At 43.9% G+C, this 121,896-nt stretch overlaps 4 protein-coding genes across 4 annotated transcripts in view; 3 read left to right on the forward strand and 1 right to left on the reverse strand.

Moving 5' to 3' along the window:
- LOC143491190 (chromosome transmission fidelity protein 18 homolog) overlaps nt 1-13,363 on the reverse strand; it is a 293,927-nt gene extending 280,564 nt beyond the window's left edge. The window contains exons 1-2 of the mRNA XM_076989983.1: nt 13,337-13,363; nt 13,136-13,266 (exon numbers count right to left, since the gene is read on the reverse strand). Of these exons, the coding sequence (XP_076846098.1) occupies nt 13,136-13,266; nt 13,337-13,363 (158 nt within the window). The remainder of the gene's footprint in view (nt 1-13,135; nt 13,267-13,336) is intronic.
- Nucleotides 13,364-34,095: 20,732 nt separating this feature from the next.
- LOC143491191 (uncharacterized) lies at nt 34,096-55,337 on the forward strand. The gene is made up of 12 exons (XM_076989984.1): nt 34,096-34,427; nt 38,710-38,769; nt 40,423-40,779; nt 41,094-41,183; nt 41,703-41,868; nt 47,044-47,217; nt 50,000-50,173; nt 50,520-50,696; nt 51,097-51,267; nt 52,027-52,200; nt 54,621-54,794; nt 55,226-55,337. Exons 1-12 carry the CDS (start codon nt 34,412-34,414, stop codon nt 55,335-55,337), a joined length of 1,845 nt encoding a protein of 614 aa, XP_076846099.1. The 5' UTR covers nt 34,096-34,411.
- A 96-nt stretch (nt 55,338-55,433) lies between these two features.
- On the forward strand, nt 55,434-56,275 carry LOC143491211 (stonustoxin subunit beta-like). The gene is made up of 2 exons (XM_076990028.1): nt 55,434-55,476; nt 55,588-56,275. Exons 1-2 carry the CDS (start codon nt 55,449-55,451, stop codon nt 56,148-56,150), a joined length of 591 nt encoding a protein of 196 aa, XP_076846143.1. The 5' UTR covers nt 55,434-55,448; the 3' UTR covers nt 56,151-56,275.
- Nucleotides 56,276-69,024: 12,749 nt separating this feature from the next.
- LOC143491204 (uncharacterized) lies at nt 69,025-121,335 on the forward strand. Its single transcript, XM_076990012.1, has 13 exons — nt 69,025-69,042; nt 74,737-74,796; nt 75,305-75,661; nt 78,700-79,050; nt 79,342-79,431; nt 80,642-80,807; nt 99,185-99,355; nt 100,463-100,636; nt 100,844-101,014; nt 103,816-103,989; nt 111,731-111,904; nt 118,115-118,161; nt 119,901-121,335. The coding sequence occupies exons 2-13, from the start codon at nt 74,739-74,741 to the stop codon at nt 120,449-120,451; spliced, it is 2,484 nt and encodes an 827-aa protein (XP_076846127.1). The 5' UTR covers nt 69,025-69,042; nt 74,737-74,738; the 3' UTR covers nt 120,452-121,335.
- The last annotated feature ends 561 nt before the right edge of the window (nt 121,336-121,896 follow it).

Raw genomic sequence — 121,896 nt, forward strand, 5'->3', positions numbered from 1 at the left:
TAATAGAAGTGTTAATCAAAGTGTTCATAGAGGTGTTCATAGAAGTATTAACGGAAGTGTTAATAGTGTAACGCGGTGAAGTGCTGAAACAGTAAGAGATTACTGAGATTAAGTGGATCCAAGCTGTTTTGAAGCCAAAGGGTGTTCACAAAATCTAGATTTGATTTAGATCTTTTGTCAATTCACTTTGCATTTTGTTGACAAACTTAACACTTCAATCTTACCTTAACAAAGTATTCTTACCTTGCATCATTTATTCCACACCTGCCTAAACCTTCTGCACAATACTGTAAGTAAGAGCCTTCAATTACTGGGCCATGACACAATTGTTGAGCACATATAGTTTGCACGTACAGTAACGTAACTTGATTGCTCTGACTCAAGAACAAGGGTGAAAGAACAGGTACAGGTGGGGAGTTGGTGATGGATTAGTTTAGTCCAGGGGTCGGCAACCTATGGCACGAGTGCCACCATTGCACCTAGAGTGCACCTAGTCCACCTGGACCAGCATCAGTAAAAAAAAATTTTTAAATCTCAGACGGAGAGCACGATCCTCCAATTGAAATCGCTCCTCAACGCTCTGCACTCAGCTCCCGCCACAGACCCATGTTTAAATTTGTTTAAATAACCTTAAGACCGCACGGCGCTGCGTGTGACATAAGCCGCGTCAAGGCTGGATTATTTATTATGAATTATACTTTTGTATACTTTGACCGTAGCGCGCGACTCCGCACACATCGCGCGAACCTGCGCGAGCGGCGGGGGCGTTTATACTTGGCGCCCCCGTCGAGTATATTTTTTGTCAATTTGTGAATTTGTGTCAATTTACACCTCCCCTCCGCTAACAATTTACACTTGCCACACTACCACCTCCCCCCCTCCCCCCAAACAATTTAAACTCCCCCCCCCTCCCAATTTTATATGTTGATAGCGGCACACTCATTGACTAGACATGTTAAAGCACTCCATGTCTCAAAGGTTGCTGACCCCTGGTTTAGACCATAATAATATTCTTATCCACAAGACAAAATTCAGTGACTTGAGTCACTCAGTCTCACACTTGACTACAGGAACAATAACAGAAATTTTCTGAAGACTTGAGATGATGTTTGACTAGAAAATCCCACATCCCAGTCAAACCATGTAGAGTTCAAGTCAGGTCATGATAATATAGACAACACGGCTCTAGAAATATAATCTAGAATCTTGCTCTAGAATTCTGCTTTAGAAGAATTCGTCTCCTGCCTGTTTCAATTTCTCCTCACATTTGCAGACTGGTTATGTCATGTGTTCCTGTCTCCCGCCTTGTCAGTCTTGACTTTTGTTTTGTTCCCTGTGTTTGCGTGTCTTTTATTTTGACATTTCCTAGTTGTCTCTGGTTTCACACCCCTGCCATGTTCTCTGCCCCTCGTTATCACTTTCAGGTGTGTCTTGTTGTGTCCCTTGTTTAGTTGATGTATTTAAGTCCTGTGTTTGGTCTCTGTGGTTGTGGGTTATTGTAACTTGTGAGTTGAATGTTGTTAAGCTGTATAGTGTAATTAGTGAGTATTCGGTTTGTCTTTATGACTTTTGTGTTAGTTTTATTTGTTATCTTTGGTCTTTGTATGAGTTGTGTTGTTTTTGTGTTAGGCATTTACATTAAACCTCTTGAAAGCTGCATATGCGTCCCACTGGCTAAGCCAGGTATGTTACAGAATAACCCACCGTCACAATGGACGCAGCAGCTACAGGAGTGAGACCTGTGCCTAGCCTACCCTCTCCCAAGGATGTAGAGGACTACGTGGCACAGTTGGACTGTTTGCAATCATGTCTCGCCTTGGACACTACAGGTAGACCGATAGCGCTGCCCTCACTGACTCACTGCCCAGACGTATTCGACGGTAAGGAGGATTCAGCCGATGGCTTTGTGTTGCAGTGCAGGGCCTATTTCCAGTTCTTAACGTGCCCTCAGCTGCCAGACATGGTCCTCGTTCTGTTCATGAGGACGAGACTAGCGGGTAAGGCACTGGAGTGGGCGAACATTGTCCTTACCCACAGGTCTGAGGTAGCCTGGACGGTGGAAGGCTTTTTTGGGTTATTACAGGCAAGGTTTTCCGGTGATGCCCCCCGGCCTTACAGCATGTCGGAGATTGACTGCAAGAGTGCACCCCTTCCTGGAGGAGTCTACACCACCATTGCGGCGGACCAAAGACTTTTTTGGGGGGGCGCTGGGAGCCTGTGCGTCAGGTCTTCACGTCTCCTCAGTCCAACCCCACCGACGATGAGGGGAGGATGAGGGGACTGAGGAGTGGCGCAGGGGCAAACCTGTGTTCCCCAGACCCGCAGCCTGTGACGCCTCTTCCAGACCCACAGCCGGCCACGGCGCCTCCAGACCCGCAGCCGGAGGCCAAGGAGAGGCCTGCACCCGCGCCGGAGGCCCGGGAGAGACCTGCACCCTCGCCACCTGTTCCCGCGACCCGGAAGGGGTCACTGCCGCCTGTTCCCGCGACCCGGAAGGGGTCACTGCCGCCTGTTCCCGCGACCCGGATGGGGTCACTGCCGCCTGTTCCCGCGACCCGGATGGGGTCACTGCCGCCTGTTCCCGCGACCTGGATGGGGTCACCGCCGCCTGTTGTTCCCGGGGCCCGCCTGGGGCCTGCCGACGTTCCCGGGGCCCGCCTGGGGGCTACTTCTGTTTCTTGTGCCCTCTCAGGGCCCACAGTGACTGTTCCGCCCGTCTGTGGGCCCGATGTGGACGTTATTTTTGCTCCCCCTAGTTTTGGTTCCCCTTCTGTGCCTGTGTTCCCATTTTTGCCCTGTTCTGTGCCTAATTTTGTTCTGTTCCCTGTCTCTGTGCGTGAAGCTGTCGTTGTTCATGTGCCCGTGCCCGTTTCTGTCTCTGGTGTTGTTGTTTCTGTCCCTGTGCCCGTGTCTGTTCCTAGAGTTGTCACCCATTTCGTTCCTGTCCATGTTTCTGTGATCTGGAGTATTTTTGCCTCTGTCTCTGCCTCGTTCCCTGTTCCCCGTTCTGATCCTCCTTCCCCGGTGTCTGTTGCACGTCCTAGCCCTGTCCAGTCTCCCGAGGTCCCGTTTGCCTGTCCCCCTCAGCCTGTTTCTGCTCCTGTGTTTGTGTCCCCTGGCCCTTTGTCCTCTGTGCCTTCTTTTACCCCTAGGTCCTCTGTTTCTGGTGTGTTCTCCTCAGTGCCTTCGCCCCTGTTCCCTGCGTGTCTGTCGTCTCCTGCTCTCGGTTTGGTTCCTCCTGTCTGTGCTTGATGTTGGGTTTTTTTTTGGTTTGGTTTCCATTGCGCACCTTGGAGCGGCGCGCCTTGGAGGGGGGTTCTGTCATGTGTTCCTGTCTCCCCCCTTGTCAGTCTTGACTTTTGTTTTGTTCTCTATGTTTGCGTGTCTTTTATTTTGACATTTCCTAGTTGTCTCTGGTTTCACACCCCTGCCGTGTTCTCTGCCCCTCGTTATCACTTTCAGGTGTGTCTTGTTGTGTCCCTTGTTTAGTTGATGTATTTAAGTCCTGTGTTTGGTCTCTGTGGTTGTGGGTTATTGTAACTTGAGTTGAATGTTGTTAAGCTGTATAGTGTAATTAGTGAGTATTCGGTTTGTCTTTATGACTTTTGTGTTAGTTTTATTTGTTATCTTTGGTCTTTGTATGAGTTGTGTTGTTTTTGTGTTAGGCATTTACATTAAACCTCTTGAAAGCTGCATATGCGTCCCACTGGCTAAGCCAGGTATGTTACAGGTTAAATGGATAGAAGAGAAAATGTCAGATGACCCGTTCCTGAACGCTGAGCTGCTGAAAGACAACCCATGGGTGGAGTCAGGGAAATGCATCATGCTCTAGTAGCAGCCCAAACACCATCACCATGACTACAACAGTGGCTCCACTTTTGTGATCGATGTCAGTCTTAGCTAGCATGGTCAGTGCTATGTAATTTATTTTAAATTTAGATGTGCCTAATATTTAATGATTTACTTTTTGTCATTTACTTGAATCCTGTAGTAAATGTTTGATGTTAAAAACTCCACTGTAAGCAATGGCTTTTCTATGCAGTTCAGTCTGTACAAAAAACAGGCAGAAATAAAGAAAAAAAAACATTTAACAACATTTATTCACAGAGTTTGCTGGAGACTTTGAATAGCAATACAGGTTACTGAACACAATTATGGTTTTACAGCCATTCATCAAAGTGTCAACACGGCCATGTAGTATTTCTGTCCGCCTCTCTCCTCACAAGGGTTCTTAGAGAGACAGAGTGTTTACAGGAGTTACCTAATGTACACATTTCTACGCACTGCGTTGGACACGGCCTCGTTGAACCTAAACCACACATCACTGTTTCCTACTGCTTTACCAATCTGCAAAGTCCCACACAGTTTGCCATCTTCACCTAGAGACACCAGAGAAAGAGCATGTGGGCTGAACACTGCCAAAACAAACCTGTATGATAGAGCAGTCTAACCTCTCAAAGAAGAGGTAACTAAAACTGAACCATGGTAACACCTGTATGATAGAGCAGAGAGCAGTCAGGCCCTTCTAACCTCTCAAAAAAGAGGTGACTAAACTGGGCAGAAGATTATATATAATAAAACATCAACTTCTTTAAAAACTTTACATATTCTTGGTTAGTAGAAGTCAAATAATTCTATCTGAGTGAAACTAATCTGCTCCTTTCTGGTGGTATTTTGTAATGTAAAGCTGTTAGCGAAATGACAGGAAATCTGACCAATGGTATTTATGATTTTCACTATGGGGGCTGGCCTATAGTAGCTTGGCCCTGTGATTTGCCAGATAACCTCAAATGGACCTCAGGTGAGATCACAGCATAACTAGCTGGAAAGCTTGGTATGTGCAGAAGGGGTTTATCACTCATACAGAACTGTATGACACCTCTCCTCATAGAGACATTTTTATTTGTATAATCCCTCATCCTTTCTTTTGAAAAACAGGACATTTGCAGTACTTTAATTTAGAATGTGTTTTGTATAAATGTAGTCAGACACTCCCCCCCCACCAATGTCAGTGGATTGTGTTGGAGCTTCAGCAAGAAGTTTGAACAGTGTTCATTAATTACTGGTGAAGCAAGAACATGACCAAGAAGGACAGAAAAGAAGAAGGAGAAAAAGGAGAAGAAGAAGGAGAAGAGTGCTAAGTGACCTTTTACTGAGGTCCCCGCAGGTTTCTCTCTTGGTACTATGGCACGTCCGAAGAAATCCAGTTCGGGCTGTAAAATCGTGGGGGGGGGGGGGGGGAGTATCAATCAATCAATCAAAGTTTATTTGTATAGCGCTTTTCACAACACGTCACAAAGCGCTTCAGGCGTATATTGAAGTACATCAATATACTCCTGAAACAACCTTGAGTTGACGTGTTTAATGCTGATACTCCATCAACTCCATTAGTCTCAAGTTATAATTTAAGAGTGCAAAGCTCAAATGTATTTAGGGTAAATGGATGAGGGCAATAAATATAAATATTAGCCAGCAGTTCAAGAAAGGTTTATCCACTAAGCTTTGGCAGTGACAATTTTAAAAGACATCTGACCATTTAAAAATGAATCCATATAGAAATGTTTGTAACAGGTAGGGGTTAAGGCTGAACTATGAGATACTGATAAGGATGTTTTATTCAGGCAATATTAGGATTCAACAGGATTTAAGGTAGTATGATAAGATTTTAAGGCAGTATGGTGCAGTCTGGCCACCTTGCACTCCACAACAGCTTCTTTGACAATGTTCTCAAGCCGATGTTGGTGGTTCCTGACTGTTGGCTTCTTCATCTGTGGTCTCATCACCTGTTGTCCTGCCTCAACATTCTCTGACTGTGAAGTCTGAGGGAAAATAAGAAAAAATGAAAACCACAAATGAGCCACCATGAATATATGAGCATAAAAAAATAACATCGACATTTATAACATGGTAGACAACCATTTTCCCTAACCTGAAAAATACTATGTGTAACGTATTGAACAGGCAGAGAGGGATCCAAATGCGGAAGAACACCGCTTTTATTTAAATGAGACACTGGTACAAACACAGGCAGGTGAATCACGAGTACTAGGATCAGTAACGGCGTTCTCTTGGCGTGGTCAGGACGGTCCAGGGTCATACCGGGGGAGCAGAAGTCAGGGGGTACAGAGGGGTTAGGCAGGAGACAAGGTCGGGGACGTAAGCGAGGGTCAGGACACAGGAGAGCAGACAGGATATAGAAAGGCTTGGTACGCGGCATGAGTCGGCAATACTTCGCAACTGAGATGTGGTGGTGCAGTGCTTAAGTAAGGCTGAAGGGGGTGTGGTAATGAGGGGCAGGTGAGGTTGATTAAGACAGATCAGGTGGCATTCCTTACAGTACCCCCCCTCAAAGGAGCGGCACCTGACGCTCTACGACGTGCTGGGGGGCGACCGCGGCGCCGGGGGGCAGGAAAGTTAGGATGTGTAGCGTGGAAGTCCGCGATCATCGTGGGGCAGAGGACATCTCTCGCCGGAATCCAGGCCCGTTCCTCGGGGCCATATCCCTCCCAATCCACTAAATATTGTAGACCACCTCGCCGGCGCCGGGACTCCAAAAGCTCCCGGACGATGTACGCTGGACGACCGTCGATCTCCAGAGGGTCCGGAGGTTTATCACACACAGGGGGCACGGTGAATGGGCTGTAGTGAACCGGTTTCAGGAGAGAGACGTGGAAAACAGGGTTCAGACGGTAATGCGACGGCAAAAGAAGCTTGTAGGTAACGGCATTAACTCTGCTGAGCACTTTAAATGGACCGATATACCGTGGACTGAGTTTTTTACATCGTTGCTTCAAGTTCAGGTTCTGTGTCGACAGCCATACTCTCTGTCCCGGGTGGTAAATCAGTGCGGGGAGACGACGACGGTTTGCGTTGAGCCGGCGCGTGTGTAGGGCACGCCGCAAGTGTACATGCGCTAGCTCCCATGTACGGGCACTGTGTTTAAACCATTCGTCCAGGGCGGGGACATCAGCCGGTGTCTTGTCCCACGGGAAAAACGCAGGTTGGTAACCGTATACACATTGAAAGGGTGTGAGTTTGGTCGCGGTGTGTATAATGGAATTCCGGGCGTACTCTGCCCATGGGAGGTATTTATGCCAGTCGTGTTGAGAAACGCAGTACTGTCGGAGAAACCTCCCTAACTCCTGATTGTAACGCTCAACCTCTCCGTTAGACTGGGGGTGGTGGCCTGAAGTCAGACTAACAGTAATGCCAAGGAGTTTGCAGAACTGCTTCCAGACTCGAGACGTAAACTGTGTCCCTCTATCTGAGACGATATCCTCGGGTAAACCATAAATACGGAATACGTAATGGAAGAGGTTAAGAGCTGTATCCATGGCAGTGGGTAATTTGGGGCAAGGAATGAGATGGCACATTTTAGAGAATCGATCTACGATTACCGTAACAACAGTATTACCTCCCGATGTGGGCAAATCTGTCACAAAGTCAACCGCGAGGTACGTCCATGGCCGGTGAGGAACAGGTAAAGGAAGGAGTTCTCCTGCTTGAAGTGCACGGGGAGTACGGGTCTGAGCACAAACGGAACACGCCAGCACATAATCGCGGATGTCATCCTCCCAGGACGGCCACCAGTAACGCTGAGAGATCAGGTGTCGTGTGCGTGTAATACCTGGGTGGCCTGTGCCCGCCGTATCGTGTGCGAGTTGTAGGATGCGTCCCCGAAGGGATACGGGCACGTATTGTTTCCCCTCCGGACATTCCACCGGACTGGGTTCAGTGCGTAAAGCCTCGTCTAATTCCTCTTGTACTGCCCAGCGAATAGCTGCGAGGAAACAGGACTCTGGCAGAATACGTCCAGGTTCATGAGTGGCTTCGTCCTTTTCGTGGATCCGTGACAGGGCATCGGCTTTGACGTTCTTTGACCCGGGTCTGTATGAGACAGTGAAACGAAACCGGGAGAAAAACAGTGCCCACCTTGCTTGTCGCGGGTTTAGACGTCTGGCTGATTTCAGGTATTCAAGGTTCTTGTGATCAGTATAAACAATGAAGGGGTGCTCCGCTCCCTCTAACCAATGACGCCACTGTTCGAGCGCGAGTTTAATCGCCAGGAGTTCCCGGTCTCCCACGTCGTAGTTCATTTCCGCGGGGGTCAGCTTTTTGGAGAAGTAGGCGCAGGGGTATAGTTTCGGCGGGCTTCCCTGCCTTTGAGAGAGAACAGCGCCCACTCCGACCTCGGAGGCGTCGACTTCCACGATGAACTGGAGTTGGGGGTCAGGAAGGTGCAGAATGGGGGCTGACGTGAACGCCTTTTTGAGGAGAGAGAACGCCTGTTCCTCTTCAGCAGTCCAGGTGAATTTCCGATTCCTCCCTCCCTTTAAGAGATTCGTGAGAGGGGTAGCCAACTCACCAAATCCTCGGATGAAACGGCGACAGAAGTTAGCGAATCCCAGGAATCGCTGCAGCTCTTTCGTGGAACGAGGGGTCGGCCAGTTCAGGACAGCTTCTACTTTCTGCGCATCCATGGAGATCTGGCCAGGGGACAGCGTACATCCTAGAAACGTCACCGAGGAGCGATGGAATTCACATTTCTCCGCCTTCACGTAAAGATTATGCTCACGAAGGCGTTGCAAGACTGCAGAGACATGTCGGCTATGGTCAGAAGCAGACGGGGAATAAATCAGGATGTCGTCTATATAAACGAACACGAAGTCATCGATCAGGTCACGGAAGATGTCGTCCATAAACGCTTGGAACACTGCGGGGCTGTTAGTTAGTCCATACGGCATTACTAAGTACTCGTAGTGCCCTCTGGCGGTAACAAAGGCTGTCTTCCACTCATCGCCCTCTCGAATACGGATCAAGTTGTAAGCGCTGCGTAAGTCCAGCTTGGTGAATATATTCGCCCCCATCAGACGCTCTTGGGAGGCTGTGATAAAGGGGAGAGGGTAAGCATTCCTCGTCGTTACGGCGTTCAAGGCACGATAGTCAATACAAGGTCGTAATCCCCCATCCTTCTTTTCGATGAAAAAGAAACCAGCAGCAACCGGGGAGGTGGATGGTCGAATAAACCCCTTCTGCAGAGCCTCGGTGATGTAGGACTCCATCGCCTGATCTTCAGGGCGTGATAGAGGGTAAGGTTTCGTCTTACGAGGTAAGGGGGCTCCAGGCAGGAGGTCGATTGCGCAATCACAGGGACGATGAGGAGGCAGACGACAGGCACTGTCCTTGTCGAAGACGTCAACGAATGCGCGATACTGCTCGGGGATGACGTCAGAGAGAGGAGTGTCGGGGCTTTCCACCGAGGAGGACCTGAGTGGTAGGTGCATGCACTTACTAAGACAATTCTCATTCCAACGTACGAGTTCTCGCTTCTTCCAGGAGATTTCCGGGTCATGCATTGATAGCCACGGAAACCCGAGTATGACGGGATCTCGGGGCGTGGATATGAGGAAGAACTCTCTCATTTCACTATGGAACAGACCTACCCGCAACTCTACGGGGCAGGTACGTAGCGTAATCACGCCCTCTCCTATAGGCTGTCCATTCAGTGAATTCACTCTCACGGGGGGATCTATAGGTACAGTGGGAAGGTGTAGGTGGTAGGCGAGGTCCTGGTCTATGAAATCGCCCGCTGCACCCGAATCAACCAACGCAGACAGGTTAGTATTTATGCCGCCCCAAGATACTTGTACGGGTAAGCTAACTTGACTATACTTCAGTAACAAACGGCATGTTAGTGGGGACCTGCCCAGCTGCACGAACTCGTCTGACATTCGAAGACTCGGAGCACATACATTGGAAGGTGGTGCACCAGACGTAGCGACAGGAGCGTCAGTCTTACTGGAGTGGTAAGTCAGCAACAACTTGTCAACGTTAATCGACGCTTGGATAAACTCTGATAAAGTGAGGGCTTCACTACGACAGGCGAGTTCAACCTGGACGTCGTCTCGCAGACCACGGCGGAAAACCGTTTTCAAGGCAGACTCACTCCAACCGCTTCCTGCAGCTAGCGTACGAAACTCCCGAGCATAATCGGCAGCACTGCGTTGTCCTTGTTTGAGTTCGTAGAGCCGATCTCCCACATCACGTCCGTCCGCGGGATGATCGAAAACAGCCCGGAACACGGCGGTGAACTGACTCTCCGACTGGAGGGCAGGGTCCTGGCTTTCCCACAACGCTGTACCCCAGGCGCCTGCTACTCCCGTGAGGAACGACAGGATAAAGTGGACTCTGTGTAACTCGGCTTGGAACCGGGCTGGATGATACGTGAAGTATATGGAGCATTGCATGAGGAAATTCCGACAGCGATCAGGAGATCCATCGTAGCGTTCCGGTTCTGCTGCAGGAACACTCACGGAGGTGGGAGCAGAGGTCGTGACGAGGCGGACAGCCTCCTGAAGGGCAGCGATGTTAATTCCCTGACTCCGTATGATATCCGTGAGTTGGCGGACCGTTTCAGTGAGAGTCGCGATGGTTGCTTCTGCTGGATCCATTTGAAGGCGAAGTATTTCTGTAACGTATTGAACAGGCAGAGAGGGATCCAAATGCGGAAGAACACCGCTTTTATTTAAATGAGACACTGGTACAAACACAGGCAGGTGAATCACGAGTACTAGGATCAGTAACGGCGTTCTCTTGGCGTGGTCAGGACGGTCCAGGGTCATACCGGGGGAGCAGAAGTCAGGGGGTACAGAGGGGTTAGGCAGGAGACAAGGTCGGGGACGTAAGCGAGGGTCAGGACACAGGAGAGCAGACAGGATATAGAAAGGCTTGGTACGCGGCATGAGTCGGCAATACTTCGCAACTGAGATGTGGTGGTGCAGTGCTTAAGTAAGGCTGAAGGGGGTGTGGTAATGAGGGGCAGGTGAGGTTGATTAAGACAGATCAGGTGGCATTCCTTACACTATGCTTCTTTGACGTCATTAAGTGTGAATATGTTTTTGCTAATATTGTTTTCTTGTACACATCTATTAGCTTTTCCTGAAAGGTGAATAACACAGGACTTGAATGTCTACTGTGGGGTTCTGGAACGTGGGGTTCTGGAACATGGGGTCTGAAACGTGGGGTTCTGGAATGTTTGTCTTATAATATCCTTCAAAAGTGCTGATCAAGACAAAAAATACCATTATTCTCCCATAAAGCCCAAGAGAAAAGAGACTTCTCATGTTTCACCAGAGTTTCCACTGTGTAGTCGCATGTAGTGCTCTGTTTAAGATGCAGTTCTGATGAAAGACTGTCCCTACCCTTGAAGTGAGGATGGACGTGTTCTGGCAATTCTGCAACCCTTCAATGGTAAGCACAATAAAATTCAGAAACAGTTAGGTAAGATAAAGAAGCAAAATAGATTTATTAACAGTAAGTATGGATCAATCCAGAGTTCTCATTATACATACACTCAAGAGCACCTGCAAATGAGAGCTAATTCCCCACTCTGAGCTCTCATCATATATACTCTAATTCATAAGCACATAAGATGTCCACGAGGTGATTAAAGCATATGATTGGATGAACACAACATAAATCACACATGATTTGACAATCGTACATTGGCTTCCCCCCACACGCACCCTCCACGCTTCTTGTTGTCATGATGGTCTGAGAGCCGACGTGGTCACTTCCATGTTGAGACTAGGAGGTGATCTGGTGTCTCCAGCGAGGTCGGTTTAGGTACACCTCAGTCCCGGAACGGGCCGAGGATGTCCAGGGTAAACAATACAGTTTTCTAAGGCCTTACTAAGACATACGAGACACTGAACAGGTTCAGTGTCCCTTCTATATGGTTTTTTTTTTTTTTTGGCCCACCTCCACCCCCCCATCTTTGGAGGACAACTTTGTTTTTATGTACAGATTTAAATGGCAATTATAACAATTCTGTATAATATATAGTGTAGTGATAACAATATGCAAAGTGATAATTATTGGGGTTAGGTGGACCAAGAAAAGAGGGGGAGAGAAATAATAAAAAGGGAAAAGACAGAGGTAGGAGAAGAAAGGAGAAGAAAAAGAAAAGAAGAAAAAAAAAATAATAATAAAATAATAATAATAATAATATTAATCAAATAAAACACGCAACCAGCTCAAATGACCACTGCAAAGAAGTACAGAAAGTAAACCAAATACATATAGTACAGATGAGTGCGATGTATGGGTGTGTGTGAGTGTGTGTTTATGTGCAACCTAGAAGTGCAACATAGGATAGATGTATGGAATGTACTTACCAGCAAGGGTGGGTAGCTGCGACAACATTCCCCCAGAGGCCAGAGGCGGGTGGAGAGAGACCCGGGAATCCCACCCGCCCACGGCCCCCCACAGAGCGGTGGAGTACCAGAGCCGCACTTCCCAGAAACCCTCACCCGCCCGCCCCCGCAGGCGGGAGAGAGAGACCCCGGACAGCGCCCCGCCAGTCAAGGAGCGCAGGTCCAGGGGAACCAGAGGGAACAGAGCGCCCCCCCCCCCCCCCAGGGGCCAGCGGCAAAACCACGGCGCCACGCGCCCGGAAAGCCACCCACCACCCGGCAGGGTCTATATGGTTAACACATTTATAAATCACATCTCTAAGTCTGTGTCTAATATGATTAATATGAAAAACAGTTACTAAGCAAACAGGATAAACTGAGAACATCATAATTTCCACCACAGACATCTATAAGTGCATAAAGCAAACAAAAGAAAACATTGTCCTGACACTACAGGGTTCATTAAAGGGGACGTCCCACATCCCTGTGATGAACATCTGCCAATGTCTCCTCTCTGCTCTGAGGAGGGTGTGTGTGTTTACTCACGGTTCTAGTACGTAGGTGTACTGTACTCACGGTTCTAGTACGTAGGTGTACTGTACTCACGGTTCTAGTACGTAGGTGTACATGTACTCACGGTTCTAGTACGTAGGTGTACATGTACTCACGGTTCTAGTACGTAGGTGTACTGTACTCACGGTTCTAGTACGTAGGTGTACTGTACTCACGGTTCTAGTACGTAGGTGTACATGTACTCACGGTTCTAGTACGTAGGTGTACATGTAGTCACGGTTCTAGTACGTAGGTGTACTGTACTCGCGGTTCTAGTACGTAGGTGTACTGTACTCACGGTTCTATCACGTAGGTGTACATGTACTCACGGTTCTAGTACGTAGGTGTACTGTACTCACGGTTCTAGTACGTAGGTGTACTGTACTCACGGTTCTAGTACGTAGGTGTACTGGCCCTCAGGGCTGCGGTCCTGGCGGTAGGTCAGGTTATAGTTCAGCATGGTGTCAATCAGCTCACAAAGCTGCTGCTTCTCTCTGGTGCTGTACAGCTGAGGGTTAACCTGCAAGGACAGACGGACAGACAGACAGACCCACAGGCAATGCCCACCTGTTACAAAACGTACATCTTACAATGGCCAACACAGTAATAAGAAACATTTCCACATGAGAATTTCAACAGTGGTTGCCTAGAAAAATTGGACGCCACGCACCCACCCACCCACACACACACACACACACACACACACACACACACACACACACACACACGCACACACACACATAGAAACATACACACACACACACCCACTCACCAACACACCCACACACACACACACACTCACCAACACACCCACACACACACACACACACCCACACACACACACACACACCCACACACACACACACATCAACACACCCACCCACACACAAACTCACCAACACACCCACTCACCCACCTACACACACACCCACACACACACACCCACCCACACACACACACACCCACTCACCCACCTACACACACACCCACTCACACACACACATAGACACACACACACCCACCTACACACCCACCTACACACCCACTCACCAACACACCCACACACACACACACACACACACCCACTCACACGCACACATAGACACACACACACCCACCTACACACCCACTCACCAACACACCCACTCACCCACACACACAGACACACACACACCCACCTACACACCCACCCACCCACACACCCACTCACCAACACACCCACCCACCCACACACACACACACCCTCCCACCCATAAACACACACACACCCACCTACAAACCCACACACCCACTCACCAACACACCCACCCACCCACACACACAGACACACACACCCACTCACCCACCCACATACATAGACACCCACTCACCCACCCACTCACCCACCCACACACACAACACACCCACACACCCACTCACCCACACACACCCACTCACACACACCCACACACACCCACCCACACACCCCCCCACACACACACACACACCCACCCACACACACACACACACACCCACCCACACACACACCCACCCACCCACACACCAACACACCCACCCACACACACACACACACACCCTCCCACCCACACACACACACCCACCCACACACACCCACTCACACACATAGACACACACACACCCACCTACACACCCACTCACCCACCCACCCACACACACACACACACTCACACACACCCACCCATACACACACACACACACCCACTCACACACACACATAGACACACACACACCCACCTACACACCCACTCACACACACACATAGACACACACACCCACCTACACACCCACTCAACAACACACCCACCAACCCACACACCCACACACACACACACCCTCCCACCCACCCACCCACACACACACACACACACACCCTCCCACCCACACCCACCCACCCATCCACACACACACTCACCCACTCACACACCCACCCACCCACACACACCCATCCACACACACACCCACCCACACACACACCCACTCACCCACACACACCCATCCACACACACACTCACCCACCCACCCACACACCCACCCACCCATCCACACACACACTCACCCACTCACACACCCACCCACCCACACACACCCATCCACACACCCACCCACACACACACACCCACTCACACACACACATAGACACACACACACCCACCTACACACCCACTCACCAACACACCCACTCACCCACACACACACACACACACACACACACACCCACCTACACACCCACCCACCCACTCACCAACACACCCACCCACCCACACACACACACACCCTCCCACCCACACACACACCCACCTACAAACCCACCCACCCACACACCCACTCACCAACACACCCACCCACCCACACACACAGACACACACACCCACTCACCCACCCACACACACACACCCCCACTCACCCACCCACACACACACACCCACACACCCACTCACCCACACACACACACACCCACTCACACACACCCACACACACCCACCCACACACCCCCCCCCACACACACACACCCACCCACACACACACACACACCCACCCACACACACCCACCCACTCACACACACCCACACACCAACACACCCACCCACCCACACACACACACACCCTCCCACCCACACACACACCCACCTACAAACCCACCCACCCACACACCCACTCACCAACACACCCACCCACCCACACACACAGACACACACACCCACTCACCCACCCACACACACACACCCCCACTCACCCACCCACACACACACACCCACACACCCACTCACCCACACACACACACACCCACTCACACACACCCACACACACCCACCCACACACCCCCCCCACACACACACACCCACCCACACACACACACACACCCACCCACACACACCCACCCACTCACACACACCCACACACCAACACACCCACCCACCCACACACACACACACCCTCCCACCCACCCACCCACACCCACACACACACCCACACACACACACCCACCCACACACACCCACTCACACACACACATAGACACACACACACCCACCTACACACCCACTCACCCACCCATCCACACACACACCCACTCACACACACCCACCCATACACACACACACACACCCACTCACACACACACATAGACACACACACACCCACCTACACACCCACTCACACACACACACATAGACACACACACCCACCTACACACCCACTCACCAACACACCCACCAACCCACACACCCACTCACCAACACACACACACACCCTCCCACACACACACACACACAGAAAATGTGTGTGCAGTCAATCGCTCCAAATACATTAGGGAAACCTAATCTTCTCTTCGTCTTGCAGAACTTGGCAATGTGTTTGGACCCTAGACACACAAAGCACCTGCCTAGCTTCTTCAGTTTTTCTTTGTGTGCTGGTACATCGTGGTCTGGACATTTCTCAGATTTGTGTTCAACACGATCACAAAACAAGCAATTTTAATGTTTGTCTGGTCAACCGCTTCATATGGGAACTTTATATACCTGGCTGACATGCAGATGATCCCATCCAAAACAGCTGGCATGGCCCGGCTCAAAGATGACTGGGATATCCCCGACCGGTCTGTCAGTTCTCTTTGAAACGAGCCAGTTGCCAGGAAGCCGAGCGTTGTCAGCACCTGTAAAGGAACTGGCAATGCGTGACTCCTCACGTTTCTCTCAGTGTTGCCAACTCCTCAGTAAGGAAAGTAGCTATTGTTTGTCCTAAAAGTCGCTAGAAGTCGCTAAATGATGTCATAAAAGAATTTGCATAATACATTTTTTGAAGCTGTAAAGGAATAATGTTGGGAGAGAGAAAAAAGTGAGTAAAAAACACTTTTAAAATGTTAGAACTACAAATGAACAACATCTGTTGCCTTTGAAATAGGCAGTCACTTCTCAAAAGAACTACATGACTTTAGTGCTTTGTATAAATAATTTTTATGTAAATTACATAGTTTTTTGCTGTATTGTTAAATGTTAATATAAGAGTAGCAGTTAGCAGGAACTAGTTGGCATAGAAATCAATCTTACGATAGAGGCAGTATGCCCGTGTATCATCCAGTGGTGGACGAAGTACACCAATTATGTACTTGAGTAAAAGTACAGTTACCTTGCATTGAATATTACTCAAGTAAAAGTAAAAGTATTCACCTCAATTTTTTACTTGAGTAGAAGTCCAAAAGTATCTGCCTTCAAAAATACTTAAGTATTAAAAGTAAAAGTATTCACCTCAATTTTTTACTTGAGTAGAAGTACAAAAGTATCTGCCTTCAAAAATACTTAAGTATTAAAAGTAAAAGTAAAAACCTTTTTTTTCTTAGCGTCACATCAAAACCCCTAGGCCTACTCGATCAAAAGGTGAACAGGAAACAGTGCCTTACATTTGCCTAGCAAACACAAAATACACAAAACTAGCCTATATTATCCTCACAACATTCATCTCCAAACTTTATCCATATTAATAATTCACACTAGAAAGGTAGACAAGTGGACAAACAGTTTTATATAAAAACATAATTCACCACCAAACAGAACAATAATTTCGAACTGGCCACTTCAGTCCTAGCTTGGGGGACTTTTTCTGAGGTTCTACGTTGTCCACCACATGGCGGGACAGGGAAGCTAGACGCTCTAGCACCTACAGTTGTGATCAAATTTATTCAACCCCCACTGAAATAAAGTGTTTTGGCCAGTTTGACATTGATTTTGATCATTTCAGTCATCTTATTTACAATTATATCAAAGAGGCACTTATAAATTAGACAAACATAACATAATATTTATGATGGAATAACCACAAATGTCTTTACTGTGCTCACATCATTATCAGTTTTATTCAACCCCCTAGTGACATTATTTTTTAGTACTTAGTACAACATCCTTTTCCAGTTATGACAGCTTTCAAGCGTGAAGCATAGCTTGACACAAGTGTCTTGCAGCGACCTATGGGTATCTTAGCCCATTCTTCATGGGCAAAAGCCTCCAGTTCAGTCACATTCTTAGGCTTGCGCACTGCAACTGCCTTCTTTAGGTCCCACCAGAGGTTCTCAATTGGATTTAAGTCTGGTGATTGCGATGGCCACTCTAGAATGTTCCAGCCTTTCATGTTCAACCATGCTCTAGTGGACTTGGATGTGTGCTTCGGATCATTGTCCTGTTGGAAGGTCCAACTTCTCCCAAGCCGCAGGTTTGTGACTGACTCCATCACATTTTCCTCCAAGATCTCCTGGTACTGAAGGGAATTCATGGTACCCTGCACACGTTGAAGCTTTCCTGTACCATTAGAAGCAAAACAGCCCCAAAGCATAATTGACCCCCCGCCATGCTTCACAGTAGGCAAGGTGTTCTTTTGTTCATAAGCCTGGTTCTTCCTTCTCCAAACATAGCGCTGGTCCATTGTCCCAAACAGTTCTAATTTAGTTTCATCTGACCACAGTACACTGTTCCAAAACCTTTGTGGCTTGTCCACATGACTTTTGGCATACTGCAGTCGACTTTTCTTGTTCTTTGGAGTCAGCAAGGGGGTGCGTCTGGGCGTTCTGGCATGGAGGTCTTCGTTATGCAGTGTGCGCCTTATTGTCTGAGCTGAAACTTCAGTGCCCACATCTGACAGGTCTTTTTTCAGTTCCTTAGCAGTCACGCGGGGATTTTTCTCCACATTACGCTTCAGGTAGCGCACAGCAGTCGCGGTCAGGATCTTCTTTCTGCCACGACCAGGTAACGTTTCCACTGTGCCCTTTAACTTGAACTTGCGAATGATACTTCCGATAGTGTCTCTTGGAATATTTAACAACTTCGCAATCTTTTTATATCCATTGCCATTCTTGTGAAGAGCAATGACCTCTTCTCTTGTCTTCTGGGACCATTCTCTTGCCTTCACCATGCTTGGAAACACACCAGTAGATGTCTAGAAGGAGCTGAGTATCACAGTCCTTTTAAATCTGCCTAATTGGTGCTTATCATGCTTGATTGCTGCTCGTTGACATCCACAGATGTTTTCAATACCTGATGGAAAACACTGGAATGAACCTCTGTTCTTAGGAGTGGTAGTCGTAAAGGGGTTGAATAATTGTGTCAATGAAGAAATCACAAAAAGGCCATTTAATACTTTATGACAAAAAAAATTGATGCTATCTTAGTTGCATTTAGTTCTTTAACAAGTCCTTGTAAGATTTCATTATGAACACAATTACAAATGTGCACTGAATTCCATAAAACCCTTCGCAGCATTGGGGGTTGAATAAATTTGATCACAACTGTAGAACTAGAACTGTGTGCAGCCCTACCAACTGAACTCATAATATTAAACTTGGCCGAATAATTAATATAATAATAATCAAGAGTTGCCAACTCTCACGCAATGAGCGTGAGACACACGCATTGACTGTCTTTACCAGAGACCGTTTTCACTCGCACTACACTTCACATACATCCGATTTCTCACACTGAAAAAAATCTAGTTTATTTACCTCTGATCTACATCTATGATTCAATGAGTTACTAGTTCACTGTGGCGCCAACCACTGGCGATCGATCGCGACATAATACTTAATTTGTGTTCAACAATTTACACTCGCCGCCACCCCCGCCAACATTTTACACACATGCCGCCGCCCCGCCCCCCAAACCTGATAATAATAATTTTAATAATAATTTTAATAATATTGCTTCGCTCATATTTACTTGCCTTCGCCTCCCTCATATGAATAAATTGCGAAGTTCGCTTCGCTTGGACAAATTCGCGTGTATGTGTCCCCGGCTTTAACGTTTGATGTGGGAGTCTCCTGTGTTAAACTGGCGCTTAGCATCTCCACAGATTGCAATTCGGGTACTAGCACATTGCTTTGGATAAAAGCATCTGTTAAATGTAGTGTACTTCAATGTGATATAATTAACCGGGGTATATAAACCTACTAATCTAATGGCGAACTTACTTCGATGTGTTTTTTCAAGTTTGACAGCGAGTTCATAAATGATGACAGCGATGTGTTCTTCGGAATGCAGAGGAGGAATACGAATAATTCTTCTTTTCGAGGAATACAAACACTTCGGCTAAATAAGGCCAGGGGTGTTGGGGGAAGACATCTGTTGCAGCCATGTCAGATACTCAGCCATTTAGCGTACAAATCTTAATCTCTTACTGAGCGCTGATTGGTTATAGTCTGTGACATGGTACACTTTTACCTTTCGGTATTTTATTAAACGTTGATTTAAAAATGAAAAAGGAACGAGATGTTTCTGTAAATGTAACGAAGTGAAAAGTACAAATTTTCGCTTTGAAATGTAGTGAAGTAAAAGTATAAAGTCTTACCAAATAAAAGTACTTGAGTAAAGTACAGATACATGGAAATGTTACTTAAGTACAGTAACGAATTACATTTACTTAGTTACTGTCCACCACTGGTATCATCTCCAATACACGGCTTCAGCCAGCCTTAAAATTCAGGATTTGATCCCACTCTTTCCTGCATTTTTGAGAATATAGTTTGGAGTGAGACATGATGAGCAAGTTAGCTAGATGTTAAGCTTTCACAGAGATGCACACACTGTGGAGAGTTAGTTAAATGTTTAAGCTAGATGTTTAGCTGATGTGAAAAATGACTGAGACTGTGTGAGTTATATGCAGTGATTTCTTTTTGTGTCTCACTGAAGACTAAAGCATTAATATTTACATCCCGCTCTGTAAATACGGGGCGGGGCGTCAGCGGCAGCTTTGGGCATGCGCAGTTCATTTGCAGTGTGGACGTGGAGCGGTGAGGGTCTGCTCTGAGTGTGAGACTGCACTGAGTGATGTGGGCGGGGCTCACGGCAGCACCCGCCCCAGAGGACAACTGAAGAGCGTGTGTGTTCAGAGTCTCCAAAAGTCTCCAATAACACCCCAAAAAGTTGCTAGATTTGTCGCTAGTCGCTTTTTACTACAAAAAGTCTCTAGAGGGTCTGAAAAGTCGCTAAATATAGTGACAAAGTCGCTAAGTTGGCAACACTGGTTTCTCTCTCCAAAACTGGACCCAACTCAGCACAAGAGGACAGCTCTTGGAAATCTGAAACGGCTTATAAGCCACTCATCATCATGGGCCAAAAAATCATAATGGTCACGGAAAACGCACTGTCGGCGAATTCGGCTATTAGCAATATCTTCCAGTAATGCCATCTCCAAAGAACTCCAGCGCACTATTTAATGCATGTTTATATATAATCTAGGCTAAGTGGAAACACATTGAATGAGTATTTCAGTAAGGCAGTGAAATTGTCTGATTAATTTACTTTATTTTACCCAATGAGGGCTTACTACATTGTGTGCGTAAATGATATCTTAATAGTTGTAATTTCAATGCATCACCTCTAAGTGTCGCTAATTGATGAAAACACATTAGAAACATGCGTACGCCTGAAGTGAAAGTGTCGTGGGGGTACACACCTTCTCACGTTCAAATCACACTTTGTACCATACCATACCATACCACTTTATTTATAAAAGCACTTTAAAAACAACAATAAAGCTGACCAAAGTGCTGTACATAATACAAAGCAGAGAACAGGGAAGGTAATTAAAATGACACAAGGATATAAAACAAACACAAACAGTTAAACAGTCTGAGTCATTATGCTGATTTAAAAGCCAAGTCATAAAAATATGTTTTTAGATGGGTTTTAAAAACACTGAGTGAGGGAGCGTGCCTGATGTACTGCGGTAACTCATTCCAAAGCTTTGGAGCTATGCATGCAAACGCTCTATCCCCTCTAAGTTTGCGATGCGTCTTTGGAACAGTTAAAAGCATCTGGTCAGCTGATCTAAGGGACCGAGATGGAACATATGGATGTAATAGTTCAGATAGGTAGCATGGGGCAAGTCCATTAAGAGATTTAAAAGCAAATACCAGTATTTTAAAATGGATTCTTAAGTGAATTGGGAGCCAGTGAAGAGCAGCTAAAATTGGCGTGATGTGCTCTCGCCTTCTTGTACCAGTTAAAAAACGGGCCGCGGTGTTCTGCACTAGCTGTAGACGGGTCATGGAAGCCTGACTTATTCCAGTCAATAGTGAGTTACAATAGTCCAGGCGAGATGTTATAAAAGCATGTATTACTGTTTCCAGATTACGTCTAGAGAGTAGAGGCTTGATTTTTGATAATCTCCTCAGTTGAAAAAAGCAAGCTTTAACCACAGCGTTTACCTGGGCATCCAACTTTAACATAGGATCCATTTTTACACCCAAATTTGTCACAATGTGTTTTTCAAACAATGACAGAGATGAGAGGTCAACACAAGGAATGCTGCTTGTATCACTAGGTCTAAACAACATGATTTCTGTTTTTTTCTCATTCAAACTGAGAAAATTTATCGACATCCATCCTCTGACATCCATAAGGCAGTCAAGGAGAGGCTGGGCCGAATGTGAACCAATACCTTTCAATTGGAAGTAGATTTGGCAGTCGTCCGCATAACAATGAAAAGGAATACCATACTTCCGAAAAATTGTTCCAAGTGGCAGCATATATATGGAGAACAAGAGAGGTCCCAAAACGGAACCCTGCGGAACACCCCAAGGGAGGTCAACTGAGTCTGACTCACAGTCACCAATGCTGACACAAAATCTTCTATCAGAAAGGTATGATTTGAACCACCTGAGCGCTACGCCTGTAACACCCGCACTTTGCTCCAGCCTAGAGATGAGTATCTCATGGTCCACTGTGTCAAAAGCAGCTGTCAAATCTAAAAGCACCAGTACCACACAGTCACCAGAGTCAGTTGCTAGCAAGATGTCGTTAAAAACCCTTAGCAGGGCAGACTCTGTGCTGTGGTGGGTTTTGAAACCAGACTGAAACACCTCCGTAATTGCATGCTCATCAAGGAAGGACTTCAGTTGAGCAAAAACAATCTTTTCCATGATTTTTGACAAAAAAGGAAGTTTAGAGACTGGCCTAAAATTTGATAACACAGCCGAATCTAGGCCCGGTTTCTTCAACAAAGGCTGCACCACAGCATATTTAAAACTACTTGGCACCACACCAAAGGTCAAACTACTATTAATAATTTTAAGGATAAATGAACCAATAGTAGGAAAGGCTTCTTTAACAAGCCAAGCAGGGGCAGCATCCAAAGGGGAGCCGGTTGGCTTTAAACTGGTAACCAGCTGTTCTAAAAAAGATAGTGAAACTGGCTCAAAGTGGTCAAAACTAACAGTACAGGATCTTAGAATAGATGGATCCTGAACAGGTGAAGAAATTGAAGCCCTAGTGCTTATTATCTTATCCAGAAAAAAGTGAAGGAATCTGTCACATGTCTCTCTGGACGTCTCCAGATGGCACGGTTCTTGAGCATTTAATACCGAGCTCAGAGTGTTAAAAAGCACTCGGGGATTTTGAGAGTTTGAAACAATGATATTGGAAAGAAATTTCGACCTAGATGCTTTGACAGTCTTTTGATAAAATTGCAATTTTTCTCTCAGTATCTCCAGATGAACAATTAATCTCTCCTTTTTCCACCTCCGTTCAGCTTTCCTGCACTCCCGTCTGATGTTACGAGTATGTTCATTTAACCAAGGCTCTGATCTGGGCTTTACACGCTTGGTTTTTAATGGAGCTACAGAGTCCAGAACAGTTCGACAAAGTGAGTTAAAATGAATGGTCAGATCCTCTGTACTAGCGGCCATAGAAACGTTTGAGTTTAACTCGTGATTAAAAGCAGCGGAAAAATGAACAGCAGTGGAGGGTTTAAAAACACGGAAGCGCCGTACAGGAGCGCATTTTTTAACAGGTTGACCATGATTAATAAAATCAAATAATACAGGCATATGATCCGAGAACACTGCATCACCAACTTTCACATTCTGAACAGATAAAACAGAGGATAAAACGAGATCCAGTGTGTGCCCACACACCTGTGTGGGACCATTTACAAATTGGGTCAGATTAAAAGAGTCCACCAAGTCTAAAAAATCCTTCACCAGAGGCTTCTCGGGGCAACAAACGTGAATATTAAAGTCCCCGACCATTAAAAGTTGGTCATATTTAGGCATGATCTCAGCCAATAGATCTGAAAAATCACTTATAAAGTTTTTATTATATTTTGGTGGACGATAAACCACCGCACAGAGAAGTGCAGGAGAGTGACCCAACTCAAAGAGGCTCAGTTCAAAACTGGAGTATGAGACTGCTGGTGACAACTGCTTACAGTCAAAGTTTGATTTAAAAACGGACACTAAACCTCCGCCTCGACCCGAGAGCCTCGGAGAATTGAAGAAAGTGTAGTCAGGCGGCAGCAGTTCAGTAAAAGCACTAGACTCACCGGGAGACAGCCAAGTTTCAGTCACAAACAGAAAATCCAGATCGTGAGAGGTAATGAAATCCCTTAAAATAACAGTTTTGTTCGTTAAGGATCTGGCGTTCACCAGACCCATCTTAAAATTATTCAGAACCACAGTTGCAAGCGAAGCGCGCTTCAGGTGCCGTAGGTTCTGGAAGTTCACGCCTCGCTGCCGCCTGCGTATGTAAGAGCGCGGAGTTCGAAAAACTTGATCCAAGCCAACAACCGGTACCAACCAGGATTTGACAGGATCCAAAGTGTGCCACAATGCATGAGAGTGTACAACAGGATCAGTATGCGCTTGAAACGCCCTGGAAGCGGCCATGAGGCCCCTGGTGTGGAGCGCTTGCCCGCTGAATCTTCATGCAAAAGTGGACTCTGTCCTGTGGATTTTATGACTCACATCGTCACTCAGCAGCTCCGTATAACTCAGCCCACAAACGAGAGCAGGAACCCACAAACGAGAGCAGGAACCTTCGTCTGCAGCGTCACCATCCTCCCCCTCTGCATTCTGCATCACCTCATCCTCAAGAAGTTCTGGATCTACACCACTACAAAGCGCAGGGGTTAGATGATGGAGAGAAGCTCTGTCCAGAGTGAACCCTCCTGTTCTATTATTAACCAAGTGTCAGTGTAGGAAGGTTCTGCCCCAACAGGAGACTCTCAGGTACCTGTTCAGGAGTTCTGTTAGCCTCTGGGAGTCCTCCACCAACTGACGATGACGCTGTAGATTAAGAACAGACATTAGGACATGGACTTTATGGTGTGTGTGTGTGTGTGTGTGTGTGTGTGTGTGTGTGTTACGTGCCAAGATCTGGTACGCCCTTCTGGTAAGAGTTGTTTGCTTTGCATGCATGACTCTTATTTTGCAGGCTTGCCTGAGTGGAGGCGGGGCTTACAATCAAGACTAATGGATAAAAGCAGACGAAGACCAGGAGAGCATGAGGAGAGCCATGCTGCTGTGCTTTTGTTTTTTATGCACACGACCTTCGTTTGTTAGTCTCTTTCTTTGGTTTTGTTGCATTGAGAAGAGGTGATTGATTGTGACTCTTTTGTCTGCTCTGGGCTGGGCAAGAGTAGATGAGTGCACTCCTACATTTAACATCACGTAGTTGAACTCTTGTCTAGACACCTCAGGTAAGCGGCGGTGATGTGTTTATTGTATGTGTATAGCAGGTTAGTGTAGAGTGGTTTTGTATGTTGTATGTGATGGGTTGTTGGGAGATAAGGTTTAGTATAGGTGTTTTGTTTGGTTTGGTTTATTTCATCACCGCTCCTAGCCCATTGCCCAGGGCTGAAGGGTTGTGTATTGCGCTTTGAGCTGTTACTTGCATACGTGCAATACACTGAGTCTTGATCCCTCCAACCTTGGCTTCCGTGTCTTACTATTCTTATGTGGGTTCTCTGGCCAGCACAACACAGAACATAGTAACAGCATATGTGCGACCCCTGAGTTCACCTTTGTGGCGTCCCGGGTCGTAACAAGTGGGGGCTCGTCCGGGATTGTTTTGTGCTGTTTTGAGAGCTTACAGTGTGTATGAGACGGGTGTGGTGAGGTGTATTAGTACTGCACATGGCTGCCTTTGACATACAGGCGTTTTTGAGTTGCCCCTCAGTCGAGTGTTTGGACACATGTAAAAAGGATCAGTTGTTGGAAATAGCTGAGGCTGTGGGTCTGTCTTTGTCTCGCCAATTGTTAAAATCCGAGATAAAACGAAATGTTATCGAACACCTGACGGGGTTACGGCTGTTGGGTCAGCAGGTGCTTGCGCCTGGTGACGTCACGGGGGCGGAACCTCCGGTTCTGGCAAAGAGCGAGGAAAAATTGGTGAGTAGCGAGGTTCAAGGCAGCAAAGCCACGCTACCACGGTTTGACCCGCTTTCGCCTTACACGGGAACGGGTTCTCGAGAGGATGCGCGTATGCGTGTGCGGGTGGCGCGATTAGAGATGGAGCGACAAGAACGCGCTCAGCAGAGACAGGCAGACTTCGACTTACGCATCGCTGTTCGGCGTTTGGAGTTGGAGGTGGACAGGGAGGTCCGTTTGCGTGAACTACAGCTGAAAGCAGACAACGCCTCAGCAGTGGAAGTTCCTGTCCGGAGTCATGATCCTAGTGTGGTGTTTCCCTCGACGCCTGTTTCTGCGTCTCGAGACTGTTCGGATTTCCAGGTAACGAAACATATAGCGTTGGTGCCGTCGTTTCGTGAGGCAGAAGTGGATACCTACTTCTCCCTGTTTGAACGTATAGCTACGTCACTTAGTTGGCCGAAGGGTTTGTGGACGCTCTTGTTGCAAAGCAAGCTGGTTGGGAAGGCTCAAGAAGCGTATTCAGCCTTATCCTTACAGGAAAGTATGGACTACGATGTGGTTAAGACGGCCATTCTGCGTGCATACGAGTTAGTCCCTGAGGCGTATCGACAACGATTTAGGTCCTGTAGGAAATCAGACTCCCAGACTTATGTGGAGTTTGCTAGGGAGAAAGCCCAGTTGTTTGCGAAATGGTTGGTGGCTAGCCACGTGAGCAGTTTGGATTCGTTACGAGAACTTATGTTGTTGGAAGAGTTTAAAGATTGTCTTCCTGCACCAGTGGTAGTGCATTTAAACGAGTGTAAAGCCACTACGGTAAATCACGCTGCTGTGTTGGCGGATGAGTTCGTACTGACACATCGGCCTCTGTTTGTGCCGCGGTCTACCATGAGACCTGTACCTGTGGAGCAGAGGCCCAAACCAGATCCACATAAACGGGTGAATAGTGCGGGTCCCGCTGCTCATGTTGAATGTTATTACTGTCACAAACAGGGCCATGTGGTAGCTGATTGTCCGGTTTTGAAGCGGAAACATGAGCGTCAAGAGAAGTTACACGTCAAATCTGTGGGAGTGTTGTCAACCTCCGAAGACGCACTTCAGAGCGGGGGCTGTTACAAACCATTTCTGTCTTCAGGCACGTTGTCGGTAGGTGAGGGAGATCAATCTGCAAACGAGGTCGTAATTTTGCGTGATACGGGAGCGTCCTTGTCATTGGTACGCGAAAGTGTTTTGCCTTTGTCTGACCAGACATTTACTGGAACTTATGCCCTTTGTCAGGGCTTGGATTTGTCATATGTCCAGATACCGTTGCACTATGTGTATTTGCGATCAGGTTTGGTTACAGGCAGAATTAAAGTTGGTGTTCGTTCGGTGTTGCCTCTCAAAGGCGTGGATGTTTTGCTTGGGAATGACGTGGCTGGCGGCAATGTAGTGCCGACGATTGAAGTGGGAGAGGAATGTGACAGCTGCCAATCAGACGGTCTCGCCGTCCGTCACCCCGACGTGTTTGCTGCGTGTGTGGTTACGCGGTCACAGGAGCGGAAGAAACAACAAGAGGGGAATGTCGCTCTTGCGGACTCTTTTATGGCGCAGCTGGACGTCGGGGATGATTCGAAAACCAAACGGTTGACTGATATGGTTATGGGATTCTCAGGTGAGCGACACGTGACAAGAGATCAGTTGATTGAGGCACAGAGAACTGACAAAAGTTTGCAAGCGTGTTATGACGCGGTTCGAGTGTGTTCCATGTCGGGACGACGAGGTGCCCAATATTTTCTGGAAGATGGCATGTTGGTGCGTAAGTGGACGGCCCAGGGAACTGCTTACGAGGCCATAGTACAGATTGTTGTTCCGCTGGTTTTTCGGCGCTTGGTATTACAGACAGCGCACGATGTTCCTTGGTCCGGTCATATGGGCATTCGGAAGACTTATCATCGGGTCCTTCAGAATTTCTTTTGGCCTGGTTTGAAGGCTGATGTGAAGGAGTATTGCTCTAGTTGTGAAACATGTCAGAAGGTGGGAAAACCGAACCAGGTGATTCCCCCTGTACCTCTACGCCCTATTCCTGTTGTGGGGGAGCCTTTCGACACAATATTAATGGACTGTGTTGGGCCTTTGCCTAAAACAAAGGCCGGCAATCAATATCTGTTAACAATTATGTGTATGTCAACTCGATTCCCAGAAGCGATTCCGTTGAGACATATAACAGCTGTGACTGTGCTTAAAGCCTTCACGAAGTTTTTTACCACGTTCGGTCTTCCGCGGGTTATCCAGACCGATCAGGGAACCAACTTCATGTCTAGAATCTTCCAGAAAGTGATTCGGGATCTGGGTATCCAGCATAGGACATCCAGCCCTTACCATCCTCAGTCACAAGGGGCTTTGGAGCGATTCCACCAGTCACTGAAAACTATGCTAAAAGCATACTGTCTGAATAGCGGAAAAGACTGGGATGAGGGTGTACCGTTCGTGCTTTTCGCGTCTCGAGAGGCAGTACAAGAGTCATTACGGTTTAGTCCGGCACAATTGGTGTTCGGACACGTTGTTAGGGGTCCCTTGAAACTGTTGCGTGATGCTTTGTCAACAACGCCGAGTGCACCGATGAATGTGTTGGATTATGCCAGCACGTTCCGTGAAAGGTGGCATAAAGCCTGTAAGTTTGCAGCGGACATGTTAACTAAGTCTCAAGTGGCAATGAAGTCCCGGTATGACATGAAAGCTGTGTCACGAGAATTTACAGCTGGAATGCAAGTACTAGTGTTACTACCTGTTAAGGGTGCGAGTTTGTCCTCCCGTTTTATGGGTCCCTATCAGATAAAGAAGCGATTGAGTGAGACAGACTATTTAATAGACATGCCTGATAGAAAACGGCGGTTTCGCGTTTGTCACATCAATATGCTTAAGCCGTTTCGTGGAGCGGTAGCGGAACCGGTTGTGATCCCCAAAACACCCGAGGTGGTGAAGGACGTAGCCGTGGTGGCTACTGTTGAGAGGGACCACGAAGAGTTGTTGTTGGACGCAGACACATCGACAACCAATATCGGTGTGCGTCTTGTTAATTCGCGGCTGTTACAAGCTCTGGAGCAAGGGAAAACGTCTATGTTGCATGATCTCACAGAAGAACAGAGAGCCGAATTAATAGCGGTTATTAAGGACTTTACTATCGTCTTTGGTGACGTGCCTACGCGTACTGCAGAGTTGGCGCATGACATCAAGGTGACGCGGGAGATCCCGCTTAAGCAACATCCATATAGGGTGAACGCCCAGAAAAGAGAAATACTCCGCAAAGAGGTGTCATATTTACTGGAGCATGGATTAGCTATCCATAGCAAAAGCCCTTGGAGTTCTCCGTGTGTACTGGTTCCGAAGCCTGACGGCAGTTTTAGGTTATGCACGGATTACAGGCGTTTAAATGCCATAACAGTGACTGATTCCTTTCCGTTGCCACGCATAGACGATTGTGTGGACGCTATAGGAGATGCTCGTTTTGTGACCAAGCTGGACTTGCTGAAGGGGTACTGGCAAGTGCCGCTGACCCCTAGAGCATCTGAGTTATCCGCGTTTGTTACGCCAGATGCGTTCTTACAGTACACCGTGATGCCTTTTGGCCTAAAGAACGCTCCGGCTACATTCCAGAGACTCGTAAACGGAGTTTTTGCTAATCTACCGGGGTGCACAGCCTACCTAGATGATGTGGTTGTGTATTCCTGGGATTGGATCAGCCACTTACAGTTGCTGCGAGAAGTATTCGCAAGGTTGGCACGTGCCACCTTAACAGTAAATCTGGCGAAGTGTGATTTTGCGCGGGCAACCGTTACTTACTTAGGTTTGCAAGTCGGCCACGGTCATGTGTGTCCACTTGCTCAGAAAGTAAAGGCGATTCTGGACTTTCCTCGTCCTACTACCCGCCGGGAACTGCGGCGATTCTTAGGCATGATGGGATATTACAGGGGATTCTGCAAGAACTTTTCCACCGTTGCTGAGCCATTGACGGCTTTGTTAAGTCCTAAAGCGACGTTCCGATGGCCTCCTGATGCTCAGGCGGCGTTTAACAGTGTGAAAAGTCTGTTATGTTCTGCTCCTGTTCTGAAGGCTCCCGATTTCGCGAAACCGTTTAAGTTAGAGGTTGACGCCAGTGGAGTGGGAGCAGGAGCTGTCCTCCTACAGGAAGACAAGGGACTTGACCATCCCGTTTGTTATTATTCCCATAAGTTTAGTGAGTGTCAGACCCGGTACTCTACTATTGAGCGGGAAGCACTAGCTCTGTTGTTAGCCCTCAGGCATTTTGAGGTTTATGTGGGTTCCAGTACGTCACCGGTGGTGGTGTACACGGACCATAACCCTTTGGTTTTCCTCTCCAGGATGTATAACCAGAACCAACGATTGATGAGGTGGTTTTTGATTATGCAGGAATACAACCTTGAGATGAGACACAAGAAGGGCGCGGACAACAAAGTAGCTGATGCCTTGTCACGATGAGGCTGTGAGACGTTCTGTAACACTCCCTCTGTTTGTGCTTTGTTTCTCTTTTCTTGTTCGTGTTTTCTTTTTTAGGGGGGGCGTGTTACGTGCCAAGATCTGGTACGCCCTTCTGGTAAGAGTTGTTTGCTTTGCATGCATGACTCTTATTTTGCAGGCTTGCCTGAGTGGAGGCGGGGCTTACAATCAAGACTAATGGATAAAAGCAGACGAAGACCAGGAGAGCATGAGGAGAGCCATGCTGCTGTGCTTTTGTTTTTTATGCACACGACCTTCGTTTGTTAGTCTCTTTCTTTGGTTTTGTTGCATTGAGAAGAGGTGATTGATTGTGACTCTTTTGTCTGCTCTGGGCTGGGCAAGAGTAGATGAGTGCACTCCTACATTTAACATCACGTAGTTGAACTCTTGTCTAGACACCTCAGGTAAGCGGCGGTGATGTGTTTATTGTATGTGTATAGCAGGTTAGTGTAGAGTGGTTTTGTATGTTGTATGTGATGGGTTGTTGGGAGATAAGGTTTAGTATAGGTGTTTTGTTTGGTTTGGTTTATTTCATCACCGCTCCTAGCCCATTGCCCAGGGCTGAAGGGTTGTGTATTGCGCTTTGAGCTGTTACTTGCATACGTGCAATACACTGAGTCTTGATCCCTCCAACCTTGGCTTCCGTGTCTTACTATTCTTATGTGGGTTCTCTGGCCAGCACAACACAGAACATAGTAACAGCATATGTGCGACCCCTGAGTTCACCTTTGTGGCGTCCCGGGTCGTAACAGTGTGTTTGTGGAGGGGTGCGAGTGTGTGTGTGTGTGTGTGTGTGTGTGTGTGTGTGTGTGTGTGTGTGTGTGTATGCGTGTGTGTGTGTGTGTGTGTTTGTGGAGGGGTGCGAGTGTGTGTGTGTGTGTGTGTGTGTGTGTGTGTGTGTGTGTGTGGAGGGGTGCGAGTGTGTGTGTCCCTTCTTACTCTCTCTGCCACTTGCTCTTTGAGAACCTCAATGGGCACAGCCAGAAGGCCCAGTGCATTCTGGGAATTCCTGAGAAACCTCGGGTCAGGTGCCTGAGATGTAAGAGAGCTCATTTTGCATTTTGATCTACTACATGTGTCAAATTCAGAACATGTACACAAGAAATAAAATAAATCATTAGAAGCATTCATTAGTATTCTTTTGAAACATTAATTTCACTGTGGTTTGTTATAAGAGAATATGTGAGAATTTCAAATTTCCTTGTAGGATGCACGTTTTGCAAATTAAAAGAAACAAACCTTGTCAGTAGGTGTACATGTATAATTTACAGCAGAATGAAGTATTGTTTTGATAACAAACCTTGTCAGTAGGTCTACATGTATAATTTACAGCAGAATGAAGTATTGTTTTGATAACAAACCTTGTCAGTAGGTCTATATGTATAATTTACAGCAGAATGAAGTATTGTTTTGATAACAAACCTTGTCAGTAGGTCTACATGTATAATTTACAGCAGAATGAAGTATTGTTTTGATAATGTTTTGTATAGACTGTCCATGTGTATAAGCACCTTGTAGTCATCCTCCTTCTTGCTGAGGTAAACTCGGTTTCCCAAGGAGTCTGTGACCGTGATGTAATCTCCTGTTGCTGGGGGACGTTTTCGTGCGTGACACGCTGCCATGGTAACCCTCTTTGGTGATTCCTGTAGTGTTACCAGGCCACTGATGTCCAAAACACTGGCTGCCATGGCAATCGGTGGCCTATCAGACTCAATGCAAACCTGCAAAGAGATAAGACAGGAAACCATGATGAACCATTACCAGACATGTGAACAAGTCACTAAGTTGCAAGTAACAAGTAAGTCTCACGTCTTCACAATCAAGTCTCGAGTCAAGTCCCAAGTCTTAAACTTCAAGTCCTAGTCAAGTCACCAGATGTAATTTCAGTATTTAACATAATCGATGTAGTTGATTAGTAGTATATTAAGGTAGTCAGACTAACTAACGTTAGGCGTTTGAGTGATTCGGTGCGCTTGGGTGAGATGTCGTCGCAATTGTCGTCACCTACCTCCCACCCCCCTCGCCTCAATGACTTTCGGTCGTCCGTCTACACCCCCCCCCCCCCCCCCCCCCCCGGTCTCATGTGGACCCTTGTAAAAGTAAATTTCCGACCCCTGAGTTACCCCAGCTAGTTAGCTAACCGTTATAGCATTATGTGAAATATACATAACAGACTTACTTTTGTTTGTGCAGCCTCAAATGTCGAACAAAGTTTGAAGTGGTTGCATCTCCATCTCTTATCCTGACTCCACATGTCTTGTATGAGTGTGTGGACTGTTAGTGTGTGTATGAGTGTGTGGACTGTTAGTGTGTGTAAGAGTGTGTGGACTGTTAATATGTGTAAGACTGTGGACTGTTAGTGTGTGTAAGAGCTACTCAGGGGATTAGTGAGGGGGACACTGTAGACCAGTAGAAGTTTCCATGATGAGACCTTCTACCAGTCAAGACCAGTGGGACAAAGCTACACATCTTAATGCAGCTCACACACTTCCTGCTTCTGTGTGACCTCATCTGTCCTGATTCACTAGAATGTGTTTGAACTTCCTGGAGACCAAAGCAGCTAAACTGGTTGTGGGTAAAAAGTCAATGAGACTGAAACCAAACTTTCAATATGATGCTAAACTGAATACAAAGAATGTGGAAACTTCAGTGCCAACATCAACACACACACACACACACACATACACACACACACACACATCTTTAGTCCCCACTGCCCCCTCTCTATTTATTCAGAGGGATGTGTGTAGTGTCATCATGTGAATGAATTAATGTTCAATTTATATAGCACACCCAAGGTCACTTTACAAGCACACACACACACACACACCTGTTTTCATTGAACACTAAGAGCGACATCGTCGTACACTCAAGGAGTATTTGTCGCGGACTGCTAATTTACCTAACCTCCATGTCTTTGGACTGTGAGAGGAAACCGGAGACCCTGGAGGAAACCCATGCAGACACAGGGAGAACATGGAAACTCCTCTCAGATAGGGACTTGAACCCAAGACCCCAGTGCTGAGAGGCAAACATGCTAACCACCAAGCCACCATGTTGTGGGAGGGAGGGACACTCATGATGTCCTCAGCTGTCTTCACTGTCCACTGCAGGGTTTTGTGGTCTGAGACAATGCAGCTTCCACACCAGACAGTGATACAGATGATCAGGACACTCTCAGTGACTCCTCTGTAGAGCAAGGTGAGGATGGGGGAGGGGCCTGTTCACCTCACTCACAGGAAGTGGAGACACTGCTGTGATTTTATTGGCTAGAGACATGGAGAGGGAGGAACATTTTAAGGACTCCAAAGACATTTAATTTTGTTTTAATGATTCTCATGAACTTTATATTTACACTCAAACATTATTACATTTATGGCATTTGGCAGACGCCCTTATCCAGAGCGACTTACATTTTTATCTCATTTTTTATACAAGTGAGCAATTGAGGGTTATTGGCCTTGCTCAGGGGCACCTCAGTCATGGCATCAGGCCTGGGGGTCAAACCCACAACCCTCCGGTCACAAGACCAGTTCCCTAACCACCAGGCCATGACTGCCCACCTGAATTTTTTATTAAAATTTAATTTTTTTATTAAAAATTCTGATACTTCTTTTAGTATTCATTTTGGTACACACATGAACACACACTTGCAGAAATGATTTGACTTCAGATATACTGTACTTGATCTGATATGTGATTGAAATGTGCTCTGACTGGTTTGTCTCTTTCCAAAGAAAATGAAAGTGCAGAATGATTATAACTCAGTTTAGAGAGAGTAGAGAGAGAAGAGTAGTGTAGAGTGGATAGTGTGTAGAATGTGTGTGTGTGTACAGGTGTGTGTAATAGTGTAACAAAAATATTAGACTATGAGAAGCTGCAGTATTGACATGGAGAATATGTCAGTGTGTTTTGGTGTGAAGCTGCAGTACTGACATGGAGATGATGTGAGGTTGTGTTGGTGTGAAGAAATGCTGCTGTAGTCCTGTATGATGAACTTTTCTACCTGGAGACTCTCAGAATGATCTCAGGAAAAGGTAACACTGCTCTCAGCTTTATGGGGGATATTATTACTGCTGTACATGACTGTGGATTTGACTTTGTTGTTCTGGGTTTGATTCTCGGTTTGGTGGAGTTTGCATGTTCTCCCTGTGCCTGCGTGGGTTTTCTCTGGATACTCCAGTTTCCTCCCACAGGCCAAAGACATGCGTGTTAGGTTGGTCACACTTAATTGTCTGTAGGTGGTAGTGTGTCTGTGCGTTGGCCATGTAGTGGATGGGCGACCTGCCCACGGTGTACCCGGCCTTCACCCAATGATGCCCCACTAGTGGGATTAAGTGGGATGGTTACTGCATCACCTACGCATGCTCCTTCTCAGTTGTTAGTCTGTACTGGTATTGATTCTGTGGTTGTTGGGGTTTATTGGTTCTGGGGTTGTCTGTCTGTACTGGTTTACCTCTTGTGGTTACTGGACTCCGGTCTATCTCCACAGTCTTCACCTTGTGAAGTGACAGGTAGCAGAGAGGCCCTTTATCTAAAATCAGGAAGGAATCCTCACTGTGAGCTATGACCAGCCAGTCAAAGCACTTCATGACAGATGGGGTCAGTACTACAGTGGTATAATGACTCATCGATTCATGTGACTCAGGACTGGTTTGGTAGTACAATGAAATATTCCGTACTGAACTATGTAGGGACAGCAGGCTGTGGCAGGGAAGATGTGTGTGGAGACATCAGCTAGCTGGTGGCCTCTGTCCTTCAGCCTGTGACCGAGAGTGCTGTGAAGGTCAGCAGATCTGTGGAGGTTCACCCCCAGCAGGGTCCTCCATCAGCTGCAGTCACACACAGCACCTGCTCACCAGCTGGAAGTTTGATCCTCATTTTGCTTCAAAATTGGATTCCTTAAAACAGACACTGAAGGTGTTTGGAGCCATTGGAAGTTCAGCATCATTAATACAGATGAGATGATCATTCCTCTAGTATTTGGTGGCAGTTTGAATGTTCTTCCATATATGTTGTGTGTCTCTGTGAAACCTTGAATGCTTCTTGTTTTCCTGATAGTGGTGATGAGTCTGTTCTTGTTTTCCTGATAGTGGTGGTGAGTCTGGTCTTGTTTTCCTGATAGTGGTGGTGAGTCTGGTCTTGTTTTCCTGATAGTGGTGATGAGTCTGTTCTTGTTTTCCTGATAGTGGTGGTGAGTCTGGTCTTGTTTTCCTGATAGTGGTGGTGAGTCTGGTCTTGTTTTCCTGATAGTGGTGATGAGTCTGGTCTTGTTTTCCTGATATTGGTGGTGAGTCTGGTCTTGTTTTCCTGATAGTGGTGATGAGTCTGGTCTTGTTTTCCTGATAGTGGTGGTGAGTCTGGTCTTGTTTTCCTGATAGTGGTGATGAGTCTGGTCTTGTTTTCCTGATAGTGGTGGTCAGTCTGTACTTGGCTGTCCTGGGTGCTGTTCTGTTCTGTTCTGCCTTCTGAAGGCAACATCATGAACAGAGAAGTGACTGAAGTATTTAGCATTCAGATTATGTAAATTCCTCCAGATCTGTGTGATCCTATAAGAAGTAACTTCCTCGTACATGATCAGTGAGTTTGAACCAGTCCTGCAGAGCTGAAAGCACTCACAGTCATAATACGATGGTTTCTCTCCTATTTCAGCTGTGATTGGTGTGTGTGAACAAGTAGAACAGAAATGGTCAGCCAGAGTGTGTGTGTGTGTGTGTGTGTGTGTGTGTGTGTGTGTGTGTGTGTGTGTGTGTGTGTGTGTGTGTGTGTGTGTGAGTGTGTGTGTGAGTGTGTGTGTTTGTGTGTGTGTGTGTGTGTGTGTGTGTGTGTGTGTGTGTGTGTGTGTGTGTGTGTGTGTGTGTGTGTATCAGAGTCAGACAATGAATACACAGACTGCCTTTAAAAGCAAGCATGTGTAAAAACTAGTGTGTCATTCGTGAACGATTTGTTCGAATGAACGAATCATTTGAGTGAACGTACTGAATCGAATCGCTTCCTCAGTTGATTCGTTCCTTTCTCAGTTCAGTAGTTGAGCTCAGCAGTGACTGTGCAGGCCTGCGAATCTGGAGGTGGAGACTCTCATTGCAAGGGAACTGCGCTTGCTCAGTGATTCGTTCACTGTACTGAGGGCTCTCGTTCATTCTCTGATTCGTTCATGAACTGAGGGCTCTCGTTTACTATATGATGTATTCATGAACTGAGGGCTCTTGTTCATTCTCTGATTCGTTCACTGAATTGAGAGCTCTCGTTCACTCTGATTCGTTCACTGAATGTACTGTCACTGTGATTCACATTCGCGCTGCGCTGCCACTCACTCACATTGTCTTTTTGATTGCACATTTGATTGCACAAGTTATTTTTGCACTCAAAGTTGTAGGTTAGTTCAAACTTATTTTTTGTATTATGTTACAGTGATCCCGCACCACTTCGCGTTTCAGCTTTTGTGAATTCACTCTTTCACAGGTTTTTATAAGATATTAATGGGGGGAAATAATTCGTGGGTCATCACTTTATTACCGGTTGTCTGCAGAATTTGATTAGTGGAAAAAATATATATATTATGATTTTTTACATGACAAAATCTCAAAATGTATAAAAATATAAAAGTAATAATTCTAACAATAAAGGAATGTTAGAAATAATAAAATAGTACAAATTACAGTAAATAGCAGACGTGTGGACTCGAGTCACATGACTTGGACTCGAGTCCGACTCGAGTCACTAAACTGATGACTTGTGACTTGACTCGACAACATCACTGAAGACTTGCGACTTGACTTGGACTTTACCTTTACTGACTTGGACTTGGAATCGGACTTGAGCTTTAAGACTTGAAAAGACTTGAAATCCTTATTTTAACATAATAAATAAGTAATATAGAATCAAATAACTGGATCATTTTGTATTAAATGGTGCTGTAAAATGTGAACCGCTCAGCTCAGTTTATCCGTAACTGAGAGGGGGAGGGGGGCAGCAGTGTTGAATTTGTTCGGATAAGCAACATGCTCCCAAAAATTATCCTGTTCAATCACAAAGATTATGCTGTTGTGAATAAAAGAACTGTGACATGCAAGAGATTTGGAGTCGGGATAAGAGATGGAGATGCAACCACTTCAAACTTTGTTCGACATTTGAGGCTGCACAAACAAAATCAAGTCTCTGCTATGTATATTTAACATAATGCTATAACGGTTAGCTAGCTAGCTGGGATATGATAACTCAGGGGTCGAAAATTAACTTTTACAAAGGTCCACATGAGCAACTTGACTTGTGTCAGCGGTCCGCACCAACGATAATTCGAAAGCGGATACCGGGGGACGGGTGGCCGGACAGACGCGAGAGGCGGGGGGTGGGGGGGCTAGGTGACGACGACGACGATTGCGACATCTCACTCAAGCGAACCGAAACGCATCAAACGCCTAACGTTAGTTAGTCTGACTAACTTAATATACTACTAATCAACTGCATCAATTGTGTTAATTATTGAAATTACATCTGGTGACTTGACTAGGACTTGAAGTTTAAGACTTGCGACTTGACTCAAAACTTGATTGTATTGACTTGGGACTTGACTCGAGACTTGATTGTGAAGACTTGAGACTTACTTGTTACTTGCAACTTAGTGACTTGTTCACATGTCTGGTAAATAGTGCATATTTACTCTCGGAAACGAGAACCAGCATCACTTGAGACGCTACTCGCCTACATGAGATTATAAACAACATGACTGGTTGCTCGCTGGACAAGCACACATGCACAGAACAGTGTGGGAATGGTTATTAATGGAATGGGAAAGGTTTATGTAACGTAAAGGTGTGGGGAGGGTTTATACAGCCTTAAGATAGGTTATAAATACTTAAATATACCGTTTTTACTTCGGGTGGTTCTGGAATCTCCAGAATGCTATAAACGAGGGATTACTGTATTTGTAATGTAATTTATATTTCCTATAATAAACCCAACATTTAATTGCATATTTTTATTTCTCTCCTGGTCCCTGAGACTGTGAACTAAACTGAAACATGAACCGTTCAGCCGTGTATCAGTTAGATGGGTCGGAGTCCTGCCAAGCACTGAACAATTCGGTGAACAAATATTTTGAACAAATCTTTTTAGTGAACTGATTCTAATGTTTCAGTTTATTTAAAGGAAGTATGTGTTTTAGGTATTTAAACTGTTCTAGGTTTTAAGTATTGATGGATTACAGTTGTTAGGTTTTAAGTATTTAAATGGTTCTAGGTTTTAAGGTTTACAGTACTTGGGTTTTAAGTATTGAAGGATTTCAGTACTTGGGTTTTAAGTATTTAAACTGTGTTTCAGGGATGAAGCTGGTGTGTGTGTCATTCCTGCTGTCCTGTTTACTTATGGTGTCCACATCAGGTACGTGTCCTGTACAAGCTGTGTGTGTGTATGTGTGGTGTGTGTTGTATGTGTGTGTGTATATGTGGTGTGTGTTTGTGTATGTGTGGTGTGTGTTGTGTGTGTGTGTGTGTATGTGTGGTGTGTGTTGTATACGTGCCTGGGGTCAGAGAGAAATTATTATGTGTGTCTAAAGCTTTGCTTAAGGTACATTATAAATGGAACTGTTAAACATGGCTTTAAAATAAAACTACTAAATGACTCAATGACTGTTAACTGGATTTAAATTTGTGTTTGAACAGTCTTGTGCTCCCCTGTCTAAGAATATTGTCTATTCTCAATCTGCCTGCTCATACAGTATATTTATGGCTTCTGTTGTTATAAACAATAAAAACATAATGCGTCTCTAAGACTGAGATATATATATATATATATATATATATATATATATATATATATATATATATATATATATATATATATATATCAATCCTTCTGTGACGTTCGGGGGTCGGCGAAAGACGAGACACAGAATCCTCCTTATGACAAACGTCACCTTTTATTTCAACAAACATATAGTGCGTAAAGCGCACGGAGAACGAGTAACACTCACACTGAAATGTGTAGACTCTAGAGCACAGGACACTGCGCGAGCGCACATTAAATAGACAAACCACATTAGCCCCACGTGATTACGAGACGAGTCACAGGTGAGACGAATTATCACAAGACATAACCATAACCACGTACTTCCACAGACGCAGACGATGCACGTGGACAACGTAAACACACGCCCAATCGGGAGGGGCCGGGGTCCTCAACGTGACACCCTCAAAATGTTTAAAGGCTCTGTGTACAGCTGGGGTTCAGTTTGATTCTCACTAAGATACCAGCCAATCAGACGTTTGCTCATAGGAAATTCACATGCTTAGTAAACAACTCTGAGGGCACTTGGGTGTCTATTCTGACCAATAAAAGAAACAGATGAGTAGGAGACATTGTATATAGTGGAGAACATATTACAGCAGAGTACCTCATTAGACCAGTGTGACTAACACAGAGCACTTCATCAGACCAGTGTGACTAACACAGAGTACCTCGTTACACCAGTGTGACTAACACAGAGTACCTCATTACACCAGTGTGACTAACACAGAGTACCTCATTATACCAGTGTGACTAACACAGAGTACCTCATTACACCAGTGTGACTAACACAGAGTACCTCATTAGACCAGTGTGACTAACACAGAGTACCTCATTACACCAGTGTGACTAACACAGAGTACCTCATTAGACCAGTGTGACTAACACAGAGTACTTCATTACACCAGTGTGACTAACACAGAGTACCTCATTTGAACAGTGTGACAAACACGGAGTACCTCATTACACCAGTGGGACTAACACAGAGCACTTCATCAGACCAGTGTGACTAACACAGAGTACCTCGTTATACCAGTGTGACTAACACAGAGTACCTCATTATACCAGTGTGACTAACACAGAGTACCTCATTACACCAGTGTAACTAACACAGAGTACCTCATTATACCAGTGTAACTAACAACCACCAGTTCTATTATGCAGTAGGAAGAGTGATGATACTGATATAGTAGAATATGTCAATACTGAAATGTGTTATAGACATTTTATGTTTGGTTTTCATTGCAGAGGACGTTAAGGTAGTTGGTCCAGATGCTACTCTTTTTGTTGATGCTGGTGAAGACCTGGTTCTGCCCTGTTCTCTACAACCCAACATCAGTGCTGTGAACATGAGAGTGGAGTGGATCAGACCAGATCTGACAGAAATGGATAGATTTGTTCATCTGTATATAAACTATAGAGACTGGACTAATGGGCAGATAGAGTCCTACAGAGGGAGGACAGGACTGTTTAAAGAAGAGCTACAGAAAGGCAACACCTCACTGAAACTCTCAGCAGTCCAACCATCTGACCAAGGAGTTTATAAGTGTCTTATTCGGTCCTCTGATTGGTATGATGATGCTACTCTTTATGTGGCTGTAAAAGGTAAGAGCCATTTACAGGTTTAAACACTTATTTTACCTGTCACACTCATTATTTTCATATTGTTTTTGCTAACAAATCATTATTTTATTTTTTGGACCACCAATTGTTTAAAGCTGGGAACTAAGCATAACGTACAAGGAATCAGTTATATTTTATTTCAAATTCAGATATTTTGGTTCTGGAGTTGACAAATGGCAATTACCGTTTGTGAAACTCCATTTGCCATATTTAATAATGCACAATTATATATAATATATATAAATATCAAATAGTTACAATATAACTCACTCTTGGCATGTTTAATCTCATTTCAGATGAGGGGGTTCATACTTGGAAGATTGCAGTCATCTGCATTTCAGTTTTTGTTTTGGGATTAATTGCATTTGCTGTTTATATCTTGAAAGGTAAGTTTCAATTGATGCTTTTTATGACTAATATCCTGAATATTTCATATATATTAACCTGTTTATGTACAGTAAGTGTCATGTAATGTCATTGTTATGGAACAGTACAGCTAGGACATTCACAGTGAGTGTGAGGAGGGAGGAGGCAGACAGATCAGTTAATGATTAACTAAACTGTCAAATAATTCAAACTGAAACATTGAACAACACTATCACATTCAAACAATTACTGAGTGAAATACTTGTTAGATATATTATTATTGTTCCTTTTTTCCTTTCTTTCTTATTCTTGTACATTATTCTAATATTCAGTGCCAATTAATAAATGTCAAACACCAAACGTCTTGGCTGATGAATTTGGTGTATGTAATTTTCACCAAACAGATTTCAGGCATATTATTGAGTAACTACAGTGAAAATTTCACCAGCTGCACTGATAGTATGAAAAGCAGCTGTAAGAGGAATGTGAGTCAGACTATTAATATCCTTTTGAATTTGAGATGTTTCTTCTATTTCAAGTTACATTCTCAGAGAAGCAGCTTTCTCCTGCACAGTGTTCAGCTGTATCCTACCTGTATCGCAACTCACAGTATGTGAGGAATGAGTGGAACCAAGAAAAATACAACACATCAGAGGAGGGTTATAGGAGACTCATCCCCGCTGTCACCAACTGTAGAAAAGCTCGGTGAGTGATCCATAACACTGTTAGAAATGAACATTTCAATATTGATGAATTAAAGTAAAGTATGGTGGACCACATATTACAGATACTCCCACAATGGAAAGATTAGTGAATTATTATTGATTAATTATTGAATATTCTAGATCAGGGGTGTCGAACTCATTTTGGTCTGGGGGCCACATACAACTTAATCTGATCTCAAGGGGGCCGGACCAGTAAACTCATTCCAAAATTACATGGAACTAACAATAAATCCACTTTTTTATTTGTATTAGTGCAAAGAAGTAAATTATAAAAATATTGATATGAAATGAATTGTCCTTTTACTAAATATATTATGAATAACTTTTTACTTTTTAAGAAAAGTATGTGCAATTTCAACAACACTTTTACTCAGTTAAACATAAGTTTAAGTCCATTATGCATAAAATCTGATCACAGTGACATTTTCCACATCTGGGAAGCAATTCCAAACACATGAACTTTCCATTTTTCTTGAAAAATCTGACACTCTGTGTCCACTTTTCTCTTTTTTGACAAAGATATTTCACAGAACAAGCCAAAACACGCCTCTAGCAGACAATATAGGAACCATTGACCGTATATATAATGGACGGTACGTCACCGTTGACTCCCGTTGTGAGTTTTTGAAGCCACCAAGATGGCCGCACGGATGCTGCCATCTTGAAAATTGGAACCAGAGCATGCGCATTAGAACCGGTAGGCAGGACAGTATCTCCGCCAGAGACCGTATCTCCGCCCTGACATTCGTTAGGAAACGCCCACCAGTATAGAAACTTTTGACGTTTTACAAAATAAACAAACGTCTGACGAGAGTTTTGCTGTTGAGCGCGTTCACGTTTGAGCGTCTGGTAATAGATGTCAACCAACGCAGCTATTAACTGTCAATCACCTTATCGCCACACCCCTTTAAATAACACTTAATAACTTCTATAAAATCTTTTTTCGTCCGGCCCGTTCACTAACATGGGAATGGGCGGGGTTAAAAGTTGTACTGCAGCCAGCCACTAGAGGGCAGCTGACTAACGGAGGCTTCACTTTTCACTCGCGTCATCCAGTCCACTTATATATACATACAGTCAATGATAGGAACTGCAGATTTGACAAGTTACAGAGCATGTAACATAAGGTGGATCACGACCAGTTCTACTGTAGTCTATGTGGGAGGACCTTATATACATTGTGGAGTGTGGGAGGAGGAAGATGAGTTTAAGGAGGGGTAATTGGGGGATGAAGATGAGGAGGAAGAGGAGTTTAAGGAGGGGTCACTGTGGGATGAAGGTGATTGCACTTGGGCAATCAACATTGGGTAGGGTAATTGATAGTCGTCACCTTAGGGTTGAGACCTCAAAGGATATACAAACAAAGGGCAGAGGGGTTGGGCATGCAAAGGTGGGCAACCATCAACACTTCTCAAGGATTTGATGGTTACCCCACCAGGGGTTGATTGTATATAGAGAGACAGCAGACGATGAATAATCTCCATAGAGACAAAGGGGTGAGATCTGAAATAAGCATCTTTTCTCTCACTGGTTAAACCAGTGGTTCCCAAAGTGGGGGCGCTGAGCTTGGAAGTAAATGATGTGCACATCAGGGTTGTAGTGTTTTAATTCGCTAACTACTGGTGATAGATCGCTATTGTGTTATACAGTCGCCACCTCCCCGCTCAACAACTTACATTTGCCACCCCCCCCACCGCTCAACAACTTACATTCGCCACCCCCCCCACCGCTCAACAACTTACATTCGCCACCCCCTCGCTCCAAAACTTACATTCGCCACCTCCCCACCGCTCAACAACTTACATTCGTAATCCCCCCACCGCTCAACAACTTACATTCGCCACCCCCCCTCGCTCAACAACTTACACGTGTCCCTGCCCCCCCACCTCAACAACTTACACTCGTCACCCCCCCCCCCCCACTCAACAAAAAAAATATTGGGCACAGGGGGGGCACAAAAATATTCTCATCTACTAAAGGGGGGCACGGCAGAAAATGTTTGGGAACCACTGGTTTAAACCATTTTGTGACGGGTAGGGTGAGCGAAAATAAATGGAAGCGATCACGCCAAGTCTCAGGGAAATAGGATGGTTTAATATGTAAAGTGCGCAAACCAAAACCCGTGAACTGATCCGAATTAAGGATATAATAACCAGCGGTCAACTGGTACAAAGACAAGACATATATAGACGAACAAACAACCCTCAGGTGAGATGGATCGCGGGCTCCACCCACCTGAGGGACAAACACAACACCACACCCACAGGACAAGCTGCTGCTGTAGACGGGGGCAACCAGTAGGGGGCCGCCGTACCATGACAGATCCCCCCTCCAAGCCGCATTCCCCTCCACCGGCTGTGCGGCCTACAGCGGCAGCACACAAAACAAAGGGGCAGGAAGGCAGGGACAAGGGACACACCCCCTGTAGTCCCGGAGCTGAAACACAAACAAACACAAGTTAGCTCGCCTACCTGGGCGGGACCCTGGACCGACTGGGCCGTCAACAAGACAAAACCATGCCCCGGTCGGTCACAGGGCCCTCACGCCCTGACCGGCATTAAGCCGCTTAGCCCCACAGGTGCGAGGACGACGGGCTACGGCTCCTTGTCCGTCTGGGGTGTATGTGTGCAGGTTACCTCCCTGGGGCGTGGCTACGTCACCTCCTGGACCTACCTCCTCCCGGAGCTGACCCCTGCCTTCTGCTAGGGGCCATCCCAGCCTCCTGGGGAGTCAGCCCCAGCCGGGGCCTCCCTTTACGAAGTGGACTCCTCCACCAAACCCAGGAGCACCAGAGACCGAGGCCCAGAGCACCCTTATCGCGGGCTGGGGAACAGCCCCCAAGGGCCTCCTGGTCACCACGAGAAGGAGGGAGGATCTCCATCTTCAGCAGGAGCTCCTCAGACTGGAGCCCCACGGTCCCCAAACGTCCGGGGGCCCCAGCCCTCTAGAGAGGGGCTCTTTAAGACCGGGCTCCGGTCACCCCACAACATAAGGGGGCTCCTGCCAGCTGGAGACCCCTACAAGGTTCAGGAACACCACGATCCACCGCCAGGGAGAAGCACCTGCACATAAAACACAAATGCACACACACACCCACACACACCAACACAAAACACAAATGCGCACTTACCCTGATCCCCCTTCCATGGGGGAGGGGTCTCCGTCTCAGCAGGGGACTTCCACCGGCTCAGGAGAACCCCCCACGTTCCTGGTCAGGGCCTCCCTCAGGAGCGACGCCCTCCATACCACACTCTGTGGCATGGGACCATCACTGGTCCACCCCCAACACACACTCAAGGGGGAGGAGCATGTGTGGAATTACATACAACATTTCACAGGCACGCGAAGAGAACACACACACGCAAAGACTAGACAAACAAAAAACAGTGTACAAACAATGAACGAACGGGACCCACACATGCGCGCTCTGTAATGTTGTGACGCGCCGCTCAGGTTCGCAGTCGCTCCCCCACACAAAACGACAGGGGAGCGAGGCGACAGTGACGAGCTACACCAACGTCACACACAAAACACTAAACACAAAACACCAAGAACACGCACAACGATCCACACGCCCGTTCACATGTACACTTAACCCACACAACATGAAGAGTACTACAGGGAAGACGCCCTGGTCCTCGCCGTGCCACACACAAAACAAATGCACGGCGAAACTCTTCAGACAAACAAACAACGGACATGAAGAGCTGTCCCAGGGCAGACTGCCCTGGTCCTCGCCGTGCTACACACACACACACAAAAACACATAAGCACGGCGGAGCTATTCAAACAAAACACCACGCAGACAAACACTTACCACGAGACATGACCACAAACGAAGGAGAAAGTAAAGGAGACTGGCGGCTTCCGAAGGGTGGCTGGTTATTCTGTGATGGGTAGGGTGAGCGAAAATAAATGGAAGCGATCACGCCAAGTCTCAGGGAAATAGGATGGTTTAATATGTAAAGTGCGCAAACCAAAACCTATGAACTCATCCGAATTAAGGATATAATAACCAGCGGTCAACTGGTAAAAAGACAAGACATATATAGACGAACAAACGACCCTCAGGTGAGACGGATCGCGGGCTCCGCCCACTTGAGGGACGAACACAACACCACACCCACAGGACAAGCTGCTGCTGTAGACGGGGGCGACCAGTAGGGGGCCGCCGTACCATGACACATTTACTGAAGAAGAGCCCATAGTCTAACAGTGTAGACACTGCACCTTATATCACGAATGAACAAACTTCACCTTAGATATAATCCTAATCACAGCTCTCTGTCCTCCCCACACAAATGACATATGGCATTACCTTTACATTCAGTAAATAAATATTTATAAGTCCATGTCTTCCCCACCAGCATTTCTTTCATTAACACGAGTTGATACCTTTGAGAATCCAGCAGCTCAAGGGAAATTCTTAGCAATACTTTGCAACTATGAAGACCTAGATGTGAGTTTATATGGAGTCTTAATGAGTGTCAGCTGTATTATCTTTTAGAGACTCTAATAGTGTGTTAGTAATAATAGAGTATCAGAGATGCTGATCTGTGCGGTCCTCACTGAGGATGCTGGGAAGTGTAGGGTCATATGTGAGCTGAGGATGCTATCCTGACAACAGGTCTTCATTTGAAGTGTTTAATGAAAATGAACTAAAATGAAAAGAAACATACTACTAATAATATTTTTGTGCAATAATATGAACAATATACAACAGGGCATAAATAAGGCTGAATATATGTGGCTACTGATGTCTAACACACACACTACCTGAAGGAGGCGCTGACTACACTAAACAAGACAAGTGATAAACACAACAAGGTCCAGGTGTTCACCACCTGGGAGTAAATACAGTACAGAGTGCAGTTCAGTCAGAGGACGAGGAATCACAGAAATAGAGTGATGAAGCAGATGTAGAAATATTGAGATGTTAGAAAAGTTCTCCCAATTCAGGAAGGAGCAGAGCAGCAACGTGACACCAGATGACCAACATCTCTTACAAATGGATGAACACGTGACTTCCAAATAAAAACATGAATTTGAATTGGTTGCACAATGTACAGTTGTTTATGTTTGATTCCTGATTTCTCATGCAGGCTGTCAAAGACAGAATTGATTTAAGAGTTTTGTATTTACTCCTCCTTTTCAGATTAACTGGCTGTAACCTCACTGAGGAGTTTTGCAAATCACTCGCATCACCTCTACAAACAGAAAAATCCTCCCTGAAAGAGCTGGACTTCAGTTATAGTAACCTGCAGGATTCTGGAGTGGAGCAGCTCTCTGCTGGACTGAAGAGTTCACACTGTAAACTGGAGACACTCAGGTGAGTTTATTGTCTTTATTGTGAATGAGCAAATGCAAACTCAATTTATTCATGAATTCCTTTGAATGGAAATCAAATGTTTCAGATGTGATTTAAAAATCACATGTTACGTCCCTTGTCTAGGTAAAGGCTGCAACATGTATGTATATAATCTGTACTAATATGGATGATGGAAGAAATGTAAATCCAGGACAAAGTTATCTGATTTATGTAACAAGTAAGTTTATTGGTAATTGTCAGGAGTGGCAAGGCCAAAATAACAAACAACCCCCCCTAGAAAAATAATATAACTAATCCTAAAACAAAAGTACAATTCTTACCTACACTCATATCAAACAAACACGAACCCACAAAACAAAAGGCGCCACTTCCTACACCCAGTGTCTAAGCACAAATATAACTTCTCCCACAGGGCTCACACAAGACTAACAGAATTATTACCAAAGAGAGACAACACACACCAAGACACAAAGTTATACAAATCCACAAGAGCTAGCACACAATATATCAGAACAGTAGCATACACCAGTATCACACACAAAACCTCTCTGTCTCCTCTCAATCTCTCACCCCTCCATCTTGGGATCTTCATCCTCTTTTATCCACAAGGCCTAAGTGGAGGGGCGGAGCCAGAGTGAGGTGGAGGGGCGGGGCCAGAGTGAGGTGGAGGGGCGGAGCCAGAGTGAGGTGGAGGGGCGGGGCCAGAGTGAGGTGGAGGGGCGGAGCCAGAGTGAGGTGGAGGGGCGGGGCCAGAGTGAGGTGGAGGGACGGGCCAGAGTGAGGTGGAGGGGCGGAACCAGAGTGAGGTGGAGGGGCGGAGCCAGAGTGAGGTGGAGGGGCGGGGCCAGAGTGAGGTGGAGGGGCGGAGCCAGAGTGAGGTGGAGGGGCGGAGCCAGAGTGAGGTGGTAGCCAAATCCAGGCCCGGAGGATCAGGAGGTGGATACAGCAGTACAGGATGTAACACATAAAAAATATAATTAGTGTCACGTCCAGCTCTGCCCTCCACCCCAGTCCAGTGTCGTCTGCCCTAGCCCCACCTTGTTTCTCTGTTTCCACAGGTTCCCTTCTGTCTGTCACGCCCCTGTTATCATTGCTCCACCTGTGTCTTATTCTATCCTTGGTGATTCTGTGTATTTATTAACCGTCGTGTCTAGTGTTCCCTGTGGGTCATTGTTTCTGGTTACACTGTATCCGAAAGTTGTGCTTCGTTGTTTCTGTATTCTGCTCTTGCGATCTCCCCCGTATATTTTCCCTCGGTCTCTATCCAGTTAGTCTACATGTGTGAGTTTTGAAGTTGTCTGTAAGTGTTTCCCAAAGCCTTATTCCTTTACACTCTCTCACTCTCTCTCCTTCTCCCAGTTTAATTCTGTTTTATATTCTGGTTTGCCTTTTCCCCTCATGCTGCATAGTTTTGTTCCTTGATTTTCCATGTTTATAGTTCTGCCTATTTTCCCGAGTATTCTTGTGTTCTTCATAACTGTGGTTTGCTGATTGATATGTTTAGTTACTGTTCTTTGGTCTTCCTATGTATTCTCGTCGATTATGTTTAATGCCCTAGGTTTTGCGTTTATCTCATTCGTCTGTTCCCCATTAGCTTTATGCTCATTGTCTTTGATGCCTTTCATTACCTGTTGTGTTAATCCGTCCAAGTTAGTTACATTGTTCCCTGTAGTGTCTGTCATGATAGCGTTGGTGTGTTTCCCGGTCCATAGCATCCCATTTTGCCTGGTACTCTCCCCATAATTTGTATTAAGTTTTGTTTATTTAATTGAATCATTCAAATCTTGCATTTGCATCATGCCTGTCTGATCCAAATGTAACAATATGCTATAATTGTTTAAATAGTTAAAATTTTTTCACTGGTAGTGTGTACCAAGAGGTTTTATCAAATTTTAGAAAATTCTGCACTATATACAGATCATGTGATGTGTGCAAAAAAGAAGAAAGCAATCATGCCAGAAAAAGGAAGATTTAATGCATAGACCTGTGAACTAATTCAAATTAAGGATACAATAACCAGCAGTCAACTGGTACAAAGACAAAACATATACTGTATAGACATATATAGACAGACAAATGGCCCTAAGGTATCGGATTCCCTAATGGGGGACAAACACACCGCAACAACAACAGGACAACATGAAATACTGCCGCTGCTGTCGGGTTTCACTGCACAGCGAGGGCAAAAGGAACAAACACATCAATACAAGCAGGGAGTTTTGCACTAATTATATCCAAAACTAAAATAACTAAGAGCAGTCACTGAATAGACACATAATGTATCGATTGCGGAAGGGTGAAGGACGAGGCACGAGTCCAACGTGTACAGCAAACGTCACTTTTAATGACTAAAAATAAAGCGCAGACAGCGCACATAAAACATGATAACAAAGAACGTGTATGACTCAAACAACGCCGAGCACAGAACACTGCGTGAACGCACATTAAATAGACAAACCACATAAACCCCAAGTGATGACAAGACGAGCCACAGGTGAGACGGATTAACACAAGACGTAACCGCAACCACGGAGATCCACAGACACAGACACCAAGACGTAGACAACGTAAACACACGCCCAAAAGGGAGGGGTCAGGGATCGTAACGTGACACATAATAATAAAAACTAATGAAAGAGATAGACATAGATGAATGTGTCTTATAAGAAACACATAATACTAATGTCAAAGATCTGAATTTTTTTCCTCTTCTAATATGTAGGCCTATACCTGTGTGACTGGATATCAGACAGATCTGTACTGTATTTATTCCTTTTTGCAGATTATCTGGCTGTAATCTCACCATGATGTCTTGCAAATATCTCACATCAGCTCTACAAACTGAAAACTCTTCCCTGAAAGAGCTGGACTTCAGTTACAGCAACTTGCAGGATTCAGGAGTGGAGCAGCTCTCTGCTGGACTGAAGAGTTCACACTGTAAACTGGAGACACTCAGGTGAGATTTATGTGAATTCATTCTTGAACGGAAATGCTAATATAACACAGAAAGGGATGAGGTATGATACAAAGGCACAAGTATTTGTGACAACGATCAACATCAAACACCACACACACACACACACAAACACACACACACACACACCTAAATACAGACATTGGCCCACGTGACAGTTGAACTGTACATGGCATTGAAACAGTTTTGAGGGCTAGCACATCCTCTTCTTTAAATATTTCCAGTTGTTGTATTTTTAAACTAAAAATTGCATGTTTCATAAAGCATTTTCTGTGATTCTACATCCTCTGACTGAAATACATTCTGCTCTGAATTTACTCCTTTTTAGGTTAACTGACTGTAATCTCTCTGAGAAGTCTTGTGAATATCTCACATCTGCTCTACAAACAGAAAATTCTTCCCTGAAACATTTGGACCTTAATAGCAATAATAACCTGGAGGATTCAGGAGTGGAGCAGCTCTCTGCTGGACTGAAGAGTTCACACTGTAAACTGGAGACACTCAGGTGAGATTTCTATGATGAATTCAGTCTTGAATGGAAATGTTAAGGTGTGAAAGCACATTGTCATCTGAAGAATTTAATGCTAGAATATAATCTTTACAATCAACACCTAGTACTGCATGTCACATCCTAAGGAGAAAAATGGTGGAGTTGATCTCAAGATGTTTATATAAAATGTTACAGAGCCATCATATATCACTCACACAGTTACATTACTAATTGATTATGTGGATAACAATTACTTATGTCAGTAATTGGTAATATGTGGGTAACTCGCTATCATATTATTCACAACAATAACATTAAACATCTCAATATTTCCTCATCTACATCATCACACTGTTCTTGTGATTCCTCATCCTCTGACTTAACTGCACTCTGTATTGTATTTACTCCTTTACAGACTAGCTGGGTGTAATCTCACTGTGAAGACTTGTGAATATCTCACTTCAAATCTACAAACAGAAAACTCCCTGAAATATCTGGACCTTAATAACAACTGTCTGCAGGATTCAGGAGTGGAGCAGCTCTCTGCTGGACTGAAGAGTTCACACTGTAATCTAGAGACACTTGGGTGAGATTTTTGTGAATTAATTATTGAATGGAAAGGTGTGAAGGCACTGAGGTAGTTTTATAAAGGCTATCATGTTGTATTCTATAAAAATCTCCAAATATTATTTTTAGGCACACAGAAATGTTTCTGTGATGGGAGCAGAGAGGGAGTGAGATGTTTGGAGTGTTTTTATTATCCGTAGTGAACAATCAAAGGACAAACAAACAGAAATGTAAACAGTGCTGAATTGATCTATTTCCAGGTGAGAAGGCATTTAGGGCAGGTAGTTTATTCATGCATATTTTATTGACTTTCCTATGAAACAGTCAATCATTACAGTGAGGTAGGCTGGCTGTGTCAGTCACTACAGTGAGGTAGGTTGGCTGTGTCAATCATTACAGTGAGGTAGGCTGGCTGTGTCAGTCACTACAGTGAGGTAGGTTGGCTGTTTCGTTCACTACAGTGAGGTAGGTTGTCTGTGGCTGTATTTGGGCTTGTCACACACTGGAGTAAAAGAATGATGCACCTTTTGTAAACTTTGGATATGTCAGTCCATTTATTTTTTACAGTCATTCTCCATAAGCAGTGAACAAACTGCTGACTAAAACACATTGTATTTGCCTTGTTAAAGGTGGCACTGTTTCTAATAAAGAACTGTTACTGGAGCAGAACTTTTAAAGGCCTGAATATTTTCATCATCTGCAAGATCACTCTTTCTGTGTCATTTCAAATCGTCTGTTCGAACTGAACTGAACTATTTTATTTACTCCTCCTTTGCAGACTAGCTGGCTGTCATCTCACTGTGGAGTCTTGCAAATCTCTCACACCTGCTCTACAAACAGAAAACTCCTCCCTGAAACATCTGGACCTTAATAACAACAACCTGCAGGATTCAGGAGTAGAGGAGCTCTCTGAAGGACTGAAGAGTTCACACTGTAAACTGGAGACACTCAGGTGAGATTTCTGTGAATTCATTCTGGAATGGACATGTTAATCTGTGAAGGTTCTATAGTGTAATTTTTAAAGGTCAGCATGTCTTCTTTACATATTTCCTGACATTAATATTTTAGTCCTCTTGGCTGATTTCATAAATTGCTGCACTCAGTTTCCCTATCTAGCCCTATAAGTGTACAAGTCACTCATCTTCAGATGGTGTTATTTTAGTGACATCTTTAGGGAGAGAGTGATCAATTGATTGATCTACTGCCATTACTATTATAAAAAGTAACAAATCAACAAATATGCTAATATTACTGGTCAACTAAAATTGGGAGCACATGAAACAGTGTTTTCTTTAAATAACAACCTTGTTTTTATTAATAACCTTGTTTGCTGTTGTATAATTATGAAGTCTGTTTACATTTATTAAAATAAAAATGTAAAAAAAGTAAAATTAATAAACACTCCACAATGTAACGAATCAAGGGCGGCGGGTGTGACGCAAATGCAAGTATCAATGTGATTTATTAATTTAAACAAAAACCAAAAGGAACAAGAGAGAACAACTAAGGCAGGAGAATATACACTAGCGTTCAAAAGTTTGGGGTCACCTAGACAATTTTGTGTTTTTCCTGAAATCTCATACTTTTATTTATCAAATGAGTTGCAAAATGAATAGAAATATAGTCCAGACACTGACAAGGTAGAAATAATGTTTTTTTTTATTTGAAATAATTTTCTACTTTAAACTTTGCTTTCGTCAAAGAATGCTCCATTAGCAGCAATTACAGCATTGCAGACCATTGGTATTCTAGCTGTTAATTTGCTGAGGTAATCTGGAGAAATTTCACCCCATGCTTCCTGAAGCCGCTCCCACAAGTTTGATTGGGTTGATGGGCACTTTTTTCGTACCATACGGTCAAGCTGCTCCCACAACAGCTCAATGGGGTTGAGATCTGGTGACTGCGCTGGCCACTCCATTACTGATAAAACACCACCTGCCTGCTTCTTCTCTAAATAGTTTGTGCATAATTTGGAGGTGTGCTTTGGGTCATTGTCCTGTTGCAGGATGAAATTGGCTCCAATCAAGCGCTGTCCACAGGGTATGGCATGGTGTTGCAAAATGGAGTGATAGCCTTCCTTATTCAAAATCCCTTTTACCTTGTACAAATCTCCCACTTTACCAGCACCAAAGCAACCCCAGACCATCACATTACCTCCACCATGTTTGACAGATGGTGTCAGGCACTCATCCAGCATCTTTTCAGTTGTTCTGCGTCTCACAAATGTTCATCTGTGTGATCCAAACACCTCAAACTTTGATTCGTCTGTCCATAACACTTTTTTCCAATCTTCCTCTGTCCAATGTCTGTGTTCTTTTGCCCATATTAATCTTTTTCTTTTATTAGCCAGATATGGCTTTTTCTTTGCTACTCTGCCCTGAAGGCCAGCATCCTGGGGTCGCCTCTTCACTGTAGATGTTGACACTGGCGTTTTGCGGGTACTATTTAATGAAGCTGCTAGTTGAGGACCTGTGAGGCGTCGATTTCTCAAACTGGAGACTCTAATGTACTTGTCTTCTTGCTCAGTTGTGCAGCGGGGCCTTCCACTTCTCCTTCTACTCTGGTTAGAGCCTGTCTGTGCTCTCCTCTGAAGGGAGTAGTACACACCATTGTAGGAAATCTTCAGTTTCTTGGCAATGTCTCGCATGGAATAGCCTTCATTTCTCAGAACAAGAATAGACTGTCGAGTTTCAATTGAAAGTTGTCTTTTTCTGGCCATTTTGTGAGTTTAATCGAACCAACAATTCTAATGCTCCAGATTCTCAACTAGCTTAAGGGGTAAAAATGTGTTATGACATACAAATAACATAAATAATTAATCAGAGTTGATTAATCTGATTAATGTTAATGTGGTTTATAACTAATAACCATTTTTACAATATACTATTAATTTAAGTTATTTTACATTTACACAACCCACAAGTGATCACACTTTGTAGTAGTGAAGCAATCAAATCATTAGCAGAGGTTTAAAGATGCTCTGGTTTATCCTGTATCACCCCCTTGAGAACTGGGTTTATTATCTCCACAGCAGGGTTGCCAACTCTCACGCATTGAGCGTGAGACACACGCATTTGACCGTTTTCACACGCTCTCACGCCACACTTGCGATATCTCACGCCGAAAAAAAAAACTAGTTTATTTACCTCTGATCCACATATATGATTCAATGAATTACTAGTTCGCTCATTTTGGTGGTAATTTTGTTTATAGTAATTTTTATTATGCAGTTGTTATTTTCTCTAAACACACATATCTAAATGTGATAAACAAAATAGCAGTATGATCATTAATTTAAAAAATTGTCTATATCGTAATATCTGTTGTGTGAGTTGTAGAGTGTATAGTAATATCTGTTGTATCTACTTGCAGACTGGCTCTCTGTAATCTTGGGGGAAACACTTGTGAAAATGTGGCATCAGTTTTGCAACTGGAAAACTCCCTTCTGAGGGAACTGGACCTTAGTAACAACGACCTGAAGAATTCAGGAGTGGAGCAGCTCTCTGCTGGACTGAAGAGTTCACACTGTAAACTGGAGACACTCAGGTGAGATTTGGTATATTCAACAGAGATTCTTCTTGGTTGGTCCTGTAGCTCTGACCTCCATCACCATGAAATGTTTTGATAGTTCAGTCATGCAGCATATTAAACCCTCCTGCCTCCTACTTTGATCCCCTTCAATAATCATATAATGTAAATAGATCTGGTGAGGACGCTGTATCCAGTGAACTACACGTGACTCTCACACATCTAGAGAACAAAGACACGTCAGGATGTTTATCTCCACTTTCAATAGTGGAGAAGAGTGAACAAAGCCGTCTGCATGGAGGACGCAATCTGGGAGATGAGAATGAAGGAACCTTCACTACAGTTCCCAGCCTCTCTAGCTGCTCCATGCAGACTGATCTGGAAACACATCTCTCTCTCTCTTTCTCTCTCTCTCTCTCTCTTTCTCTCTCTCCTCATCCTTTCTTCAGTTTGTCGGGTTGTCTGGTCACAGAGGAAGGTTGTTCCGTGATGGTGGACTTGAAGCAGGTGGACACTAAAGTTGGTGAAAGAATAGGAGATGGAAAGAGGGAGAAAAAATGAAAGAATTAGAATTGGAATGTTTAAACACTGTGTGTGTGTGTGTGTGTGTGTGTGTGTGTGTGTGTGTGTGTGTGTGTGTGTGTGTGTTTTAGAGTGGATCATACAGGAACGATGATAATCAAACCAGGACTAAAAAAATGTGAGTTCACTATTTCAGCATAATGAACACACACACACACACACACACACACACACACACACAGTAGTTGTGTTGTGTGTTCTCTCCTCTAATGTCTGTTCTTGTGTACAGATGCGTGTGAGTTCACACTGGACCCAAACACAGCACACAGAGAACTGTCTCTGTCTGAGGAGAACAGGAAGGTGACGTGTGGAAAGTGGCAGTCGTATCCGGATCATCCAGACAGATTTGAGAACTATTGGCAGGTGTTGAGTAGAGAGAGTGTGTGTGGAGAGAGTGTGTGTGGACGCTGTTACTGGGAGGCTGAGTGGAGTGGAGATGCTGCTCTTATAGCAGTGACATATAAAGGAATCAGCAGGAAAGGAGGCAGTGATGACTGTTGGTTTGGATACAATAAAATGTCCTGGAGTCTGCGCTGCTCTAATAACAGATACACTGTCAGACACAATAAGAAGGAAACTGTCATCTCTGTCCCCTCCATCTCCAACAGAGTAGGAGTGTATGTGGACTGGCCCGCCGGCACTCTGTCCTTTTACAGCGTCTCCTCTCATACACACACACTCACAAACTTATACATGTTCAACTCCACATTCACTCAGCCCCTCTATGCAGGGATTGGGGTGTATCCTGACTGGATTTGGGGTTCTGAGTCCTCAGTGTGTGTGTGTGTGTGAACTAGAATAACCTCCTGTGTCCTGCAGGAACACCTGAGTCTCCATGGTAACACTCCTCTACACACACAACTGGACATGATGTCTGATCCAGTGAACATCATAACACACACACACCTGATCAGACTTACACAACAAACACACACACAAAGTCAGATCTCTGCTGTGTCTCAGTCCTCATTGTGTAAAACTGCATTAAGTGTAGCGACCACAATCATTTTATTTTTTAATCACGTTGCAGGATTTGTGTCAGTGCACAAACTTTTCTACGCGATTGTCCCATGATCGGGGTGATCGTAGCTAACAGTTAGAAATAACAATTTACAACACAACTTCTCCAGCTGCAGGAGGATAAACGGAGATCACACTCGCTCGATGGATAATTCAAACTCTTGGTCTCTTACTGGTGATCATAACAGATAAAAACAGAGCACACATATAACCGCTCACCTGCAATAATCATTAATTATTTTAATCACGTCTAAGCAGGATCTGTCCGTACAAATGAAGCTAAAGTTAGACAAAATAACATCAAGTATTTTGATCAGAAACCCTAAAATATGATCTTAAATTAATGCCCTTTTAACCCTAACCCCGTACATTCCAATATTTAACCATTTAGCGATTCATTAATGACCCAATCTTCAATCAATCAATCAATCAAATTTTATTTATATAGCGCTTTTTACAACAGTTGTTGTCACAAAGCAGCTTTACAAGTGCCGAGTCCTAGCCCCCAGTGAGCAAGCCAAAGGCGACAGTGGCAAGGAAAAACTCCCTAGTTTTTTTGCATGAGGAAGAAACCTTGAGAGGAACCAAGACTCAGGGGGGGAACCCATCCTCCTCTGGCCGACACCGGTCACCATGACAACAACAACAATATAGACAGAATGTAGACAGAATGTAAAAGATGCAATAATGTCCATTTAGACCGAAAAAGATGTAATAATGTCCATCATGGTGTAGGCATCCGGTTAGGCAGGAGGTGGCCGGCCAGGATGGATCGCTTGTCTCTCCTCATCTCATTATTCCTCAAGCAGGCGGGCAGCCATGTGGAGAAATGAAACAGGGAAAATTAGCTCTGTATGAGGACATATACGGGACAGGTAAAATTATAAACATTTCTGGAGTGTGGCAGCAACTCCGGCACTAAGTTAAATTATTACAGCCTAGCTAAAAAAAAGGCAGAACCAGAAGGTAACATAGGCTTGGGGGCATTCTGAGACAATGGCATCCGTCCACTGCACTGTCAACAAACTTGAGTGACCACGAGCAGTGACAGGATGACAGCACCAGCACCCCAGTCTACCATAAAACCCTTCGTCTATGAACCTTAAATAAATCATTAAATAAATAAATAATCTTAAATAAAATCATTACAATACTCGTTTATCTTCACATGAGCGGGGAGGAGTATCTACTTGTGGCAGTGCACAACATTTTCTGCCCCAAGTATCCCATAATCCTTTGCGGGCTGCGGTGCTGACGTCAGATTAGTGGTGCCGACTTATTTTAGCAGAAATTTCACAATTTATTATACACCATTAAACACACACGCACACACACACACATTTTCCCCCTCTCTCGTACACACACACACACACACACACACACACTTTCCCCCTCTCTCGTACACACACACACACACACACACACACACACGTACACACAGACACATTTTTCTCTCTTTCTTTGTCATGCTGGCCCTTCTGTCTCTTTATCACACACAAACATGTTTGATTATTTGTTGGTCTTTCAGACAGTCTATAACACTTGAAATTTCTTTAAAATTCAATTACTTATTTTCTTAGTATCTTTCAGTTCTTTCTCTCCCCCTCCCCCTTTCTCTCCTCTAGAATGTTAGGTTTGATAATTATGATTGTGAAATGTATTGATTTTCTGTTTAAGACCGGGGTGTCTTGATTACAGTCAGCTGACACCCTCAGTCTCTTCTCTTAAGTGTGATGATGTATTTGTGTTAATCTGATCCTCTTTATAAACAATAAAACTTTGGATTGTGTTGTGTGAACTCTGAAAGGTGTAGTGATATTGAGTAATTATTAGTCCACTGGGTGGCAGTAGTTAGTAATATGTTTAGTGACTGCTAGAAGAACCTTTAGGAGAGAGAGTAAATGTAGCTCACGCACACAACAGCCTGTTAGCAAGTAAGTTATAATAAACGGTGTTTGTGGAAAATAATGTTTCATTATTGACAAGTGGAAACATTACATGGTACCAGGAGTGCTTTTATTGACATCTGTGATTACCAAAATGGATAGTGTAAAGCCCCCTGATGCTTTAAACTGGACTGGAAATGTGGATGCGGAATGGCGGACATTCAAACAGCGTTTCACGCTGTATCTTCAAGCTGTGGGCCTAGAAAGCAAACCGGATGCACGGAAGATTGCGTTACTTCTTACGGTGGCAGGACCTCAGGCAATAGAAGTTTTCAATACGTTTGTCTTTGGTGAGGCAGATGACAGAGAAAAGTATGACCTAGTCATTGAGAAATTTGATGAACACTGCTCACCGAAGAAAAATGAAACGTTTGAAAGGTACGTCTTTCGTTCTCGCACTCAGCAACAGGGTGAGGCATTCAACTGTTTTTTGACAGATTTGAAGCTGAAGGCTAAATCATGTAACTTTGGGATGCTGCAAGAGTCAATGATTCGTGACCAAATAGTGTTTGGCGTGAACGACAAGAAATTACGGGAACGGCTACTAAGAGAAACTGAGCTTACTCTGATTGGGGCAGTCAAAATATGCCAGGCTAGTGAATTGGCTCTTCACCATGCAAAAACATTTGGTGAATCCACAAAAGCTGTGACTGCTGAAGGTGCAGTTGTATCAGCACTGACTGGAAAAAATCAGAAATATCACCCCGACAGAGTGAAACAGCATAAGGAGAAAGACTCATTCAATTGCAGACGATGTGGCACACGGCATGCTCCTAGACAGTGTCCAGCATTTGGCAAACGTTGTACAAAATGTGAGGGACGGAATCACTTTGCCAAGCAATGTTTTTCCAACAGGAAACAAAGCAAAAGGGAGCATGTGCATGCAGTAGAAGAGACTGACCTTAGCGAAACATTCTTTGTGGGTATGGTTAGTTGTGATGATTCCACACTGGGGCATACTCAACAGACCAACATTGATACAGTGGAGAACGACAAGTGGGTGGTATTGTTGTGCGTAAATGGAGCTATAGTTCCACTCAAGCTTGACACGGGAGCCAAAGCCAATTTGATCTCGGAAAGTGACATCAGAACAATGAAAATTAAGCCACGAATTCATCAGAAGTCTGTGCAGCTTAAAGCCTACAATGGACAATGCATGGAAACTAGAGGCACCTGCAGGCTCACAGTGACAGTAAAAGAGAGAACACAACCTCTTGTTTGTCATTGTGCCAGATGGACATGACTCTCTTTTAGGTGATAAGGCTTGTGAGAGACTAGAACTGGTCAAGAGAGTATACAGAATTAATAACACTGGCGTACAGAATAGCAGAGGTGGGGACTCGAGTCACATGACTTGGACTCGAGTCAGACTCGAGTCATTAATATTAAGACTTTTGACTTGACTTGAAAAAATATTCAGAGACTTAGACTTGACTTGGACTTTTACACCAATAACTTGGGACTTGAATTGGACTTGAACCTGTTTACTTGCAAAGACTTGATTTTTTTTTTACCCCAAATCTAAATTTTAAAACGCATATTAATATTTATAAAGTGCGCCCCATTAATTTAATTTCCGTCCTTCTGACGCAGACCAGTCCTCTGCTTTTCCGCACTCTGTACGTGTGTGTGTGCATGAGCTGCAGCACAACCAATCAAATGGGGGGTTGGCGAACGTAAATTTTTACCGGGCGGAGTGTAAAATGGACACAAATTAAGTATTATATCGCGATCGATCGATCGCCAGTGGTTGGTGCCAGAGCGAACTAGTAACTCATTGAATCATAGATGTGGATCAGAGGTAAATAAACTAGATTTTTTCCGGCGTGAGAAATCGGATGTGTGGCGTGAGAGCGTGTGAAGACGGTCAAATGCGTGTGTCTCACGCTCAATGCGTGAGAGTTGGCAACCCTGGGTTCTGTATCTGAACTCGGGGAAGAGAGCCTCTCTCTGTCACCATCATAATATCCAGTTCTATCTCAGCATGGATTGTGTATTTGAAGACATCTACGTCGAGAAAAAAATATATTGACAAAAGTGGAGCGAGTTTTCAGCTATGGGGACATCATTCATCGTGCACAAATGACATACAGACTTTTGGCCAGCAAATGCAATGCAGAATAGTTTACTGAAATGTCTAAAGTTGCAGATTCCTGTTAATTGTTCAGTTCTTATATTTGTTTGTCTTGTGTCACTCACACATGTTCTCCAAGAAACCAGATAAGAGAAGAGAGGGAAAATGCTGTTATGGTTCTTTGTATTGTACTGTGAAAATATCAGCACTTTTTATTTGAACATGGAGTTCTACTTATGACTTTTTCACAGAATATTTATTTCTGGAAAATTGTAGTTTAAAGTATGAATATTTTTGCAGCTAAGTTTAACAAATTGAACTGTGCAATAAAGAGGTGTAATCTTAATTTTTTTTATACTTCGTGTTTTCAGTTGCACGTTTTATCAAGATTTGAGAAAAATACAGATTTAAAAAAGAACGCATGTCTATTATTTACATTTAATATATACCTGCAACATTGGTAAAAAAAAAAAAAAAAAGACTCGAAAGGACTTGAAATTCCAAGTTTCAGACTTGGGACTTGACTTGACTGTTGCCTGTCTTGACTCGAGACTTGACTTGACTTGAGTGTCTTTGCTTGAGACTTGACTCGGGACTTGAGGTATAAAGACTTGGACTTACTTGAGACTTGCAAAACACTGACTTGGTCCCACCTCTGCAGAATAGCAATACAGATGAAATTGTGCAGCAGTTCCCAGATGTGTTCAAGGGTTTTTGAGTTCTTCCATTTACCTACAAGATACAGTTAAAGGAAGATGCACAGCCAGTAGTTCATGCCCCCAGAAGAGTTCCAGCTCCTCTCCGTGGCCGATTAAAAGAAGAGTTGAACAGAATGCTGTCACTGGGTGTTATACAGAAAATAGAGGAACCCACTGAATGGGTTAATTCGATGGTGTGCGTTAAAAAGGCAAATGGTGATCTGCGTGTGTGCATGGATCCAAAAGACCTAAATGCAAATATCAAGAGAGAACATTACCAGATTCCGACCAGGGAAGAAATTACAAGTGAGATGGCAGGAGCAAAGTATTTTTCCAAACTTGATGTATCCCAAGGCTTCTGCCCCTCCATCTCCAACAGAGTAGGAGTGTATGTGGACTGGCCCGCCGGCACTCTGTCCTTCTACAGCGTCTCCTCTCACACACACACACTCACACACTTACACACATTCAACTCCACATTCACTCAGCCCCTCTATGCAGGGTTTGGGTTTGGGTTTGGGGACTATAATAATGGGGATTATATAGATAGAATAACCTCCTGTGTCCTGCAGGAACACCTGAGTCTCCATGGTAACACTCTACACACAACTGGTCATGATGACTGATCCAGTGAACATCATAACACACACATGCCTGATCAGACTTACACAACACACACACACACACACACATATATATATATATATATATATATATATATATATATATATATATATATATATATATATATATATATATATATATATATATAGATCTCTGCTGAGTCCTTGTTGTGTAAAACAGCATTAAGTGTAGCGACCACAATCACTTTATTTTTTAATCACGTTGCAGGATTTGTGTCAGTGCACAAACCTTTCTGCCCATGATCGGGGTGATCGTAGCTAACAGTTAGAAATAACAATTTACAACACAACTTCTCCAGCCGCAGGGAGTAAAAACGGAGATCACACTCGTTAAGCGGCTAATTCAAACTCTTGATCTCTTACTGGTGATGTTGTATGAGTAGATAATTGCAGACATGTGAACAAGTCACTAAGTTGCAAGTAACAAGTAAGTCTCAAGTCTTCACAATCAAGTCTCGAGTCAAGTCCCAAGTCAATACAATCAAGTCTCGAGTCAAGTCCCAAGTCTTAAACTTCAAGTCCTAGTCAAGTCACCAGATGTAATTTCAATATTTAACACAATTGATGCAGTTGATTAGTAGTATATTAAGTTAGTCAGACTAACTAACGTTAGGTGTTTGAGTGTTTTGGTTCGCTTACGTGAGATGTCGTCGCAATTGTCGTCATCACCTACAGCCCCCCCCCCCCCCCCCCCCCCCCTCAGTGACTTTCGTCTGTTCGTTCATTCGTCCGTCCATGTGGACCCTTGTAAAAGTTAGTTTCCGACCCCTGAGTTATCATATCCCAGCTAGCTAGCTAACCGTTATAGCATTATGTGAAATATACATAGCAGAGACTTACTTTTGTTTGTGCAGCCTCAAATGTCGAACAAAGTTTGAAGTGGCTGCATCTCCATCTCTTATCCTGACTCCACATGTCTTGCATGTCCCAGTTCTTCTTTTATTCACAACAGCATAATCTTTGTGATTGAACAGTATCATTTTTAGGAGCATGTTGCTTGTCCTCTCCGCACAAATTCAACGCTGCTGCCCCCCCTCCCCCTTTCCCCCTCTCGGTTACGGATAAACTGAGCTGAGCAGTTCACATTTTACAGCACCATTTAATACAAAATGATCCAGTTATGTGATTCTATATTACTTATTTATTATGTTAAAATAAAGATTTCAAGTCTTTTCAAGTCTTAAAGCTCAAGTCCGATTACAAGTCCAAGTCAATAAAGGTAAAGTCTAAGTCAAGTCGCAAGTCTTCAGTGATGTTGTTGAGTCAAGTCACAAGTCATCAGTTTAGTGACTCGAGTCAGACTCGAGTCCAAGTCATGTGACTCGAGTCCACACGTCTGGATAATTGCCCCTAGTCAGCTACCATACAAATTATGTATGTACAAATTACGCTCAACCTTACGTATGGACGTGGGTGAATGTAATGTATGTTCAGAGTTGGCTCGAGGCTTGAGGAAATTCCAGGGAAAAGGGTGAGAGAGATATTTATTCTATAACACACTCAAAACCACCTATGTTGACTCTGAAAATAAAGAACTATCAGACATAATCGCTGCGTTTAAAAAGTACTGCGAGCCGAGGAAAAACACTGTTTATGGAAGCATACGTACAATGCCGAGGCGGTGTGACGGGCAGGGTGAGCAAAATAAAATGGAAGCGATTACGCCAAGTCTCAGAGAAAAAGTTTGGTTTAATGAAGAAAGTGCGCAAACCAAAAACCTGTGACATGATCCAAATTAAGGATATAATAACCAGCGGTCAACTGGTACAAAAACAAGACATATATAAGCAAACAAACGACCCTCAGGTGAGACGGATCACGGGATCCGCCCACCTGAGGGATGCACAAAACACAACAATTACAGGACAGCTGCCGCTGTAAACGGGGGCGACCAGTAGGGGGCCCGCCGTACCGTGACAGTCAGGAATTGATAAGTTTGTGACTGAACTTAAATCCAGAGCCCGCAAGTGCGAATTTGGGGATTCTGAAGATCTCATGATAAGGGATAAAATAGTGTTTAGCGTGGCTGACACAGCAGGGAGAAACTGCTGTCAATCCCAGACTTGGATCTGACCAAAGCCATAGACCTATGTCATGCTAAGGAAGTGGTTTGTGCACAGGCCAAAGCCATGTCCCCTGTCACAGAGCATGTGGATGCAATCGGAAGCAGAGATCCCCAAAAACAACATAAAAGAGCAGACACTAAACCTGGCAGAATGCATGTGAAAGACCAAGTGCAGTCATGTGGCAGGCGCGGGAGACAACATAAACCAAGAAGCTGCCCAGCATACAATGCCCATTGCAATGCATGTGGAAAGAAAAATCATTTCTCTGCAGTGAGCAAATCAAGTAAAGTAGTTGCACCACTTGACACTGACATAAAATTTGAGTGTGATGAATCCGACACATTGTTTATTGGGACTGAAGCACATAACAACTGGCATAATTCAGACACAGGCTGGTTCACTAACCTGCACATTGGTGATCAAGTGGTGCCATTCAAGCAGACAGTGGTGCTGAGGCAAACATACTGCCCAAGTCTGTCCTGTCAGACACTGTGCTGGTCGCCTATGGAGGAGCCAGGATTAAACCTAGTGGGAAAGTCAGGCTTCGTGTTCACACCCAGCATAAACACTTATCTGACTTTTTTGTCACGACAGCATCAACCACAGCTCTGCTAGACCGTAAGGCATGTGTACAACTTGATCTCATTAGGAAAGTGGAGGCCCTTGCTCCAGTGGCACCAGCATCAAAGAAGGAACTGCTGGCCCAACACGGCTCCGTCTTGGAAGGTCTGGGTGAGTTTCCAGGCCAACACCATATCTACACAGATGCCTCTGTGCCGCTGGTGATCCATGTTAATGGCCTGGAAAGCAAAGGTCTCATCAGCAAAGTCACAAAGCCTACGCCATGGGTCAGCAGTATGTACATCACTTAAAAAATCGGCTCACTCAGAGTTTGCCTTGACACCAAAGATCTGAACCGGCCATACTGCATCAACACTTCTCCATACCCACGGCTGAAGACATACAACGCCGACTTGCTAGTAAGACGATTTTCTCCATTCTTGATTAGCGGGATAGGTACTGGCAAATAAAATAAGATGATGAGTCAGCAGATCTCTGTATCTTTAACACTCCCTGGGGCAGGTACCATTTCCACCGCCTGCCGTTTGGCATAAAATCGGCGAGTGAAGTTTTTCAACAAGTCAACTATGAGAGTTTTGGTGACATTGATGGTGTTTTCATAGTAGCAGACAACATGATTATTGCTGCAGAAAACAAAACAGAACATGACAGAATACTTGACAGGGCTACATGGCTAAACGTCAAATTCAACAAAGACAAAGTGCAACATGGTCAATGAAGGCAAGTATCTGGGCCATATCATCAGTGCGGAAGGTCAAGCCAGATGATTCCAAAGTAACGGCCATTCAACAATCACCCCCCCCCCCCCCCCCCCCCCCCCCCCCACTGACAGGAAGAGCCTGCAGCGCCTACTTGACATGACCAGATATCTAGTACAGTACATCCCCAACGAGGCGGCGCTCACAGCGCCTCTACGGCTGCTGCTCAGGAAGGATGTTAACTGTAGTGTTTGGAATTTCGGTTCTTTTTAGGGAGCCGGATCTTTTGGCTCAGCTCCTCATAAAGAGTCGGCTCTTTCGGCTCCCAAATGGCTCCTTTTTTGGGGGGGTGGCGAACGTAATTTGTTGACCGGAGGGGGGGGGGGGGGGGGGCGGGTGGGTGGCGAACACCGAGAGCGATGAAGTCGCTCTCCGTCGCCAGCATCGTGTTGCGTGGGGGCGTGTCCTACATCGCCGGCATGCAGCACGTGACAGATATGCAAATCATGTTTTTTAAAGCAGGACGCAGTATTTATTTATTTTAATCTATTGATGACAGGACACACGATTATAAAGGAGTGCATATAAAAAAACATAGCGTGTGTATAAAACACATATAGTATATAAACCTAAAATGTTTATGTAATTTTTTAACTTTTTACCCCAGACTCGAAGATCAAACAGGAATTAAAAAAATCATAACCAATAACAGGGACACATTGTAAAGTGCGGGACATCCAGAGACAGCCACTATCAATCTCTCCTCCATTTTGCAATCGGAACAAATAATCAGTAGGAACCAAATTCAGAGGTGCGGTTTTGGAGGAGGGTGCAAACATACTTTCTGATTGGTAGGTGAATCATACTTTCTGATTGGTAGGTGAATCATACTTTCTGATTGGTAGGTGTTCGTGTCGCTGGGTGTCGCTCACTCTCATTGAAAATGAATGACTTCTGGTCGCTGTGTCGCTCTCGTCGCTTTCGGTGTGAACGCAGTTAGAGGGGAACCGGCTCTGTCTTAGAGGAGAACCAGCTCTCGTCATTCACTTAAAAGATCCGGCTCTTTGAACCAATTCGTTTGCGACCCACACATCACTAGTTGACTGGCAGTGGCATCCAGAACAAGATGCTGCATTGAAGGCCCTGAAAACAGCCGTCTCAACAGCCCCACTGCTTCACTTCTTTCATCCCAAGATGCCTGTAGAGATTCAGGCCGGTTTGGGCTGGGTGACTGAATCATGCAGGACAAACAGCCAATAGCCTACGCATCCAGAGCGCTATCACCGGCTGAGCAAAATTACACCCAAATAGAATAGGAATTGCTGGCTGGGGTTTTAACATCTACTGTGTTCCTGTGAAAATCCAGTCAGATCATAAGCCATCATAAGATGTTTTGATTGCAGACACTCTGTCCAGGGCGTACCCCCACCTGTGTGAATCCTGTCAAAATGAATATATGTAAAAAGAAGAAAAAAAGTTATTTTTTATAAGTTATTCCCATTTTAATTGCATATGTAGATAATTGATTATATGTAGATCAATGCAGTTCTATTGTTCTCTAGTCTTCGCACGCTCCCTGCTTCAGTTGAACGGATGTTCTGCTGTAGGTAGGAGTGTAGAGGAGTACCTACTTGTGGTACTCCTCCACACACACAGACATACTCCCCCTCTCTCCTACACACACACACACACACACACACACACACACACACACACACACACACATACTCCCCCTCTCTCCTACACACACACACACACACACACACAGACATACTCCCCCTCTCTCCTACACACACACACACACACACACACACACACACACACACACAAACTCCTCCTCTCTCCTACAAACACACACACACACTCCCCCTCTCTCCTACACATACACACAGAAACACACACTCTTCCCTCTTTCTCCTACACCCACACACTCTCCCCCTCCCTCCTACACACACACACACACACACACACATACACACACGGGTAGTTTTAGAGCATCTACAATATACAAACTCTTACATCTGGGTCTTCCTTTCTTTCTCTTTTAGAAACACACACACACACACACTCCCCCTTTCTCCTACACACACACACACTCTCCAGTCTTTCTCTTACACACACACATACACTCTCCGGCCTCTTTACTACACACACACCCACACTCCCCCTCTCTCCAACACACACACACACAACACAGTGTTGATGTATTTGTGTTTATCTGACACCCTCAGTCTCTTCTCTTAATAGTGATGATGTATTTGTATTTATCTGACCCTCTTTATAAACAATAAATCTTTGGATTGTGTTGTGTGAACTCTGAAAGGTTTTTCCTTCTGTGTGTCTAATTTGTAATGATACACATGTAGACGTTGTACACAGTAAAGATGTTTCATGTAAGATCATCAGAATAACCCAGTACAATCCTGAGTATTATACATTGTATTATAGATCATTAAATATAATCACACAGTACAGTTGTCACGTTACTGCCCCTGACCCCTCTCCTTTGGGCATGTGTTTATGTTGTCTACGTCTAGTTGTCCGGTCGATCACGAAGGAATGTGGGTAGATCGCATGGCATTAAAAAGTAGTGGATGAATGACAGGCTATCGTCCATATGCACTGACGGTTGTATATACACACCGCCCCGGTAACAATTTACGTTCGCCACCCGCCCCTGTCAACAATTTACGTCCCCCCCCCCCCCCCCCCCCCCCCGGCTCGCAAGCTGAAAACTTGTGGGCACCCCTGATTTACACTATTTAGAAAATGACAGGACAGAGAAACTGACAAAATATCAGACATTTGTACAATTTAAATTTCAATCTGATAAAAGCTGAAGTACCATATAAATACAAAAATGAACAGAACAGAACGAATAGAACAGAATGAACAGAACAGAATTGTCACGGTGACAGCTCCGGGCCCCTCCATGTGGGTGTGCCGCTACGTTGTCTGCGTGTCGTTATGTCCATGTTTGTAGTTCCGTGGGTGTGGGTCGTTTGTGAGCGTGTTCGTAGTCTCACCTGTGCCTTGTCTCGAGATCACGAGGGTCTGTGTTAATCACCTATTTAATGTGCGTTCGCGCAATGTCTTGTGCTCGTCTTTGTCTAAAGCTTGTGCCATGTAAATGTTCTTGTGCAGTCCTTGCGCGATATGTGGCGCACTTTGTTCTTTGTTCTGCACCATTAAACGTTTTATGTCACAATACCTGCTCGTTGTGCCTGCCTCCTCCCAGCGTTACAAGAATGAATAGAACAGAATGAATAGAACAGAATGCCTTTATTGTCATTATGCAAAATGTACAAAGTACAATATATACAAATCTAGAATGCTTAACCAATGCAAACTAACAGAAGAAACAGATTTAAGACAGACAGGTAGGGTTCCTAAATCCCTCAGTCTGCTAGAATCAAAGTTATTAAAACATAAAAATGTATATTTCTTTATTACAGATAAAGGTTCACAAGCAAAAATACATCTGGAGGAAACCTGACAGTTTATCAGGAGTGAAAATGTAATTGCCCCACCTTCCCTTACAGTGTTTGAAATATACATTATTATACACGAATCATAAATTATTCAGTATATGCAAACAGAAATACATCACTATACAAGTTGAAGTTTGACATCATTATCACCCATTGGAAGATTTCCCCCTGCGTTTTTATTTATTTAAGACAAGATGGCCTCAACTCTCACCACACCTGTAAGATAAAGTTATTCTTCTGCACCACTCTGTCCTTGGTGAGGATATGATGAACAAAGACCTGCACACAGGAGACTTCAGATCTTTAACAAAGATGGTCTTACATAACACCTTCCAGTACTGATATAGACGAAGTTGTATCTTTATGACTACCACTGTAATAATTAAACTGTGTCCATGCATTTAGATACTTCCTGGATCAAAGTACATTTAGTCGGTCTTGGTTCCAGCAGCAGAACTTCATTTGGTAAGTTTAAACCAACTGTGATAATCTTTGTAATGTTGCATTAAGCGCGTATGTTAATAGTGACCAGTTTGCGTTAAGCGACTCTGCAACTACACGACACGTTGAAACAAGCATCAAGGGTCGTAAGACATTTAGGTTGAAATTTTAATTGAACTGTTTTACTGAGAATATACGACAGAGAAACAGGGCCTAATCATTTCTTATGAACCTAAATTTTCCCTGCTCTTAAATTGTTCAAAAGGAGTCAGAATAGTCCTAGATATTTAGCGAACACACAACAGCACTGAAACAGCCAGATCTAGGTTATGATGGTATTTCAAAGTTTTCTAAAAAACCGCAAGCAACGTCAGTAGTTTGATTACTGTGTAACGTTATAACAGGTCTCGTCGTGTCTTTGTTGTCATCAAACAACATTCTGAACTCATGATTTAGAGCTAGCTAGCCGGCTATCAGCAAGTGTCATTCACCCAACATAAACAATGAACTAGCAAAATTTATGAATCTTTATTCCCACAAATCCAACAAATGGCAGGTGGGGTGATGGCAGCACTTGGCGGCACTTCAGTGTTGACACATGACAGTAGGGTTGCCATCTATGTCTGACAAAAAACAAGGACACTGTCATACTGACAGCTGCCCACAAATATATGGTGGATGTAGCAGAATCAGAGCAGACATTGTTCAATGCACTTAATATGTTAAATACATTACCTGCTTACAGTGGCGTGCACAGACATTTTGGGGGGCAAGTGCTCGTGGGGGGGGTGAAGGGCACTTTTTAGCGCAAATAAAAAAACTACAAGCTCATGTTGAATGAAAATGGACTTTTATTTGTAACATTCTCTAAACGTGAGTTTTCAATGGAAAAAAGTCACGCAGCCAACTGATATAATTCATATACAATATTAACTATATACAGTCATGTCCTTCAGTTAACTTCTGTTTACCCTCCACTGTCTGCAGAACTTGTTACATATATTTTGTAATTTAAATCAATATAGGCCTACAATTAAGACAGTAAAAAGACCAAAAAGTAGGAGAAGGAGTTATAGGCTACTGAGTGTTGTCATTACACGAATGCAGATGGGCATTTTTCACAGGTAATGGGGAACTTCCCGTTTCTTCTTTCACAAATGAGTGTGTTAATTTATGTTGCCTAACAAAACCTATACAACAGTACGTTCAGCTTAACACATAGATTTGCAAACTCTACCTTAATTATTTGTATGTGGTCGTCCTCACGTTATCTATCATTGATTTGGGCTAGAGCGACTAGTTTATCAGGTGACCAGTCGGCTAAAAATGCTTAGTAGTTTGGTGCTGTATGAGACATTTTACTGCACAAGAAAATGATTTCACGTTGGGCTTAGAGGGCAAACGGTACGATTTTACTTGATGTGTATGTGACCTGGCTGGTGGGGACAGGAGAAGAAGTCTATCTGTGACCGTGTGTGCTGTGCTGAAGACGCTTCCTTCACCTCGCTGAACTGAACTGCTGCTGCAGCGCATCTGGTGTTAAAGGAAGAGAGAGGTCGGGTGTGTGCGAGGTTGTGGCGCATTTTAGGGCATTGTTTTTAAGATCAAAAGATCATTTCAAACCGACCTTAGTAAAATGATTTAAAAAAAGTTTTCAAAAGGGCACTTTCGTTGATAAAGGGCAGAGTTGGTGGTGCTTTAGCACCACCTGGTGTCTTTGTGTGCACACCACTGCCTGCTTATCTAAGTACTGGTGTGAGCTTTGCTTGTGCTTGTTTTTGCACCCTCTTGGCAAAATTATTAAGGTGATTTGCATACGATTTAGATGTTTTTTGATTTTAGCATGGTCATCCAATGCAGTTTTGCCTTCATGTTTAATCAGAATTTTAGCCAAGCACATGGCGCAGGTAGCCGAAAATGGATCGTCAGGAGTTGGCTTTAACCATGCGGCATAATTTTCATTTTTTTCATCCAGTCATTATTGAAATAAGATAAACGTTTCATTTTCTTTTTGACTGGCTTATCAGACTCACTAGGCACAGACTCGTCATCATCCTCTGTTTCGCCACCCAGCTCAACCACTGTATTGTTCCTCAAACTTCTCAAACAACGTTATAACAGAGCCACTGATTCACTAAACGTAGGAGCCGCCTGTACCGATTGGATTGTGAAGTCAAATGATCCCACAGCACCAATGAGGCACAATGGTGCACGTCAGCAAGAAAAAAATACAGATTTAAAATGTGCAGAAATCTAAGTCTAGTCGATTGATCGAACAGTGAAAACCGGGACATGAAATGATTTTTTTTTTCCCGGGACTGAATATTAAAACGAAGGACAGTCCCGGGAAAACTGGGACAGGTGGCAACCCTACATGACAGTAACATAACCGAGTGGCCGATACTCAGTCACCCAAATGAGTTGTGATAAGATGCCTGTCATTGGACGCAGGCGGCATTTCTGGACAACAGATGCCGCTGTCGAGTGGGCTCTGTCCGAAATGCCGTACTTCCCTCCTATTCAGTAGGCTAAAGCAGTACGAGATAAAGGGTAGTGTGTCCTAATACACAGTAGACATTAAACAGTAAGCGAAAAGTACCCGGATGGTGTACTGAACCGGGCGCCATTTTGAAGCATGTGATTGCGGCACACTGTCCTATCCCACAATTCAATGGGTGCAGCCAGGGGCGGACTGGGGAGAAAAAGGAACTCCCAGGCCATAGGTCCATTGATCTTGAAAAAGATGCTTTTTCTATTATATGTAATATATGTTAATAACACTTCACCAATGATTTGTATTTTTCCTCTAAATCGGCTTTCAAATTCACTTTTGTGCTGGAAAAGTTAACTGAAATTAAAAATCAACCAATCAGAATATTTCACACTGTTGCTTCTAGGTAAAACAGAGAAAGGACCTCCCCCAGGACCTTCTGTTTGTCAGTCGCCTTTTACATCAAGAGAACTTTAATTATGGATTGGCCGTTTAATCAACCAATCATATTTTGAATTAGAATCGTGGGGGCATGCTCCAATGGTCTCAGGGTATGGTTTGGTATGGTCAGGGCTGGTCCTCGTACGTCAGTTCTGCGTGGTTGGTGCCTCGTGAGCTTTTAGCTTGTGTGCTAGCTAGTTAGCTAGCTCCTAGCCAGCACTACGGTGAGGTTTTACAACCTCAATCGGAATCGCAGGATATTGCTAACAACACCATTTTCAAGACAGTCATTCAACGAAAAAGTGGATATTGTGAGAAAAGGCTGACCAACACCTCATCTTCAGATGTTTGGACTTCTAACTGACTGGCATTTGGTGGTTAAATGATGCAGAAGTTGTGTAGGTAATATGTTGCACATAGTACACGTGATTATGACAACAGTGGTATGGACTTGTTTTTAATAATATGGTCATTTTTTTATTTGGCTCTGTCTAGTGAAGGCCCATGGCCAGTAAGTACAGTTTGCCACTGGAAGAAACAAATGTCAAAAATGATAAATTAAACCAGGATTAGATATACTAAAATATAACTTTGGTCATGACAAGAAACAAGTAACTTAACTGTTCATCAACTAGGACAACTTAGTTAAATTGGTGAATAATAAATACCAATAAACATGATACTCATGACATGTGCCTCAATTATGGAAGCATTTCAGTCTCATCAGATTTTGAATTTGAAGCAGTAAATTTTTTTGTGCTTGAATTTGAAGCACTGATTTTTTTTGCACTGAAATTATGTATCTGAATTTTATTGCTTTTGAATTTAATGCTTGAATTTTCAAGAACATATTTTCACTTTTATTATTCATAATAATATTTAATAAATATCAATGAAAAAAATTCAAGCGTTAAAAAATTCAAGATATTTTTTCAAGTTGCTTGAATTTGATTGGCCAAATTTGGCTCAAAAATTATGCAAAACTCAGAGTAAAAATCTGGGACACAAAGGATGAGCAATCGAACCAACATCCAACCACTCACATTATGCTCCACTAGTGGTTTATGAAGCCACAGGCGGATAGAGGGAGAGTTGGCGCACCAGATCGGCTCCTCTTCAGTGAGTGTATTTACTCTTTTATTCGTCTTTTATGGTGTTTATAAGATTCAACAACGTGCTGCCCATCAGAGGTTTGCGCTCGTCCATGACCATGACCAAATTAAGTAAATGTCGCGAAAATATAAAACAGGCTTTTAATGAATAGCTGTCTTTAACTGTGATAGTATGATGCCATATGCCACATCATATGATGTAGATAAAATGGTGGACGTAGTATGTCCAAGGTTATGAAAACTGTCCAGTTGCCTACTGAAAGAATGCACTGCTTTAACGGTTGAGCAGAATGTACTGCATTGAAATGTAGTGCCTACCGCTTAAGTACAGCATTTCGGATGGAGCCTAAGTGTGCAGAACTAGCCACACATGCCATGTCCAATATATTTTTGTTGGGTGGTAAAATGTAACAGTTAAGCAATGAGAAGTGATAATGCTGTTTTATTACTCTTGGTTTTTGGGAGTTATATGCTTTAATTCACAGGTGTCAAACCTAAGGCCCACGGGCCCAATGTCTCATGGTCATTTTATGTGGACCATGAGAGCTTAAAAACCTTATTATCCAAAAAAAAAGTCAATACCAAAAACTACATTTCCAAAAACTAAATGTAATTGAGAAATACAAATAATGATCCGAAAATGTCCAGGAAGAGAAAAACCGATGCAGATGGAAGGGTGTTTCAAGAAAGATTGGAAAGCGAATAAATGTTTGAGAAAAACGGGGAGAAAAACGGTTATGTCTTTTGTGTTATGAAGCGGTGGTGGTTGTACAATCTACATCGGTACAATCTACAATCTACATTTTGAAACCAGACATGGAGCTAAGTATGCCAAAATTAGGCAGCAAGAATATACAACAAATTGCCAAAGAATTAAAAGGCAAACTGTGATTGCAACAGGAAGTGTTCGCAAAAGCCACAAACACAAACAATGCAGCAATAAAAGTTAGCTTTGTTGTGGCTGAAGAAATCGCCGTGCTTCAAAGTCTTTTTCAGAAGCACAATTGCTATTTTCAGTTATTTGATATTTCAAGTTTTGAACAAAGTAAATGTGATATATTTGATGATATTTTTCTTTATTCACTTGGATAGTTGGATCGTTGATTGATAGAGTAATGTGGGTTTCATAACCTAACATTAGGATTTGTGTTAGGCTATAATAGCAAAAAGCAAACATTGTTTACACCTCTGCAAATATATAAGTAATACATTCGGAGTTATTTAACATTAAGAAGTAGTTACATTTATAAGTTACATATGGCCCACTGTGGACAACGATTATGCTGATTTAGCCTGTGGTTGAAAATAAGTTTGACACCCCTGCTTTAATTAGTTATGTTGTTTACCCATCTGTGTAGTGAAAAAACACACACACTCACTAGTGGGCTGTGGTGCTCAAGTTTCCAGAGCGGTGGGCAGCCATTGCCCGGCACACAGCCAGTTGGGGTTAAGTGCCTTGCTCAAGGGCACTTCAGTCATGGCCTAGGGTCTGGGAATCAAATCTATGACTCTCCGGTCACAAGACCCTAACCACCAGACCTAGCCTTAATCAGTGATTATTAGGTAAGTGTCCAGTCTATATTTTAGGACAAATCTGCAAGTGATCTAAATGTTGAGTAAAAGAGAAATCATACTCATATAGACTGGAATAAAACATTTAAATTGTTTTTTCAGACATGAGGCTTATCTATGTGATAACACTGACACTCTCTCTCTTTATGGAGACCACACCAGGTATGTGCCCTGTACAAAGGTGTTCCATGTCCCATGCTCTCTGTTCTATGTTCCATGCTCTTGTATTGCATATGGTCAGATATTTCCACGTGTGCGTCTCACCTTGTTTCTTGATTCATTGTCACGTTTCTCTCATTTCCCTCTCTCTGCTTTTAAGTTTGGTTTCTGTATCGCTGTTTATTTGTTTTACTTTTATTTTTCCTTGTTGCGTGTCTTATGTATTTAGTTTTGTTAGCCTGACTTTCTGTCATAATATGTTACCATGCCCATCATTCCCGTAGAGCTCTTGTGTCTAGTCCCAGTGTCTGTATTGGTCGTTTGTTCCTTGTCTGTCCCCCTGATGATGTTAACTCTGATTTCACTAATGAATCTCACTGCATGATTGTTTCCGCCTCCGCTGAATCCCCCGTTACAATAAGAGGAATTCATATCATGAAGAATGTGATTATGACTATGAAAATGACAATTGTTATATCTTCAATATGTTTTATTTCTGTTTTCATTTTAGAGGACAGAGTCATAGTTGGTCCATCAGCTCCTCTTGTTGTGAATGCTGGTGAAGACCTGGTTCTGCCCTGTTCTCTACAACCCAACATCAGTGCTGTGGACATGAGAGTGGAGTGGAGCAGATCAGATCTGACTCAGACAAACAGACTTGTACATCTGTATGAAGATCATGAAGACAGAAATAAAGCTCAGATAAAGTCCTACAGAGGGAGGACAGGACTGTTTAAAGAAGAGCTACAGAAAGGCAACACCTCACTGAAACTCTCAGCAGTCCAACCTTCTGATGAGGGAGTTTACAATTGTTTAATCCAATCAGACTCCTGGTATGATGACATCACTCTTCAAGTCACAGTTGAAGGTGAGAAACATCACAACAGTTTCTGTTAATAATTATTGTTATTAGAAAAACGAATGAATTGACAGATGATGTGCAACAGGTGGAAAGGGCGTGTTAATAGGAGGGGGATAGTGAGCGAGGGAGTGACTTAGGGTGTGTGGGAATGACCTAGGCTAGGGTTAGTGTGTGTGTGTGTGTGTGTGTGGGAGTGACCTAGGCTAGGGTGAGTGTGTGTGTGTGTGGGAGTGACCTAGGCTAGGGTGAGTGTGTGTGGGAGTGATCTAGGGCGTGTGTGTGTGTAGGAGTGACCTAGGCTAGGGTGTGTGAGAGTGATCTAGGGCGTGTGTGTGGGGGAGTGACCTAGGCTAGGGCTTGTGTGTATGGGAGTGACCTAGGCTAGGGTAGAGTCCTGCACTGGGTCGGGTACCCGCGGGTACGGGCAAATAGATGCTGAAACGGGTGGGTTTACACATACCGCAATTTTACGGGTGGGTATGCGGGCGCGTAAATTAAATACGGGTGGGTAGCACGTGAATAAGTGGTCATTTTTAGTAGGCTTTTATTTGTTACGTAATGAACATAGTGTTACCTTTTGCCTGATTACCGTCTCCCAATCGTGGTCGCTAAGCTCAGGGGGAGCTTACTTATACCGTAGCTCCGTTGGCCAGAGCGGGCTGAACTTTACTCTTCACGCGTTCTGGGGTAATACCCAAACTTCGGTTCTTTTCCAGCGGAAACATGAGCAGAGGTTGGTTATAACGCAGTACCGGGCATTTATTGTAGCTTGCTTGGTGGTTACAAAGCTAAATGGGTGGCCGTGCTAGAACAAGGAAAAATGATGAGATAGAACTTAGCGTGCTGCTCCCGCCACAGCAGATAGGAAACTACTACCACTGTGAACCTATGTGATTTTATTTAGTTGTTATACTGGCATTTGTTCCCTCTCGTTTTGCATTCTTGTTATGGCACCAGTTGGCTACATACATTTTCTTGCGTTTTACCAGTTGCTACTTTTAGATAGGAATACTGTTCCTGCACAGAAACCTTAGATTTTATTTTGTGTAGTACTGACGTTTTATCAGAGGCGCATTGAAAAATTAAGTGCTCTATGGGAATACTTTCGATTTGTGTGATTTTTCACGGGCACGGGTGGGTAACGGGTAGAATATTAACGGGTCTGGGCGGGCGGGTACAGATTTAACTTTGAAATAACCACGGGTTCGCGGGTGGGTGCTGTACTCTGCGGGTATGGGTGGGTACGGGTCTCAAAAAACGGACCCGTGCATGACTCTGGGCTAGGGCGCGTGTGTGTGGGAGTGACCTAGGGCATGTGTGTGGGAGTGATCTAGGGCATGTGTGTGTGGCAGTGACCTAGGGCCTATGTGTGTGGAAGTGACCTAGTTAAGGTGTATGTGTGTGTGTGTGGGAGTGACCTGGGGCGTGTGTGTGTGTAGGAGTGACCTAAGGCGTGTGTGTGTGTGTGTGTGTGTGTGTATGGGAGTGACCTAGGGCGTGTGCATGTGTGTGTGTGTGTGTGTGTATGTGTGGGAGTGACGTAGGGCATGTGTGTGGGAGTGACGTAGGGCGTGTGTGTGTGTGACCTAGGGCGTGTCAAAAACAAAAAAATTAAATAAAGAACTTTTAATGTGATATCAATACTATGTGTTCGTCACAGGTGTAGGTGCATGTGCATACATGATAATCAATAAGTGGGTGACTGGGAATGTGGAACTGGCTGGGTATTGTGATTGGTAGAAAGGCTGGTGATTGACAGATTGGAGGTGTCTGATTGGATGATACAGCATGGTGACATGTGGGTGAATAAACAGAAACATAACACAAATTTAAAATACATGATGATTCCTTAATAATCTGACTAAATAGATCTATCAGAATAGACTACGCCACTTGAACCTAAATGTGTATAATGATAGGATATAATGAAACATTTAAAAGTTGAAAGACATTTAAAAGTGGTTATCAATATGGATGGCAGTACAGAAAAATAAACTGATATGGGTTTATGTAAACTATTAAAGAAAATTAAAATGTCACATATATGTCACTCAATGTTGCAGCAATGTCAACAACTTCTTGCCCATTGTAACGATTCAAGGGGGTAGGCGTGATGCAAATTTAGGTAATTTATTAAAGAAAACAAGAGACGGACTAAACTGACGAGAACTACAATGCACATGAGAATGTACGCAACAGAACACAACATAACAGAACACATCCAACCAACAAGACGGCAACCAGAACCACTAAGAGACAGAACTAATCATGATAAACTACGAAGACACACACATAACATACGACAGAACTAGAATCCATGGAGTAATAAACAAACCTATAGCTACAAACGCGCAGGGTTACAAATACGAGAACAATATAAAACCAAACAGATTGCATCAAACGATAGACGGTGAACATGACAAGAATGTCAAAACTGAAATACGTAACTAAGCACAGACGCATAAACTGGTAGAAGAAACAAAACCACAGAAGGGAAAACTACCGAATACAGGGAGACGGAACAAGGAAGCAGGAAACAGACACAGAGCACAACTAGAACGCTAACGGAAAGGAGAAACAAGTCAGGGTAGGGGGAAGCGCAACTAGACCAAGGAGTACTCACGAAACACAATGACCGACACGGAGGACTGAAACAGATGGGATGATATACTGAACAGGGGAGTGAAACGAGACTCAGGCGCGGGCACTAAAGACGGGGGCGTGACAGACACAAGGGATACCACAGAAACGGGGAAAGTAGGCGGGACCAGGGAGGAGGGCGGAGCTGGACGTAACACCCATTTATTAATGAGAAGGCTTTCAAAGGAATTAAATACTGAAATAAGTGCTGAAATGAGCTGCTTGTTGTCATGGTAGCGTGTACACTAACTGATGCTCAGTGCATGTCTGAATTGTTGAATAAACCCATTTTTGGTCAGAACTATTAAACACTAGTTATGAATAAATAAATAAACTTAAAATTGGACAAATTTTGTTTCATGGGAATATTTCGTATCCACTGACCTCTGTGTTGTTTCTTTTAGTGGATTTGAAACTGGTTGGTCCATCTGCACCTCTTGTTGCTGTAGCTGGTGAAGACCTGGTTCTGCCCTGTTCTCTACAACCCAACATCAGTGCTGAAGACATGACAGTGGAGTGGTTTAGACTGTATCTGAGACAAACACTAGTACATCGCTATGAACAATACGAAAACAGCAATAAGGATCAGATAAAGTCTTACAGAGGGAGGACAGGACTGTTTAAAGAAGAGCTACAGAAAGGCAACACCTCACTGAAACTCTCAGCAGTCCAACCTTCTGATGAGGGAGTTTACAACTGTGCAGTTAGATCCATGTCCTGGTATGATGACATTACAGTTCATGTTGAAGTGAGAGGTAAGAGCTTTCACAATTTCAGTTGGCCAATATTGTTTACTGTTTATGTGCAATAAACCATTTTGTTCTTACAACTCAACCTGTGACTACTAACATACTGTAGTTACAGACTATATCTCAGGTTCTTAAATACAAAACCCAAAATAATTTATAAATAATTTCTATTATCTGCAAATATTACATTTCATAGTTAAATGTGGAAACCATCACAGACAGGTGGTTTAATTGGATTTAATTGGATTCAGTTTTGTTTTTGAAATTTGACATGATGTAATCTGGATTATATTTCAGGAAAAGGTTTTCACACATGGAAGATTGCTGTCATCTGCATCTCAGTTTTTGGTGTTGTGTTTATTGCATTTACAGTTTTAATCTGGAAAGGTACAGTTTTAAAGAACACCTTTAATAATCATTCATATATTGTCCCTGTTTTTGGATGTGTGTGTGCATATGCAGTATTGATAAAGTGACAATAAATCTGTCGTCCTAGGTAGGAAACAATTATGAATCCTATCATGAATCATTTTAAAATAAAAATTAAATTCTCTTATTGGTTAAAGTATTCAGACAGGCTTTGTAGAAGGCCCTTTGGCAGCAATTACAGCTGTAACCTTTCTTGGATACGTCTGTACAAGGTTTTGTACAAGAGGATTCAAGTACCTTCTCCCATTCTTCATGACAGTCCTTCTCAAACACCCTCAGACTGGATCATTTTTGCACCAGTCTCCCTTTCCCTGCTGCTGTCTCTACACAGGACTTATGGAGCTCTTTCAGAGTGACTGTTGGGTTCTTTCACTGCTCTCTACCCAAAGCCCCTTTTGACTGAATGCCTATTTTGGCCAGATGACCAACTCTAGGAAGATGCAGTGTTGTGTCAAGCTTCGTCCATTTCAAAATAATCAAGGTCACTGTGGTCCTGAGACACTCACAGCCTCAGTTATTGTTTAATATCCTTGTTAATATGGTCACTGTGCCTCTGGGGAAATTCATGTTGTTTTATATCCTTGCCACAACTTGTTCGTGGAGATCCACAGACATTTCCTTGGATTTCACTGCTTGAATTGTCCAGACTATACAATGCAAATTGTGGTCCCATATAAACCCCAGCTTGGAATGCCAAAGAATCTGAATACTGTGATGTATAGGACCAACAGGAGTTGGTCTTTACACTTCATCAACTTACAAATGGCAATTACATCAATTCAAATTTAAACACAATAAATTGTGCAAGTAAAGCAATTTGAATCATTTCCAAATCTACTGTATATTAATAATTCGTAGCAATGTACCAAATATGTAATAGCAAACTATTAGCAACAAAGTATTACCAACAAACTTATTATTCTTACCAAATACATGGACTGTGGGTCAACTTTGTTGCCCACAGGTAATTAAGATAATCATCTCATTAAGATAGTCATCCCATGTAATTAATTTCATTACATAGGTAATTAATGTATGTAATTGAAACCCATAGGCAATGAATTCATTTTTGCATGTAGCATATAGATTTATGTTTATTATAGATTTTCCACCATTAAAAATGTTTCTACAGTTCCAGTGACTGAATGATAACATTTTCTCATTCCAGTTACATTCTCAAAGAAGCAGCTTCCTCCTGTACTGTGTTCAGCTGTATCCTACCTGTATAGTCACTCAGAGTATGTGAAGAATGAGTGGAACCCAGAGAAATACAACACATCAGAGGAGGGTTATAGGAGACTCATCCCAGCTGTCATCAACTGTAGAAAAGCCCGGTGAGTTTTTACCTACTCTGTATAAACTATATACTATAAGTAATTCAATCAAAACAGCTAATGGAGAGCATGGGTCAAATGCGTGGGTGAATTATGCAACCTAATTTTCAGAGGACTGCTGCTAGAGGAGTGAAATGATGGTGAAAACCAAAATGTGTGCCTTTCTCAAAATCTTCCAGTAAATGCGAACAGATTAATTAACAGAGGATGGTATGCCAATACAAATTCTCTCACATTCAATCTTAAAATTCCCCATATTAAACCTATTATAATATGTACTGAAACTCTCCAACAGCTGATAAGTATTAACATTATTAATATTAATAAAGTTGGACATTTTTTGTCCTTCCTGTCTGTCCTACCCATCATGCGTGGCATTACCTAAGCAGAGCTGTTTCTCTATTTTATATTTATATTAGTGGTGGGCCGTTAACGGCGTTAACGGCAGTCGTTAATTTGATACTCTTATCGGGCGATATAAAAATTATCGCCGTTAATCTATTTTTAAAGTTGGGTTGGGAACTGGGTCAAAATGGGTAAACAAACTAGGATGACTTTCAACTTGATAGTTTAGCTCGGCTGTATTCCTAACCAAATTGCACAGTAGGGGCGAGAACGAGTTTTTAAACCTGTGAATTACAAATCGTACGTGTTTTTACATGGATGCAGCCACGAAGTCGCCAGGTTTGCTTCATGGAAAATTCATTTTTAGGAACGTAAAGTGTTACCGGAGAGGAGTTCGGAGCGGTCGTTTTCTGCATGGTCCTAGTGCTAGATTCGTCGCTATTTAAATATTTCTTTTTAACCGTTAAAACTACAGAGGACCAAAACTGACTTTTGAAAATTACGTCCGTGAGGTTAAATTTACTAAATGTTGGCTTACATTTCAAATATCATGTTTAGCTGAATAAACATGTTATTTAATGTACAGTATGTAGGCTTACAAATTCATGTTTAACTGAATAAACCGTTGAACACGAGTAGCCTACATTTTATTGAGCATGTTTTTTTTTTTCAAGTATCTGTCACGTTGAGGACCCCGGCCCCTCCCTTTTGGGCGTGTGTAAACGTTGTCCACATGCTTTGTCTGCGTCCGTGTATATACGTGGTTAGGGTTTTGTTGTGTGATTAATAAGTCTCACCTGTGAATCGTCTCGTGATCACGTGGGGCTAATGTGGTTTGTCTATTTAATGTGCGCTCGCGCAGTGTCCTGTGCTCGTCGTTGTCTATGTCTACACGTTGCTGTGTATGTTTGATGTTGAACGTGCGCTATTGCGCATTATCAGTAAAAATAAACCGTGACGTTTGTCGCGAGAAACGGATTCTGTGTCTCGTCCATCTGTCATCGCCCGGCGTCACAGTATCAAAGTAGAACAGCTTCCTCAAGCAGTCATTGATGCATTTTGGAAACAGGAGATGAGCCCCTGGTCTAATGCACCCTCTGTATTAAGAAACCCTATCTCAAAAACTGACTTTTAGTCATTACTTGGGTAGCACGCATATGAGCCATTTTAATATAGATTAATCTAGATTAATCTAGATTAATTTCAAGATTTCAGTGAGATTAATCTAGATTAAAAAAAATCTATGCCCACCCCTAATTTATATTTATATATTTAAATCTTTCTTTGCAGTTCTTTAGTTTTCTCCTTACCCATATCCCCATTTTTAAGAGCACACTTCCATATTTACAAGATTTTTAATCTCTAGTCAATCAAGGCTTACAGTTTGGAAAAATCATGTAATTATAATTTCAGTACATTCATGTGCATCACAATTTTTAAGAAATATTTGCAATTCTGTATCTTCAGAGCAGTTCTTCATTTCCTCTTGCTGTGCTCAGTCCATCTGTTAATTTTCTTTGTTAACGGTTTCTCTTGTTTAAGGTTCATAATTCGGTAAAAATTCAGAAAGTTCAACCTGCCCAAAGGGGAGCACACAGATTAATAATCATCAATAAATGTTCCCATACCATTGATCCAGCGATTTTCTTATGTGGGTGAGGAAATCCAATAGCTATGTAGATTAGGCAGATAAGTCACATGGTTTAAAATCCCTTATGATAAAAATGTGTTAGTCCACAGAGCATATCAGCGCAGTATTATAACATTACAATAACATTATCATAACACCATAATAACATTATTATAACATTATTATAATGTTATTATAACATCATAATAACGTTCCATGATCCTGGCAGCAGCTTCGTAATCAGGACATGGCACATCAACTAAATCGACTGAAGTTATGGTCACCTGATCAAATTCACAGAGAAGACAAAAAGATCTTACACATGGCAAGGATATCAAAGTCCCAAGAGCAGCATTCCTCTCCATGTCTTTCCATGGCTTAGTTACCTTGAAAAAGTAATCCGATTACAGATTACTGATTACTCCTATAAAAAGTAATTCAGTTACGTTAGATATTACTTGATTTTAAAAGTAACTGTTATGTCTTTAAAAGCCATTACGTCATCTTGGGTTAAGGGTCACAGATTAGCGGGAAGCCCGTCTTGTCTGGTGCAGTGTGTGTGAATAAACAAGCGTGGACGAGCCGTACGACTCGGTGTGGTTTTGTATATAACATTTGGCGACGAGGATGGAGCTTTCGCTTCCGCCACCAGCCCCATTTCTCGCGCTACCAGGCGAGCCCCCGGTACCATGGATTCGGTGGCTGGAATCATTTGAAACATACCTCGCAGCTCTCGGACTTGGCGGAGCTAGCGACGCGCGCCATAAAGCCATTTTGATTCACTGTTTAGGCACCGAAGGCCAGCGCATATTCAGAACACTGGGACAAGCGGAGAAGTATAAGGACGCTACAACATTACTCGAAGCACATTTCGCAGCTCCACAGACGGTAATCCTGCGCAGAATCGTATTTCGGCAGCGCAGACAGAATGCGGGTGAGTCCATTCAGCATTATGTAGCCGATCTCCGCGGCTTAGCGTCGTTGTGCAAATTCGGAACCATGGAAGAGGAAATGATCAGAGATCAACTCGCGGAACATGCAACGCACTCTAAAATACGGGAAAAGTTAGTAATGTCCCCAGATGACCTAACACTTAGCCAGGCATTGGAAATTGCACTGCAAATTGAAACAGCTACTGAGCTATCCAGCAAATTGTCTCATAGCACCACTCCACAGCTCGCATTCGCTCAGCATGTAAACGAACCCGAGCGCCCACCTAGCCCTGCATCCGCTGATATCGACATGGGTGTACACTATACAAGCCACATGCGTGGCCAATCGCGCCGTACTTGTGGTGACTGTGGCTCTTCTTCGCATGCTAGTAAAGCCGCAGTGTGCCCTGCTAGGGGCCAAGTGTGTCAGCGCTGTGGGAAGAGCAACCATTTTGCCAGGGTCTGCCGCTCCGTACCGCCTACGGGTGCATCGCGGGCTGGCTCACGGCCTGCCGAAACTGGCACTACCGATACTACCTCCATAAACTCTGTCAGCTCTGCCCAGGTACCGTTCAAGACGTGCACAGTGGAACTAGATGGGGTCTGTGTGCCATTGCTAGTAGACACGGGTGCCGCCGTATCTCTTCTCAACTGGTCCACTGTTAAGCACTTCCTGCCCCACAAAACGCTGAGGACGCCATCTGCAGTGCTGCATGGCTATGGCAATACACTGATCAACTTAGTTGGCTCCTTGAGCTGTGCAGTGCGCCACGGAAACAAATGCGTCCCAACATTCACTTTCCAGGTGGCACAGCATGGTGCTAATCTTATGGGGATAGATCTCATCACAAGCCTGGGTTTTAGGTTCCTGGACAACTGTGGGGCAGCAATCCTTCAGGTCAGCTCACCATGGGAGCAGCGGTGGCCCCAGCTGTTTTCGGGCCTAGGCTGTATTTCAGACTTTACACACCAACCACTCCTGCGCTCCGACGTGCACCCAGTCATACAGCCTCTTCGCCGCATTCCCCTAGCTTTACGTGATGACGTCAAAGGGGAGCTTATTAAGTTGTTAGAAGCAGGCGTGATCGAACCAGTCAATGCTTCCCCATGGATCTCAAACCTGGTGATCGCAAAAAAGAAATCGGGAGGTTTGCGTGTGTGTGTGGACCTGAGAGCCGTGAACAAGGCTGTGGTCCCAGACAAATACCCATTGCATACGGCGGAAGAGCTGACATGCCAGTTTTACGGCTCAAAAGTATTCACCAAGCTGGATCTCCGCCAGGGCTACCTGCAGGTTCCTCTGCACACAAATAGTCGCAACCTCACTGCATTCGTCACACACGCAGGGTACCGTTTGGTCTTTGCTCCGCCCCTAGCTGTTTCCAGAAAATAATGTCAACTATTTTTTCCGGCATTCCTGGAGTAGTTGTTTTCCTGGATGACATTGTGGTACATGGACCAACATCCACCATCCACGATCAACGCCTCGCGCAAGTGCTGGACACTCTGGCCTCCCATAACTTGACGCTGAATGGGGAGAAATGCATTTTTTCAGCATCTGAAGTAGAGTTTGTGGGTTTTCGTCTGACTGCAGGTGGGCTTAGTCCAATACATTCGAATGTGGAAGCCATCCAACGGTTGCCCATGCCGTCCAGCCCCACTCACCTTGCCTCTTTCCTGGGCATGACAGCATATTACCTATGGTTCCTCCCACAGTACTCAGCCACCACTGCCCCTCTCCGTCAGCTCCTTAAGAAGGATGCCCTGTGGGCCTGGACCCCAGCCTGTGCAGATGCCATCACACAGCTGAAGGCCCAACTCATTGCACCACCTGTTCTGGCTCACTTTGACCCATCCAGTCCGACATTCCTCACCTGTGATGCCTCGAACTTTGCAGTCGGTGCTGTGCTGTCTCAGCTCCAGGACAACACAGAGCGACCCATTGCTTTTGCTTCACGGGCCCTTAATCCGGCAGAGCAGAAGTATTCAGTGGGAGAACGAGAGGCCCTGGCATGCGTCTGGGCGTGTGAGCCGTGGCATGTGTATCTGTATGACCGCTCATTTACGCTACGGACGGACCACCAGGCACTCACGGCATTACTGGCAACTTCAGGATCCGGGCATAGACCCCTGCGCATACACCGCTGGTATGAACGGCTCCACCAATATAACTTCAGCCTGCAGTATACACCGGGGTGAGAAAATGTGGTGGCGGACTTACTGTCACGCTCCACACACCTCTCCACTTCGCATCTCTCAGTCACAGACCCACAGGATGACTGTACTGACCACGACCTTATCCAGCTCCTTCACTCTCCCCTGGAGAAGACGGTGTCCTTGCAGGAGCTCCAGCAGGCTTTGGAGCATGACCCAGACCTGACACAGCTCCGTTCTTTCATTCACTCAGGGTGGCCTCTACCTTCTGGCCTGCCAGACAGTCTGACATCTTTTCACCGCTTCAAGGATGAGCTTTTCTGCTGGAATATTCACTGTGTGGCTCGTGGCCACCGCACAATTATCCCGACAGCCCTACGGGCTCAGGTACTGGCTATGGCCCACGAAGGCCACCTGGGCATTGTCAAGGTCAAACAGCGGTGCCGGGAAGTAGTCTGGTGGCCGGGCACCGACGAGGACGTCGAGACTATGGTTAAAGACTGTACAGCATGCCTGGCGAGCGGAAAGACTGGCCCTCCAACAGTTCCACCCCTCCAGCCACTGCAGTGGCCAGCTGGACCATGGCAGCATGTTCAAATGGACATTTGTGGCGAGCTTCAAGGTGTCCCACATCACCAGCGCTTCTTAATTACAGTTTATGACCTCTACTCAAAGTGGCCAGAGGTTCACCCGACAGGTACTATTACCACACATGTGGTCATCGAATTTTTGGAGACACTGTTCACCCGCTGGGGCATGCCATTAACACTGGGGTGGCCATACCTTAGCCAAAAGGCTATCATCCCTGCCACGTACCAGAGCTTAGCCAGAAGGCTAGGGTTGGGAGGTGTGATAAGCCCTTCTTACCTCCAGTGTTATGTAAATGAGGCGTGTCTCAGGTGTGGGTGGTTGCTGCTTCAACACACACCTTTGGCTGCCTGCCACAAGAGACTGCAAGCTCTCTTGCAAGAAGTCACAAAGTGAGAAGAAGTCAGAAGTCACAAACAATATTTGAATTATAGTGACATATAAGTGGCATATTGATTATTCAAAATGGCACTGATTTTTTTAACCTTATTTTCAGTATTTAGTCTTTTGAAAAACTGCCCATAGGTAAAGATATTTTTACATACATTTATACAAAAAACCCTCAGCTACTTGAAATAGAATAATAATCTTGAGCAGTTTTAACTTATCAAGATGGTACTTTTTAGTGTATCTCTTCCAAAAACACAACAACAATCTTACCAGAAGAGATTTCTGAGTCACTACTCTCTTTTTTTTGCCCCCCCATCTTTGGAGGACAACTTTATTTTTATGTAAGAATAAAAAGAAAACAATTCTGTAAAATACAGTACAATAGTAATAAAAATAATTGGTGGGACATACAGAGAAAAGAGAAGGAGAGAAAAGAGGGTCAGTGTTCAGTGTTCATGGTCAGCCACTGGTCAGTGTTCATCCACAACGTCCCCTCAAAAGCCCTCAATGTCTAAAATACAGTAAAGAGTACAGGAAGAGGTGCCTTACACTATCACCGACTATAACAGCCTAAAATGTGGTGTCCCACCAGCCCCACTGCAGAGAGTAGCCTGTTCAGCCAACCCCCCCCCCCCCCCCCCCCCCAAAAAAAAGTCAACATTGCCAGAAATTTTGATTCAAGTTAGCTTTATTGATATTCGCACAGTAACGAAACGTGTTACTCTGCACACACCTGGCACTGCCACATCATCTCTTTTCTGCACTTGCCACATGTGAACTAAGTACAAGAAATACAACGCTTAGTGGCATGATTATTCTTGCAGCCACACTTGACTTGGCACAATGCCCTTTTCCCTGTGTCAGGTGTGGGTGGTTGCTGCTGAACCTTTTCCTTGGCCACCTCCTTGGCTGCCATATGAGCCTGTCCAAGCTCTCTTGCAAGCTTCACCAAGAAGTCTGCCCATCTCTCTTTTACACCTGTGCATGTTGTTGCTCATCTATTGTGATATGCCTTCCTGGGTTGTAAGCATTGAAGCAGTTGGCAACGAGACCCCCAAACATTAGAGACTGCAGCAAACGGGTCAGTTGCAGCTCGTTCACTGCGTGTGTCCATGCTGTACACACATGCGTGTGTCCTGGAACCGGTATCGCTGCATAATCTTCATGATGGAGGGCTGCTGCATTGCTGGATGAGGATGGCAATGAAAGCCATTAGTTCAGGGAGGGCCATGAACCAGTTTTCATGCTGTGTCGTCTGGTGTGCATGCTGAACAGTCCACTCCTGTATGGTCCGAAGCATTTTCAGAGAGATGAAACAGAGGAAACTCTGTAAGCGACTAGACACTTCACTTCTGGCAAAAGCAGTTGGCTCTCCATTCATGGGATGGCATTCAATTGGGCTGTGATGCCTTCCATAATGTCTACCAATCTCTTCCTCACGCCACACTGTGCCGTCTTTTGCCATCTCTGTCAGCTGCTCGTGTGACTCCATGTGACCTCTCTTTTCTGGAGGTGATGAAGTCTCATGATCCACAGGAACATAGGTTTGAGATTTGATTAGTGAAAGGTTGAAATAATGTGAAATTGACACAAACATAATATTTGAATTATAATTCCAAAACATTTCAAGTAAGCCTCTTTTGTACTTATGTAGGATTGTTCTCACACTGCAAAAAGTAGCATTTTATTAGTCAAAATAGCTCTGATTTGTTTTACCTTTTTTGAAATATTTTTCATCTTTTGAAAAACTGCCACTAGGTAAAGATATTTTTACATTAATTTATACAAAAAAAAACCCCTTAGCTTCTTGAAATAGAATAATAATCTTGAGCTATTTTAACTTATCAAGATGGTACTTTTTACAGTGTGTCTCCTTCCAAAAACACAACAGCCATAACCAGTAAACAAAAAAGGACATTTAGTAAATCTTACCAGAAGAGATCAGCTGCTTGTGTGTCTCCATGTGACCTCTCTTTTCATACATATTCACCCAAACACATATACAGCCTCACACACACACACACCCACAAACATTATTTTCAGTAGTTTTTAGCACTTTGAGTTGCATGTATGTATGAAAGGTGCTATACAAATAAAGGTTATTATTATTATTATTTATTATAAAAAGGGAAGGGCAGAAAAAAAACACAGCTCAAATGACCACTGCAATGGGGGAGGCCAGGGTTTTTTTCTTCTCTATCCGAGTCAGTGAACACATCCAGCAGAACAATGAACTGACACCATCACCCCCCCCCCCCCACCCTAAGTGGTTGCATGTACATAACAAAGGGTGGCCTAATGGAATGCAAATGTCCCCAGAACTGCCCCCTGGTGGAGACCAGGTACAAAATTTTGGAGTGAAAATGCTGGTAGTCCTAGTGTTAACGATAACCACTGACAATGGGCCACAATTCATTTCTGCAGAGTTCTCCACGTTTCTCAAGGAGCGGGGGAAAGACACATTCGCACCGCACTCTATAACCCACAGGCAAACGGGGGAGTGGAGCGCCTGAACCAGACACTCAAAAATGGCATTAGAGCTCACCTGGCAGAAGGGTTCCAGTTCCCTGTGGCACTACGGCGAACTCTGCTGCACTATCGAGCTACTCAACACTCCACTACAGAGAGCACACCTGCACACCTCATGCTGGGACGGGAGCTGTCTTTGCCTTTGGATCGACTTCAACCTGGCACCAAAAACAAAACACAATGCACGGCGACAGTCCACTAGCCGGCTCCGTGACAGAGTCTCTACACGGCAGTGTGAGATGAAACGGCACTTTGACCATTCCAATAGGGCCAAAACCCCAGCCTTTGCGACCCTGGACTGGGTTAGGATTCGGAGGCCAACACGGGGCCATAAATTAATGTCCTTCTGGTCCGAGCCTCTCCAAGTGACAAAGCAGCTAGGTCCGGCCACTTTCCGCCTGTCGGACGGAACGAGGTGGCATGCACGCCGCCTCCGCAGGGTGCGGCCACCTACTGCAGCAGACGCAGAATTCAACCAGGAGACAAAAACTGATATGGCCAGCACAGGCAATCCTACCAGGCGAGGGACCCGAACACGGGCCCAACCAGGCTACTTAAGGGACTATATGACTGAATTTAAATAATTAATATCATTTAATCTGTCATGTTTCAGGTCAACCTGCCTTAGTTAATGTTCTCATACGGTTATGTCTGTGGACATAGTTTTGAACGCCTGACTATAGTTCATACAGGCGCTGGTGTCTATATGGTACAGTTTATGTAGGATGTGTTTTGGGGGTTCCTTTGGGGAGGGGGGAAAATGTTATGTCTTTAAAAGCCATTATGTCATCTTGGGTTAAGGGTCACAGATTAGCGGGAAGCCTGTCTTGTCTGGTGCAGTGTGTGTGAATAAACAAGCGTGGACGAGCCGTACGACTCGGTGTGGTTTTGTATATACAGTATAACAGTAACTACGTTAGATTACAAGTTACTTTTGTAGTTACATTCAGGAGCAAAATGAGTTTTTCCAATACTCATTTTAAGTGCATTTTTAACAGTAACAGTGTATCTCCTGACATTTAAATAATGTATCTCCTGATATTACATTTGTGTTGCTGCGCTGTATTTTTTTGTAACGTTTGTAAATGTATTTGTAAGCGTAATACAAGCGAACTATTCAGTCAGACAGCTATTTGTTGTGAAACTAAATACCATTACACTTTCAAGCATTTTTAAGTACGTTAGCCAAAATTCCAGCACTTTTCAAACCAGGAATTCAATGCAACATTACAATTCATCAGGTAAGTGTTCCTGATAGGTAAGGTAAGGGGTATTTCTTTACACTACCATATATCGTTATGGAGAACACTGCACAGAATGACGTGAACGCGCTCACGCTCTCACAGTTTCACATGCAGCGTACGGAGTCGAGTCATAAGTAGAACTGTAAGTAGATAAGTAGTCAAAGTAGAACTGAGCCAAGAAGAAAGCAAAAATATATATTTTACTAAGGAAATAAAAATACTAATGCACAGTTACTTGGAAAAGTAACTTTAATCTGATTACTGGACTGGAAATAGTAACTCGTTATATTACCAGTCCCACCAGAATTTCGCGGGCCTTTTTTGTGATTGTTGCGGGCTAAAATGTTTGATGTTGCGGGTGTTTTTCAAAAAAATTGCGATGGAAGTTGCGGTGTGTTTTTGCTTTTTTGTGAGTACATTACAATAGGGAGTAAATGTTGTATGGTTTCCTCTATTTAGTAGTCCATTTTAATGATCTATTTACCTATTTATTCAGGGTTGCCAACTTTTCAAGATCGCTTGAAGTGAGATTTGAACCTGGAGGGGGTGGCGAACATTAATTGTTGACGGGGGGCGGGGTTAGCGAACGTAAGTTGTTAGCGGGCGGCCTGTAAAATGGACACAAATTAAGTATTATATCGAGATCGATCGCCAGTGGTTGGCGCCAGAGCGAACTAGTAACTCATAGATATGGATCAAAGATAAATAAACTTTATCTCAGTTTAAAGTTTAAACTTATAAACTTTATCTCAGACCCTCGCCACTTGCGTGCGCTGGTGACTTCGCGGGCTACCGTTGCATTGTGGGGAATGTAGTGTTTGTGCGTGCAAAACACCATCGGGCGGCTGTGGCCTGCGGGCTGGTTCTAATAGTAATTAAATATCATCCAGGGGGCCATAGATAATCAATTTGCGGGTCGGATCTGGACAGTTTATCCCCGCTTTCATGTAGTGTACTGGGATACTGCTTTTCCCGATCTTTTTGCCGTTATTTTCGTCGCTCATGCTGCTTTCAGTCTGCTCCTCTTGAACGTATATACGGAAGTAAGGCGGGAGTTTGTCAACGTCACATCAATACGACATCAGTGATTGGTCAAATTTGCGGGAAAGTTGCGGTGATTGGCTGAAGTTGCAACACCGCCCTGAATTCGCGGGGTTTGCTTGAAGTTGCGTTGAAGTTGCAAATCGCAACATCGCGACTTTCTGGAGGGTCTGTATTACACGTTACTAGTAAGGAGGCGGACACATGCGCTGAGTAGAGCGAGATTTATTATGGGCAAACCCATCAACAAAGTCGTGAAAACAGTTCAGGTTGTTACCAATTAATCCATCATACAAAGGACAATAGCTAATACAGGTAGACATGCACAACAAACAAACAAACAACAATTATCTATACACTTACAAGAGGCATAAGCAACGTAGTATACCCACAACCACAGTGATCTGCAATCTAAAGCCTGGTTTATACTTTCGCGAGCGACCGTAGCGCGCGGCTCCGCCCACCTCGCGCGAGCGGTGTAGGCGTTTATACTTTCGCGAGCGTCGCTGCAGTGTTCTCCGAAACGATAGGTGGCGATAGGTGGCAGTGGAGAATAAAAAACCCATGCAAAACCGGTGAAAGAACATTTTTACCTGACCAGAGACCGTATATATACACATCAGGCATCAAACGTAAATATGGCTTTGCAGTGTTGTCCGAAACGATACGTTAACAAATACGAGCCTCTTGTAATTCCAGGACGAAACATGAGAGAACGTGAAGACGTTAGACGTCTGGGCGTTTTGAAAATAAACAACCATTAAATAATGTGATAAAAAAGCGAATTATTTCGATTCATTTCGAGTATATGTTTAAATATTTAACTTAATTAAGTTTAACGTGCTGGGAAATATTGAAATTGACCTTTAAAGTGACGTACAAGTGCTTTAATTCCACCTTGTATAGGTGTATGAGCCCGGCAAACATGACTTTGTCCATCGCGCTGAAGCGCGGCGCGCGCGTGAAGTTACAAAATTCGAGAGGTGCATGACCTCACGCCGCGACAGCGCGCGAGGCACTCGCGCACGGGCGGAGCCACAGCGATTACGTCATTTTCGCCGCGCGGACCCTCGCGCCGCTCGCGGCGCGTCGAGTATAAACCAGGCTTAAGACATCAAACTCAGAGCTTAAATCACAGGATATAATGAGAAACCAAACTAGAAACAGCTGATGACAATAACCAAGGCAAAAAGACAGAGCAAAAGGGAAAACAAGGAAAACCGGAACAGAGGCAGGACTAGGAACCTGAAAACAAGACAGACAGATAAGAGGTGGAGCCAGGCGTGATGTGAGGCGAAGCCAGGCGTGACATTTGCCTTCCATTTGTCTAGTGTTTTTTTTGTTTCCATGCCTCCTTGTTCGATCTCCTTTTATTAGTTTCCCCTGTGTATATTTTGCTCCTTGTTATAGGTGTCATTTTAAACACCAGCTTTCAGTTAGTCTCTTGTTAGCGTGTGTGTTTTAGTCATCCTCATTCTGCATCATGTTTGTAAGCTTTTTTGATCCATGTTCATTGATTATTCCAGTTTAGTCTCTTTTTAGTTTTGTATCTGTCTATCGTCTAGTTTATTTATTTCCTTGATTGGTATTGTGTTTGTTTCTGTCTTTCTGTATGTTTTTGTTATATCAGCAGTAGGCTGGTGAACTGCGATATACGGAATAATAACGAGACCGACATGGACCTTCGGTTTACGTGAAGCTAATCCTGCTTCTCCCTTTTATTAGAACTAACAAAACAGCATACATATCCTAGGAATCTGCACACCCTTAAAGGGCCAGTATCCTTAAGTGTCAATGACGTATGAAATACATCACATTCCTCCCCCTTTACATAAAATGTCCTTTTTTTTCTCTCTCTTTTAACTATCTACAGGGTAGAGTAGACTGCTCTTGCCCGACTTAACCACGGGGATTATTATGCCCCATCTTGCAGGTTAAGTACTAACTAATAAGTTAGTCTAGCGGGTGGATGCCGTTCTCTTGCTGGGTAACGTCGTTCAGTGACAGATGCCGGCATCGTTATAGGAACAGCCTCCTTCGGAGTTTCTTCTTCAGTCACTCCAGACTCATCCGGATGGTGCTGATCCCCATAAACTTCAGAGGATACCGGCATCTCGGGTTCCGTGATGAGCGGCATTTCCTCTGGAGCAAATCCTAGCAACAGCTGATCAGCGTGTCTTCTCCACACTACATTTGAAGATGTCTGAACCGTGTATGACACTGGTCCCGTCTGGGCAATGACTGATGCTGGCACCCATTTTGGACCCGCAGCATAATTCCTTGCCAGAACATGTTGCCCAGGGGAGAACATTCTGCTCTTTGCCTTTGCTGCTCGTCTGTCAATTTGGGCTTGTTGTTGACGGTGCACAACTTCTTTGACACTGGGTGGTTTTAACATCTCGAAATTGGTGCGAAGTGATCTGCTTAACATCAGAGTTGCTGGTGACGTTTTGGTGGTTGCATGCGTGGTGTTTCGATAAGACAGTAAGAACCTATGTAAGCGCTGATGTAAAGTCTCTTTACCATGGGAGGCCTTCAACGCATGCTTCATGGTTTGCACCATTCTCTCGGCGAGACCATTTGTTGAGGGATGGTAAGGAGCTGACTTGATGTGACGCACCCCATTGGCTTGCATAAACGACGCAAACTCATGTGAAATGAACTGTGGCCCGTTATCACTAACAAGCTGCTCCGGATAGCCAAAACGGCTAAACATCTCCCCAAGTTTCTCAATGGTCTTGGCTGTTGTCGTGGATCGCATCACCGCTATTTCAGGCCATTTGCTGTGTGCATCAACCACCACCAAAAACATCTTATCTTCAAATGGACCAGCAAAATCCACATGTATTCGCTGCCATGGTGTTTCTGGCCAGTCCCATGGATGTAAGGGTGAAAGCTGTGGTGCGTTTTTGAGTTTCTGGCAGGCGGCGCATGACCTTGCTGTCTCCTCGATATCCCGGTCCAAGCCGGGCCACCAGAAATAGCTTCTCGCTATCTCCTTCATCCGCACCATTCCACAGTGACCGACATGTAACTGCTGTAACACCATTTTCCTCAAGGGTGATGGAATGACAACTCGTCTTCCCCACAGCAGACACCCTGACTGAACAGAAAGTTCTAGTCTTCTGGATAGGAATGGCTGTAGATGTGCCGCATCTTTAACAGCATGACCATTAGTGATTACTTCAATCACTTCAGACAAGACTGGATCTTTTCGCGTGCACTTCCGTACCTGCACAGCAGTCACTGGAGACTCCTCCACTTGTGTAAAGTAGAAAATGTCCTGTTGGCTACTCTCTGGACATGTCACCGGCAGGGGTAGCCTTGAAAGTCCATCAGCATTGTGGTGCAATTCTGACTTTCGGTACTTGATATCATAAGTATGGGCTGATAACATCAGGGCCCATCTCTGCATTCTGCTGGCAGCTAGGGAAGGTATCCCAGTATAAGGGCCAAAGATGGTCGTAAGCGGCCGGTGATCAGTCAGCAGCGTGAAACGCTTTCCCAACAAGTACTGATAAAACTTCCTTACACCAAAGACGATCCCCAATGCTTCCCTCTCAATCTGAGCATAGCCCCTCTCCGCCTTATTTAAAGTGCGTGAAGCAAAAGCTATGGGTCGGTCATCTCCGGATGGCATAATGTGGGAAAGTACAGCTCCCACACCGTATGGTGAAGCGTCACACGCAAGCTGCAGTGGTAGCTTCGGGTTAAAATGGGTCAGAACCTCCGATTTAAGCAATGCTTCTTTAGCTTCAATAAATGCTTGATTGCATTGTTCTGTCCATTTCCATTGCTTTCCCTGACACAGTAAGTCATGCAACGGTTTTAACATTGTAGCCAGGTCCTTAATGAACTTTCCGTAATAATTCAAGAGCCCTAGAAACGAGCGAAGCTGGCTGACATTTTGTGGAGCGGGGGCATCCACAATGGCTTTCACCTTTGATGGAGCTTTGTGCAGGCCCTCAGAGTCAATGACATGCCCCAGGTACTCCACAGACTGCTTAAAGAACTCACATTTGTCTTTTCGGACTCGAAGACCAAAGTCCTGAAGACGCTGTAACGTTGCACTCAGGTTGCTCAGATGCTCCTCGTCTGTTTTTCCCGTTACGAGGATGTCATCCAAGTAACACTGAACACTGGACAGACCATTGAGGACTTGATCCATTGCACGCTGGAAAAGTGCGGGAGCTGATGTAATACCAAAACAAAGACGCTGATATCTAAAAAGGCCTTGTGAGTCACTATTGTCAACAATTCTTTTGACTTCTCATCTACTGGCATCTGCAAATAAGCTTGGGAGAGGTCAATCTTACTGAACCGTTTTCCTCCTGCTAATCCGGCAAATAAATCATCGATATGGGGTAAAGGGTATTGTTCTACTGACAGTACCGGGTTCACAGTGACCTTAAAATCCCCACAGATTCGCACTGACCCATCTCTTTTCAGCACCGGTACTATGGGAGTGGCCCACTCACTGATGCTCACCGCTTCCAGGACACCACTTTTCACCAAGTCCTCCAAAGCTGCTTCAACTTTTGGCTTTATAGCATAAGGCACTGTGCGGGCTTTAAGGAACTTGGGCTTACTCTCCGTTTTTATATCCAGTGTTGCTTTAATTCCCTTCATCATGCCCAGCTCGTCTTTAAACACTTCAGGGTGTCTGTCTAACACCTCTGAAAGGCCAGTGGTTTGTTTGGTCAAGGTCCGCACCGAGGGCCAGTCCAACCGGATCTTTTCTAACCAAGCACGGCCCAGGATTGCTGGATAGTTGCCCTTCACAATATAAACATGCAGTTTGGTGATCTGGCCGTTTAACTGCACTTATGTTTCGATGACACCCTTAACCTCCACATGCTCACCAGTGTAAGTTTTAAGTACGATATTTGTGGGTTGTAAAGGTATATGGCTCAGGTGGTTGTGATACACGCTGTCAGAGACAATAGAGACAGCAGCCCCTGTGTCAATCTCCATACGCACCTTGTGTCCTTCTAGCAGGGGTGTGACCCAGTAACCCTCTGAACCTCCTTCCACAGTCATGATCTTCAAGGTCACTTCTTCGTCAGACGAATCACTTTCATTTTCTCCTACTTCATTGGAGTGCAAATTATGGACAGCTTTCTTTCTCTTTTGTACATCCGATGTTTTTCTGTATTTTTGTTTCCCACTCTTCTCCGTAGTTTTCTTCGTTTTGCATGCCCTCTCGATGTGGCCTTTTTTTCCACAACTTCTACACTGTAAATCTTTGCACTCCCCCGCACGATGGCCAACCTTGCCACAGCGAAAACATGTGACACTTGGATGTTGCGGTTTCCAATCTGGTTTTCCTATTGCCAGTTTATGCATTTTGCTAGTATTACTGAGATGTTGAGCTTCTTTTGCAGCAAGCTCCATGCTCACACTGATTTCTGTGGCTTTCTGCAATGTTAGGTTGCTCTCACTGAGCAGTCGTTTCTGAATGGCTTCACTTCGAAGACCACACACTAGTCTGTCCCTTATTGTGTCGTTTAAAACTTCTCCAAATTCACAGTGCTCTGAAAGTTTCTTTAGAGCAGCTACAAACACCGTCACACTTTCCCCTTCCTCTTGATTTCTTTTGTGAAAACGAAACCTTTCCGCTATTACTAGCGGTTTCGGCGAGTAGTGAGAGCCCAAGGTGCTTACAATGTCTGCATACGTTTTCTCGCCAGGCTTAGCCGGCTGCACCAAACTGCGAAGCAAGGTAAACGTTTTAGCACCCATAATGCTCAGGAAAGTCGGCACTGTCTTCTCCGTTTCAATGCCGTTTGCCTCAACAAAATACTCAAATCTCTCGGTGTAAGAGCTCCACTGTTCAACACTCTCATCGAAAGGACCGATATGTCCAATATATCCAGCCATTTAAAGTCAGAATAGCTTTTCACTCACTCAACGCAACAGAAGAGCTCAGTCGTGAAATCTCTCCCCGTTGTAGCACACTCGCCGATTTTTTTTTTAGACACGGCGTAGGTTGCGTCTTTATCCTCGTCGCCACTTTGTTATATCGGCAGTAGGCTGGTGAACTGCGATATACGGAATAATAACGAGACCGACACGGACCTTCAATTTACGTGAAGCTAATCCTGCTTCTCCCTTTTATTAGAACTAACAAAACAGCATACATATCCTAGGAATCTGCACACCCTTAAAGGGCCAGTATCCTTAAGTGTCAATGACGTATGAAATACATCACAGTTTTTGTCTGTGTGTTTTTGTTTGTGTATGTTTTCATTTATTCCACAAGTATTAAAGCCCTTTTGCACTTACAATGCAACTCTCATTCCCATTCCCTTTCTCTCTCTCTCTCTCTCTGTCTCTCTCTCTCTGTCTCTCTGTCTCTCTCTCTGTCTCTCTCGCCCCGAGATCTAAAAACATAACACACTTTGGACGTGTCTTTGTCCACTCTGATAATAGTAAAGTTGGTCAAGGACAGATTATTTTAATTGACAGTTCATTCATTTTGTTCTGCAATGATCATACGTGTGAGAACATTATTATCTGCAGTCTAAATCTCTCACTGTGTTTCCTAAGCCTTTACCTCACGTTTCCACGTGAACTCCTTTACTTCCTCCCCATCTGTATTGTGTGACACAGATGAACACACACACAAAGACATACACAGAAATTACCATAGGAGAATGTAATATGTATTAAGGTCAATGTGTGTGTGTGTGTGTGTGTAATGTGAGGGGTTGCCAACAGCAGCCAAAACCCCTTAGATGTTCAATAGCTGACTGGTCAACCACCACGGGGTCTTTATGAGGTAAGAACCCAAGTGCTAGGTGTCTGAGAAAGAGACAAACAAAACCTGGCAATAGTACAACCAGAGGAAAGCAAACAGGTCGTCAGGGAAACATCTGAAAACAAAAAGAACATCCCTAAAACCAAAAACTTAAATCAGGTAAGTAAAGGAAAACCTGAAAATGGCCAAGAATGGTACAGAGAAAAAAACAAAGAAAAATTGAAAAAGGAATCCCAGTTGGGAAAGGAAGATTAGGGGGAGAAAATTCCCACTAACCAAGATTCCAATCCCAGCTTGACCGTGACGTGTGAACACTCGTGAAAAGACTCAGTAAGGAGTTGATGAGAAGCCAGCCTATATGAAGCCTAAAAGGCAGGTGTAGCTCATCCAGCTTAATTAGGCTAGATTAGATGATCAGCTCCCTCTAGTGACTGGTGGTGTAGTTCGGGAGCCAACCCTTACTGTGTGTGTGTGTGTGTGTGTGTGTGTGTGTGTGTGTGTGTGTGTGTGTGTGTGTGTGTGTGTGTGTGTTTAGGTTGCATATATGAATATATATAATATATGAAATTAAATTTGCAAATACAAATTTAGAAATTAGAATTAAAAATGTATTTACAGTGAAGGGACAAACACACATGCACATATACATCAGCTGGTACAAATAGCTCTCACCTTCAGAATAAAAATAGCTGATTTCCCATGCAGGCCAGTCAGTGACATAGAATGCCCAGATCTGCTCTGATTTTGTATGTTCTCTTTGACAGATTATCTGGTTATAATCTCAATGAGAAGTTTTGCAAATCTCTCAAATCAGCTTTACAAACAACATCCTCCTTGAAAGAGCTGGACTTTAGTTACAGCAACCTGCAGGAGTCAGGAGTGGAGCAGCTCTCTGCTGGACTGAAGAGTTCACACTGTAAACTGGAGACACTCAGGTAAGTTTTTTATTACTACAAAATGAATGAGAGCTGTTGAATAGTACAACATGTATTCATTACTGAATGGAAATGTTAAGATATGAAGCCACCGTTGGACAATTTCACAAAGGCCAGTGTTTCAGTGCTTTACTATTTTTTAGTAATAATAGAGAGTGAAAAAGCAAACTTGTGCTGTATTAGCAGATTTGCCAGCACCTACTACCTAATACTGAATGGTTAAGTAAGCCCAATTTTATTGTTTGGAGTAGCGTTTGGAGCTATCTCTGTACCTGAATCCCAAAAACTCTGGGATAGAGTTTGAAATATAAATACTGAAATATAAATTAGACTCCAATAATAGTTTTATTAAAGTGAAAAATCCAAGGACAGAACAGGGGAGGACGACCAAGTAAGAGGGGTTATAAACATAAAGGAATGCACACACAACGGAAAGATATATAACAGGCTAACCAATAACTTAAGACAGAGGAGAATCACGAATAATACAAGGATAACATTACAATGCGAACGGGAATGAAACAGAACAAACACATGGAGTACGAGCCAACATCACACGGGAGAACTAAACCGAACATCAGAAAAGCAAACAGAACGTACTTACGAATACGGGGAAGGCAGGGAACCAGAAAACCAACAAACCAACGAGAAGGAGGGGAGCTAGGACGAGGGCAGGCAGAGTAACCTTACCGGGGAACATGCAGGCAGCGGAACTTACAACAGACACGACTCGGAGGGAAACACAGAATCAAAGAACCAAGGAAGCAGGAGAAACGGAGACGAGAGTACCAGAGAGTAGGAAACTGAAACTAAGTACCAATTGACTACATTCAGACATTGACCGACAAAGGGCTAGGGAAATGCAGGGAATATAAATACAGGCATAACTAGGAGACTAATGAGACACAGGTGTTTCTGGCGCGAGGACACAAGAAACAAGGGAGCATGACAAACAATGGGGACTATGGAAACAGGGAAACGAGGCGGGACTGAAACAGGAAAACACAAACAGGAGGACCAGGATGACAGAGACAGACTAAACGTAGGAGGGGGTAGAGCTAGATGTTACACTGAACTACATTCTGTACTGTATTTACTCCTTTACAGAATAGCTGGCTGTAACCTCACTGTGAAATCGTGTGAACATCTCACATCAGCTCTACAAACAGAAACCACCTCCTTGAAGGATTTGGATCTCAATAACAACTTCCTGCAGGATTCAGGAGTGGAGCAGCTCTCTGCTGGACTGAAGAGTTCACACTGTAAACTGAAGATACTCAGGTGAGTTTTCTGTGATTTCATTCTTGAATGGAAATGAAAAACTGCTCTAATGCCATTTACAGGATAGCAAAGACAAGTACATTCAATTCTTTAAATATTTATAGTAATTGTTTTTTAAGTAAAATTGTGCCTGCTTCATAAAACTATTTCTGTGATTCCACATCATCTGAGGGAACTACATTCTATACTGTATTTACTACTTTACAGATTAGCTGGGTGTTATCTCACTGTGAAGTCTTGTGAAAATCTCACATCAGCTCTTCAAACAGAAAACTCCTTGAAGGAGTTGGTTCTTAATAACAACAATCTGCAGGATTCAGGAGTGGAGCAGCTCTCTGCTGGACTGAAGAGTTCACACTGTAAACTGGAGACACTCAGGTGAGATGTCTGTGAGTACATTCTTGAAAGGAACTGTAAGGTTTGAAATCACTGTAGGTTAGTTTTTATTAAGGGCCTTTTATGTCCGCCCTCCTCCCTGGTCCCGCCTAGTTTCCCTGTTTCTGTGCTTTCCCTCATGTCTGCCCCGCCCCCGTCTTGAGTGCCCACACCTGAATCTCGTTTCACTCCCCTGTTCAGAGTATATCATCCCATCTGTTTCAGTCCTCCGTGTCGGTCATTGTGTTTCGTGAGTACTCTGTGGTCTGGTTCCATGTTTCCCCCTTTTCCTGACTTGGTTCTCCTTTCTGCTAATGTTCTAGTTGTGTTACGTGTCTGTTTCTGGCCTCCTGTTCAGTCTCCCTGTGTTCAGTAGTTCCCTTCTGTGGTTTTGTTTCATCTGCCAGTGTTTGCTTCTGTGTTTAGTTAGTCCTTTAGCTTTGTCTTTCTTGTCATGTTCACCGTTTATTGATAGATGCTGTCTGTTTGACTTTACAGTTGTTTTGTATTTGTACCATGAGCATTTGTAGCTACTTGTTTGTTTGGTACTCCGTGGTTTCTAGTTCTGTCGTATGGTATGTGTGTGTCTTCGTAGTTTATCATGATTAGTTCTGTCTCTTAGTGGTTCTGTCGTCATCTGGTTGGTTGTGTGTGTTACGTGGTGTTCTGTTGCGTACATTCTCCTGTGCTTTGTAGTTCTCGTCAGTGTAGTCTGTCTCTTGTTTTGTTTAATAAACTCCTAAGAACTTGCATTTGCGTCACGCCTAACCCCTTGATTCGTTACAGGGCCATTATGTCTTCACCTGAAAAATATAATAATAAATATTGTAATGTTTGCAGACTGGATGAATTTTAATTACTGTGGTGAGTAACAATAATGAGCTACATAAGTAGATGTTTCCACAACACCAAGTGCAGACTCCTAACAATATAGATGGTTTTACATAACCATCAAATATCATAGGTCACACTGTTACTTCACTAATTGGTTATGAGGGTGAATTCATGATATCTGGGAATTCATGGAAATTGAAACATTTGAGACATTAATATTTTGGTGATCTTGGCTGATTTCATAAATGGTTGCATTCAATCTCTCTAGATAGACAAAATGTAATTGTAGGAGTCACTCATCTTCAGATGGTGTTATTTTAGTGAATCTCTTTTAGAGAGAGAGAGTTAGTTAGTTAGTTAATAAGTAAGTAATTAAGTATATGGGGAAAAACCGATGTCTGAATGAAGACACACTTAGTTTTATACTGAGCAATTTACCACCACTATTACAAAACTAATACAAATCAACAAACACTTTATTGCACTTTGTCTTTGGATTGCACATTTACCTTAAACAACACACAGTGTGATGTCCTGCTGTCTGAATAGATGAAACCAAGAGAAAACATTTGAGACAGAAAATTACACTCCTCCCCATTGGGACCAGTGGATATAACAGGAATAAATTATGTTATTCTTATTGGTTCAGTTCCACTCACTGAATGTAAGGTTCTATAACCAACATATTTTATATTCATATCAGTCTCTTAGAGTGGACTACAGCTGATGGCTCATACACGCAAAAGGCAACACTATACAACACCGGTACAAATTACCTGGGGGAGTTGTACTAGGACCCAGATCCAACTTTGTAAACTGAATATATACATCTGTGTTCTATTATCTGTGTTCTATTATCAAGCCTGTATGCAGTCAGAGTCAAAGTGAACTTTATTCAGACTATACTATACAACAAGGAGAGCACAGCTGAATGAAATTACATTTCTCTAGACTCCAATGTGCAAATATATTAGACAAGGGCACTTTAGACTACTAATATTAGACATGAAATAAAGACTTTTAAGTAAATAATATAAAGATCATTCGAATTTACAAATAATCTGTATTTTCAATGATATAGTACAGTATATACAGTATGCTACAGTATTATAACAGAATTATTGCACAACAATAGCTGCATTTGAGAAATGTTTGTTGACGGTGTGTGTCAGCAATCTTTGAGTGTTCAGCAGGTCCGATCATTTGTCATGTTTTGTGGGTGTGTGTGTGTGCAGTCTGATGGTCTGGGCATGTAAGCTCCTGTTGAGTCTGATGGTCTGGGGGTATAAGCTTCTGTTGAGTCTGTTGGTCTGGAGGTAAAAACCTCTACTGAGTCTGATGGTTTGGGGATGTAAGTTTTTACTGAGTCTGATGGTCTGGGGATGTAAGCTTCTATTGAGTCTGATGGTCTGGGGATGTAAGCTTCTATTGAGTCTGATGGTCTGGGGGTGTAAGCTTCTATTGAGTCTGATGGTCTGGGGTAAAAGCTTCTGTTGAGTCTGATGGTATGGGGGTAAAAGCCTCTATTGAGTCTGATGGTCTGGGGTAAAAGCTTCTGTTGAGTCTGATGGTATGGGGATAAAATCTTCTATTGAGTCTGATGGTCTGGGGGTGTAAGCTTCTATTGAGTCTGATGGTCTGGGGTAAAAGCTTCTATTGAGTCTGATGATCTGGGGGTAAAAGATTCTATTGAGTCTGATGGTCTGAGGGTAAAAGCCTCTGGTGGTCTTGCATCATATGCTGCTGTAGCGTTTGGCAGAGGGTCATTTTGTTTGTAGTCTTTTTTATCATATACAGACATGTTGTCCAAACACCACATCTAAATGCGATATGTGATGATCAGCATGATCAGTAATCAAACAATACTCTCTACAATATTATCTGTTGTGTCTGCTATAGAGGTAATATTTTAATATCTGTTGTTTCTGCTACAGAGGTAATATTATAATATGTCTTGTATCTACTTGCAGGCTGGCTCTCTGTGGTCTTGGGGAAAAGACTTGTGAAAATCTGGCATCAGTTTTACAGATGGAGAACTCCCTCCTGAGGGAACTGGACCTTAGTAACAACGACCTGAACAATTCAGGAGTGGAGCAGCTCTCTGCTGGACTGAAGAGTTCACACTGTAAACTGGAGACACTCAGGTGAGATTTGTTTTATTCAACAGAGATTCATCTTGGATACAGCAGCTCCTCCCGATCGTATTGTTCAAAATTCTGAAATTACGTCTGTGTTAACAAATTGCTCCTACAAAGACAGTTTTGGTAAATATATCTACAGTCAACAGTTTCTGTTAGACACGATGAAATCACGTGGGTAAGCAGACATGAGCGTCCCAGAACTCTGACTCCTGTGTCAAGCATCTCCAGAGACCACGCCCTCACCTGCACTCACAGCCCACGGGAGGAGACGCTGCAGACGGTTTGAGAGGACCAGAAGTGAGGAGGTATCCATGCCAGGATAAAAACTACCGTATTTTCCGGACTATAAGCCGCTACTTTTTTCCCCCACGCTTTGAACCATGCGGCTTATAATGAGGTGCAGCTTTTTTGTAGATTTTTCTTCACCCGTCAGAAGGCAGGGCAGAAAGTTAATCAGGTGGTAGGTCAAAGTTGTAAATCAAAGAAGAAAGTGCTCAATTTCATTTAGCACATGCACACAGCAGGCACAACGGATAAGTTTTTTCAAACCAACATGTTTTGTGCCAAATTCAGACTCACCTCATTTGCACACGCATAATGTTGCTACAGATGATATTCGGGAGTTACAGTGATTTTAACTTAGTTCATTGAGCACTCTAGTTTTGTCCTAACTAGATATTTAGACATAATACTGCTTTAATACTGCAGTCATGTGGTCAGAGGTGAACTTCGGTATAGCCAGTGTGTATTTTAATTAAAATAATTAATTAACTTGAACCAGTGTGGCTTTGGACAGATAATGCCATGCAGTTTGCTGTAATAGATAATTAAAGTCTGGCTCTTATTTATGCATAGAAACATAAATCAACAATATAACCTGTAGCGTCTTTATGCGCGGATAAACGAGGGGAGTCGGAATTCGGCACAACACCGGCTGAAAGCCAAATCTGGTGCATGTGAAATGCTACAGGCACCGTTCAGAAATTGATCAGTTCAGTTAAATGTATTCAGTTCAGTAGATATATGTGGCTTTTAGCCCGGTGCGGCGTATACAACATTTTCCATTTTTTCTAAAATTTTGTAGGTGCGGCTTATATCGAGGTGCGCTCTATAGTCGAGAACATACGGTAACCGGCTCTGACCGCCTCTACTGATCATCCTGCTGGATCATATCTCCATCATGCTAATATCTGCATATTGTGACTCATATTGGACACATACAGGATCCAAGCGCAGGACACTTTTAATGTAGAGCACTAAAGGGCCAGAAGCTAGAGAGGGAAAACATACAGGCCAATGTATACGAGTCAGAGAAGGATAAAGTACAAAGGGACTAGGCAATACTCAGAACAGGCTATGAACAGGCCAATGATCATACACAGGATTGGCAAAACAGCTATAAGGAACAACGGCTTGGTTCGCAAACTCAGGTTGTTGGTGATTCCTAGCAAGGTTGGGAAGGTACCCTGAAGTTTTAAGTAGCATTTGTGTGATGTGGTGAGAGCGCCCTCTGGTGGCCTAATATGTGTGAAGCAGTGTTCATCAATCAATCAATCAATCAATCAAATTTTATTTATATAGCGCTTTTTACAACAGTTGTTGTCACAAAGCAGCTTTACAAGTGCCGAGTCCTAGCCCCCAGTGAGCAAGCCAAGGGCGACAGTGGCAAGGAAAAACTCCCTAGTTTTTTGCATGAGGAAGAAACCTTGAGAGGAACCAAGACTCAGGGGGGGAACCCATCCTCCTCTGGCCGACACCGGTCACCATGACAACAACAACAACAATTTAGACAGAAAGAAGAGAAAGAAAATGAAAAATATGTAATAATGTCCATCATGATGTATGCATCCGGTTAGGCAGGAGGTGGCTGGCTCAGGATGGATCGCTGTTCTCCTCATCTCATTATTCCTCAAACAGGCGGGCAGCCATGTGGAGAAATGAAACAGGGAAAATTAGCTCTGTATGAGGACATATACAGGACAGGTAAAATTATAAACATTTCCGGAGTGTGGCAGCAACTCCGGCATTTAGTTAAATTATTACAGCCTAGCTAAAAAGGCAGAACCAGAAGGTAACATAGGCTTGGGGGTATTCTGAGACAATGGCATCCGTCCACTGCACTGTCAACAAACTTGAGTGACCACGAGCAGTGACAGGACGACAGCACCAGCGCCCCAGTCTACCATAAAACCCTTTGTCTATGAACCCCTGGATCTGTACTTTTATCTAAGGGGGATATTAATTATCAAACGCTAAACTAAATAAGTGGGTTTTCAACCTAGACTTAAAGATTGTGACTGTGTCGGAGTCCCGGACGCATTTAGGAAGATTATTCCAAAGCTGGGGGGCCTTACAAGAAAAGGCTCTTCCCCCTGCTGTTACCTTATTAATTTTTGGAACTAATAAAAGACCAGCACCCTGTGATCTTAGTGGGCGTGGGGGTTCGTAATAGGAAATAAGTTCCTGAAGGTACTCAGGAGCAAGCCCGTGCAATGCTTTATAAGTTAATAGAAGAATTTTAAAGTCAATACGGAATTTAACTGGGAGCCAATGCAGGGCTGATAGGACTGGACTGATATGCTGAAATTTTCTAGTTCTGGTCAGAACCCTGGCTGCAGCATTTTGAACTATTTGAAGTTTATTTAGATTCCTATTTGAACATCCTGACAGTAGTGCATTGCAGTAGTCTAATCTAGAGCTAACAAAGGCGTGCACCAATTTTTCCGCATCATCCTGTGATAATGCATTTCTTAATTTAGCAATGTTACGGAGATGTAGAAAAGCTATCCTAGTAGTATTATCTATGTATTTATCAAATGATAGGTCAGAGTCGAGTATGACGCCTAGGTTTTTGGCTACTGTGCCAGGTGTAATGGGGTAGCCTGCGAGATTAAGCATTAGATCTGGAATTTTCTGTTTTGAGGCCTTAGGGCCCAGAAGAAGAACTTCTGTTTTGTCCTCATTAAGTTGGAGGAAGTTTAGAGACATCCAGCATTTAATATCTTTTACACAGGCCTCAATTTTTCTTAAACTGAGTTTGTCATCAGGTTTGGCTGATATGTAAAGTTGAGTGTCATCTGCATAGCAGTGAAAATTGACACCATGTTTGTTTATAACTGTGCCCAATGGTAGCATATATAATGTAAATAATAGTGGTCCTAGAATGGAGCCTTGCGGGATCCCATATTTAACTTTTGTACGTTTGGATGGAATATTATTGAGCTCTACAAACTGATAGCGATTTGTTAAGTAAGAATGAAACCATGAAAGGGCTGTGCCAGAGACTCCAACCCAGCGTTCTAACCTTTCTAGCAAGATCCTATGATCAATTGTGTCGAAAGCTGCACTAAGATCAAGAAGCACTAACAGCGATACATAACCTTGATCTGAAGCAAGGAGGAGGTCATTTGTTACTTTAACTAATGCTGTTTCAGTACTGTGATGGGGCCTAAAACCAGATTGGAACTTTTCAAATATGTGATGCCTATGCAGATATAGGCATAATTGCTGGGCAACAGCTTTTTCTATGATCTTAGATATAAATGATGTGTTTGAAATGGGTCTATAATTAGATAGTACAGTAGGATCAAGATTTGGTTTCTTAATCAGAGGTTTAATAACTGCTAATTTACATGATTTGGGCATGTGACCTATTGTAATGGATGAGTTAACTATAGTTAGAAGAGGTTCAGTTACCGCTGGTAATACCTCTTTTAATAACTTTGATGGAACAGAGTCTAGTGTGCAGGTAGCACAATTTAAGGAAGAAATTATTTTCTCTAATTCTGATTGTGGGAGTGGATGAAAAGCATCAAGTTTTTCTCCCAGTATGCGATTTAAATTGATGTCAACCAAACCAGATGACATACCAGTTGTATTGCTAATAAAAGGTTTTATATTTTGTCTAATATTCTCTATTTTATTATCAAAAAAATCTATAAATACATTACTAGTGAGGTTTACTGGAATCTGAGGTTCTGCGCCTGCTTGATTTTTTGTAAGTTTGGAAATAGTATTAAAAAGAAATCTAGGATTGTTTTTATTTTTCTCTATCAGTGAGGCTAGGTATGCTGAGCGTGCTTTAGCGAGTGCCCGTTTGTAGTCAATGATGCTATCCTTCCAGGCACAGTAGAATACTTCCAACTTAGTAGATCGCCATTTACGCTCTAATTTACGTGCTATTTGTTTTAAGTTTCTAGTTTGGTCAGTGTACCACGGAGCGAGTTTTTTAGATCTAGTCTTTTTATATTTGAGTGGAGCTACTATATTTAGAGCTGATCTGCAGGTATTCTCTATGCAGTTGGTTAGACTGTCTAACTCTCCTGGATAGGATGGCGAGTGGGCTAGAGCAGTTATATCAGGGAGGGCTTCAATAAACTGTGTTGATGTTAATGAATTTATCGAGCGCTTTATACACTGCCGAGGAGACGGGCGGGTATTTATGTTAAGATGAATCTCAAATTTGACTAAATAGTGATCAGAGATAGCTACGGTTTGCGGGAGTATATTTATATTATCTACGTCAATACCCAACGTTAAGATTAAATCTAGGGTATGATTTTGATAGTGTGTGGGTCCTACAACGTTTTGTGTAATGCCAACAGAGTTCAATATAGAAGTAAAAGCCCTTGTCAGTGGATCCTCCGCATTATCAAAATGTATGTTAAAGTCTCCTACCATTATTATTTTGTCACTACTAACTGCTAAATTTGCTGTAAAATCTGTGAAATCTTTTAAGAAATCTGAGTAAGGCCCTGGTGGTCTATATACATTTGTTAGGGAAAATGAACTTTTATTTTCAGATGGACTAGTTACATTAATAGACAGCATCTCAAATGAATTAAAGATATCCAAGTATTTCTGATGAATTTCTAAACAATCACGATATATTATACATATTCCTCCTCCTCTGCCTGACAATCTAGGTTTATGTATATAACTATATCCCACAGGAGTGGCTTCGTTTAGAGATAAATAGTCACCAGATTGAATCCACGTTTCAGTTAGACATAAAATATCAATTTTCTGGTCAGTTATAAGTTCATTCATAAAAACTGCTTTAGAGTTGAGTGATCGAATATTAATTAATCCAATTTTCAGATCGGTCATATAGGTAATAATTGGATGTGAAGTTTGAATATTAGTTAAAAACTTAGGACGGACTATTTTCTTATGATTTAATTTAACCCGGGGCACAGACACAGTCTCAATCCTATGGGATCTTGGTGACGCCTCTAAGCAGCTCGCAGACAGACGGTTTAGCCCGTTAGTCTGCGGCCTGGTCGCGACTCTGGTTAGTCAGCAGCTCCTAGTACTACACTGCCCACTAACTAAAAGACTACGGGCTATGCTGCAAGATAACAGGGCAGCGCCATCCCGGGTGGGGTGGACACCGTCCCTGCCTAAAAGACCAGGCTTGCCCTCGAACTCTTTCCAATTATCAATAAAGCCCACTTGATTTTCTGAACACCACTTGGACATCCAGCGGTTTAGCGACGTGAGCCTGCTGTACTGCTCATCACCGCGCCGCATTGGGATGGGGCCAGAGCAGATTACGGCATCGGACATCGTCTGGGCTAATTTAACCACCTCTTTAACATTAGCCTTAGTCACCTCTGACTGCCGCAGACGTATATCGTTGGCCCCTACATGTATAACTATCCTAGAGAATCGTTTATGGGCTAACAGTCTAAGGTTGCCACTAATGTCCGGCGCTCTGGCTCCCGGTAAACAGCTGACTGTAACCGCTGGTGCCCCTACAGGAATAGCGACTTTCACGTGTCGGACTATAGAGTCTCCTATGACCAGAGTCTCCTCAGCGGGTGTAACACTGAGCGGGGCAAACCTGTTGGACACGTGAACCGGGGAGTGGTGCTCTGGTGGGCTAGCGCTGGCGTTAGCGGTAGCTGCAGCCCTCGCTCTCCGACTACGCCACCGAGACGTCACCCATTCGCCCCGCTGTGAGGGCTCTATCGCCGGAGTCGCGGAGGCGCTAGTTCTCCCTGGCGCGTCCACACCTACTACAGACCCTGTCTCTCTATCCCTCAATAATGAGTGGACGCGGCGCTCTAAACTTTCCACTTTCGCCACAAGAGAAGTAACTAACTGGCACCTCTCACAGATACTATCACTATTACTATCAGTGGCGAAAGGGTCTAGACTAAAGTGTTTGGTCAGAGGAGAAAATCTCAGCCTTACAGGACTGGAAGTCACAGACTAGATTATCTGTATTACTCACACTTGACTGCACTGCCACGTTCAGACCAGTCACATCACAACATTCACAGATGACGCTACAGTCAGTCTGATCACCAATAACGATGACACTGTACAGACAGGACGTGGAGCAGCAAACCAGCTGGTGAGAAAACAACAACCTCTTCCTGAATGTGAAGAAAATCAAGGAGATGGTCCTGGACTTCAGGAGGGGCAGCAGTGACCGCCCCCCACTGACCATCAATGGCATTACTGTTAAAAGACTCCACAGTACCAAGTTTCTGGAGGTGCATATTACAGATGACATCAGCTGGTCCTCCAACACCACTGCTCCCACCAAACAAGCCCAGCAGCACCTTCACTTCCTGTGGAGACTGAAAAGGCCAAATACTTCAGTCATGACAACATACTACAGAGGGACTGTGGAGATCATCCTGACCCACTGCATCACTGTCTGGTATGATAGCTGCTCTGCTGCAGACAGGATCACCCTGCAGAGAGTAGTTAGAGCCTCAGAGAGGATCATGGGAGCCCCACTCCCACCCTAGCAGACGTTTATAATGGTGGATGTGTCAGAAAGGCCACATCATGCTGGACCCTCTCACCCCTCCCACCACCTCTTTGTGCTCCGCCCTCTGGTAGGAGCTGCAGAGCATCTGGGCAACATCCTCCAGATTGTACAACAGTTTCTGTCCTCAGACCATCAGAACAATGAACTCCCTCCACAAACTGCCCCCATTCACCCCATCAGGACAATTAACTCCCTCTACAAAATGCCCCATTCACCCCATCAGGACAAAAAACTCCCTCCAAAAACTACCCCCCAATCACCCCATCAGGGACTGTAATGTGATGAGCTGAATGCACACACACTTTACATCTTTAATCTAAACTCTCCACTCAGGGATTTTACTCCTGCTCTTCTGATCAGCACTTTCTTACACCCGTGCTGCTGTTTTAATTGTTTGTTTCTAAATGTGTTTAATGTGTTCTTATGTTTCTGTATGTGGTGTCTGAACATTATGATCTGTGAAGAACAGTATCTCTCTTCTGTATATGCTGAAGGTGAATGATAGAGGTGATAATAAACTGAACTGAGATGCAGTAATGTCACAGTGTTATCACACATGATATCACACAGTCACATATAGAAGATTTTACAGGCATCATCTCATGTAACATGTAACAGTGACATGTAACAGTCTTATTAGACTGTAATAAGTGACATGTAACAGTCTTATTAGACCACTGATATCACACAGTGTAAGTCCAGTTTTAGGTTCTTCTGATGTAGGTTAATAGTGCACTAGAGTTCTGAAGGGTGAGAATAAACATAAGAGCTCAAATAAACACAAGCAGCAGTGATGCGGAGAAACAAAGCTGTCTGCACGGAGGACGCCATCTTGGAGATGAGAGTGGAGGAGCCTTCACTACAGTTCCCAGCCTCTCTAGCTGCTCCATACAGACTGATCTGTAAACACATATATCTATCTCTCTCTCTCTCTCTCTCTCTCTCTCCTTTCTGCAGTCTGTCAGGTTGTCTGGTCACAGAGGAAGGTTGTTCTTCTCTGGCTTCAGCTCTGAGCTCAAACCCCTCACACCTGAAAGAACTGGATCTGACCTACAACCACCCAGGAGAGTCAGGAGTGAAGCTGCTCTCTGCTAGACTGGAGGATCCACAGAGCAGACTGGACAAACTCAGGTATGTAACATAGTGTGTGTGTGTGTGTGTGTGTGTGTGTGTGTGTGTGTGTGTGTGTGTGTGTGTGTGTGTGTGTGTGTGTGTGTGTGTCCTAGAGTTCATGCGTAACTAAACTACTGAAGGCCATAATCATCTGTTCCTTATGTATTTCTGACTGTGTCAGCATGATTAGTGTCACCTACTAATCCTTTATAGTATATATATAATTTGTTTTACCTTAATTATTACAGTTTTTCTCAGTCGCTTTGATGCATTTCTCAGATCAGGATTAACATTTGCACCACAGTCTGTGCATTTCTCAAAACAATTTGTTCAAACAGCACCACACAATGGTTGGCTACCTAAAGCCTGTACCTCACTCACAATCCTTTGTTCATTCCCCAAAGGTAAGTATTTATATCAGTAAACATGTCAGAGTCATCAGAATTAAAAGTTCTTCAATCATTGATTACGAACAAGACAGTCAAAATGATTAGTCCTGTAATCATGTTTACTCTGTAAGGATTTTCTCAATGTTGTTCTTTTGATGACGGATTGAACATACTTTATAAAGTATGTCAATTTTAGCAGTATAAAATTACACATTACTGTTTATGTGAGCATGATTGTAAGAAAATGGACAGAAATCCATTGATGCATTCTTTGTAAAAAAATTTATTGATGGATCATGTCATTGTCACGGTGAGGCGGCCCCCTACCGGCCGCCTCTGTCCACAGCGGCTGTGTTGTTGTTGTTGTTTTGTGACGTCGTGTACGCCCCTCAGGTGGGCGGAGCCCGTGATCCGTTCCCACCTGATGGTCGTTTGTCTGTCTATATATGTCTTGTCTTTGTACCAGTTGACCGCTGGTCATTATATCCTTAATTCGGATCTATTGCACGGGTTTTAGGTTTGCACACTTTATATTAAACCACCCTTTTTCCCTGAGACTTGGCGTGATCGCTTCCTTTTTGTTGCTCACACCTGCCCGTCACAGAATGACCAGCCACCCTTCGGAAGCCGCCGAGTCTCTTTTTCTTTCTCCTTCGTTCGTGGTCATGTCTCGTGGTAAGTGTTTGTCTGCGTGGTGTTTGTTTGAAGAGATCCGCCGTGCTTTTGTGTTGTTTGTGGCACGGCGAGGGACAGGGCTCTCGCCCTGGAAATACTCTTCGTTTTTGTTGTTTGTTTGTTTGTTTGAAGAGCTCCGCCGTGTTTGTGTTTGTGGCGCGGCGAGGACCAGGACGTCTTCCCTGGGAGCGCTCTTCATGTTTTGTGTGGGAAAAATGTGTACATGTTGACGGACGTGTGGATCTGTGTGCGTGCTCGTTGTTTCATGTTAAATGTTTCATGCGTGACGCGGTCGCCGCTCGTCACTGTCGCCTCGCTCCCCGTGTGTCTTGTGTTTTATGTGGGGAGCGACTGCGACTCGGAGCGGCGCGTCACTATTGTGTATGTGTATGTAGAGCGCGCATGTGTGGGTCCCGTCTGTCTGTTTGTACACTGTTTTGTTTGTCTAGTAGTTGCGTGTGTGTTGTGTCCTAACGTGTTGTCTAATGTTTGTGTGTAATTCCACGCATGCTCCTCCCCCTGAATGTGTGTTTGGGGGGGGACCGGCTGTGGTCCCGTGCCATGGGGTGTGGCACGGAGGGCGTCGCTCCCGAGGGAGGCCCTGACCAGGTAAGTGGGGGGTTCTCCTGAGTTAGGATGGAGACCCCTCCCCCCTGGAGGGGGGATCAGGGTAGTGCGCGTTTGTGTTCTGTGTTGGTGTGTGTGGGTGTGTGTGTGCAGGTGCTTCTCCCTGGCGTTGAATCGTGGCATTCCTGGACCTTGTGGCGGTCTCCAGCTGGCAGGAGCCCCCTTATGTTGTGGGGTGACCGGAGCCCGGTCGGAAAGAGCCCCTCCCTAGAGGGCTGGGGCCCCCGGATGTTTGGGGACCATGGGGCTCCGGTCTGAAGAGCTCCTGCACAGGACGGAGACCCTTCCACGGGGTCCTGGAGGTGACGTAGCCACGCCCCAGGGAGGTAACCTGCACACACATACACCCCGGACGGACAAGGAGCCGAGGCCCGCCGTCCTCGCACCTGTGGGGCTATGCGGCTTAAGGCCGGTTAGGGCGTGAGGGCCCTGTGACCGACCGGGGCGTGGTTTTGTCTTGTTGACGGCCCGGTCGGTCCAGGGTCCCGCCCAGGGAGGTGAGCTGACTAATGTTATGTGTTTTGTGTTTCAGCTCGTGGACTGCAGGAGGTGTCCCTGCCTGTCCTTGCCTTCCTGCCCCTTCGTGTTGTTGTGCAGCCGCTGTGTGCCACACACCCAGTGGAGGGGAGTGCGGCTTGGTGGGGGGGTCTGTCACGGTGAGGCGGCCCCCTACCGGCCGCCTCTGTCCACAGCGGCTGTGTTGTTGTTGTTGTTTTGTGACGTCGTGTACGCCCCTCAGGTGGGCGGAGCCCGTGATCCGTTCCCACCTGATGGTCGTTTGTCTGTCTATATATGTCTTGTCTTTGTACCAGTTGACCGCTGGTCATTATATCCTTAATTCGGATCTATTGCACGGGTTTTAGGTTTGCACACTTTATATTAAACCACCCTTTCTCCCTGAGACTTGGCGTGATCGCTTCCTTTTTGTTGCTCACACCTGCCCGTCACAGTCATCCAAAAACAAACAAACAAGACAAGTCTGGAAAAACATTACTTTGCACAAAGAATAAAATGTTCAGAAATTTAAACCTAGGAAACAAGCAGCATTGTACAGTGTAAATCACAGTGCTGTTTTCTATACCTCCTGACGTTCTTGTCTGTTGGGCCACATATTCTCATCCACATCACAACGGATATCTTCCCTTGCAATGCAGCGTGGAAAGAATCTTTTGGAATGTCTAATCCAGCCTCTGCAAGCTTCTGCTGTGATGTCATCACATGCTGCATCCATGGCAGCCAGCAGAGCCATCCGAGTATGAGGCTGCCGATCGTAAACCTTCCACCTCCATGCGGAGAAGAACTCCTCAATTGGGTTCAGGAATGGGGAATAGGGTGGGAGAAATAGCATCAGCACCCTGTTATGGGTTGCAAACCATTGCCTGATGTTTGAATGATGGAATCTCACATTGTCCCAAATTACCACATAATTTGTTACAGGTAAATCTGGAGCCTTTTCATGCTCATTTACAGCCACATCACCATCTGGGATGAGATCCCTGTAGAGTGTATCTATGAATGTGACGAGATGCTGTGTGTTGTATGGCCCTAAAGTGGGAATATGAGTTAGCACACCCAATTCTGAAATGGCTGCACACATAGTGATGTTCCCTCCTCGTTGGCCAGGTACATCAACGGTGGCTCTGTGTCCAATAATATTTCAACCACGTCTTCTGCCTTTTGTCAGGTTGAAGCCAGCCTCATCCACGTATATGAATCGATGAGTTTGCTCACTTGATTCCAGCTCCATTATACTCTACATTTCAGAAGATACAAAAACAAATAACACAAAGTTATCTTACAGTAACAGAATTCACTGAAGATCACAACAAATGTACATTAGTCAAATTTACTGTACTTTATCATTACACAAGGAACTATTTACTTAAATGGGTAGTTACTGTATGCACGTAGATGATTTACCTGCACATACTGATAGCGAAGCTGCTTCACTCTGTCACCATTCCTTTCAAATGGTACACGATACAACTGTTTCATTCTCATCTGGTTTCTTCTAAGCACTCTGTCAATAGTTGAGATGCTTACTGACTATGTTTTCAAAGATGTCATGGTTGTCTATAATGGCACTCTGGATCTCCCTAAGTCCAATAGCATTATTAGCTATGACCATTTCACAGATGGCATCCTCCTGCTGAGGTGTAAAAAGGGGACCTCTGCCACCCCTGTGAGGTAGCCCTGTAGACCTGTGTGGTACACAAGTAGTAAGGCAAAACAAGACCGAGTTGAGTATACTTTTAGAAAATATGTAAAATTGTAATATGAAGTGTTAGTGTGTACTGTAAACATGAAAGTATTACAGTATAGAGTTATTTGGATTACCCACCTGTTCTCTCTACGAAAAGTTTGGATTATTGAGGACACGGTTGATCTCCCAACATTTGGCTGCACCCTTTGTCCAGCTTCAGCCATTGTTAGGCCATGATTGACAACATGGTCTATAAGTGTGGCCCTTATTTCATCTGCAACATGCCTATGTCCATGGCCTCTTCTACCTCTCCCTCTGTTATGCCTCCTTACTCCCCTTCCATGCACTCCTACTGCTCTTCTTACTTCTGGCTGTTGAGCCTGCTCATTTCTTTGTGGATCTTCCATTGGTAGAAATTGTAAAACTGTGTTTTGCTTCCAGTAGTCTATATATGCTTGCCAATTGAAGGTTCATGAGATGCACCTTAGAGTAGTTTCAGAAAACTGCTTGATAATTAGTTGATCTAGAGTATCAAACACTCCCCTTCATTAGTAAAAGTCATGATTCAGCTGACAGCTAATCACCAGTTTAAACAATATTTACAAAAAAGTCCACTAGAAGTGTATAAAATCGGCTTATTATGTCCTGACAACTGGCTTAACTATTTTGATTATAATGATGTATACAATGAACTAATGGCTAAGTGTTTTGGTGGGGTAGGTCAGTTTAGTAGAGAAAAGTATATTATATTATGATTTGCATGACAAAAGCGATTGAGAATTTGGGAAACAGTCGACAGTTGTACAGAATCATTTGCTATAGTGCTCGACATAATTTGCTGTTTGTATAAAGGAGTGAGAAATGACGATTTGATGTGCACAAGTGACTAGATGATATGCAAATTGAACGAGTAGTTTTAAGAAATCTAATTCTGATCTGAGAAATGCTCCAAAGCGACTGAGAAAAACTGTAATCAGTCTCATATTCTAATTATACCAGAACCACAAGTTTAGTTATCAACTAAAGGTAATTAATGGTTTGGTATCTGAAGGATTTAATTATGAATTCTTTGGCGGTTTTGGCAACAACCACTTTTGAATGACATCAACACAGACAATTTGGTGAAAATAAATGATACATTTATTTACAACCAATTATCCTAAAACACAAACAGCATCAACAAGGATTAGTGGAAGAGCATGTTGAAGACTACCTCAAAGAAATTGAGCGTAGCCTCTCGGACTTGTGCAACAGAACGAGAGAAAGTGAAGCTAATTTGGAAAACCACCTCTAGATCAGTTCACACGTTCATAGAATCACAGCCGTTTTCCATTAGGGACAGTTACACTCAGCTATGCAAAGCCCTCGCTGAGGAGTATTCCCCTTATTTTGACGAAGCGTCAGAATTCATGTCGGCCATTAAAATTAAGCACAAGCGTTCAAGGCATTCCAGAGATTACTTTAATCGCTTGAAGCAAACGTCTTTCCAGGGAAGAAATGTACCAGGTCTCCCAGAAGACCGAACCTTCAAATCCCTATTTTTGCACAATCTCCACCCTTGTGTGAGAACCCATGTCACACTTTTGGCACCCCAAGGTGACCTTTCAATGCGTGAGATTAGAAAGACCACACGGACAGTGTGGAAGACTGTTGTGCAGTACCTACACTGGTCTCCCTATTAATAATTCATCCTGTTTGTAGACTCTGCTGTGCAGTGATATGTTTGTTGTGCCTTTATTGTCTAGTGTTTGGTTTTAGGGTGAGTTGGGGAGTCAGTGTTATAGTAAACTGTACTGCAGTGTGTTATAGTGAGTGTGAAAGTATTAGTGGGTGGAGCTGTGTAGGCCAGAGGGCGGAGCTACAGTCCTCCTGCCTGACTGGTTGGTTCCTGCTCCAGGGATGTTGTCCTTCTGTGGGATTATTCTTGTAGTCTTCAGCACTGAGACAAACACAGTGGAGGGAGTGTGTAGCTGCACTGATCTTCACAGTGTCTCCAGGACTTTTGGTTGGACTACGTCCTGTAGGGCTTTGACAGGATGAAGTTCTCAACCACATAGTGTGTGTGTGTGTGTGTGTGAGAGAGAGAGAGAAAACTGGGAATTTTGTGTGTGTGTGTGTGTGTGTGTTTGTGTGTCCATCTCTGTCGAAGACACACAGACTCACACACAGTGTCTCCAGGGCTGGAGAGGATACGATCAGAGTGAATAATGACTATATGGGTGAAAACACATACAGAACACTTTATTCTGTATGTATTCTGTGTGTGTGTGTGTGTGTGTGTGTGTGTGTGTGTGTGTGTGTGTGTGTGTGTGTGTGTGTGTGTGTGTGTTTTAGGATGGATTATGCAGGGATGATGAGAATCAAACCAAGACTAAGAAAATGTGAGTTCACTGTTTCAATATAATGAACACACACACACACACACACACACACACACACACACACACATATATATATATATATATATATATATATATATATATATATACACCGTATTTTCTGGACTATAAGCCGCTACTTTTTTCCTCATGATTTGAACCATGCGGCTTATAAAGAGGTGCGGCTTTTCTGTAGATTTTTCAGCGGGCACGACGGAGAAATTTTTTCAAACCAACATGTGCTCTGTTTAGACATAATACTGCTGTAATAGTCGTGGTCAGAGGTGAACTTCGGTATAGCCAGTGTGTATTTTATTTAAAATAATTAACACTCTTGAGCCAGTGTGGCTTTAGACATAGATAATTCTGTGCCGTTTGCTGTGATGGATAATTAAAGTCTAGCTCTTATTTATGCATAGAAACATGCATAGAAATCGACAATATAATCTGTAGCGTCTTTATGCTCGGATAAAAGAGAGGAGTCGGAATTCGACACAACACCGGCTGAAAGCCAAAACTGTCGCACATGAAATGCTACAGGCACCGTTCAGAAACTGATCAGTTCAGTTAAATGTGCAGTGAGTCCTTGCTTAACGACGGGGTTAGAGACTGAAAAGTCCATCATAAAGCAGTTTTCGTCGTTAAGTGAGACCCTAGATTTAGATACGCTTTGATCGTAAATACAGTATAGAAAAAACTAACAATGTTCTTATGCATGCGTACAGTGTGAGAAAGAGCGATCGCGTTGCTGAGATGGGCTGCGGTGGAGGCTGCGCTGCCTCAGCTTATCGTACACAACACCCCACAACACTCCACTACACCCCACAACACTCCACAACACCCCACACAACACCCCACACAACACTCCACAACACTCCACAACACCCCACACAACACTCCACAACACCCCACACAACACTCCACACAGCACTCCACAACACTACACAACACTTCACACAACACTCCACACAACACTCCACACAAAACTCCACTACACTCCACTACACTCCACACAACACTCCACTACACTCCACACAACCCTCCACTACACTCCACACAACCCTCCACTACACTCCACAACAACCCACACAAGACTCCACTACACTCCACACAACACTCCACACAACACTCCACACAATACTCCACACAATACTCCACACAACACTCCACACAACACTCCACACAACACTCCACACAACACCCCACAAAACACTCCACACAACACCCCACACAACACTCCACAACACCCCACACAACACTCCACAACACCCCACACAACACTCCACAACACTCCACAACACTCCACAACACCCCACACAATACTCCATTACACTCCACAACACTCCAACACTCCACTGTGCTGCCACTGCTCCTCCGCACACCGTGCAAAATTAAAAAAGTCGGTCGTAACTCCGGTCCATCATTAACCAGACCCACCATTAATCGGGGACTCACTGTACTCAGTTCAGTAGATATATGAGGCTTATAGCCCGATGTGGCTTATACAACATTTTCCATAAAAAAAAAAACTTTGTAGGTGTGGCTTATATTGAGGTGCGCTCTATAGTCCAGAAAATATGGTATATATATATATATATATATATATATATATATATACTATATATACTATATATATTTATATATATATATATTTATTTATTTTTTCTTCACTCACATACACACATTCACACACAGTAGTTGTGTTGTGTGTTCTCTCCTCTAATGTCTGTTCTTGTGTGCAGATGCGTGTGAGTTCACACTGGACCCAAACACAGCACACAGAGAACTGTCTCTGTCTGAGGAGAACAGGAAGGTGACGTGGGGGAAACAGCAGCTGTATCCTGATCATCCAGACAGATTTGATTACTATAAGCAGGTGCTGAGTAAAGAGAGTGTGTGTGGAGAGAGTATGTGTGGACGCTGTTACTGGGAGGCTGAGTGGAGTGGACATGATGTTGAAATAGCAGTGACATATAAAGGAATCAGCAGGAAAGGACGCAGTGATGACTGTGACTTTGGATGGAATATAAAGTCCTGGCGTCTTTACTGCTCTAATGACAGATACACTGTCAGACACAATAAGAAGGAAACTGTCATCTCTGTCCCCTCCATCTCCAACAGAGTAGGAGTGTATGTGGACTGGCCCGCCGGCACTCTGTCCTTCTACAGCGTCTCCTCTCACACACACACACTCACACACTTACACACATTCAACTCCACATTCACTCAGCCCCTCTATGCAGGATTCTGGGTGTTTCCTGACTCCTGTGTGTGTGTGTGTGAAGTAGAATAACCTCCTGTGACCTGCAGGAACACCTGAGTCTCCATGGTAACACACATGAGTGTAACACACTCCTCTACACACAGAACTGGACATGATCCATGACTGATCCAGTGAACATCATAACACACATGCCTGATCAGACTTACACAAAACACACACACACACACACTCTCTCTCTCTCTCTCTCTCTCTCTCTCTCTCTCTCTCCCCTACACACACACACACACATACACACACTCTCTCTCTCCTATACACACACACACACACTTTCTCTTTCTTTGACCCACACACTCACACAAACAGGTAGTTTTAGAGCAGTATACAAACTGTACAATATTCAAACTATTCTTGAGTATTGTACAGGGAAACTGAGTATTGTGAGGGAAATTTGCTAATGTCATTTAAGATCACATAAGAACATTATGATTTAGTACATTAGCAGAAAAACTGTGAACAAGGTTGATCAGTGATTCGGTTCAGTGATTCATTTGTAATCATGTCCTTGTTTGTGTGTAACCGGCGTGAGGAGAATGTGTAGAGACAGAAAGTACTATGTTATGTCTGTCATCCCTCTGTTGACCATCAGCTCTTTCTGTGTTCTGCTAGAAACAGTAAAGATCCATATTAGGAGGAATACACATGTGAGACCAAACAGTAAAGATCCATATTAGGAGGAATACACATGTGAGACCAAACAGTAAAGATCCATATTAGGAGGAATACACATGTGAGACCAAACAGTAAAGATCCATATTAGGAGGAATACACATGTGAGACCAAACAGTAAAAATCCATATTAGGAGGAATACACGTGTGAGACCAAACAGTAAAGATCCATATTAGGAGGAATACACGTGTGAGACCAAACAGTAAAGATCCATATTAGGAGGAATACACGTGTGAGACCAAACAGTAAAGATCCATATTAGGAGGAATACACGTGTGAGACCAAACAGTAAAGATCCATATTAGGAGGAATACACGTGTGAGACCAAACAGTAAAGATCCATATTAGGAGGAATACACGTGTGAGACCAAACAGTAAAGATCCATATTAGGAGGAATACACGTGTGAGACCAAACAGTAAAGATCCATATTAGGAGGAATACACGTGTGAGACCAAACAGTAAAGATCCATATTAGGAGGAATACACGTGTGAGACCAAACAGTAAAGATCCATATTAGGAGGAATACACGTGTGAGACCAAACAGTAAAGATCTATATTAGGAGGAATACACGTGTGAGACCAAACAGTAAAGATCCATATTAGGAGGAATACACGTGTGAGACCAAACAGTAAAGATCCATATTAGGAGGAATACACGTGTGAGACCAAACAGTAAAGATCCATATTAGGAGGAATACACGTGTGAGACCAAACAGTAAAGATTCATATTAGGAGGAATACACATGTGAGACCAAACAGTAAAGATCCATATTAGGAGGAATAC

This window comes from Brachyhypopomus gauderio, unplaced genomic scaffold (assembly GCF_052324685.1).
Source record: "Brachyhypopomus gauderio isolate BG-103 unplaced genomic scaffold, BGAUD_0.2 sc72, whole genome shotgun sequence".
NCBI classification, from domain to species: domain Eukaryota; kingdom Metazoa; phylum Chordata; class Actinopteri; order Gymnotiformes; family Hypopomidae; genus Brachyhypopomus; species Brachyhypopomus gauderio.

What these genes read in the sequence shown, in the direction of transcription:
- LOC143491191 (XM_076989984.1), top strand. An exon ending in TGTAAACTGGAGACACTCAG is followed by an intron (nt 50,697 to 51,096) that starts GTGAGATTTCTA and finishes ACTCCTTTACAG; the next exon opens with ACTAGCTGGGTGTAATCTCA. An exon ending in TGTAAACTGGAGACACTCAG is followed by an intron (nt 54,795 to 55,225) that starts GTGAGATTTGGT and finishes TCCTTTCTTCAG; the next exon opens with TTTGTCGGGTTGTCTGGTCA.
- LOC143491211 (XM_076990028.1), top strand. Translation starts at nt 55,449, where the DNA reads ATGATAATCAAACCAGGACTAAAAAAAT. An exon ending in CAAACCAGGACTAAAAAAAT is followed by an intron (nt 55,477 to 55,587) that starts GTGAGTTCACTA and finishes TCTTGTGTACAG; the next exon opens with ATGCGTGTGAGTTCACACTG.
- LOC143491204 (XM_076990012.1), top strand. Translation starts at nt 74,739, where the DNA reads ATGAGGCTTATCTATGTGATAACACTGACACTCTCTCTCTTTATGGAG. An exon ending in ATCAACTGTAGAAAAGCCCG is followed by an intron (nt 80,808 to 99,184) that starts GTGAGTTTTTAC and finishes TCTCTTTGACAG; the next exon opens with ATTATCTGGTTATAATCTCA. An exon ending in CAAACCAAGACTAAGAAAAT is followed by an intron (nt 118,162 to 119,900) that starts GTGAGTTCACTG and finishes TCTTGTGTGCAG; the next exon opens with ATGCGTGTGAGTTCACACTG.